The sequence below is a fragment of the Vombatus ursinus genome, unplaced genomic scaffold (genome assembly GCF_900497805.2).
Source record: "Vombatus ursinus unplaced genomic scaffold, bare-nosed wombat genome assembly UNPS02014962.1, whole genome shotgun sequence".
Lineage (NCBI taxonomy): Eukaryota > Metazoa > Chordata > Mammalia > Diprotodontia > Vombatidae > Vombatus > Vombatus ursinus.
In genome coordinates, this window is record NW_020954740.1 from 895521 (window position 1) to 1032930 (window position 137410).

Sequence of the window (137410 nt, forward strand, 5' to 3'; positions counted from 1 at the left end):
CAAAATATATTTCCATATTAGCCACATTGGGGAAAAAAAGCAAGAAAATTAAAGAAAGTGTAAAAAGTATGCTTCAATTTGCACTGAGAATTCATCAGTTCTCTCTTTGGAGGTGGACAGCCTTTTTCATCGTGGGTCCTTCAGAATTGTGAGGTTCAGCTCTCTTAACTCTAAGTAAATTAGCCATTGGTTACACAGTTAATCAGTTGAAGTCAGGATTCAAACTCTGGTCTCCGGACTTCCAGTCTGGCGTGCTCTTTCTACTTCATCACCCCGAAAGACTAAAAGGATTGGTGCTAAAATCAATCAATACTTGATGACATTCAGGTATACAATTCAGGACTCCCAATTCTTTGCCCAGGACAGCACATGGTTTCAAACTAATAGTTTATTGTTTGTAATAATTCAATTAGTTAAACCCCCAAATATCACATAATAGGATAACCTTCAAAAGTAAAATGAAAGGGTTAAAATTAGCAATGTGTTCCGAAGAGGTAGTGTTAATCCTAATAAAGTTAGGAAAAAAAGTTTTCTCTCCAAAGATTATATGAGGGGCAGCTAGATGGCGCAGTGGATAGAGCACTGGCCCTGAAGTCAGGAGGACCTGATTTCAAATCCGACCTCAGACCAGACACTTAACACTTATTAGCTGTGTGACCCTGGGCAAGTCACTTAACCCCAATTGCCTAAAAAAAGAAGGAAAAAAAAAAAAGACAAAACCAAAGATTATATGAAAAAACCCCAACAACAATAGAACTACTGGTCCTTGAATGAGGACACCTGAGTTCAAATCCTGTCTCTCCCAATTAACTACCTATGCAACCCAGGGCAAGGCATTTCAGCAGGAGCTTAGTTTCCTCATTTGCAATATGAGGATAATGCTACTTACCCTCTGGGTTGTAGTAAGGACAGGTTTTTGTAAATCTAAAGCACTATGTAAAAGTGAAGTTTCAAAATCTTTCTTTTCCCACTCCCAACACAGTTGCTGCCTTTCATGCTTTATATCTGCAGTAGGCAACAGGACAGTCCAGGCGACACTCTACCAACATTCTGCTCTAATGTCTCAGAGAAGACCTAGGTAGGAAGCCTTAGGAAGTGTCTGCTCAGGCATCTAAAGTAGTTTCCAGATCTGTGTGGAAGTAGAGAAATTAATTTTCATCAGTGGTCTTCCTGTCTACACCACAGCAACAAAAAGGGGCATGTAAACCCACATCTAGATTTTTTTAGACATCTCCCATCCAATCGTTATTGCTCTTTCTTTCCTAAAATTAGTTTGTAATTACACATCTCTTGCTATGTTATATCTCCCTAGTGGGAGCTCCTTAAAGATAAAGAGCCATTTGATTTTTGTCCTTGTATCCTTAGTACTTAGCATAGTGACTTGCATCCAGGAGTTGTTGAACAGACACCTGTTGAATTGAAATGTCAAGGGAACAGTTTTTCAGTATAATTCAACATGTTTTTAAGCACTGTTAACAGGATTTTACTGAGGATTCCCTTCTCAGTATCTATCATGGTATGTGCCCAGCACTGTGTAAATGGGATACAAGAATATATGACACAAACCCCAGTTTTTAAAGAAGCTTAAAAATAAAAGTAAATTTGAATGCAAGTTGGAGTATAATAAAAGCAATGGCAGAGATTTAGGTACAGTCAAAATACCATGGCATTTAGGAAGATGGTAGAATCAGGAGAACAATTTATACAATTGTCACAATAATGAAAAAGAAAACAACTTTTAATGATTAATGAACGTTGATCATCTATTCAACAACAAATTATGACCCCAGAAGGCTGATGATAAAGCAGGCAGAATGAAAGTAGGAATAGAAGTGTAAAATGAACCATATATTTTCAGACATGGCCGAGGCATTATTGATTTGTTTTGCTTGACTATACTTAGGTGTTACCAATAAGTGTTTATTTTGTGGTGGAAAGGTGGAGTTGATGGGTTGTGTTAAAGATGTTAAAAGGGAAAAAGGTAAATAAAACATTAAATAAACAGAAGCCAGAAAGAAATTTGGAAGGGGATATAGAAAAGGAAGGCATTTTTGTTATCATGTTAAATTTATAATATTGATATTTAATATTTTAAAAATCTGAATAGTAGGCAAAAGAAGTTCAGTTTCACATAAAATCTTTTTTTTAAACCTATATATGTAAATTTAAAGGGGCAGGGGTCTCTTGGGGAAGGCTGCAGGGAGGACTAGAATATGAACAGGGCTTCAAAGGAAGGGATTTCCACAGACAGAAGTGGAGGTCAGTGGGGGGGGTGCCCCTCCCTGCACAAAGTAGTGTGAAAAATGGGAGGGGTGGTGGGGAAAGCCTTACATAGTAAGGAAACCATGGGAAGAATAGTCCAATTTGGCTTAAAGGTGGACCCCAAGAAGGGGGGAGTAATGTAAGAAAAAGTATTCATTTTTCTTAGGTTTCTATAGGTTCCCAAAGTGGGCGATGCTGCCCCCTGGTGGGAGTAGCTGGAACAATCCAGGGGACGATAGTAGCCTCGGGTGCGATTGAGGGGCGTTGAATAAAAATTAGGGTTAACCTAACCTAACCCCAGGCGGTGCTGGGTAATTTTTTTAAAGGGGGTGGTAGACCAAATAAATTTGGGAACGACTCTAGTCCAACGCCATCCTTTTACAGTTAAAACTGACCTTGTGTGTCAGGTCACACAGGTAGTCAACGTGCAGGGCCAAGAATAACAATTAGAAGGCAGAGTCTCAGGTTTTTTTTTAATAGTGGTGCACTGGGAAATTTACTCAGATAAGGGTGGAAACACGGGGGAATAGACTTGAGTGTCCACCCACGCCAGGGTGTCCCTGATCTCGCAGTCCATGCATTACAGCCCGGTCGGGGAGGCAGGCACAAAACGAGGCGAGACCTACACATACGGGAGCATCGGTGTCTGCGGGCACAGCTAGGGGTCCCCAAGGGGCTATCGGAGCCGATCTCCCTCCCCCCTCCCCAGGGGGTGGAAGGTCACAGCTCCCGGAGTGGGTTGGGGGTGCTGCAGAGGCGGGGGGGGTCGCTCCCCACCCCCCGGGTCTGCCCCAGGGGAGCACGCGCCCAGGGCTCGGTCAAATCGCGGGGGAAACGAAAACGAGGCCAAGGCCCGGGGCCAATGAGGAACCAGATCTGGCGGCGGTTCTAAATCTCTCTCCCTGGTGTGGACGGGTGTGTACGTGCTAGAGAAGGGGCTGCCAGTGGCCGAGCTCCGCCTCGCAGGGCGGGGAGTGGGAAGCGGACGGACAGCCCTCCCGCCCGGCGGGTTGGCAGCCGCCGGGAGGGGTGGGGGCAGAGCGGGCTAGCGCGATGCCCCGCGGGGAGCCGTTGCTGCTGCTGCTGCTGCAGTTGCAGCCGCGGCGGGGCTGAGGCGGGAGTGGCGCGCGCTCGGCGAACGTTCCCCGGATCCCGGAGAGGCCGGGAAGGGAGCCAGGGCGCGCGCGCAAAGGGCGCGAGCAGCCGCGGCTGGAACGGAGGCTGCTCCGGGGCTGCCGTGCTCTGGCCCGCGGGGGGCTCGGCGCGGCCGGGGGTGCTGCACCACGCTCCTGCCGTGCTCCGCCCCGGCTCTGGCGCCGTAGCCGGGTCTTCCGTCGCGGAGCTTCCTCTTTCTTCCGCCGCCCCCACCCCCAGCTGCGCCCCACTGCGGGCTCGGGCCGGGGGCCGAGGAAGATGCGGCTCTACCGGTGGCTGCTGAAGCAGCCGGTCCCCAAGCAGATCGAGCGCTACTCCCGCTTCTCTCCGTCGCCGCTCTCCATTAAGCAGTTCCTGGACTTCGGTGCGTGCCCGGGGACGCGGGGGAGGGGGCAGCTTCCCGGGTCCGAGCCCCGGTGGCCCCCGAGCTCGTCGCTCGGCCCGGCTGCGTAGCCCGGGGGAGCATGCGGGATGGCGTATTTTGTTTTCTCTGCTGATGCTGCGCGTGTGTGCGCGCGTGGGGGTATGGGTGTGTGTGGGGGGCATGTGCGTGTCCCCTCTCCTTCCTCAGGTAGGTCAGAGGCAGTCCCGGTCCCGGGGCCGGTAGCATCCTCTGCAGCCTGGCCTGGTGTTCTCCCCCCACCCCCCAAGCTTGGAACCCGGCTCACCTGAGGCCTTCCCTGCCGAATCACACAGCGGGAGACCGGATCCCCCCACCCCCCCGCGCCGTGGTGGAAGCCCCCCCCACCCCCCGCAGTGCCCACGGGCACCTGGACAGCAGGACGGGCACGGTTTTCTTTTTTTCGCCCCCCCCACCTGAGTTACTCACCTGCCTTCTGGTCACACCTGCAAGTGGGTGTGGGGAATTGGAACTGGACCGGGGCGGGGGGGGGGGGGGGGGGAAGGGGGGGTCTGGGGGCGGGAAGGGGAAGGCTGGGAGAATCTGAAGCCTAGGAAGCCGAGCTGAGTGAAAGTGCAACCTCGGTCTTTGGGCTTTAAAAAAGGACAGACCCTTTTAAAAGTTGGTCTGCTGGAGGCTACCTGGGCCTATCTTTTTCTTTTCTAAGTGTTTATTTTCTCTCCCACCAGTCTACTTAAAAAAAAAGAAAAAGAAGAAAAACAAAACTCTTGCAACAAGTATGGGTAGTCAAACAAAACCATTTCCCACACTTGTTGTTCAGTCGTTTGAATCGTGATTCTTGGTGACCCCATTTGAGGTTTTTTTGACAAAGAAAGTGGTTTGCCATTTCCTTCTCCAGTTCATTTTACAGTTGAGGAAACGGCAAACAGGGCTAAGTGACTTGGCCAAGGGTGACAAAGCTAGCGTCTGAGGCTATGCACTCGAGTCTTTCTGACTCCTGACCCAGCTGCTCTATCCACTGCACCACCTAGCTGCCCTGCAACATTTGACTTGTCCAAAAATGTATTGCTTTGAGTAAGTTGTTATGCTAGAAAGTCATTGCTTCCTTTTAACTTTTTGAGAGAGACATGGGTGGTTTTACTTTTTTATAGAAATTGCTTCAGATTTCCACGGACAGGTTTATAGAATCATGCAACAATTGCTGTTTAGTTAGTTGTCAGAAATGGTGAAGTATTTGCTTTCAAAGTTGGACTCTAGTTTAAAAATGGATCCTCCAAATTAAAAGTATTTGAAACTCGGAATAAGTATTTACAGAAGAAGTCATACATTTAGCAGGAAGATTTAGACACCAAAGACTAAGTTCTCATAAAAACCTAATATTGGTAACAAAATGACACATTTTCTTTTTTATATCTCCAATTACTTTATTTATATCCATCTTTAAAGGATTTTCCTGAGACTGGTGGGCCTTCTTACTTCCACCCCACCTACCTTTTCCTGACAAACCCATTCCCCTCTTTCTCCCCCTCCTCTCCCCAAACTTGAAAGGACTTTAACTAAGGGCTTAAAGTACTTGCTAACAAAATTATGAATAGATTGCAGGACTTGCATCTAGTGGGAAAGCACTATATTTTTCTTAGTGCTATTTTCATTCTAGTCAGAAAGCTCTGGATCCAGCTTCAAGATTGTAGTGTGTTTTATTCTGCAAGCCTTTGACTTATTCCAATGCTGTTTACACTCCTAAGAAAGTGAAACTAAGCATTAACCAAGGTAACTAAGTGAAACTAAGCATTACCGGAAAAAGGCAAAATCTGGAGAGTTTTACCAGCCTTTCAAGTATTGTACATATGATTTATTTAAATAAGCCTTACAGGAGCAATATTAGTTTGGCATCACTAAGATATAAACTTTTGGGGATGAAACAGATGATCATCCTTATAAAGCAAGGTTGGAGTAAGGAGAGAAAATAGGGTTAAACTAAAGATCAGGATCAAATATATTTAAAGAAATTAAATTGTCACAGGAAGTAATAAATTTGGTCAGCTTTGACTATTTGACATAGTCAGTTCTTCACAACTTTACTCCCCCATGATTTACAGTATTTTTGCAGTGCCTTCTCTAGCCACCTGTGGGAATTTTAGAGGTTTGAGGAAGATTTTTGTTTCAGGCTCTGGAGATAAAATATCATTGTTACTATAAATAGAAATTTCCCATCTTTAATTTGTGGTTTGGGGGAAAATTCTGAAAGTACCAACCTTTCATTAGGGCCAGCAGAGACAGGTTAATTAACAACACAAGGGAACAAAAGGAACAGAGAAGGTCCTAATTTCATTTCTTTTTCTCAAAGTGGAAGTAAGAGCATTAAAAATTTTGACAAATCATCACTTGATTATTATATTTATAGAACAATGTAGTTTTTAGGTGTCATGGTAGTTTTCTTATTTCAGCATGAAAACAAAAATATATATTTGTAAACACATATGTGCATGTATGTGTGTATGTATATACATACATGTGTGTCTATATATACACACATATATGTTTCAAATTGCCAAATGTTAGGTCAGGTGTGGGAAAGTTGGTAAGACGGAATCAAAGAATTTCATATGTAGAAGGGACCTCAGAGACTCTGCTGACCCAAGAAATTCCTCCATCTCTCAGTCATCCAGCCTCCTCTTAAATTAATGAGATGGAGCCTTTTAACATCTGGAGGCAGCCCATTCCGCTTTTGCTATAACTCTCATTCCAGGCCGTTCTCATAACCCTCTGAAGTCAACCTCTTCAACTTACTACCATTGCTCTTAGTTCTTCTCTCCGAGTTCAAGCAGAATAAGTCGAATTCCTCTTACTACACATGGTAGTGCTTCAGATACTTTTAAGGCGACTCTCATGGTTCCTCTTCTGCTTCCTTCAGGCTCCTTCAGCTGATTCCTGTGTGTCATGACCTTTACTCCCCAAACCATCCTTGCTGCTGTCCTCTGGGTGTACTTCAGCTTTTAGTGTCCTTCTTAAAATGTGACACCCACAACTTACACATGTTATTTCAAATGTTGTTGACTAGTGCAGAAAATAGCCAGGCTATCACTTCCCTTATTCTAGACACTGTAACTCACTCAGCCCAGTATCGCATTTTAATTTTTGGCTGTCAGGTCACACTGTTGGCCCGTTTTTAGCTTGAAGTCTATTGAAAACCTAAGATCTTTTTCATAAGAATTGTTGCCCATCTACATACCCCATCCTCTCTTTTTGGAATTGATTTTTTTAATCACATTTTTTTCTTAATCTCAGATGTAGAACTTCACCTTTATTTATATTAAATTTATTCTTATTGGACTTAACTCATCATTCTAACCTGCCAGTATCTATTTAGGACCTGACTTGTCATCTAATCCAGCTTTATCTCAGACCCACTGGTCTGTAATTTCATTAACCATTACATTACCTAAAATTGTGAGCGCAACTTTGTACCACACCATCACCACAATCTTTACCTCCATGACCTTGAACCTTGAAATTTTGTCTGATAATAATCTCTTATTCTTTCAATTCCCACTCTTTCTTACTACTTCTGCATTTATTCTTCATTCTCATCATGACCTTCCATCCCTCCTTGTTCACTCAATCTATCATTTCTGCCCTGGCCAAACTTTCCTCAGGGCACTTGACATGGAGTCAGACAGAAAGACCAGAGGTCAGATCTTGCTTTAGATACTTAGCAGATAGCCTCTCTGCTTCACTTACTTCATCTGTAAAATCTTACCTCATCTTGATGTAAAATAAGAGGGTTTGACTCCCTGGTTTCTATGGCCCATTCTAGATCTAAACTTAGGATCGTAATCTTGACTCTGTAGTTAGCCAGTTTAACCATTTGATGGACACCTTTACCTGCCTGTCCTTCTGTCCTTCATGTCCACACTTAATTCAAGGGCTCCTTCACCATCTGCCTTCTCTTCTTACTTCCAAACTGCTGAGCATTGTTGAAGGAAGTGACGAAATTGGGCGAATAGATTCTACACAGGTTCAGTCTTACAACTCCTCATTTGGTCTACTAGTATAACAGTAATGGTAAATAACATTTCTGCAGGGCTTTAAGGTTGCAAAGTACATTGTACATGTTGTCATGTAGGATCTCACAGAATCTTTTTTGAGTTTTTAGCCCTCTAGGCATTACCAAGGTTTAGTAGGTATAAAATCATACTAAATGATACTCCATGTCTAAAAATTATAATCAACACCTTTTATTAGATATTGGACATTGACTTATTTAGTTTCATTAGAAGAGGTAAGGGATCTAATCTGTTGATGAAAAAAGGCAGAAAACATGTAGAACAACCGTCAACGTGGAGCTTCATTTTTGAAGAAAGTTTACCATATGTAAATCATCTGGCATAATGAAGAGGATAAAAGGGTCCTGAAACTGCCTCATTTTACTAATACTTGATCTTGCCAAGCAGAGAGAGATGCCTGCAAAGTACCAATTTAGAATATGAACACATATGTAAAATGTCATAGAGGAAGATGGTGGCCAAATTATGAAAAAAAAATGGGGAGAACAGCTGGACCATACCAAGTATATTCAGAAACAATACAGTTTTGATTGCGTTGAGGGATTGAATCTTAGAAGATTTGAGAGGGTCAGCATGGTGTGTTAGAGCTGAATAAGACCCAAGTTCAAGTCTTATTTCTGATGCAAACTAATAGTGTGATCTTGGTCAATCAAGTCATTTAACTTCTTAACCATCCAGGCAACTTTAAATATTGTAAGTTACAGAGAAAATAAAAGTCTGCACTGATAGAGGAAGTTCCTAATGGGGAGTTCTCTATGCTGAGGAATTCACAGGTCTGTTCTCAAAAAAAGATCTCTAAAAGAAGAGAATAGATCCAATACTTGGGTGAGATTTATACTCTGAAACTTTCCAGCGAATAATGTGACTATAAATGAGATCTTCTGTAGAATATAATTGTTTTTTAAAAGCCTGCCCCTGTCTTTCCTTAATATAAAAATATAATGCAATATATAATTACCATAAAATTTCATAGAGAAGAGAAAGTAGAAATATGGATCAGTAGTTAGTGATATTTTCTCTATCATCTTTTTGGGTAGTAATTGTATCTGTGATTTTTGCTTATATCTGCTTCCAAAAATCCCTGGTTTACCTTAAAGACTTAGATCAAGCACTACTTTCTTCATGAAGCCTTTCCTGATCCCCTAGCTCCCAGTGCCCTCCTCCCCAAAATTACCTTGTATTTTTTTTGCTGTATATATTTAAAAATATATATTGATTTCCCTCTATAAGCTTCTTGGGGACAAAGATTGTTTAATTTTTGTCTTTGTATCTTTGTATGATGGTATCTAGCATGGAATAGGTGTTTAATAAATACTTATTGCTTGATTTGTGAGAATTGAATAAACTAATGTATGTGATGCACTTTGCAACCCTTCAAATTCTATGTAAATATCAGTGTCTTCATAACTGTTGATGGACAGTGAATGGTACCTGGATTTGAATTAGCATGGAACAGAGGGACTGGACTGCCATATCATCCTTTTAATGAGCCTAAGCTCTTCTACCTGAAACAAAGGGGGACTGGCTATCTTTTTAACGGCATTTTTCAGATGGTACTATTTCTAGCTTTAGTTTCTAAAGAATTGAGCTTTACCAAAAGGCACTGGGGAAATGCATGATGGTAATGTAAATAGACTGGTATGTTATGTGAGCATTTTATGAGCAGAAAATGCAGTAGGCTAGTTATGTAGCAAGGACGAGGGATAACAAATTAATAGCTCATATACTGGTACCATGTTATATTAAGAGAGTAGAAGAAAGGTCTCTAGCACATAGGAATCTGTAAATTTAAAAAATCTGTTTTCCTAACTAAAATATACTAATGTTGTTAAAACAAACCAGATGATGAAAGCATACTTATCTACTCTTTATTGAGAGGTGAAGAAATACAGATGTGAAAATATTGTGTGAGCTGTCAAGATAAAGTTTCTGTGATGCTTAGTTTTGGTTAACTGTACTTCTTTGTTACAAGGGAAGATTCAATGGACAAGGAATACATAAAGAAATTATTATGGCATAAGAAAACCTCCAAAAGATGTTAGTCTAACTTTTTATAGTGGAAAACTTGTTGGTATTTTAAAAATCTAATTCAAATTTATATCCAGTTTTACAACTTGATAGAAAATACATCCATAGCAATCCCAAGAAGATTTTGTGCAATATGATTGATGTTTTAGGTTTTTCCTAAATTATTGTTTTAATTTAACTCCATAACTTAAATTATAATTTAAAGGTACTCAAAGTACCTTTTGTATTCTATTGAGTGTTCTTTTGTTCATATCAGGGTATAACTGTAATTTAAAAATATAAATATAACTTCAATAATACAGCATTTTGAAAGCTAGAAATTCAGAATACAAAGTTTTTATATCTTTTTTTCCCTCTTTTTGTTTTTTGGGTGAGGCAGTCGGGGTTAAGTGACTTGCCCAAGGTCACACAGCTAGTACGTGACAAGTTTTTGGTCTAAGGCCCGATTTGAACTCAGGTCCTCCTGATTTCAGGGCTGGTGCTCTATACGCACCTAGCTGCCCCTTAAATGTGTATCTTAAATGGCCTTTTTTTCGATATTTGGCAAAAATTCCCAAATTCGGAACCAGTGCTTCTTCTGTTTCTAAAAAGTGTCACCTCCTTTAAAGCAATATAATATAGCAAAAAGAGTGCTCTATTTTGAGTCAAGACCTGGGTTTGGATGTCTGTCTGTACTACTCACATAATTTTTTGAGACTTTGGTATGGTCACTTCACCCATATCTGGGGTTCAATTTCCTAACTGTAAAAATGAGGAAATTGTACTAGATGATTTTAATTTCCTTTTAACACCAAAATTTTGTGATGTTGTGATGAGTAAGGCAAGCAAAAATGGACTCTCAACAGCCAAAAGAGCTATCACAATGTCTCACAAAAATTTATGTGCTTTTGCTTGTTAGAGAATGGTTTGAGCACTAACTCAGTCTATTTACTTTTATTTTATACACAGTTTTAACAAGCCAGATTATCTGGTTTCTAAGCACGTAGTAGAAATAGCAAACAAGAGAAAGAAATGTTACTGCTGGATGACAGTAAATGTCAAGGATGATAAAATTATTTAAAAAAGAAAACTCTAAAATCACAGCTTTCTGGGGTCATTTATTATTAGGGTGTAGCTATAGGATTCAGCTTATTGAGTACTTAAGGAGCTTGTCAGGGAAAGTAGGAAAAAATGGCAAAATCAAATATTTCCTGCCTCTTACTGGCAACTTTAGAAAAGCTGACTCACCGAAGCAAAATAAATTGCCCTTACAGTGGTAAACAATTAGAGGAAGTGAATGATCTTTAAGGACAGAACCTTGTAGGCAGAAGAGTGAGACTGGGATTGATAGGCTGCAGCTGTAGAATGTGTTAAATCATGCAGGGAAAAGGGCTTTAATAGGACAGCCAATAGAAACAAGAATGATAAGGCTTAGGTCATCTGAGAAGATGGTGAGCAAGCCTTAGTTTTATCCCATTACTATCTTTGGGATGCTATCTCCTGGGGAGTGATTTCTACCAGAAGAGTCAGGGTAGTCTGGCTTTCACTCTCAAGGACTTTGGGAAGTTGTAGGAGAAATTTAAATAGCAAGCTAATTAATCATTAGCACAATGGTTGATGAGAATGTGGCCTAATGGGCACCTCAGAATTTTTGATAGTTGCCAAAGTCTGTCTACTTAAAGTGCTTACAGAGGAATTTTTTTCCCCCAAATCAGCTAAACCAGTTAGGCCCCAGATGAGGTCTGCCTTTTTCTGCTTTTTAGGTGGCTAAAATGGGTAGTTTTGCATATTTGACCTTAGAAAGATTAATTCCCTTTGCAGCTGATAATGTAGACAGGGAACCATAAAGGAGAGAGTAAATTTTTAAAAGGGATAGGTTTGGTGGCAGACTGGATTTATGCCATCACTTGCTGCCTGGATATCCCCCCACCCCCATGCAGCGCTTACTGTTAGATCCTGCCTTTTGGAGTCCCACCTTAATGGTGTTCTGCATTAGCCATGGGCCTTCATTATTACACCACGTACTTGTATGTGCAGATCAACTGCTAAAATTTAAGTGCAGGATTGGGGCAGCCCCGTTAGTTGTCAGGGGGAATAGATCTGTCCACACAATGTGCCCTGAGGATGATGGCAGTAGGCATTAGGAGGAGGTTAGGTGGACACAGGGAACTTTAGGTGTGGCTTTTGAAACATGAGGTAGACAAGAAGTTGATTGCTGATCTGGTTCTTGGGGTGTTAGAAAAATTGTCCTCTGTGTTCCAATGCTGAGCCATCAAGAGTCTATCTGCCCTACCTAAATTTAGGACTTCCTCAAAAGTCCCTACTACAGTTACTTGTGCCCCCATTCCATGTGGTCCTTCTGAACCACTAATGTTTCTGTCAACATTTGACGGGTCATTAGGATGAATTCTTCTAGGCAAGCGCCAACATTCCTGTGAAGCTTGGGGTGTTCTCACTGCAGGATTGTAAAGAACCTAGAGGCGGGATGCTTTAGTCAAAGAAGGGTGTGCCAAACACATAGACAACTATTTAATATTGGCAGCCAGGTTATTATTATGCTAGGGGGTCTGCAACAAGTCCGTAAGAGTAATCCAATTTACTTTACGGCAAAGACTACCGAAAGAAGGAGCTCTTGGGTAGAGGTGAGTAGAAGAGTGTATCATGGGCATGGCTACTGTGAGTTTATGGGAGGGGAATACCTGTATGGGTGCTTATGGTAGCTTTTTTGCTGGTTGTTGGGAGAACTAAAAGAAGCCTTGGAATTGCCTTAATCATCCCTTTAATTGCTTTGTTGATGTTAAGAAATAATTGGTTAGCGATGGAGTGAAAAATACTTCTTCACTTGTAATAGAGATGAAGATTGCTAGAACTATATACACTTCTCTTAAAATAACCTTTAACTGATAAAAAATTAGATGGCAGTTGGGGACTTAAAATATATTTTTGGGTGACGTTTTATATTTACTGTTAGACAAGTTTCCACTAATTATTCTTCTGAATGACATACTGAAACTATGTGCATAAATTGTGGTAGTAATTGAAATTTAAAAGGTACATGTCAGTGGGGCAATACTCAATATTGATATAGGTACACCTGCGCAACCTGCGGCCCGTGGGTATGCCAAAAGATTTTAGGCAGCCCATGAAAAACGTAGAGGATATTTTCATCTACATTTTTTGTGGGCTGCCTGAAATCCTTTGGCAGGCTGCAGGTTGTGCAGGCCTGATAAAGAGAATGGGGCACTGTGAATCGTTAGTAATATCAGAAAATATGGTTATATTTAACATTTTAATTTTTGTTCTGTAGTTTAAAGTTTATAAAAATGAATTTTGCTTAATTGAAATAATAAGAGTACAAAGGTTTTGTGTTTTGACCAACTTGTAGAAAACTGGCTTGTTAATAGATCTTTTGATAAGCAGCACTGAAGTTTTGAACATGGCTTATTCATGATAAATTCTAATTTGTTCTCTCCCTTGTGTAAGAATTAGGCAAGAAACCTCTAATTGGTTTTCCATTACAAAAACCATCAAATGACAGAAATTAAGAAAGTGACTTTAGTTCTGATGTTTCTGCCTTGAAATCTTGTCAGCTTGTCATTGTGACTTCTTATCACCTGATGAACAGTTAGTACCAGCATATATGTATTATTTATTAACCCCCTGTCAGTGAAATATATATAGTATAGCTTTGCTTTATGGAAGACTGGAAAAGTTTAGGTGTACGACCATGTTACAATCTGTGACTTGAAAGGATGATCATTTAGAAAAACAGTTCTAAAGAAATTTTTGTGAAATAAATTTAATGATCTGTACTTTAGTAGCAATGTTGCTGTGAATTAGGGCTATTTTACTTCGAAGCTTTTTGAAGATGTTCTTTGTTCCCCAAGGTGACTTCTGAACTCACAAAAATAAAAAAATTAAAAAAAAGCTTATTAGAGAATTCTTAAGCAGCTCTGCCTTTGCATTAACCATTCAGCAGTGCCAGAGAGATTACTCTGCTTTGAATGATCTGTAAGAAAATTTGTATTTAGGATGTTAAGAGTGCTCGTTAAGCACAATCTTAATCTTTCACTGGAAAACTGGTCAAAAGAATGCTATACTGAGGGCCAAAGTAAACAGGATTTTTTTTAATGGAAAACCTCTAATTAAGACTTTGTAGGAGTGGTATGTTAGATGACTTCAGGAGGTATTAATTTTGAAATTGTGAAAAGTTGATGTTGTAACATTTTCTTTTATTTTACTTGGGCGATGAAGGAAGATAAGGGTAAAGCCTAATGAAAATTAAGAAGATAAAAAATTTCCAACAGGAAAGATCACATGAAGTTTAAGCTCATTACAAGTAAGCAGGGATAATTTCATTCTTTTGTTCATGTATCTCATGCACCTAGCACATAGATGCTTAATAAATGTGTGTTGACTTGTCGATTGATTTATCATTTACTCAGTGTGTATCCAAGTGATAAAAATTTCAGTATTTCATTTCAGCATTTATATTGCTCTTAAATAATGGAGTTTGAATTGTGTACCCCTGAGGTGATTACTTACATCTGTACCAGATGTGGTGGAGTATTTCTTACAACTTAAGGCTTCCAGGAATGAAAGGGTGATTTAAATGCTGTTTTAGAAATTCTTTCTGATAAACCTATTTGGGTATCCATTAGGGAAGATAGACTTGAGCTGGAAGCAGAACTTAACTCCATAAATTAGGAAGTAGTTGCAAATCTAACACAAATTGGGGTTGATACTTTTAAAACCCGAGTGATATATAAATATACTTGTTTAAAGAATTTTATTAAAGGGGAAGAAAAAGGGCCAAAATTGATAATCAGTAATGAAGACATCTTTCCAGTGGTTTGTGTATACAGTGATAAAAGTAGAAAACTCTTAAATGCAAAAGATCTTTTTGACTATTAATTCAAAATTATTATTTGTAGGTTTTTTCCCCTACTAAATTAAATTGACTGCTTTGATGTTGCTAAGAGTGATAACTAGTTATCTGTCTGATCTAAATGTGAACATTGTGACTTGGTTTGAACCATATCCGTGTCTTGAAAATCCCTACCTTATAATTTTTAAAAATATTTCATTTCTTTACAATTACATGTAGAATTTTTTTTAACATTTGTTTTTTAAGATTTTGAGTTTCAAATTCTTTCCCTACCTCCTCATTGAGAAGGCAGGTAATTTGATATAGGTTGTCCATGTGCAGTTGTGCAAAATATTTCCATATTAGTCATGTTGTAAAAGAAAACACAACAAAAAAATCCCCCCTAAGAAAAATAAATTTTTTATTTATTACTATTTTTCTATTTTTTATTTTTAGGCAATTGGGGTAAAATGACTTGCTCAGGGTCACACAGCTAGTAAGTGTCAAGTGTTTGGTTTCAGGCCGGATTTGAACTCAGGTCTTCCTGACTTTAGGGCTGGTGCTCTATCCATTGTGCCACCTAGCTGCCCCAAGAAAAGTAAATTTTAAAAAAAAGTATACTTTGATATGTATTCAGACTCCATCAGTTCCTTCTCTGGAGATGGATAGCATTTTTTATCTTAGTCCTTCAGATTTGTCTTAGCTATTAAATCATTCACAGTTCATCATCTTTACAATATTTCTATTACTGTGTACAATGTTCTGGTTCTGTTCACTTCACCTTGCATCAGTTCATATACGTCTTTCTAGGTTTTTCTGAAAGCATCCTGCTCGTCATTTCTTATAGCACCAGCACCATAGTATTCCATTACAATCATATACCACAACTTGTGCAGTCATTCCTCAGTTGATGAGCATCCTCTCAATTTCCAATTCTTTGCCACCACAAAAAGAATTGATATGAGTATTTTTGTGTGTATAAGTCCTTTTCCTTTCATAAATATTCACTCTTTGACATAAACTAGTTATCCTTTCCACATTGTGGGGGTTAGATGCCTCACTCCCGTGATTTGGAAAATCCACATAAAAATTTTGGCCTTTTATAGCATTAGAAGTCTGAGTTGTTATGGTACTAAAAGATAAAATATGTTGATATTATATTACTATACAATATTTTATGCATTTCTGAGTTTCTAAACTTTTTCTGTGTTGTCGGGGGCGGGGGCTTTGCATTTTACCTGTGGTTTCCACAGAACTCCCCAAAAATTGCCACTTAATTTCTTATGTTAACCTGTGTTATATCAAAAACTTCAGTGGGGAAAGTCTCAATGTGGAAGGAATAACTGTATTGAGAAAATAGGGCAACAGTATGGAAGAAATTAGGTTGAGAGCAACACTTCACACATTATGCAAAGATAAGCACCAAATGGCTACCTAACCTAGATAAAAAGGATGTATGACAAACATATTAGAGAAATGTGGGGAGAATGAAACAAAAGTGAGGGTCACAGAAGAGAAAATGAATGATTTTTATTACATAAAATTTTGAAAATTTGCGTAAACATCTAATAAAACTAAGATTAAAAGGAAAACAATTAATTTTGAAAAAAAAATCTTTGTAACAAACATCTCTGATAAAAGTCTCATGACCAGGATATATAAGGAACTGATTGAAGTTTATAAGAAATGAGCCATTCCCCAGTTGATGAAAGGTGTAAGGCTATGAACAGGCAGTTCTCAAAGTAAGAAGCTCAGGCTATTGGTAGCCATGTGAAAAAAATGTTCCACATCACTACTTATTAGAGAAATACAAATAAAAGAATTCTTAGATTCCATCTCATATCTTTTAGAATGGCAGATGACAAAAAGGAAAATGATAAATATTGGAGGGACTGTGGTAAAACAAGGACATTAATGCCCTATTGGTGGGTCTGTGAATGGGTTTAGCCATTATGGAAATCAATTTGGAATTATACACACACAAAAAAACTGCAGGTGCCGTTTGTTATACCACTGCTGGGCCTATACCCAAAATATATAAAAGAGAGAAGAAAAGGTCTTCTGGTGTACAGAAATAGTTATAGCAACTCTGTGGTGTCAAAAACCTGGAAACTAAGAGAAGGGGTGGCTGTCAATTTGGCAATGACTGAATAAATTGTGTTATGATTGTGATGGAGTGCTTTTCTGTAAGAAATGAGGAATCAATGATTTCTAAGATTTGGAAAGATTTATATGAACAGATATAGAGTGAAATAAATAGAACTGGAAAACAATTTATGCTATAACATCAATATTAGAAAAATTAACAATTTTGAAGACTTATAAACTGATGAAGATTGAAATGAACAATTATATAAATATATATATGTATATAAAAAATACAACAATTTAGGCAATAATAACACTGAAAACAAACAGCTTGGAAAACTTAAGAAAAGGTTTTTTTAAGACCGTTAAAAACTTAGAAGGCTTAAAATCTATTAACAACACAATGACTTCCAGAGATTCCAGAGATCTTAAGATGAAAAATGTTATCCATTACAGAGAGGTGGTAGATCTTGTGTGCAGACACATAATACATGCACACACTTACATACATATGTATATAGCTACTGGGGGAGTTTGTTTTGCTTGACTATGAATATTTACTATAAATAATATTCCTTTTTTCCCCAGTGAAGTTGGAGTTGGGAAGGAGGGAAAATTGATTATTTAACATTTTTAAAGAGAGAGTAGAGGGATGCTATAGATGTGAAATGTTTCATGCACTTTCAGGTGAGGTTACTGAATCATTAGTTTTCTGTTTTACTTTGTTACAAGAGAGGTCTGTTGAAGTGGGAGTGATTTGTAAATATTTGTAATTTAAAACGTCCATAAAACTTTCAAAAATAAGATATGAATAATTGAAAAACAAATTTCCAGGTTGGCCGTGTACAAAAATGTGTCTTATTCTGTGCCTTGAGTCTGTCATTTCCCTTGTCAGGAGATGCCTGCTTCGTCATTGGTTGCACTGGAATCATGATTGGTCGTTGTACCAATCAGATGATCCAGTCCACCCCTTCCTCCTTGTTAGAATAGACTTTTATTCTCACTTCCATTCTTGATTTTGTGAAATCATTTCCCCAGTTCTTCCTCTCTCCATCTTGTGTTCCTTTTCTCTTCCCTTTTCATTTTCTTAAAGATCATCAAAATGTAATACAACCACTCCCTATCTAGACTCTCTATTGAAACCTGATAATAGGGTTTTGAGGAGACACGTATATTATCTCCCCATATTAGAATATAAACAGTTTATCCTTTTTTAATCCCTTATGATTATTTATTCTTATTTACTGTTTTGTTTTTCTTGACCCCTATGTTTATTCTTCATTTGTATGCAATTGTGGTCTTTTTGTCAGGATTTTTTGGAAGTCCTCTATTTCATAAAAGGTCCATTTCCCTCCTGAAGGACTATACTCTGTTTTGTGCTCTTGATTGTGAGCTTATATCCTTTGCTTTTTGGAATATCCTGTTCCAAGCTCTCTACTGCTTTATAAACTGCTTTAAAGTGGTAGTTGCTGAATCTTACATGAGCCTGACTGTGGTTCTTCAATACTTGAATTCTTTCTTTATGGCTGCTTATGGTATTTTTTCTTTTACCTAGGTATTCTGGATTTGCTTAAAAATTTCCTTAAAAATTTGGTCTTTCTTTCAGGCGACTAGTAGATTCTTTCTATTTCCATTTTACCATATGGTTCTAAGACACCGGGGCAGTTTTTTTATGATTTCTTGAAATAAGATGTCCAGACTCTTTTTTGTATCAAGGTTAAGTAGTCTGGTGATTTTGAAATTATCTCTCTTTGATCTGTTTTCCAGGTCAGTAGTTTTTGCTCTGAGATACCTTACATTTTCTCCTATTTTTCAATCTTTTGACTTGAAATTGGTGACTCTTATTTTCTATCAGTTGCTCTGCTTGGTTTAATTCCATGTAACATCATGCCTCCTCCAGGATAAACTGAAGTCTCACCACTATGATGATTGACTCAGTGTGGATACTCAGTACCTTCTCAGTGCCTTCAGTTGCCTCTAATATCTGATTGGAGAGTTAGGGGCAGGAATGGTAAACTCCTCCTAAAGCCTTCCTTTATGGAAGGCTGGCTCAGAACTTTCCGAACTTTCTAGGGAACTTTCCCTTTTTCTCAGACAGTTCTGTGTGTGGTTTTGACTCCATGCAATGTTATACCCCATGGTGTGTATCTCTTGATTTTCTGTTTCCTTTTATGGGTTGTCTTCCCTTGTTAGATTGTAAACTCCTTGAGGGCAGGGACTGCCTTTCTTTTTCTTATTTATATTCCCAGCATTTAGCAGGTAGCTTGGCACATAGTAGGCACTTAATAAATGTTTATTCAATTTATTCGAATTGTTTGTTGTATCTTAGAGTTATTGGCTTCTATTTGTTGCATTCTAATGTTCAGAGTTATTGACTTCTATTTGATGCATTCTAATGTTTGGGGAATTTGTTTGCTTGTGTGAAGCTTTGTACCTCTTGTGCCAAGCTGTTATTTCTCTTTTAAGATCTTTCTTCCACAGCTCTCATTTCTTTTCTCTTTTTTCCCTCCTGCCCTCTCATTTTCATTTATAAAAATAGTTTCAGACTCTAAAAATAACAATAACAGAATTCAAAAAACAAAAAATAACCCTCTTGCCCAAGTTGTTTTTCCTTTGAGATTTTGCTGGTAGATGTTTTGGAGATGTCATTTTCTTCTGGGTTTGTGTCTTAACTCTGTCACCATGATAGTTTTTTATTGTGAGATTTTTTGTTGTTGTTGTTTGTTCATTCTTCTAGCCTACTTTTTATGACTTTGGATTTTATATTAGGGCTGCACCATATGCACTTTTGAAGGGGGAATAGCTTTGTTGGTCCTACTTGGAGATATTGAGGGATGACTAAGGTAAGCTTTCAGTGTTGCTTCCTTGATGTTAATTCTCAAAGCTGTCAACCAAAGTTATTTCTGTTGTTACATTTGCAGTATGAGAGACACCTTTTTGGAGAGCCCTCAAGAGACCTATTTTGCTGTACTGAATTAACTGCTTTTTTTATAGTAGAAAAACAATAAGAATAATTAGAACTTGTATTCTCTGAACCTCTCAGTCAGTTGTGTTATAAAGATTTGAGCTGTAGTGGTGGTAACAACTATCATTTATGTGGAGCTTTAATGTTTCCTAAGTGCTTTACTTTGTCTCCTTTGATCATCACAGCAGGTACTGTTATTGTTCCCATTTTACATATTAGAGAACTGATTGGCAACTAGATGATGAAGTGGATAGAGCACTCATTGGGTCTGGAGTTAGTAAACCTGAGTTCAGATATGACTTCAGGCACTTACTAGCCTGTGATCCTGGGCAAATCACTTAACCTTTGTTTTCCTCTGTTCTCTCAGCTGTGTAAATGGGGAGCATTATAACACTTAGCTCTTAGGGTTGGTGTGAGGGTCAAATGAGGTAATATTTTTAAAATACTTAATGCAGTACCTGGCAAATAGTAGGTACTTAGTGAATGCTTGTCATTCCCCTCTCTCTCCTCCCCTTTTTGAAAGACAGTCAGTGAGTTGCCCGGGATACACTGATAGAAAATGTCTGAATCAGGATTTGAAGTCCAGTGTTCTAGAACCTTTAAGTTTAGCGCTCAATCCACTATCCACCCTATGGATATTTCCCAAGGTCTTGTTGTCAGCCTTCTTTTTATATACTCTCTTACTTCTTGATCTCATCAGTTCCCATGAGTTCAATTATAATTTCTACTGATATCATTTCTACTGCTAATATGATAAATACCATTTCTGCTGCTGCTGAATACCGGTTCTTGATATTCAGCTATAATCTTTTTCCTAAGCTCTAGTTCCCCATCACTGATTGCCAGTTAGACATTGTAAACTAGATATCATGTAGATATCTCAAACTCAACATATCTAAAATAGAATTATCCTCTCCTTTACAAAACCACCCCTCTTTCAAAATTCCCAAGTTTATGCCAATGACACCACTAATTTCCCCCTTCTCCCATTTTCAAAATATATCTCTGCCCCTTACATCATGTATCCTTTAAATTGTTGAGTCTCATAATTTTAATCCTATATAACATCTTTCATCTATTCACTTTTCTGTATTCCCATAGCCACCGCTGTGGTTCCGACCCACATCACTTCTCCACTGGACCTGTTGCAATACTTTTCTAATCAGTCTTCCTGTCTTGAGTATCTCCACATTCTAGTTCATCCTTTGCACAGCTGCCTAAGTGATTCAGTTCAAGTGTGACTGTGTCATATCCACTTCATTTTCACATTCAGCTCCAGTGGTTCCCTTGTAATCCCAGTATCAAACATAAACTTATTTAGCCTTTGAAATCCTTTACAACTTGATCCAAGTTTACCTTTCCTGCCTTTCTTAAATGACTTCCCTCCCTTTCTTAAATTCAGCCAGATTGACCTTCTTACTGTTCCTGTCATAGGCAGGGATTCCATCTCCGAACTCCATACCTTTGCACTGGTCTTCTGGAATTGACTACCTCCTTACCTCCTCTGCCTCTTGGAATCCGTAGAATCCTTCAGGTCTTTGCTCAGATATTATCTTCTTTGTGAAGACTTTCCAGGTCCATACAGCTGCCTTCCTTACCCACCCACTCCCTACCCTCCAGGTTACCACATATCCATTTTTGTATACCTGTGTACATGCTTGTTGTCTTCTATAGATTGTGCACTTCATGAGGCAGAGACTGTATCTCCAGCAGCTAGCACATAGTAGGTGCTTAATAAATGCTTTTTGATTGATTTCGGAAAGCTCATCATTTCCTTCTCATATCTTCACCAGGGATATGTTTAGTGAATTTATAGATTATTCTTTCAAACATTTTTAGGCATGGGAAGGTAGGTTTATGGGTAAATATTTATTAATAAGAATTCACATATTTTTAGTTTCTAATAAAGTCCAATGTTTTTCTGAAGCCTTTGATATCCTACCTTTTTTCATATATCTTTTTTATTAATGATTTATCCACAATCACTTCCGTAAGCTTTTGAGTTTTAAATTTTTCTCTCCCTCCCCAAGATAGCTCATAATCTGATATAGGTTATATATATACATTCCTATTAAACATTTTCACATTAGTCATGTTGTAAGGAAGAATTAGAACCAATAGAAGGAACCACGATAAAGAGGAAACAAAACAAGGAAAAAAAAAAGAGCAAATAGTATGCTTTGATCTGCATTCAAACTCCATAGTTCTTTCTTTGGATGTAGATAGAATTTTCCATCATGAGGCTTTTGGAAATGTCTTAGATCCTTGCATTGCTGAGAAGGGCTAAGTCTGTCAAAGTTAGTCATCGCATAATGTGGCTGTTACTGTGTACAACATTCTCCTGGTTCTGCTTACTTCACTCAGCATCAGTTCATACAAGTCTTTCCAGGTTTTTCTGAAGTCTGCCTGTTCATCATTTCTTGTAGCACAATAGTATTCCATTACATTCATGTATCACAACTTGTTCAGCCATTCCTCTGTTGATGGGCATCCCCTCAATTTCCAATTCTTTGCCACCACAAAAAGAGCTGCTATAAATATTTTTGTACATGTGGGTCCTTTTCCCATTTTTATGATCTCTTTGGGATACAGCCCTAGAAGTGCTATTGCTGTGTCAAAGCGTATGCACATTTTTATAGCCCTTTGGGCATAGTTCCAAATTGCTGTCCAAAATGGTTGAATCAGTTCACAACTCCACCAACAATGCATTGGTGTTTCAATTTTCCCACATCTTTTCCAACATTTATCATTTTCCTGTTTTGTCATGTTGGCCAATCTGATAGGTGTGATGTGGTACCTCGGAGTTGTTTTGATTTGCGGTTCTCTAATCAATAGTGATTTAGAGCATTTTTTCATATGACTATAGATGGCTTTAATTTCTTCATCAGAGAAATGCCTGTTCATATCACTTGACCATTTATCAATTGGGGAATGACTTGTATTCTTATAAATTTGACTTAGTTCTTTATGTATTATAGAAATGAGTTCCTTATCAGAGACACTGGCTGTAAAAATTCTTTTCTAGTTTTCTACTTCTGGATCTATTTTCCAATGAGGTATTTTGTGTTTTCTTCTATTTTTTCATTTTTTAAAATTTTGTTTGACTGATTCTTGATGTCTCATGGAATCATTAGCTTGTACTTGCCCAGTTCTAATTTTTAAGGAATTATTTTCTTCAGTTAGCTTTTGTACCTCCTTTTCCATTTGGCCAAATGTATTTTTTAAGGAATTGTTTTCTTCAGTCAATTTTTGTCCTTACTTTTCCAAGCTGTTGACCATCACTTTCTCTCATGACTCTCATTTCTTATCCCAGTTTTTATTTGACTTTTAAAATCCTTTTTGAGATCTTCCAAGAAGAATTTTTGGGCTTGAAACCAATTCATATTCCTCTTTGAAGCTTCTCATGTAGGCATTTTGACATTGTTGTCCTCCTCTGAGTTTGTGTTTGGATCTTGCTGTTGTAGCTTTCCATAGTCAGGTCTCTTTTCTGTGTTTTGCTCATTTTTTAGCCTATTATTTTGTGACTTCTAAAAGTTGAGCTCTGCTTCTGGGACACAAGGATCACTGTCCAAAGCTTCTGGCACTGGAGGTTAGGGGCCTAGTCATTGGATTTCTGCGTGGGGGCTTCCATGACTTGTGGCTTGCCCACTGCATTGGGGTAACCTGGCCTAGTCCCTCCTGTTGTGCTGGGGGTTTTGGCTGGCAATTTGCCTTATGTGCTGAGGCTCGAGGCTTCACAGCTGGCCTGCTGAGCCAGGATCGAGAGAGGCCTTGGTTGCTGATCTATGCTGTGGCTAAGAGTCTCCCGCTGGCTTGCCTGGACACCATCTGTGCTAGGCTGCACTCCCCTTTCATCCAAGTGAGACAGACCTTTCCTGAAGTCCTTCTAAGTTATCTTAAGCTGGAAAATTGTTTCACTCCTTCTTTTTGTGGGTTCTGTTGCTCCAGAATCTGATTAGAGGCTTGATGTAACATTATTTCTGAGGGAGACTGGGGAGAGCTCAAGCAGCTTCTTGGCTTCTCTCCACCATCTTGGCCCCCCACCCCCGCCTGCCACCAAGTTTTAATTCTTAAAAAAAAAAAATTGAATTCCATATCTCTCCCTCCCACCCTTCCCCCATCCATTGAGAAGGCAAACAATGTGATATCAGTTATACATGTGAAATTATGCAAAACATTTCCAAATTAGCCATATTGTACAGAAAGAAAAAAATTGTAAAGAAAAATAAATTGAGAAAACTTTTATTTCAGTTTGCACTCAGAATCCATCAATTCTTTCTCTGGAGATGGATAGCATTTTTTCATCATGAGTCTTTTTGAATTATCTGTGTTCTTGATCCTCTCTTTCCCCCATGTTCAGTCTTTCCTTAACTACTGACTCCTACATCTAGCATCCTCCTTATCGCCCTTCACTTGACCCTTCTATCCCCTCAAACTTGTCTCTTAGAAAAGGTTTTCTGTATTCATTAGCTTCATTTCCTTGCCTCCTATTCCTCAGTCTTTTGCAGTCTGCTTGTCAACACAAATTGCTCTTTCCAAAGTTAATCAGTATTCTTTAAAAATATTTTAAAAATTTTAAATTGATATCTTATTTTTATATCACCTTCATTTCCAAATATGTCCTTTCTGCCATCCCTTGTCACACAGAATAACATGGTGGGAGCAGTGCAGCAGTACCAGTATATCAACTAAGTTTTACTGTTTGCAATCTTACACCCTCATATTCCCCTACTTCTGCAAAGAAGGCCAGGTGCATTTCCTTCTCTCTTCTTTGGGGCTAAGCTTGACTTTTCATTTGGGAGTTTTTGTTCTTTCCATGTATGTTGTTGTAGTTATTGTGCTCATTGTTTTCCTGGTTTTGCTTTTTTTTTTTCATTTTGTATTAGGTCATATTTCTTCCTAAGCTTCTCTGTATTCTTCGTATTTTTAGTATAGTTACATTACATTCATGTACTACAATTTGTTTAGCCATCCCCCAACTGATAGACATCTACTTTGTTGCCAATTCCTTAACTGTTATGAATATTTTAATGCCTGTGGGAACTTTCTAACACATATATCCACTGGTAGATTCTATCGATCAAAGGGCATGGGTTTTTTCCCTTCACTTTCTTAGCATAATTCCAAATTGCTTTCCAAAATGGTTGAATTCATAGATCTGTCAACAGTGTTATTTGTTAGTGAGCTTATATTTTCACTACCAACACCTCTAACAATAACTATTCCCATCTTTTGTCATCTTTGCCAATTTCCTGGGCATGAATTTAAAATCTTAGATTTGTTTTAATTTGTGTTTTTTGTATTAATAGAGATACTTATGCTCTCCTAACTACTAAATTTTTTTCAGTACCTATCTTATTTGACTTTAATAGCTCTTGACACTGGTAAAACCACTTAGTCTCCCTACTCCTTACTCTGCTTTTGTTACAGCTCCTTCTCAGTCTCCTATGTTGGGTCATCATTTTATTCCTTGCCACTAAGTTTGGGCAACCCCACGAGATACTGCCAGACATTAATTTTTCTCTTTTCATTATATACTTTGTTGATCTAATCAGCTTTCATGGCTTCAGTTAGCTCTATGCAAATGATTCTCAAAAATTCTCCAAATTGTTGTTTCTAGCTGTCATCTCCCTCCTGAACTCCATTACCAACTATCTGTTAGACATCTCCACTTGTATTCCTCGTAAGTATCTAAAATTCAAAATGTCCAAATCAGAGTTCATTTTATTTTTCCATAAGCCCATAACTCTTCCCAAACTTCCCTGTTTCTGTTGATGGTACTAACATCTTTTCATTCACCCAAGGTCACAATCTTAGAGTTATCCTTGACTTTTTCATTTCCTTCTACACCAATTATCTAGTCAAATCTTGTCAATTCTAATTCTCCACAACAGCACTAGCATCTACCACCTTTTCTCCATTTACACAATAACTACCCCAGTTTTCTATCTTATCATCTCTCACCTGGACTAGTACTGTAATCTTTTAATACCTTCAGTTTCTCTCTTCTCCAATCTGTCCTTCTCATAGATGCCAAATTGATATTTCTGAAACCTAGTTGTGACCGATCACATTTGGAGCACTAACAGCTAAGCTGATTTAAAAACTGTGTAATCCTTAATAACCTGTGTCTCTTTTCTACTACATGATCATTACAATCATTCTAGAATTGAAGAGGTGTCACACAAAACAAGACAAAGCTTTTTTGTGTTTTTCTTTTTTTCAAGAATTGCAATTGTAAGGGAATTCATCATTAGGTGGCCAGAGAAGAGGGTCTAGGCTGATCCGCAGAACGCAGACAGTTGGTTGCAGGGCTCATACTTGGAGCGTTTCTAGCATGGTAGAATCTATCAAAGCTTATACTCAGTTGCCGTAGCTTTTTTTCAACTGTGTCATGTTGAGGAATTTGGAGTAGTATTTTGCAGAGGCACGAAACTCTTTGGGAATTGTCAGCTAATGCTAATATTTCTATTGGGGGAATAATAATACATTATTATATCTATTATATCTTTCAAAGTTTTGTGGACAAATTACTTTGTAAATGTTAAAATACTATAAAAGTGTGAGTATTGCTATTATTTTACACATTGTTATATACAAGTCCTGGAAATAGCTTCCCATACCCCCAGAGTTCTGTTCCTGCCTTAACTTTGGTTTCTTTAGCCATTATCTAGAGAATCAACCCTTGTGGACATGGCCATATCAATCTTGCCACCCGCACCAACTATTGACCAATGGGCAAACAAACCAGTAAAGCTAAAGCATGAAGGTACTCTAGCGAGAGGCAGGAAATGCCATGTGCCAGGTGGGCCAAACTACCACTACCATCTTGATCGCCACCTGACCTTATACCTATGTAGATTCCTGCACACAAGAGCCCAGGAATAGAAGTTGCCCATAGGATATGGGTCATGCTTTCATCTTTGTCTTTAGTCATCATCCAAAGGTATGGAGATACCTCTCCCTTATGGAGATATAACCAGGCAACTATCTCTTCAGATGCTGTAGTCCACATCTTCTCAGCAACCTTCACTACTGCAAAATCACTGGGGGAAAAGTTCTCACAACATTGTCTTGGTCTTTGGCACTGCCAAATGGTTTAATATCAGAAATGATTTTATTAAGGGAAATGACACTAAATAAAATGTATTACCATATGCTGCTGTACTCTAGGGCCACTGGACCTTTACTAGTGCAGCGGAACCCCTGTCCTGTATGTGTTGTCTCCTATCAGAATATGAGTTCCTTGAGATCAGGGACAATGTTGTTTTTCTGTATGTATCCTCAATGCTTAACATAGTGCTTTTGCATAGAGTAAATGCTTACTATAGATATTTTTCATTCATTCATATAAATATTTCTTTTATAAACTTTGGGATTTGTCAGCATTAGTTGTATTCATTGAATCAATATGTGATTTCATGGATATGAGTATTTCATATAACCACATGATTCTTAGTTCATCTGTACCATCATTCTTTGTAACTCTTTTTCCCATATAAGGGAGCAATCCATAATTATTGTACTATATCCATAATAAAGACTTCTAAAGAGAAAAAAGGTTAAGCTTCTTTAAGGGGTTAAAATGAAACAAAAGTCATTACTCAAAACGATAGAGAATTAGATTTAATAGAATTTAAGACATCCTTGTAAAAAATTGGCTATTAAGCCATAAGTGACTTATATTCAGACAAAGCTAGACAGTTTTAAGAAACATCTAGATCTGGAAGAAATGAGACTGACAAATTGAACAGCCCTTAAATTTGCAATTGTCAAGATGAATACAAGGCTGCCTACTATTATTGAGTATTCTTCCAAGTGCCTATGTAACTATGCATATAGCTTTATTTTTATACATATACTTAAGCTGTGGTTTTAATTTCGGATTCATGAGTATTATTTTTCTGCTTAATATTAACCTATAATAATTTTCCTCCATATGGGAAGACTCATTTAGTATTTGAGTCTAAAGGGGAAAAAAAAGGTAAGATTTTCCTATATGATATTTTAAAATAGTTTTCTAGAATAAAGTGACAATAGTTATAGAAATTAGTTTTTTATAGACCTTATTTTTGGATCTTAAATATTTTAATCTTACGTATTTTGCTAGATTTTATGGCAAAACCTGGAAAGTATGCCAGCGCTATGCCAGGAAGCTGAATCACTTCCGTTTGAATTGTCTTAGGAAGATTATGAAGATTGCCTGGCAAGATAAGATACCAGACATTGAGGTCCTTTTCTCAAACTAAACTGCCAAGCATTCAAACTCTACTGCAGAGAGTGCAACTCTGATGGGCTGGCCACATTTTTTGAATACAAAATGTATGCTTGCCAAAAAGACTATTTTATGGAGAACTCACACAGGACAAGAGTTCACATGGTTGTTAGAAGAAGTGATACAAGGACACTCTCAAGGTCTCTCTTAAGAACCCTGGAATTGATTGTGTGACATGGGAGACACTGGCACAGAACTACTTAGCATGGCGTGCCCACATCAGAGAAGGGGCTGTGCTCTATGAGCAAAGCAGAATTGAAGTAGCTCAAAAGAATTATGCACAGATTTAGAGAATCCACCCCAAATGTTCACATGAACTATTTGTGCATGACCTGTGGTAGAACATTCCGAGCTTGTATTGGTCTGATCAACCACAGCCAGACACACTTTAACTTGGCCGTAGCATAGTGATGTCATTTCAGTCCTTTTGAGAATGAAAGACAGCAACCAACCAACCAGATTTTATGGCATTTATGAACATTTTTTTTTCTTCCAGTAAACAAGTTAATAGGTATACCTTGTTTAAAGTAAAGTCTAGATTTGAAAGATTCAGATTTGCATTTTTTAAAATAAGAGGCATGATTCTTCTTAAAAAAGATTCACTTTAGTGTTCTTTTGGAACAGCAAAATTAGCTAAACTCCTTCCTGTACAGAGTAAAGCTCATTGTCTTTCTCTCCAAAAACCACCTCTTACATTCCCTATTACTACTGAGAGTATTATTATCCTTCCAGTCACCCTGGTTCAAAAACTCAATTCCTTACTCCAGCTGACTCTGCATCTCTCAAGTACATCCCTTCCTTTCCACTTACACAGCCACAGGGTGTTATCACCTCTCCCCTTGATTATTGCTCCATAGAGAGGTTTGGTCTGTTCATGTTCAGCAAATTCCACTGGCTCCTTTTTACTTCTAGGATCAAATAATTCTCCCCCCTACGCCCCCCCCCCAAAAAAAATCCGCCAATAAACAAAGAAAAAAAACGTAAGATCCAGGCCAGAAAAATGTAAGAGCCAAATGTTATAAGGAAGTACTCTGGGAGTTCAGAAGCATTAGAGATCACTATGGGCAGAAGTGATCTGAGAAGGTTTCACAAAGGTAGTGTTACAGGAGTAGGACCTTGAAATACAGGTAGGATTCAGAGAGGTCTAGAGAAAGCAGAATATTCCAAGGCATAGTGTGAAGTAAAAGCATGGGGTTGGGAAAATGTATATGGTATGTTGGAGATAATGAGGGCATCAGTCTGGCAGGAGCAGAAGCCTTATGTAGAGGGGTGATGAGAAATAAGTTGATAAAAATTACCTTGAAGGCCATCAGATTTATCCCAGAGCCATTCAGGGTTTTTAAGCAGGGATGGGAGTTGATGAAAGCTTCAGAATGCAGTTAGGATTTTCTGTCTTTATGTGAGATACAAGGTTGTATGAGATAGAGGCCTGCCCAGAAGTCAGAGGCAATCTTTTTCTTTCCATCCTGGAAACTAGTTATCACTGATGTTTCCTATGAAAATGACAAATAACAACACATTCATATAGTGCTTTAAGGTTTACAAAATAAAGAAAAGGAGGCTTGGAGACATTAATTGACTTACCCAGGGCACCCAGATCCATAAAGCCCCTTCAGTGAATATAATGAAGTTAATTGGCTTGCCCAAGGTTCCTCAGCTAGGTTGTAGTGGAGCTGACATCCAGACCTACTTCTTCAGAAAATTTGAGGAGTTCCCCCCTCCTCCCCACTATCCCACCTGCTTGTATTGACTAGCAATATTGGATAGAAGAGTAGGCGAAGGCTTCTGACTTCATTTCTAGGTCTAGGCAAACAGGGAGCCAACATAACATAGTGGAAAGAGCACAAGAGGTAAGAGGCAGCTCTGCCGTATACTCACTGTGTGACTCTTGGGGCATATGGGATGTGCAGGGAGAACTAGCATCTCTGGTGTGAGGGCTGTGGAGTCCTTTTCAGGGCTGCTTGTCCACCTTGGGTGTCCACTTGTTACCTAGCTCTCACCTGTGACTCCAAAAAGCTGTAGCATGCGCAGCAGCCACACCCTAGTAAAACTGTCTTAGTAGACAGGCTAAATCAGGTTAAGGATAACTGACAGGCCTCAAATCCATCAGTGAGTTAGAGGGATGTCTACCCAAGCATGTGAAGACCTGCCCACCACCATAAAGGTGGCTGAAGCAGGTGCTATATACAGTGCTTAGAGTTTGGTCAGGCACTGAAGATGCCAAGATGCATCCTGGTTCATCACCAGTTGTTTTGACTTTTGTTCTGCCACTGGACTTCAACTACCCAGGAGGAGAGAAGTGAGGCTGATGACTTTGTGCAGCTCTATCTCACTTAAATCCAATTCCCACCAATCAAGGTATCACCCATGATGTCAGCGGTCCCCTTTGAGAACATAGGGCAAACAATAATAGCTAGTCTCCTCACAGCTTCTTCTAGTCTTTCTTACTCTCCTTGTAATCTGCAGTTCAGCCATACTGACCTGCTTACTCTTACACACCTGATGTTCCATAATCCATTTCCATGTCTTTTCATGGACTCTGTCTCATTCCTGGAATGTACTCTCTCATCTCAGCCTTTTGGAATCACAAATTTCCTTCAAGACTCAGTTCAGGGAGCGTCTTCTCCATGAAGCCTTTCCTCATTCCTGCCTCCTATGTAACTATGTTGTGTTCATTTTATATATGTTATACCTCTGTGTGTGTATATATGTATGTGTGTGTGTATATCTGTACACACACATAATCTCCCTCACTAGAATATAAACTCCGTGAGGGTAAAGACTTTCACATTTAGCACATTGCCTGGCATATTTGTTGTTGTTCAGTTGTGTCCTATTCTTTGTAACTGCATTTGGAGTTTTCTTTGCAAAACTGCTGGAGGTGGTTTACCATTTCCTTCTTCAACTCATTTTACAGTTGAGGAAACCAAGGCAAACAAGGTTAAGTGACTTGACCAGAGTCACACAACTTTTAAGTGTTTGAGGCCAGATTTGAACTTAGGAAGATTCAAGTCTTCCTGACTACTGGCCTGGCACCTTATTCATTATGCCACATAGCCACCCTTGCCTGGTACAAGCTTAATAAATGCTTGTTAATTTAAATGATTTAATATACAGAAGTTAGAGATATATACAACATTTCTACCGTGTAAACCAAGATAATGCTATAGCATATATGTAGTATAAGTTTGACTGTTAAATGAAATTTATAAATACAGAACACATATAATGATGATAATAGTAACTGACATTTATATAGCACTTTAGAGTTTGCAAAGCATTTTACATGTTACCTAATTTACATGGTACTTTACAGTTTACAAAATGCTTTACATACATTTTCTCATTTGATATATTGAGAATCTTCCTTCATTGTAGCCAGTGTTTTGTGGGTTAGATATTTAATTCTGTACCTTTAATAAAAGTACCAAGAAAAATTTGTGATAATGAGAATAAAGTACTCATTAAATATTTAGTTAACATTTATCGGGCAGTATATGGAAAGAACTTGTTGAGTACCTCTTAATGTTTGTAACCTACTTACGTGACAGTATCTTCCATATATACTTACCAGCTCTTTGCATAGGTGGTGATGACGGTGAGGTGGTTAGGTGTTAATAGTGGCCTTGAGAGCTTTTAAAATCTCAGCTCTTTACAACTACATTTTTCTTGAATAATTGTGTCTATTAATAATGGCATCAACAGAATATGAAAACTGAATTGAGGTTCTCATTCAACATTGGTTTGGGGCCACAGTGCCTCAACTAGCCTTGATAGTTCCTTCTAACTTGGGTAACTTAAAGTGAGAGGGGCTGAGAAGAATTTGGTTTGGCAGTGTGGGCTTTGGAGATATATCTTTAGTAATTGGATTCTAGGACCTTATGAACTCCAAGGAGTAGGTTTAATCTTTATGGCCCAGCTTCTTAACTACCAGCCTGACTCCTTTATGGGGAGGAAAATGAATTAATTGTTGTTCAACATTTCTTTTTCTTGTTCAACATTTCTATTGTTCTAGGTAGGGTTGTGATGGGAATTTTTTGTTTTAATTTCCTCAACTGTTCACTTTGGATAGTATTAGGAGAGTTAGGAAGAAAAATTCCAACCAGGAAAGCACTTATTTTCCTGTCTTAGGCCTATTCTTGATTTTTTTTTTCATTAATTCAGCTTCATTAAATAAAAGCCTCCATGGAATATGGAACATCAGATATACTTGGAAAATCCAGTGAGTGTGAGTGAGGTAGGAGGAGACCATGGGATGACAAGCTCATAGTACCTGTGTGCCTTGTGCACTGTGATTCAGCATGAGTGCTTTAGGGAGAAGGTGCAGAGAGGGCAGGTTAACACTTGTCATTGTATAGTGCTGAGATGGCTAAGCCAGCTAGTGGATAATGGGAGAAGATCGATCTCCTGCTTTTATACAGACAGTATTCCTTCTTCCTATGATTTCCCTCTGTCTACTTGTCCATGTTTATATATAAATACTCCAAATATATACTGTAAGTGTCCACACCATACTAGAAATATTCCTTAAGGCTCCAGAACCTTATCAATAATCTCAAACCTCTATTTTGAAGTGTGTTAGAGGACCTAGCTTTACCCCAAAGGCCAAGCCTGAGCTAGCTTCTCTGGTATACCTGATGTTTATTGTTGGTGACTTCTCATTGGATTACTAAAGTATACAGATACTTCCTACAGCAGCAGAGCTATAGTATCTAAAGGAGTACTTTTTGGAGAAACATTTGGAAAGCATATTTATGTGTTTATTGATATTTTTCCCTGAGAACCCTGCTAGACAGGAATGGATTAACATCTCAGCATCATAGGTTTAGACCTAGAAGGAACGTGCGGTTAACTAGTCCTACCTCTTATTTCATGGATGAGGAAACTTAAGTTAGAGAAAGAGTAAATATATACCCAAGATATACAAGTAGTGAGTGTGAGCTGGGATTTAAATCTAGGTTGTCTCACTTTGAGTCCAACCGTCTTTCTATTATGTGGTGTTGAAATGGTACTCTGGTTTTTGAGTTTTGTGCAAGTGATTTCTTTCCTATTGTTATTACCAATTTTTTTAAAATCATTTTAGATAACATTCCTAGTCAGTTTCCATTTTTTGTGCTGATGATAGTGGGTACACGCATCTGTTTAGGAACTATTAACTTGCTCTGCCAGTTCCACCTCCTAGCACAAAGGAAGGGCTCTTCTAAGCCAATTATACTCTTCTTATTTTTACTTGTTTGCTAATTTTAAAATCTACATCGAATGCTGTTTTGATTTTTCTTACCACAGCCCTATAATTGCTGTCTTAGCAAATGCTATTGTTGCCCATGTTAGTTTGTGATGTTCATAAAACAGATAATTTTTCCTTCTCTTAACAGGACGTGACAATGCGTGTGAGAAGACATCATACATGTTTTTACGAAAAGAGCTTCCAGTGCGACTGGCTAACACAATGAGGGAAGTCAATCTGTTGCCTGATAACTTGCTGAGCCGACCTTCGGTAGGGCTGGTGCAGAGTTGGTAAGTAAATATTTTTTCAAGAGCATAGTTATCCTGGAATTGTCCTGGACATTTTAGAGGCATAGTTCTGGTTCCTTGAATATTTAGGTATTGAAACTGTTTTTCTTAAAAATGAATTTAGAGGAAAACCTTGACTTTCTTGAGAGATGAGTCGTTCTGGATAGATGAATTTTCCTCATGCTTGACTTCCATTAAAGTTCTGTTTGAGTGTCTTATCAGGATTTGGAGATGAAGCTAGGTTCTTAAAGGCTAGGACAGTAGAGCACAAGCTCTAGAAGACTACCCGGAAAGCTTTCCAGGACAATAAATTATATTATAATTCTTCCCTTGGAGTGAATTATTTATTATGCGTTCAAGATCTAGCCTTGCAAGTTCAGAGAACAACCTTGCCAGAAGAGTGGCCTCAAATGATTTTTTTTTTCAGCTAGATCTTCCCCAAAAGGCTTCCTGCTAAGGCATTAAGGAAGCATCTACAGTGGTGAAATTGTGGACCCTTGAGCTGTGTAGTACAAATGAAGAAAAGTGAGCCTGAGAGGAATTATGTGACTTAATGAATGCTATGTAATCAGTGTGTGGCAAAACTCTGTTGGAGAAAATGAATGAATAAAAAAGAAAAAAAAACATTAAGTACTTAGGACATGCCTGCTACTATGCAAGTACTGGCATAAATCACTGAAGTCATAGGAATGCTGAGTGGAGTTATGGAGAAATTGACTGGCACATCTTTTTCAGGCATAATCCCATCCTTCTTCCTCTTTAGCCTTTTTCTGTTTACAAGTTCCTTCCACATTGCTTTCAAATATTCTGCCTTATCCCTAAAAAATCCTTCATTCAACCCTGCCCTCTCCTCAGGTTATCATCCTATATCTCACTTCCATTTCGCCAAACTCTCACTTTGACTCTACTTTCACTCTTCTCACTCTTTAGCACTTTGCAGTCTGCTTTCCAGCCTTGTAACTCAACAGAAGCTTCTTTTTTCAAAGTTACCATGATCTTTTAATTGCAATATCTGATGGTCTTTTCTTAGTTCTTACTCTTCTTGACTTCTATGTAACATTTGACACTGTTGACCAACCTTTCTTCCTATATACTCTTTCTTCTCGATTTTCTGACTCTTCCTTCTCTTGGTTTTTATCTTATCTCTCTGAATGTTCCTTGTTAGTCTCCTTTGCTGGCTTATCCATAGCACACTCCCTAACTGTGTGTGTTCTCCAAGATATGCCTTTTGTTGAGAAAGTTCAGAAAGTATTTCTAAGGATGACTTCTGATAGAACACTTAGCTTTGTTGTACTGCTTTTACAGTCAGTAAGACTAGTAGCTTCTTGAGGGCAGGAACTGTGTCTCATCAAAACTCTTAATTTATTTCTTAATTGGTCTAGCACACCATAAGTGTAGCTTACATGCTTGTCTTTATAGGCTGTAGTTCTTTACAATCTTGACTTAAGAAGACAAATATTCATTCCCATACTGCTGAACTTCGTTGGTATGTCTTTAGTAATGGTATGCTGATGCATTTAAGGGCTATTGGTACTGTTTCCTTCATGATCTCCAACAGTAGAGATATTTTATATCAAGAGCAACAGTATTGAGATGAAAGTGACCATGTACTTTCCTGCTCTTGAAGAATTGACCTTTTTTTTCTTTTCTGATATAAGAATGTTTGCTGCCCAGTGTCCCAGTAGTACCTCTAATTGCTTCCATAGCTATTGATCTCTATAATTTTTTTCTATTTTTTTTTCATATCTTTTTTGTGGAGTCTTAGCTTTTGCTTGAAATGCCCAGCCTTTTATAACTCATCTATGAATTGGTACTTCTTTTTGCATACTGAACCTGACCAGTGATAGAGGAGGGTGAAATATTTAGATCTTCATTTCTTCTTCCTTGTGTTCTTTTCTGGGTGCTTAGTGACTGCCTTTGGGATGTTGTAATAAAGGTGGGTGTTTTTTTGTGTCTGACTACTTCTGCTAGAAAGCTAATCTTTCAATAGTTAGGACTTTACTGTTTTCTGTAAGTTTGATGAATTTAAATAATTTTCCTTTTTCCTCAGATGCCAATGAAAATATTTGGCTTTTGAATACATTTCTTATTTACTGTCTGCTGGTAACTGGAAATATTCTGACTCATTGAGTAATTTTCTGAGTAGGAGGTGGGAAAATGGTCAAATTGGCACTGAATCCTTGTGTATTAATGAATTATGACTAATGTCTCCACTAAGAATCTACATTAATTTTTAGTTAACTCATTAAAATTGTTTGTAGTGGATGTCAAGTCTAGTAGTCAGAGTATCTTGTATTGTTTTCTTCTGAAAGCAGATATGAAACACCCACATAATCCAATTGCCTCTATTACAAGTAAGTTAAGCAGATATGCTGTCCGTTAAGTAAGACAGTCTATTTTGTTTTCTTCTTGGTTTTTATTGTTACATTTTGTTTTGACATAATCACTTCCCCCAAAAATACAGTTCCCCATAGCACTTTCCTATAGAAAGGTAAACACAACTGCTTGAATGCAATGGTTCTAACTACAGTATGTATTAATTTCCATTTTTTGTAATTTACTACTTATTAACAGAAAAAGAATGTGTACTTTATATGGAGCCAACTATGTTCATTATGTTTGATCTGAATTTTGCTACCTCTTAGTGTTATCTTTTTTTACATTGTTGTAGTCTCATGTATATTCTTTTTGGCTCTGCTTTTTTACTCTGTATCAATTCAGTACTTACTGTGTCTTTGTGAATTCTTCATATTTGTTGTTAGGACCATATATTTTAAAATATACCCCATCTACATAGATGTGCATACAGCTAGCTGTGCCAGCATAAAACTTATGTGTGTGTGTGTATGTATCTGTCTGTCTGTCTTTCTGTCTGTGTGTGTAAGTGTGTATGTGTAAATCTTTGCACCATAACCAAATGGAGAGATATGTATTGGGGAGTGAAATGTGAATTGTATCAGCTAAAAGCATGAGAGAATAAATAACTTTGTTTCTAGGTAGTTGGGAAAAGGGTTGGATGGGGCAGGAGGTAATATTTTCTTTCCTAACTGAAAGGTGTGATTAGGCCATCAGTTGTGATAGAATTATTAGATTATTATTTTCAGGCTATTTAGTCAGAACAGGTTTCATGGAGGAGATAGGTCTTTAATAGTGTTAGAGGGTGTGATGAATCATTACTAATTGTTGAAGTTACAACGTTAAGCATAAGATAATGTGGAAAATTAAAATACAATTGAAATGTTTAGTGAGGGAGAGAGGAAATAGGGAGAGAAAGAGGAGGGAAAGAGGGAGAGAATGGAGACCCTGAATACCAATGGGAATGGTAGGCTTATGGTGCCCTTATGTCCTGACTCAGTGTTGGGAGGTTGGGTTAACAACTGGTGAAAGGTTGGTGAAGTTGTCTTGATATTTTTACTCCAACTTTGTTGAGGTTGGGAGAAGAGCCATCCCTGGATGGTATATTGATAGCCCATTTGGCCACTTTTCCTTTATCTCCATGTCCATATATATGGTTAAATTATGTAAATACTATACACATCCAACTCTCCTGGTTGTCAGTATCACATGAGAGGCATCCTGACACCGTATGGAGCCCTGGGGTCAGCATGTCCAAAGGCAAGAATGAAATAGAACAAAAGAAAAAATAAAGATATGTGCGGAACAGAATTCCCTTAGCCTGGGACTAAAGAGAAGTGAGATATTTGATTTAACTCTGGCCATCTTGGTGGATTGTCATTTATTCAGGGGGAAAAATTTGGTTTTAGTCCTCAGTGTGAAAAAGAAACATTGTTTTTCTGACGACATGAATGACCTTATGAAAAGTTTGATTTTTGTTAATGGAAGCTTTCCGTGGATAGTAGAACAGCCAACGTCGTGCCTAATGAGGGGGAGGCATTAGTTGACTCGAAAGACCTAGAAACTAGACTGTGAGAATGGAGAAGAAGGAACAGAAATTAAACATATAAAAGGAAGCTGTAGGATTTGGCTCTATATTGGTAAAGGAAATGAAGGATAGTGAAGACTGAAAGGTGTTTGAGTCCTAATTTGGAATATGTATGGAGAATAGACCAGACATTTCCTCAGTGACTTAAAGGTCAGGGAGAGGGCTTCACAGGGAAAATGAGTTTGGGCTTGAGAGAACAGAAATTCTTGTGATTTGAGATGTTTCCTAGACAAAAAGAAATATTGCTTAGAATCAGGGAATCTGGTTCCTTAGGCTATAGAAAATTGTTCAGGCTTACGTTTTCCGTTTTTCTTCTATCTAAATATTGTAATAATATCCCAATATTATATATTGAGTAATAATGTCCCAGGCATTATGGAGAATAGATATTTGTATCTTCTTGTTGCATACAGGCTAATAGAGGAAATTGGAACAACAATCTGTTGACTGCCAACGGCTACCGACTTGACTTGCATGCATTTATGGTTGGAAGGTATCTTGGAAGTTATCTAGTTTAATTCCTTTATTTTTTATTTTTATAAGTGAAGAAGCTTCACAATAACTGAGGTCCGTTGAGGTTGTTACTTGTCTACATAAGCTCAGATGAATAGCGAGTTAACAATATCCAACCCCAAAGGTCTCTTGACAGACAATCCATGGATTTTTTTTTCCCCCATTACACTCCAGTAATCTTACATTTAGACATGGAAGGGACCTCAGAGGCCGTCCAGTCCAACTCCCTAATTTTGCTGATGAAGAAAAAAAATAAGACTAAGAGAGGTTAAATAGTATTTTATTTTTTCCCACAATTACATCCATTTTTACAAAATTTCCAAATTTTTCTCCTTCACCTCCCCTCTTCTAAAAATGGTAGGTAGTTCGATATAGTTTATACATACGATATCATGTAAAATATATTTCCATATTCATCACAGTTGTGGAAGGAGAAACAGATAAAAAAACATGAGGAAGAATGAAGTAAGTGAAAAAATATGCTTCAATATGCATTCAGAGTACATCAGTTCTTTATCTGGATATGGATAGCATTTTCCTTTGTGAATCTTTTTTACTTGTCTTAGATGATTGTATTGCTGGAAGAGCTGAGTCATTCATAGTTAATCATCACATGACGTTACTGATACAGTGTACAACGTGTTCCTGGTTCTAGTCATTTCTCTTCGCATCAGTTTATATAAGTTTTTCCAGATTTTGTCCCCATCTCTCCCCTCCCCCCACACCAAGACAATGTGCATTGTAAATACCCCTTCCCTCAATCTGCCCTCCCTTCTTTTATCCCCTTCCCTTTCTGTTTGCTTGTAGAGCAGGATAGATTTCTATACCCCTTTGCCTGTATATCTTATTTCCCAGTTGCATGTAAAAATGATCAATATTTGTTTTTAAAACTCTGAGTTCCAAATTCTCTCCCTTCCTCCCTCCCCACCCACCCTCATTGAGAAAGCAAGCAGTTCCATATAGGTTATACATGTGTAGTCATGCAAAACAATTCCATGATAATCATGTTGTGAAAGACTAACTATATTTCCCTCCATCCTATCCTGACCCCTGTTTATTCTGTTCTCTCCTTTGACCCTGTCCCCCCTCAAAAGTGTTTGCTTCTAATTACTCCCTCCCCCAACCTGCCCTTCCTTCTATCATCCCCCCCCCACTTCTCCCCTTCTCCCTTATTTTCCTGTAGGGTAAGATAGATTTCCATACCCAATTGAGTATGTATATTATTCCCTCCTTAAGCCATTTCCAATGACAGTAAGGTTCATTCTCTCCCTCTCAGCGTCTCCCCCCCCTTCCCCTCCATTGTAAAAGCTTTTTCTTGCCTTTTTTATGTGAGGTAATTTACCCCATTCTACCTCTCCCTTTCTCTTTCTCTTGGTACAATCTTCTGTCACCCCTTAATTTTATGTTTTAGATATCATCTCTTCATATTTAACTCACCCTGTGCCTTCTCTCTCTCTCTCTCGGCAAATATATATATATATATACACACACACACATATATACACACACACATACATACATACATATATATGTACACACACACACATGTATATTCCTTCCAACTACCCTAGTACTAAGAAAGGGCTCATGAGTTACAAATATCATCTTTTCATGTAGGAATGTAAACAGTTCAGCTTAAATAAGTAAGTCCCTTATGATTTCTCCCTGTCTACCTTTTCATGCTTCTCTTGAGTTTTGTTTTTGAAAGTCACATTTTCTATTCAGCTCTGATCTTTTCATCAAGAATGCTTGAAAGTCCTCTACTTCATTGAATGTCCATTTTTTTCCTCTGAAGGATTATACTGTTTTGCTGGGTAGGTGTTTCTTGGTTTTAATCCTAGCTCCTTTGAAGAAACTCCAGAATATCATATTCCAAGCCCTCCGATCCCCTAATGTAGAAGCTGTTAAATCTTGTGTTACCCTGATGTGTTTCCACAATACTTGGATCTCTTTCGGGAGGTGATCGGTGGATTCTTTCAATTTCTGTTTTACCCTCTGGTTCTAGGATATCGGGGCAGTTTTCCTTGATAATTTCTTGAAAGATGATGTCTGGGCTCTTTTTTTGATCATGGCTTTCAGGTAGTCCAATAATGTTTAAATTATCTCTCCTGGATCTGTTTTCCAGGTCAGTTGTTTTTCCAGTGAGATGCTTCACATTGTCTTCTATTTTTTCATTCTTTTGGTTTTGTTTTATAATTCTTGATTTCTCAAAAAGTCATTAGCTTCCATTTACTCCATTCTAATTTTTAAAGAATTATTTTCTTCAGTGAGCTTTTGGACCTCCTTTTCTATTTGGTCAATTCTGCTTTTTAAGGCCTTTTTCTCCTCATTGGCTTTTTGGACCTCTTTTGCCATTTGGGTTAGTCTATTTTTAAGGTGTTATTTTCTTCAGTATTTTTTTGGGTCTCCTTTAGCAAGCTGTTGACTTGTTTTTCATGGTTTTCTTGCATCACTCTCATTTCTCTTCCTAATTTTTCCTTTACTTCTCTTACTTGATTTTCAGAATCCTTTTTGAGCTCTTCCATTGCCTTGAGATCAAGTCATATTTTTTTTTTTGGAGGCTTTGGATGTAGGAACTTTGGCTTTGTCCTCTTCTTCTGGTTGTGTGTTTTGATCTTCTTTGTCACCAAAGTAAGATTCAGTAGTCTGAGTTTTTTGCCTCTGTTTGCTCATGTTCTCAGCCAGTTACTTGACTTACTCTTTGTTAAGGTAGAGCTCTGCTTCCAGTGTAGATGGTGTACTGTCCCAAGCTTCAGGAGTTTTGTGCAGCAGTTTTCAGTGATACTTCTAGGGACCTGTAAATTTTCAGTTCTTCCAAGGTGGTATGATCAAAAGAGAGGTATTTACTTTTTTCCTGGCCTGTGCTCTGACCTATGAGTGACCACAAGCACTCTTTTCTGCCTTGGAACTGTGAGGAGGATTCCCTCTTCACCACTGCCACAAGCTTTGTCACGCCACTGCTTCTCCTCACCCCAGGACTGCAACCCAGATCCACGCATGGGCAAAGAAAGAGAATCTTGCCTCAGCACCAGCAAAGAGATCTCTGCAGTCTCCCTCTGATCAGCCACTCCATCCCTCCACCATCTGTGGACTGAGAGCTCTAGAAGCAGCCACTGCCCCTGTGGCCTCTGCCCTGGGGCTGCTCTCAGGCCAGGGCTGGGTCACACTTCTCTCTCACCCAGGTCCCACAGACCTTTCCCACTGACCTTATAAGTTTTCTTTGGCGTTTGTGGGTTAAGAAGCTGTCTAGAAACCACCACAGCTGCTGGTGATTGAGTCTCTTGAGGCTTGCTCTGGGTTTGTTCTGGCCTTGTCTTTGCCTGTGAACTATGCTCTTCTCCCAGCCTGGCACACCAGACCTTTCCGGTCAACCATCTAGATTGTCTTGGGCTGGAAATTTGTTTCACTCTGTCTTTTTGTGGGTTCTGCTGCTTTAGAATTTGTTTAGAGTAATTTTTAACAGGTATTTGGAGGGGTTTGGGGGAGAGCTCAAGCAAGTCACTGCTTTTACTCCGCCATCTTGGCTCTGCCACATGCTTCTCACCACTCCCCCTTCCCCCCACCTTGCTGTTCTTTAATCAGATGCTACCATCTCCTGACATCAGGCATTTTTCACTAGTTGTCACCAATGCCTGGAGTGCGCTTCCTTATCTCTACTTCCTGGTTTCCTTTAAGTCTTGTCTAAAGTCTCACCTTCTACAGGAAACCTTTTCTGATTCCCCTTAATTCTAATGTCTTCCCTCTGTCAATTATTTCTAATTTGTCCTGTATATAGCTTATTTGTATATAGTTGCTTGCATTTCTCTCCCGCAGTAGACTTTGAGCTTCTTGTCTTTTGCTTTTCTCAATATCCCCAGTGCTTAGCATAGTGCCTGGCACATAGTAGGTGCTTAATAAATATTTATTGACTGACCTAGAAAAGGAGGAGAGAATCAGGGAATAAAGTCAGGGCATTTTTAAGTGGAGAGTAGGGGAGAAGCAAGGAACCATGAGTACATAAATAATGTGCCATACATCATCAGATGTAATCATTGTGTTGAATGTTTTTGTTTAATTGTATCACTTTGTCTCAAGGAAAGAAGGGTTTGGTCTAGTAGAGGTGAGGTTGAAATAATTGTGATTTGAAGACATTGAACAAAATGTATTTTTAAAAAATAAAATCCATTATGCTTTTATTTTTAAAGTGTATAATAGCCAGGCATGGTGGCCCATGCCTATAATTCTTGCTACTGGGTTGGCAGAAACTGGTGGATTACTTGAACTTGAGAGTTCTGAACTTCAGGAAGGCTGTGCCGATAAGGTGTCTGCATCAAATCTGGCACCAACAATGATGAGTCTCCAGGAGCAGGGGTCCCTCAGGCTGCCAAGGAAGGGGTGTACCAATCCATGTCAGAAATGGAGCAGGTCACAACTCCTGTGTTGTTCAGTAGTGGGATTGGCCTCTAAGTAGTCTCTGCACTTCCAGCTTGGCAAAGGGAGACTTGATCTTAAAATAACAATAATAATAATGATAATTAAGACAACCAAATGAAAAATCTTCTACGTCACTAATAAGAAAAAATAATCTGTTCCTTACATATCTTTGAGTGGGCAGCATGGATAGAGTGTGAGGCCTAGAGTCAGGAAGATTCATCTTCCTGAGTTCAAATCTGGCCTCAGACACTAACTAGCTGAGTAACCCTGGGAAAGTCACTTAACGCAATTTGCCTCAGTTTACTCATCTGTAAAATGAACTGGAGAAGGAAATGGCAAACCAGTATCTTTGCCAAGAAAACCCAAATGGGGTCATGACACAACTGAAATGACTGAGCAACGACAACAAAATATATCGTGTTTTGCCAGGCTTTTGTTAGAGAAAGTTGCTGCAGTTTTTTTCTGTTAATTGTCTACCTTCTGTACTTAACTTCTGACGGTATATTTATCTGGTATACAGGGGTGTGCTGGAGCCTGAGAGCTGATGGTTAAATAAATTTTTAGTGTGAATATCTACAACTCAGAAAGCTACAAATCATGGCTTGACTTACTGTTTGGTTAATTGTCTAGACTTGAGAAAATGGTAGAGAAAATGTAAATAATTCAGATTAAGCTTAAAAGTGTGTTGTGGGAACATCCTTCCCAACCCAGCCAGTTGTTAAACATTTACCAACACACCCCTGTCCAGTGAAGACACTCAGTCTTCCCTCCCCCTGCCACAAAAAAAAAGAAAAGAGCTCATAATAGGGGTTTAAGAACTGACAAGCTTGTCCCTCACAAATCCTACAATGCCAATCATTTCTGAATCCCTATTAGGAGTAAACAGTATTTTGAAACTGCAAGACCAGCCACCTGACCTGTGTGTTCTGCCCTAACCTTAGGTAGTGTTAATATAAGCAAGATGAGAGAAAGTATGCTTGTGAGACAGTGAGAGTGCATATGGACAAAATCATTAACAATAGAAGATTTTCAGATGCAAAGAGAAGTAAAAATAGGCAGTTTTAAACTCATACCAGGAGACATTAGTGGAGAATAGACTGACATCAGTGAAAAACATGGGGCATCCATCTATTAGTTATACTTAAGTAATAAATTTTTAGGATTCTTAAGAGTGAATCATTCATGAATGAATATGCTTGATTTTTAGTTTGTAAAAAAGCCATGCCAGTGAACTGGTAGAAATCATATATAAATAAATTAATATATATAGATATGTATATATGGAGAGGTATATAACATATATATACACACACACACATATATATGCACACATATATATGTATATATCTAGATGATCAAAGACTATTGAAGTAATAATGCAACTTCTGATAGCATTAGCTTCATCTTTAGGTGTAGGCTATTTTCTTCCTTTGGACCAGTTCATTCCAAAATTGGAAATTACTTTAGGAGTTAAAAAAAAAAGGGCTAATTTTTGTTAGCCTCTTCAAAATAGTTGTAACTTTGATTAATGCTTATACCACCTGAACTCAAATCCATACTCAGACTCTTACTAGCTGTGTGACCCTGGACAAGTACTTTAGTCTCTGCCTCAGTTTCCTCAATTTAAAAATGGGGATAATAATAGCTCCTATCTCCCAGGATGGTATTAAGGTTCAAATTAAATTATAATTGTAAAGTGCTTAGCACAGTGCCTGGCACATAGTAGTTAGCTATTACCGTTGTTGTAGATAATTTGAAATGAAGACAAAACAGAAAATGTTAACTCTGAAAAGAGCTTACAAATCATCTAATTCTCCTTTTACAAATGAGATATTTAAGAGCCGTTAAGAGATGCTGCTTCTTCTTCCCTCAGCCCTACAACTTTCATACCTTGAACACTACAGAAAAGTGAAGTCACTTGCCCAGTGTCCATACTACACACAACTCTGTGTAGTCTTTTTATTGTCATTCCAATCTAAGGTTGTTTTTGTGCATGTTATGATTCCACCAAACATTTGACTAGAACAACATGAATATTGTCATTTTGTGAATCTAAGCATTATTTCTTATTGCTGGGTAAACAAAAACCAAAAAACTGTGCATAAAACCAATAAGATTTATTAGCCTGTTTTTTGGTTCCCTTCATCTTACCCTGCCCCACTTGGTAGGTTTTTCACATGGAATTTAAATACAAATCCAGTGGTTATCAGAATTACTGAAGTACCAGACCCACAAGCCCCATCCGCAGCTCTCAGAAGAACGGCATCCTTAGCTATAAAATGCAAATGTTACTATACCGATTGTGGAAGTTTGCCACCTTTGGACCATACTTGTATAATAAGCTTTGCAGGATCTTGGATACAGATGCCAGATGACATACATCATTATCTGGATTTTTTCCTAAGAAGCAACACTTGGCAGTTATCTTGTTACTCAACACATTCCTATGAGTTAACAGTATTATCCTTACACCCAAATTGGGAAACAAGGACAAAGGAGTTTTTTTTTTAAAGCTTTGTAGAAAGTTAGTGAATTCAGTACTGTTTAATATTACAGTGGGGTTAGGTTTCTAAGTCCAGCATGTTCTGCTTTTGCAGTCACACTATTCTCTTACTGGGAGTAGCTTGGTGGTTACTGAGTAAACAAACCACATGTATTTCTTCTTTATGTGAATTCTTTGCTTCAATTAGGTATAGTCACTTAACATATAGTGCTTAGTTCCCCAGCATCTCCAGCCCTACAGAGACAGATGCCTTTTTATCTTTAGTCATTTTGTTTTGACTTTGAGTGCCCTCTCTTCATTCAGCTTGCCCAAATCCTACCTATTCTTTTAGCAGGGGAAGATCATAAGAAGCATACGCCACGTGGGTGAGATGAGACTCATCATTTCTTCTCAACTGCTAGTGGATGTAGCACAGGACCCTGAACCCAAGAGTCTTGGAAACAGTCCCCAGATCACCAGTACTACTGACCATCATTAAGGGAAACAACCTTCGTTGAACAGAAAGGAGTTTCCTATTCTCAACAACACCAACTGCTAATCAATGGCCAGTAATGGGCAAGTAAGCCCTGGCAATAGCAGTGTGGCCCAGTTCACTAACCTTGCTACTAGCCTGCTTCCTCTCAATCATCCTCCAAGGGAGCGATCCTTTTGGAGATTCAACCTGTCAGCTACCTTTGGAAATCCTGCAGCCCCCATCCTTTTCAGGAGACACAGCTACTAAAGACATATAGAAGAAAAGATCTTGCTAGCAAAGTCCTTGGCACGATCAAAAAACAAAATTCAACAGCAGAAATAAATAGATTATATAAAGCATTTTATTAAACCCTTATGTGCTGGGCACTGTGCTAAGCACAGGCAATATAAATACCAACAAAAAGAAAGGTGTACCTGCCCTCAAAAGAGCTTATCTTCTAATGGAAGAAGACTGCACTGAAAGAGAGCTGAAAATAGATACAGTCTTAGGAATGGAAATGACACCAAAATTGGGTCATTCTCATCAACTTGCTGCTGTAGCCTAAGGACCAGTGGGCTTTTTTATTTGAATATGCTTTGGCGGGTGTGTTAGAGCCAGCTCAAATCAGCTCACTAGAGCTGATTATTAAATTTTCATTGTGAGCATTTACAGCTTAGAAATGGGCAAATGCTGTAGATCAGGACTTGATATGTTTTGTTGTTGATTGTTTAAACTTAGGGAAGTGATGGAGAAAATGTTAATAACGCAGATTAACCTTAAAAGTGTATTGTACATGTACTTTTTTCTCCCACATAATTGGTTGTTAAATATTTTTCAGCACATCACTGGGAATTGTTTTATAGTTTTCTTTTTCTCAGACTCACCTTTCCCCAGGTTAGGTATCAGGACCATATTTGTCCCCTGGAAGGAGTTGGTTAAGATGCCACCGCAATTTCTGGAAATATTTTATGTGAAATTGGAGTTGTTATTTAACTGTTTGACAGCATTTACTTGTAAATTCATCTAAGCTTGGAGTTTTAGTTTTCTTTTCGTAGTTCTTTTATGGCTTGTTCAGTTTCTTTTTCGGAGATTGGGTTATTTAAATTCTCCATTTCTTTTTTTGTTAATATGAATATTTTGTATTTATCTGTTTCATTTTTTCATTTTTGTTGGAATTATAATTAATAAGGGCAAATAGATTATAATAATTTCTTTTATTCCTTCATTTGATGCAATTTCTCTTTTTTCTTTTTCCTCCTTAATGAATTCTCCTTTTTCATTGACAATTTTCTGTCTCTTTTAGGATCAGATTAGCCAATGGTTTGTTTCTTAGTTTTGAGAATAAAAGGTCACTTCCTAGTTTCATTTATTCAGTAGTTTTTGTTTTATTTTGTTTTCAGTTATGTTTGTCTTGTTTGATTCTCAGAATTTCTGTTTTAATTTTTAGGGTTTTTTGGTGACTTTTCTAGTTTTTTTCTTAGTTGCATGCAAAATTCTTTGATCTCCTTTCATTTGTTGATGAAAATGTTTAGAGATATACATTTTCCCTTGAGTAGTGATTTGACTACATCTGTCATGTTACCATTTTCTTTAATGAGATAATCTGTGGCTTTTATTACTTATTCTTTGACTCACTAATTCTTTTTTTTAAAACAATTTTATTTGGAGTTTTGAGTTCCAAATTGTATTCCTCCCAATCTCATCTCCCCCTTCTGTGAGATGGTAAGCAGTCAGATAAGATATAGGTTATACATGTGCAAACATTTTTATATTAGTCATTTTGTACAAAAAAACTTGAGTAAAAGAAAAAAATGAAAGGGAAAATAGCATGCCTCAGTTTGTATTCAAATACTATCAGTTCTTTCTATGGAGGTGGATAGTATGCTTCATCATTAGTCCTTTGAGATTGTCTTGGGTCATTGTATTGCTGAGAATAGTTAAATCATTCACAGTTCTTCATTGAACAATATTAAGCTTACTATGTACAACATTCTCCTGGTTTGTTTACTTTACTGTGTATCAGTTCATGTAAGTCTTTCCAGGTTTTTCTGAAATCATCCTGATTGTTATTTCTTATAGCTCAATAATATTCCATTACAATCATATATCACAGCTTGTTTAGCTGTTCCCCAGTTGAAGGGCATCCTCTCAATTTCCAATTCTTAACCACCACCAAAAGATCTGCTACAAATATTTTTGTACATGTAGATCCTTTAGGGAAAGTCCTTCTTTTGAATGTCTTTGGGATATAGATTTAGCAGTGGTATTGCTGGATCAAAGGGTATGCACAGTTTTATAGCCCTTTTGGCATAGTTCCAAATTGCTCTCCAGAATGGATGGATCAATTACAACTCCACCAACAATGCATTAGTGTTCCAGTTTTCCCACATCTTCTCCAGCATTTATCTTTTTTTTAAAATCATATTAACCAATTTGATAGAGCTGAGGTGGCACCTCTGCATTGTTTTAATTTGCATTTCTCTAATCATTAGAAATTTAGAGTATTTTTTGTGACTATAGATAGTTTTGATTTCTTTGTCTGAAAACTGCCTGTTTATATCCTTGGACCATTTATCAATTGGAGAATGCATTGTTTTTTTATAAATTTTACTCGGTTCTCTAAATACTTGAGAAATGAGGCCTTTATCAGAGATATTGGTTCCAAAATTTTTCCTCAGTTTTCTGTTTTCCTTATAATTTTTGTTGCTTTGGTTTTGTTTATGTAAAAACTTTAATTTTGTATAATCAAAATTATCTATTTTATGTTTTGTAATATTCTCTATATCTTCCTGGGTCCTAAATTCTTCCCTTATCCATAAATCTGACAGATAAATTATTCCATGCTTTCTTAATTTGCTTATGGTATCACCTTTTATGTCTAAATCATGTACCCGTTTTGACCTTATCTTGGTATATGGTATGAAATGTTAGTTAAGTATAGACCTAGTTTCTGACATACTGTTTTCTAGTTTTCCCAGCAGTTTTTGTCAGATAATGAGTTTTCGTTCCAAAAGCTTGGATCTTTGGGTTTATCATATTCTAGATCACTGTGGTCATTTACTGTAATGTAATGTTCAGTTCACCCTGCTCCCAGGAGCTTATAATATTGCTGCCATACTTGGTGTGGACATCTGATCAGTTTAGCCCGACCGTAACTCAGCTACCCTAAAGCAATCTATCAACCTCAGCCTCCCCAGTAGCATGATTATAGGCATATACCACCACACCTGGCCAATGATTCACATGGTCTCTCTTAAACTTGTCTTTCTAGGTCAGGTGTTTTTTGATAACAGATACATATCATTTTCTTCTATAATTGTTGACTTTCTCCTAATATTTCTTCTTATTTTGTGGAATCATTGTGTCTTTATTTTATTTTATTTTGCTTTTTTTGGTGAGGCAGTCAGGGTTAAGTGACTTGCCCAGGGTCCCGCAGCTGGTAAGTGTCGTGTCTGAGGCTGCATTTGAATTCAGGTCCTCCTGACTCCAGGACTGGAGCTCTATCCTCTTCGCCACCTAGTTGCCCCTAGTTCCATTCTGTTTTCAAAGGACTGTACTACTGGGTAAAGCTTCTAAGATATCAATTCCACATCTCCCCCCCCCCCCACCAAGAGCTATTAATTCTACATAAAATTTTATATTTTCTCTCTTATTTCATTTCTTCTGGCCACTATTGATGTCCTTGTTGCTGGGCCATTCTTTTTTCTGGGTCTTATACTTGTGGAATTACTTTTCTTTTTGTAGTATTCTTCATGAGTTTCTCTTTATCCATAGTATTTCTGGATTAGGATTTGGTGCTAGGGGTAGACTTTTCTTCATCACATGCTCTTGGAAGGAATAGTCAAGTCTTGCTGGGTCTTGTTCTTTTGTAGTCTGGATTCTACTGTCACTGCAGTTCTGACTTGGGTGGCTAGGACTGCTCTATGGAAATATTGGCTTCTGGATCTTTTTGCCCAACATTGGTTTTAGCCTCAGCCCCTCTCTGTTTTCTAGTCCTTTCATAAACCCCAACTATCAGTTGATTATGTAACAAGCCCCAATTATTTGTAGAAGATTGTGTTAATTACAGGTCTTCTGCAAGGCCTCCCTGCTTTGTCCCTAGAGTGGAATGCGTGGATTCTGTGCTAGACCAATCTCGCTGGCCCTGCATCCTTCTGTGACTGATAGACTTGGGTATATCACTGGCTATATCTCCCGTTGTTGCTTCAGTGTGTACTATCAGGGGACTAGCTTTCAAGCCTCTTGAAAAACCTCAGGTAAGAACAAGTTACCTGCCTCTTTGTGTAAGGGAGATATGGGGCTGACTCTATCCTTTTTTGGTTTAATTGGTCAGGGCCAAAATCCTGCTGGCACAATCTTCTTCTTCTGTGCTTTGTCTACATTCAGGTCACCTGCAGGATTCTGGTACCCTTCTTGTGCTGTCCTCAATGGCATGCAGGAACTTACTGCTCTTTCTTTAGTTTTCCTTGTAATACTTTCTTCTAGTGCATTTTTAGAACTTTACTGGAATGTTTGCACTGAACTGATCTTTGAGATCAGTTATCTTAATCAGAGTCTTCTCTCCTGTTTTCTTTTTTTAAATTGCCCTTTTTAAGTTGTCCTTTTAAAAAATGGATATGTTTTGATTGACATAATCACTTCCCAAAAGTAATTTTCCTTTAAAAACGTTAAGCAGAATTGTAGCAGTTATGACTGGCATAATGTGTAACATTCCACTCATTCAGAAAGGAATTATACTTTAACATCTTCATTTATCTGGAACAACCAACATTGGCCATCGTATTTGACTTAAATTCTGTTGTCTTTTACTGTTTTATTAATTTTCATCATTTTAATCATTGTGTGGGGCAGTTAGGTGGCACAGTTGATAGAATGCTGGGCCTGAAGTCAGGAAGGCTTATCCTCATGAGTTCAAATGCCTCCTCAGACACTTACGAGCTGTGTGACCCTATGTACACCACTTAATCTTATTTGCCTCAGTTTCCTCATCTGTAAAACGCACTGGAGAAGATACCACTCCAATATCTTTGCCAAAAACACCCCAAATGGGGTAACAAAGAATCAGATATGGCTGAAATGACAGAACAACAACAACAAAAGTCATTGTGTATGTTGTTTTGTTTCTGTTTTTAATTCTTTGTGCCTCTGCATAGTACCATTCCGTTACCTAGATAAACTACGACTTGTTCAGCCATTCCTCAATTGATGAGCACATACTTTGTGTCTGGCTTTGTGTTAATACAAATAATGCTTCTATGAATATTTTAGTACACATGGGATCTTTGTTTTTGGCTCTGACCTCCTGTTAAACCCCGTAGTGGGATTGTGGTTCGTAGAGTAACATAACAGTTTCTTTTTATTTTTCTCTTTGGTTTGTTTTTGCTTTCTTGGTGAGGCAATGCGGTTAAGTGACTTGCACAGGGTTACACAGCTAGTAAGTGTCAAGTGTCTGAGGTCGCATTTGAACTCAGGTCCTCCTGACTCCAGGGCTGGTGCTCTATCCACTGTGCCACCTAGCTGCCCCACATAACAGTTTCAACAAAGAATTCTGGAAAGATGGTAGAATAAGGTACAATTTACCTGGCTCTCGAAAATTCCCCCTCAAGCAGTTTAAAATAATGCCTCAGATGCCACTTTGAGTGGCAGAAATAATTAAAAATTGGGGTAAAGCAGTTATCCAGCCTAAGACAACTTGGGAAGACATTAGGTAAGACCTTACCTCCTGGACTGGTTGTCTGGCCTGCTTGAAGTATAGATGCCTACAGGCAAACAAGTCCTGTGGGCAGTTATGTGGGGTTGGCACCCTCAGCTTCAGGAACTTTTGCCCCACAGACACTGTAGGGGTCAGAGCTATGATCATGGGAAGATTGAAGGGCCTTCAGCTGTCACTAGACAAGGGGCCCAGATACACTGACCAGACATGTTCCTAGGCTGTGGCTGTGGGTGAGAAGGAGGGACCGCACTCTGGTGAGTGTGTTGCAGAGGGGTGATTGTGGTCACTTGCAGGAGAACAGAGTTCCTGGTTTTGGTTCCAGGGCAGAGGAGTGAGCAGAATCTTACAGCCATAGGAGGAGCCGCCGGAAGTAAGAGCGTTTGCAGTGACAGCATTGCTGGGGCCCCTGATCATGGCTCCGGTTTGAAGAGGAATGCTTGAGGTCAGGTCCCCAGATAGATCACAGAAAACAATAGTATGAAATACCTGAAGAAAATTTGGAGCTCAGAATCTTGTGGAAGTGAATGTTAAAAACTAAAAATAAATTAATTTTAAAAAGGAAGTAAATTACTCTTCTGACGAGGGATAGGCTAGAAAGAGAGGGAAAGAAGGATAAACAGGAAAAAATAAAATGGAGGGAAATGCACAACTAGTAATTATAACTTTGAATGTGAATGGGGTGATCTCACCCCTAAAATGGAAACAAGTAGCAGAATGGATTAAAAAACAGAATTTGCCAATAGGTTGTTTACAGGAAACATTTAAAAATGAGAGATGCACATAGAGTAAAAATAAAGGTCTGGAGTAGAATTTATTATACTTCAGCTTATGCAGAAAAAAAGCAGCAGTAGGAACCATGATCTCAGATAAAGTTAAAACTGAAATAGATTTAATTAAAAAAGATAAATTACATTATGACAAAAAGTACCGTACATAATAAAGTAATATCAATACTAAACCTATATGTGCCAAATGCTATAGCATTAAAATTTTTAAAGGAAAAGGTAAATGAATTACAGGTGGAAATAGATAGCAAAACTATAATAGTGGGGTACCTCAACCTTCCTCTATCAGAGCTAGATAAAGCTAACCAAAAAGTAAATAAGGAAAAAGTGAAGGGTATGAATAGAATCTTAGATAAGCTACATATGATAGGTATCTGGAGAGAAATGAATAGGAATAGAAAGGAATATACCTTTTTCTCAGTGGTATATAGCACCTTTACAAAAATTGAAAATGTGTTAGGGCATAAAAATGTTACAATTAAATGCAGAAAAGTAAAAATATTAAATGCATCTTTTTTAATTACAAGACAATAAAATTATGTTTAATAAGGGACCATGGACACAGATTAAAAATTAATTGGAGACTTAACAACTTAATCTTAAAGAATGAGTGAATTTAAAGAACAAGTCATAGAAACAATAAATAATTGTGTTAAAGAGAATGACAATAATGAGACAACATACTCAAACCTATGGGATGCAGCACAAGCCACAATCAGAACAAATTTTTTCTCTCTAAGTGCTTATGTCAATAAAATAGAGAAAGAGTAGACCAATGAATGGGGTATGCAATTTAAAAAACTAGAAAAAGAACAAACTAAAAATCCTCAATTAAGCACCAAATTGGAAATCCTAAAAATTAAAGTTGAGATTAATAAAATTGAATGTAAGAAAACTATTGAATTGACAAATAAAACTAAGAGTTGATTTTTATGGAAAAACAAAACCATTAGTTAATATGGTTTTTAAAAAGAAAGAAGAAAACCAAATCACTGCTATCTAAAATGAAAAGGGTGAATATACCACTAATGAAGATGAAATCAAAACAATTATTAGGATTTATTTTGCTCAATTATATGCCAATAAATTAACAATTTAAATGAAATGGCAGATACTTAGAAAAATATAAACTGCATAGATTAACAGAAGAGGAAGTAGAATATCTAAATAAACCTATTTTAGAAAAAGAAATTGAACAGGTCATAAATAATCTTCCTAAGAAAAAATCATCAGGACCAAATGGATTTACAAGTGAATCCTACCAGACATTTAAAGATCAATTAATTCCAATATTAAATAAATTATTTGTAGTAATAAACAAAGAAGGAATCTTACCAAACTCCTTTTATGAAATAAATGTGGTATTGATACCTAAATCAGGAAGAGTAAAACCAGAGAAAATTACAGACCAATTTCATTAATGAGTATGGATACAAAAATCCTAAAGAAAAACTAGGAGACTACAACAATATATCACAAAGATTATTCATTGTTGACCAAGTTAGATTTATACCAGGAATGCAGGATTGGTTTAACATAAAGAAAACTCAACATAATTAACATAACTTAATATCAATAACTAAAATAATATGATTATATCAATAGATGCAGAAAAAGCTTTTGACAAAATACAATACTCATTCCTATTAAAACACTTGAAAGCATAGGCATAAATAAATTTTTCTTTAAAATGATAAGAAGCATCCACCTAAAGCCATCAGCAAACATTATTTGTAGTGGGTATAATCTAGAAGCCTTCCCACTACTATCAGGAGTGAAACAAGGATGCCCATTATCACCAGTATTATTCAGTGTTGTATTAGAAATGCTCGCAATGGCAATAAGAGAATAAAAAGGAGTTGAAGGAATTAGAATGGGCAATGAGGTAATAACACTATGTCTTTTAACAGATGATATAATGATATACTTGGGAAATCCTAGAGATTCAACTAAAGCATTAGTTGAAACAATGAATAATTTTAGCAAAGTAGCAGGATATAAAATAAATACACATGAATCGTTAGCATTTCTATATGTCACCAACAAAACCTTGTAAGAAGAGATAGTAAGAGATACCCCATTTAAAATAACTGTAGACAGTATAAAATACCTGGGAATATACCTGCCAAGACAAACCCAGGAACTACATGAACATAATGATAAAACTTTTTTTTTATACAAATAAAGTCAGATTTAAATAATCAGAGAAATATCAATTATGGGTTGACAGAGCCAGTAGAATAAAAATGACAGTTTTATTTAATCTATTTAATGCCATCACAATTAAATTACCAAAAAATATTTTATTGAGCTAGAAAAAATAATAACATTCATTTGGAAGAAAAAAGGTCAAGAATGTCAAAGGAATTAATGAAAAAAATATAAAGGAAGAAGGTTTGGCAGTACCAGATCTTAAACTATATTTTAAGGCAGTAATTATCAAAACTGTCTGGTACTGGCTGAAAAATAGAAAGGTGGATCAGTGGAACAGAATAGACATACAATACGCAGTCATTATAGTAACCCTGTGTTTGACAAACGTAAAAATTTAAGATTTTAGTATAAGAATTCACAATTTGGTAAACTTTTTTTGGGATAACCAGAAAGCAGTCTTGCAGAAATTGATTATAGACCAATATCTTACACCATTTACCAAGATAAAGTCAAAGTACGTACATGACCTAGGAATAAGGGAGATATAAGAAAATTAGAAGAACATGTAACATATTATCTATCAGACTTGTGAATAGGAGAAGAATTTATTAACAAAAAGAGATAGATACACATTGTGAGGTATAAAATGGATAATTTTCATTACATTAGCTTAAAATTTTTTGTACAAATAAAACCAATGTAGCCAAGATTAGAAGGAAAACAGAAAATTGGGGGAGGGGAAATTTTATAGACCATTTCTCAAATAAAGGTCTCATATCTTAAATATACAGCGAACTTTGTCAAATTATAAGACCATGAATTATTCCCCAGTTGATGAATGGTCAAAGGATATAAAGACAGTTTTTGGGTGAAGAAATCAAAATCATATATAGGTATATGAAAAAATGCTCTAAATCATTATTGATTAGAGAAATACTGATTAAAACAACTTTGAGATATCTTATACCTATCAAAATGGCTAAAATGTTAGAACAGAAAAATGAGAAATCTTAGGATGTGAAAAAATTGGGACACTGATTACACTGTTGGTGGAACTGTGAACTGATCTAGCCATGTTGAAGAACAATCTGAAATTATGCCCCCAGAATTATAAAACTCTATATACGTTTGCCTCTGCAGTGCCACTCTTAGATCTGTTTCCAAGGTGATCAGGGAAAAAGGAAAAGAACCTCTATGTTCTAAAATGTATATAGCAGCTCTCTTTGTGTTGGCAAAGAACTGGAAAGTGAAAAAGCCCATGATTTGGGAAATGACTAAACAAATTGTGATGTGTGATTGTGTTGGAATGCTACCATGCTACAAGAATGAACAGCAGGTTGATTGTAGAAAAAACGTGGAAAGATTTGCATAAAATAATGGAGTGAAATGAGCAAAACCAAGAGAATGTTGTATACAGTAACAACAGTATTGTTTGAAGAACGACTGAACAACTAAGTTATTTTGAGTATTACAAGTATTCAGATCAGTTCCAAAGAACCTATGAAGGCTGATCCTATCCACTTCCAGAGAAAGAACTGATAGAAGAGTATGCATAGTATAGTTTTATATGTTCATGTACACACGCTTTTGATGGTGGCCTCAAGAGGGACAATTTGGAACTTAAAGTGTAACCAAAAAAATAACTACTTTTTTTTTTGCATAATCCCAAAGTTTTTCAGAATGATTGGATTAATTCATAGCTCTACCAACAACAGTGTAATAGTATAACAGCCTTGTACAATTCCAGTATTAGCTATTCTGACTTTATACATTCCCTTCTAATTTGATGGGTTTTAGGTAAAGATAGTGTTGTTTTAGTTTACATTACCCTCTTACTGTAGTGCTTAAAGCTGGAATGACTTTTGATTAATGAAGTAAAAAATATTCTGTGTTTTAGAGTCAATCCTTAGGTTGACTGTCTCATTCTCTTTCTTTTTTGTGTTCAAACCTTCCAGCTGCTTGTCTTACATGAGTTCAGATGGCTTTGACCCTGTTCTTTTCAACCTGGTTGCCCTGCCTTTTTCCTTTTCCCCATCCCTACTAATGATTGCTTCCTTTAGATTGGAAGTACATTTATTCCTTTCTTTTCATTCACACTCAGTGACAAGAGACTGGTTTTAATCTTCAGGAAGTTTTTGCTGTAAGCTGTGGTGATTTCAGGAATATCAGCTAATGCATTTGCCTCCAAAAATTTGATTTTACACTGAGGAGTGGGGATTAGCCCTTTCACCTCAGTACTCTCCTCTCCCCCAGGCTTCTTTGTTTGACACCCTTCTTCATCACTTATGGAAGAAACTGGACTTAAGTGAAGGAAAGGGTCAATAAGGTAGGAGCAGTGAAGAGGACTAAATTACAGATTATCTCCAGGGGTTGTGTTGGGTAGGCTCTTTGTCTCTTTTTTATGCAAAAATATTTGCATTTATTACCACTATAGCCTGCTGGTTTGAGATCAAGAATGCTCCAGATACTGAAGACAGCAAAGTAAATTGAGCCCTTAAGCTAATTTGACTCCCACAGAATTTCAGCATTGAAAAGAACCTGCAGAGGCCATCTTAGACAATGCATACCTGAACAAAAATTCCCCTTTACAACATACCCAATAAATGGTTATTGTCCTGTATGGCCCATTCTTCATTTAGAAGAAAAGAAAGGACTAACCTGGTAAAAGATGAAATGGCTTATTGAAGATTTGCCTTACATATAGGTGTGCTTTTTGTAATCAAGCTATAATTTTAGTTATTACTGTTATCTCCATTTAATTTTCTAGGTACATGCAAAGCTTTCTTGAACTTTTAGAATATGAAAATAAGAGCCCTGAGGACCCACAAGTTTTGGATGAGTAAGTATAATATTGTATTTATCTGAAAGTAATGAATATGGAAGCAAAAGAATGAGCAAATGGAATTTGTGTCATTAGTAACTAAGTCATATGTAACTGAAAGGAAAACTAATTTTTTTCATAGATACTCCACATTGAGATTTCTTCATTTCAGTTTAAAATTTAGCCAGTATAAAAAAATAATTACAGCAACTCATGTTTCAGAGTAGAATTAGTATTTGGTATATAATAATAAAAGAAAATAGTCAACAGAAGTATTTGTCAACTTTGAATTATGGTGCCACCTATTGGTGGCTATAAAAATGAAGTGTCCTGAGTGTACTGAAAGGAGTCTACTTCATAGAACTTAATTTAAATATTTGGTTTTAAAGTTTGTTCTGTTAAGAGTGCATTTGCATGTGGGTAGTAGAAGCTCATCAGTACTCATCTTAATTCCATAAGTGTGTATGGTGGACTTTTTAAAGGAAAAACTGCCTGTTTCCTCAGTTAGTTTCCCCTGTTGTGGTTCAGTGCAGTGGAAACGGCACTAAATTTGAAATTAGTCTAATTTAGGTTTAGTTCTTTCTTTGTTATTAACTTGCTTTGTCACTCTGGCTAGTGGCGTACCTTCTTTGGGCTTCATTTCCCTTAGCTGTAATATAAAATGAGGGACCTGGACTTTCTTACCTCTAAGGTCCCTTCTAGCTCAGCTGTTCTGTCATGTGCTTCTTTGTGGTTCCTACTTGTATGTAGTTATGTATGTTTTTCATCTGTTATCAAGGTAGTTTCGCTTTTGAAGTATAAGCTTGTTTTACATAGTTATGTAATGTAAAATCAGTGGCCATATGCGTTAGTAAAGATTGGTAGAATGTTAGGACCACATTGACTAGGCTCCTGGAGCTCACCTAGTCAAATCCAGATAAGGAACTGAAACCCAAAGCTATTGAGTGACTTATCTGACATTACATAGTAAGTGGCAGAATAGGAACTAAAACTAGGCTCTCCAAACTCCTAGCTCTTTTCATTAGAGTAAGTTAGTTAATGAAAGATGTTGGGTCTAAATTCAGGTCAAGTGTATTCCTCTTTCCAGTATACAACACTGATTTAATTGTCAGATTTTGTCAGAGAGCTGACTGTTAGTTATTTTCTAATTTATTTATTAATTTTTGCTAGGCCCTTTGACCTGGCTTCTCATTCAAATATGAAAAAATTTGAGGACATTTTCACATAATGCTCTCATAAAATATTGGACAGCATATCTGTCCTCACAGTCCTTAAGTATCTGTGAACCTGATGTTTATCTTATTCTCAGATTGCGACCTCCTCCTCCTAACCTTTGATATGTTTGGTTTTATGATTTCTTGTGAATTAAATACAGCTGGCTTCAGAGGTGACTGATTTGCTTAGACACAGTTTTAGACTGAAGTATAACATCATGTTGAGGTTCTTTGCAACCCTTCTGATAGCTGTTTGTTTGTTTTTTGATGAGTCTGTAATCAGTCTTGTTTAGTTGAAGACAAGAATCAGACCAGAGTATCATTGATAGAAGTGCCTTTTCAAACTGTTCTTTGAATTTTTGGTGAGAACTGAATTGAAACCTGGAACTTTGTTTCACGAAGACTAGGAACATTTCCTTTATCTAAGACCAAAAATGAATTCGGTAGTTCCATATTTTTGGGATGTGGATCTGTATTACTGGAACATGGGATTAAGAAGTTCCAATGCTTTCTAATATTTATTTTTCAGTTATCCTATTTCAAGGAACAGATTTCAGAATTCACTTAGCTGCCATAGGCATTGTGTTGTGGAAAATACAAAAGATTAGCTTGATGATTTTGGCAAGGGACAACAAAGTTGATAAGTAGTGATATGGAAAACTGTTGCCATGGCTCTCCCAGAGAGAATTTCAGGGAGAATTTTTCTGGAAGTCAACTTAGTACTGAAGTACTGTTACTCAAATTCAAGCGGCCTAAAGAATTGCAAAGCATGTGCATATGAAAATAGCTTTGTAACCTGTAGACTTTGTCATCCAATTATTATTATTGTACCACGTATTTATGTTTGAACATAAAATTAATTTTAAGGAATACATGTACACTATTGTGGTAGACTGAACAAACTATCCTATAAACATAAGGAAGTAAATGCAAATAAAAGTTACAAGAGTACTGATGTTTGTTGATTTATTGCTTATGTAAGTATAACTCTTTGTCCTGTATTGATTCTAATGTTTTGGTAGGTAGCAGATGTATGTTCCAAATTATTTAATATGCTTCATAAACAAAGATAATCAGAAGTTTTTCATAGTTAGGTATAGCTTTGGCATTTTTTTCCCCTTTGTACTCTAGGGGTAAATTTGGAAAGTTAGGGGTTATTTGAGATATTTAGTGTTCCAAAACAGATGTATGTTTTTCAAAAGGTTATCATATGGATTGTTTTCCATAGCTTCTTTGTGGAAACACATTGTAAGTTTGAAAGATCCTGAAAAATGCTTTCTGGGTTGGTAGTATTGAACTATTTGGAACAAATTTCCTGTCTTGAGGAATGATATGATCTAGTAAGATGAGAAACCTCTCTGTTATAATCAGTTGCCAATTTAGTAGGGAAATATTGAAAAGGTAATATATTGGACCACTAACAAAACCCCATTGATTTATAATAATAATTGATTTCAATTTCTTAATGTATTCACAGGTGTGAACTAATTCTAGTTCTGTTTGTTATTTTTTGTTCTGTAGCACTATACTCACCATAATGAGAAAATCAGAGCAGTTGAGGTGTGGAGTTGGGAAAGCATTGGCTTTGAGGAAGCTTCCAACCTTCTTCCTACTCCAGAGCTGCTTATAGCCAAGACATAGAAACTCTTTTTTACTGGTGTTTGTTTATAGGCTGTACCATTAACTGCTGTTGCAGAACTGTTTGCCCTTGAAAGAGAGGTAGAGAAACAGACAAAAGCACAAGAGAGGACCGAGTAAAATCTCTTTGCTATGGATAAATGCAGCTTTAGGAGTGCAGTGTTCTTGGGTGGTTTCTCTTTCCTTGTATCTATGTTCATGTTCCATTGTGGCATGTGTATGTATGTGTGTCCGTGTGTACCTGGGACAGTATTGTGTGCTGAGCCATGCTACTGAACTGTCAAAGAACTTATATCCAGGCAGCACAGAAACTAACTAGCTAGCATTTATATACTATTTTAAGATTCACAGAACACTATACAAATATTATCTTATTTCATCCTCTTAACTCTGTGAGGCAGGTGCTTTTGTTATCCCTATTTTTATTAGTGAGGAAACTGAGGTTAAACAGGTTAAGTGATTTGTTGACGGTCTCACAGCTAGTAAGGAGATGAGGCATGAGGATTCTGAGCAGAAGTTCAGTGCTCTATTCACCTCTAGCAGTACTCTATCTGTGTTTTTGACAGCATTTTCAGAGCCCTTTCCTTTTTTGGGCATGTTGTGTTAACCCTAATGATACCATTCACCAATATTCAGTTTTCCTTTTGTCTTTTTCTTCTCCTGGTTGTTGTAGATTTTTAAAATTATATTTGTAAGGGGTGGGAGGATGAGATGGTAAACCTGTAACCATCTGGAGAAGGAAAAAAATACAGAATTATTACGTCTTTTGGTTCAGCCCCCCAGCCCAACCCCTTTACATTTTGTTTCTGGGGGACTTAAAAGATTATAGTAAGATACTTTTAGTTTTATTAATATTAGAAGAAATACTGGAAGAAATAGCTAAAGAAAGATTTTTGACTTTTAAGACTCCATTAACAATTCTTTGTTTTAAGATAAAACAAAGAGGTTATTTCTTTGAGGGTGATCATCATACAATTTCATAATACATCGTATTTGTGTTATATGATAATCTCATCAGTAGTAATAACATTAAAAACTAGTTTTTAATGGTTGCTGAATTTTATTTTCAGTTGATGAACAAACATATATATTAAGTGCTTACAATGTACCAGCAACTGTGCAAAACGTGAGGGATACAGAGAAAAAGGAAAAACCCTGCCTTTAAAGTGTTTACATTCTAATGGGTGGGGGAGAAGGGAACCACTTATATAAATCAGAACATGCAAGATAAATACTGAGTAGGTGGTGATAAAGTTTTTTTTTTCTCTGTGCATTTTTGGAAAAAATATTTCTGAAGGGAGAAATACTTAACTAAAAAAATCTCCAAGTTCCAACTGAGTACTAATAGTTTATGTGAGCAAGCAAGACTGTCTTTTATATTTCAATAGATACTTGTCTCTCTAAATTTGGAAGGGGTAAGCAAATGTGTAGCACTTAGGATAAAAAGAAGTGTCCAGACTTTAGTCCTATAAGACATGAAGACTTTAAATATTTGCATACACTAATCAGTTTCTCTGTCTTTTTTTTTCCCTCCCCCACAGCTTTTTACAAGTTATGGTTAAAGTCAGAAACAGACACAATGATGTGGTTCCTACCATGGCACAAGGGGTGATTGAATACAAGGAGAAGTATGGTTTTGATCCTTTCATTAGCAGTAACATCCAGTATTTTCTGGATCGGTTTTATACCAACCGCATTTCTTTCCGCATGCTTATTAACCAGCACAGTAAGTTGGGGTTTTGTTTTTCTACCCTTAAAAAGACAAGTAGAATTGTTGCTCCTGAATGCCAAGATGTTGCATTGATTTGAAGTTTCCTTTCCTCACTGATGACTAACTCTAACATTCCAGGATGAAAAGAAGGCAAATGGCATATTGTGACAGGTTGTAGCTAGACTAACATTTGATATGACTAGTAATTATTAATCTGAGCCACTTGACAGAAAATAGAAGCTGTCCATTTTAAAATGTTGAGTTTAAACCAGAGCTCGTATTGGTGCCTCAAACTAAGACTAAGGCTAAATAATTTTTTTTTCCATTTTAATGCATGAAAGGAGAGATCACAAACTATTTTAAAGGCATTAATAGGCACTCAATTACATTATCTCTGCCTATCAATCTTTGGTTTTTGTTGTAGGGTTTGATATATTTTATCTATTATCAGAAGAGATTTTCTCTTTTTCTGGTTTTGCTTTTTTTTTGTGTGTTTAAACATGACTTTCCCTTTACTAACTTGAATTTTTGTTGATAGAAATGGTATTTCTAATAGAATATTTTCCAACTGAATTACCTAGTCATGAATAATTATGTTGTAGTTGTATATGTTAGAAAACTGGGTGTAGCTTCTGCTGTTTATTATATCTCAAGATAATATGCCAAATACACTTCATTATGCAGATATTAGGAGATAGGATTAACACCTGCTATGTAGACTAACCAGGTCACCTGGGGCTTTTTACTGTGTGTAATTGTTTTGTCTCTGGCAGAAATGATTTAAGAGCTATGTATCTAAATCCATGTGATAAGGTCTGATGTTACAGGATTCTAATTTGAGTCTGACAGGGAAGGGGCTTACTCCCCATATAAATTTGCTGGGGACTTTTCTTGATCCCAAAGCAACTTCTTTTGATTCCACTTTTTGTCATTCTTTTAATGGGACATGGAAATTTGTCCTTCATAGTATCTTTTATTGCTGGGTTCGTTACACTTATCTAACTTTTATTGCAAAACAAGACTGAGGTCCTTAATTTCTTAAGCATGTTATTTCTTAAATAAGAATATAGTCCTTTAATCCTTAAGACTTAAAATAATAAATGAAAAGGAAAAAATTATATAAGTATAGCTGAAAAAGCTTACAGTAGTAGAGATCCCTGATCTTCATTGAAGTATAACTAGCTCTGTTAGTTCTTAACTGTCTTTCTTTGATGTACTCTCATGTAGGGAGTTAACTCCAGCTTTTTCTGTCTTTTCTCTGGAAAAATAAACAATCCCTACTCCTTCAGTAAAGGATACTGCTGCTTAATTTAATTCACTTTTCCTCTCTTCTTCACAGTACCTTTCAAACACCATCAATTCTGTCCAAGTAGAAGTGCAAAATGAAGGGCCTTGACATTTTGAGGATATGTCAGATTCATGTTTTTTATTTTGGGGTTCACCTGTCTCTTGCAAGGTCAAAGGTCAATTCTTCTGCCAAGTCAGCTTTGTAGTGCTAGCTCACAACCAAGGATTCAGTCCTAACAGGGGCCAATAGGCTTTACTTAAAAAGAAGCTGTTCTTTCATGGATGACACCCTCTCTCCCAGGCAGTTTTGAAGTAACTGTTTTGAAGTTTTGAAGTAAAATGTAGATTCCTGACACTAGTCACAGGTTTTATAAAGTACTGAATAACTCAGTTCAAACTACTAGTCATCACTACTGGAAGAAAAAAATTCAAAAGCAAACACTTTCCTGATTATCAGCCAAGCACTGTTTTCCTAATGAGGGAATGGACATTATTGTTTATTTTGCAAATGTAATGTTAAATAGAGCAGTTAGGTAGTGCAGTGAATACAGTGCTGGGTCTGGAATCAGGAAGACTCATCTTCCTGAGTTCAAATCTAGCCTCAGACACTACTTGCTGTGTAACCCTGGACAAGTCAAGGTTAACCGTGTTGACCTTAGTTTCCTCATGTGTAAAGATGAGAGGAGAAGAAAATGGCAAACCACATCAGTATCTTTGTGAAGAAAACCCCAAGTGGGGTCACAGAGGGTTGGATATGACTGAAACAGCTGAACAACAATAATGATATTAAATATCCTTATTCTCACAGTAACTGGGCTTTTTAGTTTTTAACCATGTATTTATTCATTTTTTCTTCCTGTATTTTTCTTGAAATGGCCAGTTACAGGGTGGTTGTGGTTTTTTTAACTTTTTCATTTTAAGAATTATAGGCATTTTGAATTTTTAAAAATATTGATGTATAAGATCATAGATTGAGAGTAGAAGGGGATTTTGGAGACCATTCAGTCCAACCCTCTCATTTTGTGAATGAGAAAACCAAGGGTTGTAGAGGCTAACCTGATTTGCCCAGGATCCCATAGTTAGTAATTGTCTGAGACAGGATTGAAATACAAGTCCTCATTTCTCATTTTATCCCTCTCCCACCCAGAGAACTATCCTGTATAACCAAGAATAAAAAAGAAAGGGAGGAAAAAAGCAATTCAGCAAAACTAATCAGCATTCCATTTGTCTGACCACATATATACTGTGTACTACATCCATCCATAGTGCCCCCATCTCTGAAAAGAAGGGAGAAAGGTATATCCATATCTCTTCTTCAGTAGTTGGCTTGGACATTATAATTACACGTACGTGTTCATGTATTTTGTTTTAACTCGGACATTTTGGCAGTGGAGATAGCTAATTATTTATTTTATGTTATGGTTAATGGGTATTGTATGATTGAGAGCAGTGATTATTTTTCAGGCTGTGTGATTGGCCAAATAAACAATTAAGGAAGAAAAAAACTGTATAGCTCTAGAAAAAAAATACCTTTTTTAGAGGGGGGAGGTGGAGGGAGTATTTACAACTTTTAGTTCATTCTGTTTATTTAAAAGAATATGGTTCTCAAAAAAAAATGTAGACTTTGACTAAGACATTGTCCTCTAAATAGCTGTCATAAAAGATACAAAAAATTCTCAAATTACATGTCATATATTTGATAAAATTATTCTACTTAAATAATATAAATGTTCTAAATTCATGATGCCTTTTAAAAATAATTAAAAACTTAAGTTGATTTACAGGAGATTAAAAAAAAAACAGCACACTAATGAAATATTATACCACTCCAGTCTCTTTTCTGGTCTTTCTTATTTGATGTTGATTATAACTATGTGTAATACTTTTTAATATTTTATTTCATTTAATGTTATTTTCCATAGACATTTTCATCTATTGCTTGTCATTTTTTACTAGCTACATAGTATTCTATGCTGATAATATACTAGTTAATTTTTAATTCCTGCATTGTTCCCACTTTTCATCTATCATAAGTAAGACCAATTATGGCTATTTTATAGAAATTATTTTTCTTTCATGTGAGGTATTTCCTGGGAAAGTAGTGGTTGAAGGGAAATTAATGGGATGACTGGCTTTGTTATGCATTGCCAGATGACTCTCATATCTTTTTATAAAATGCTTTAGCAGATGTTGCGTGCACTAATGCTAAAAAGTCTATTTAGCCCTGTGTACTGATTTTTTAAAATTAAATTGTTTTTTCAGTTAACAAAAATCTTCTTTCTCTCTCTTCCCCATCCATTGGAAGAGGTCCATTGAGAAAGAAAGAAAAACAAAACACCTTTTACAAACGTGTCTAGTCAAGCAAAACAAATTCCCACATTAGCCATGTCAAAAAAGAAAAAAAAGTGTCCATATATTCTGCATCTGCCATCCTGGGCAATCAGTTTTCAAAATTCTATCTAGTACATTATACATATTTAACTGAAACTCTGGTGTAGGATGCTGTTTGTGAATAAGAAAAAAATAAGTTTTAAGTTTTATCATTTTAATTCATATTGGGGAGGGAAAGAGGTTCTGGATATATTCTTTTAGATGAGATATTTGCATCAAACAGATTTCACTGATTTCAAGTGCTTTCCCATTAGTGACACTGTCTCTTAACTTTGGTCTATTCTCTTGTAAACTTTTGTTCTTAGTTTGTTGGTAGCTATTATTAGTTTTGCTCATATATGTGGACCCTTAATTGCATGTTACAAAAAGGAGAATCCATTAAGAAATTTAATATTTTTCTCTGTTTAGCTATTCAGTATAGATGTATATTTACTAATCTTTGACTTTTTTCCCTTTAAGCACTTCTTTTTGGTGATGACCCTAATCCTGCACATCCTAAACACATTGGGAGTATTGACCCCACCTGTAATGTAGCTGAGGTAGTGAAAGGTAAGGAGACTAAATGAACATTCTTGTCTAAAAGGTATAATGAAGTTTGTTCTTTTACTTGAGATATCATCGACTTCTGAACTTCAGACTTCATCCCAGATATATAGATAAATGCAAATTCTGCCTCGTTATCACGACATCTGGGGAACAAACCATTTAATCCCTGATCTTCTGCCTTCCATAAAATGAGGTTATCCTAAGTATGTAAAGGGGACTTGGGGTGATCCCACAAAAATAGGTGCTCTATAAATATATGTTTACTCAAATTAATAAACTGTCAACTTTGCTTTTGCTGGATAGCATCATATTTTTCACATGGGTTAGGTTTGCATTCAAAAAAATAAAAAAGCCTGGGTAAGTTAGGGTTCAAAAGATGAAATTCCTTAATTTCTCTTTTCTAGTCTTTCGTTTTTTTCATCTCTGAAAAGAAAGAATTGGATTAGGTGGTCTAGAAAGCTCTACAATATGCAAACAAAAATATATAAGGCAAAGTATATGCAGGATAAATAGGAAATAATAGAGGGAAGGCACTGGAATTAAGAGAGATTGGGAAAGGCTTTTTGTTGAAGGTGGGATTTTAGTTGGGACTTAAAGTTACCAGGGAGGTCAGTGGTTGGACTGGAGGCAGGAGAGCCTTCCAGGCATAGGAGAAAATGCTCAGAGTCAAACCATAGAGTGCTGTGAAACAGCTGGGAGGCCAGTGGCACTGGATTGAAGAATATATATTGGAGGCTAAGGAGGCTGGCTGTGAGTAAGGTGTAAGAAGACTAGAAAGGTAAGAGGGGACCAGGTTATGAAGAGCTTTGAATGCCAAACAGCATTTTGAATTTGCTTCTGGAAGCAATAGGAAGCCAGTGGAGTTTATGAGAAGGTGGTGGTGACATAGTCACACTTGCACTTTAGGAAAATCACTTTGGTAGCTGAATGGAGGGTGGGTTGGAATGAGAAATATAGCATTTAAAAAAGTTTGAGAGACATAATTTCTGGGTAATTTAACCATTTTATTAATGATCTAGCATTTTTAATAAAAGGCCAGTGGCACTCTGAAATGCCAAAGGCAATCATGGCAGTGGGCTCACGGTTTATAAACCCTTGGAAGAGGGGTGTTCCTCAGGGTAGCAATCAATTCTGATTGGTTAACAATTAATAAGAGGTGGACTTTACAAAGAGAAGTGAGCTTACTCTAATGAGGGACTGAGAGTGACATCATGTCACTCTTGGTCAGAGAGACTATCCCTATACCCAGACCATCCCCAGCCTTGGGCAATCTAGACAAAGAATCTGTATTCCCCTACCCAATCCTGAGCTAGTTGGGTGAAGTAGCAGTACCCAGAATTAGGAGAATGTTAATCCTATCTTCATCAGCCCTGTCCTTGAACAGATTGGACAAGGAAATAGGACTGGGAAAAAACGCTTGGGTCTCCCCAATTTTAATACTTGACTGTTAATAGGAGAGAGAAATAATTATTTTTTCTCAGACGACACTTGAGGCAGGCAGACCCATCACTGGCTATGGCAGTAATCTAGATGTGAGGGCCCGCACCAGAGTGATGGCCATATTAGAGGAGAGAAGGGGGCATATCCCACATTGCTCGAGTGAGCAATAGTGAGTTGATAAGAGAGATTGCCTAGCAGCAGTGAGGGCCTAATTGAGGTTATGTGACACAAATTTGTAGTGGACCCAACCAGAATGGTTGTTTGATTTTCTCCACCTTTGTTCAGCAGCATGCGTATAGGTGGAAAGGTGACAAATGATGGGAGTAATCCAAGGCTGAGGCTTGGTTGGGAATAATCACTGATATGATAAGGATTAAAGAAAGGAGAACAGTGTAGATTTGGATTGGTTCACCAAGGAATCAAGATGGGGAGAAGAGGAGAGAGTGGCTAGTGCAGTGAGAGATAGCCTGGGAGAGAATTGAGGGATTGATTAGAGGTCATGGTATGGATGAAGAGTAGGACTTTGTAAGGGAAGACATAGGAAGAAGTGAAAAGCCAATAGATTATGATTAGATATGAAGATTTCAGAATTCTTAGACATGGAGGTGGTACATTTGTGGATGATGGCAAGATCAAGGGTATGTCCATCTTTGTGTGTGGCTGAGGTAGGGTAGAGTTGTAGTGCATCAAGTGAGTAGGTTGAGGAACTGAGTGGTTAGGATATTTGAAGAATAATCAATATGTATGTCAAAGTTCCATAGTATAAGGGCAGGGATTGGGGAGGATAGAAAAATTGTGAGTATCAAATTCATTGAGAAAGGAAGGGGAGTGAACTGGAGGTCTATAGCAATAGCTATCAGGACTTTGATAGTGTGGTAGAAAGGAATAGCATGAACCTAAAAGGAAGAGAAGTTACTGAGTGATACAGAAGTGGGAGAACCTGAAAGTGGCAGAGGGGAGCAAAGAGTATTCCAACTCTCTTGCCTTAACCAGTGAGTCAAGGAGAATGGGTGAAGGTGTAGGCAATACTGGAAAGGTTAGCCAGAGCTAAGAGGTGGAAGGATCGGAGGAGGAATAGATTTATAAGAAAGAAGTATGTTGCCTGTGGAACAGGCATTCCAGAGGGCACTGTGGAGGGGCTGGGTAGAGTTAGATTGAAGCTTTGGGGTAGAGAGGGGTGGGAATGAGGAATTGGGTGGTGGGAGTAAGGAATGGGGTTTGAATGATGATCCACCAGAATTTGAGATGTGAGGGGTATGACCAGGTGTGAGAATGTTGGCCTCATAGAGTAGAGGATGCCAGTCCTCTGCCTTCAAAGGACAGGCACAGTAGGAAATGGGAGGCCTGAAGTCAAAGGAAGGGTTACTTTAATTTGGAATGGAGGTTCTTTACTTCCCAGTTGGGACATCGGGCTAGTAGCAGACAGTGTAAGTTGCCTTGTGTTGGTACATATAAAAGTGATTGCTTTGGTGTAGCTGGAAGATACTTGGCCTAGCCCCAAGAAGCTTTGCCTGAGGGGACATAATGTGCCTCACAAGAGATAGAAGGCTCAAGGTGCTAACATGTACATGGTGTGAGGTCTCTTCACCTGAGAAGGCTGGCTAGGGGATGGCAGTAGGAAGTGGTAGATTCTCTGTATAGATGGAAGGCAGATACCTGGCCTGGCCTCTCACTCTCTGTTAACTGCTTATCCAAGGATTTATTGGTGACTTCTGAAGGGTACACATAGTTTCTTTCTTTCTGTGTTTAGTTCCATATTGCTTTCCATAGTGGCTAGACCAAATCACAGTTCGCTTATCATGTACTAATGTACCTATTTTCCCACACCCTCTCCAGTATTTGTCATTTTTCTTTTTTCTTATCTTTTCCAATTTTATAGATGTGAGGAGGAAGTTGCTTTTTAATTTTCACTTCCCTAATTATTAATGCTATAGAGCATTTTTTTCCTCATTAATGATTTTATTTTTATAGAGCATTTTTTGATTTGAGTGTTGTTGATAGCCTGAATTTCTTCCTTTGAAAACTGCCTATTCATATCTTTCTTATCTGTTGAGTAATAACTTAGTCTTATAAATTTTAATCTGTTCCTCATCTATCTTGGAACTGAGACCTATATTAGAGAAACTTGTTGCAAAGATTTTTCTTTCCAGTTATCTCATTATCCCTTCTAATTTTGACATTAAATTTGTTTGTGACCTTCCTCCAATAATTCAACAAGTCAAGTATTTATTTAAGCATTTACTATATGCTAGGCACTGTGCTAAGCAGTGGAAATACACACAGAAAGACAGTTCCCTGCCTTTAAAGAGCTTATATTCCAATGGGAGAACACAACACATAAAAGAAAGCTGAAAGGGAGTGGGGCAAAGGTATCAGAGTAGATATCTCTACTATCTAGCACATTAGAGAAAGTGCAGTCCTTTCTTTTGGTTTACTTGTAATATTTTTTATTTTTTATACCTTGAAGCTCTGGATTTTGACAGGGTGGTTCCTGGGAATTTTTATTTTGTGGTTTTACCACTCAGGAGGTGACTGGTGGATTCTTTCTGTTTTTGCTTTGTCATCTGGTTCTAAGAGTTCTGGGAGTTTTCATTTCTAATTTCCTGAAATATGGTGCATAGACTTTTTAATCATAATGTTAATATTGTCTGATAATTCTTTGATTGTCTCTACCTGTTTTCCAGGTCAGGGGTTTTTTTTTTTTTTTTAATTCTTTGCTTTTGTTTTGACCTTTGTTGTCTTGTTGAGTCTAGTCCATTCTAGTTTTCAGGGCATTAAGTTCTTGGATGAAGTTTTCCACTGTTCCACTGTCTGTTAACACTGGTGTTAATTTTCCTTAACAGTCTTTTCTCCCTAGCTTTTCCATTCTGTTTCTCTTTTTTCATTTCCTCCAGGTACTCCTTCAGTCCCTGTGGCCAGGAAATTTTTTTTCTTTGAGTCTTTACCTGGTATGAGGTTACTTTCCTTTTTAGAGTTTACCCCCTTGGTGTCTCTCAAACCAAGGTATTTCTTCATGGTGTTCAGTTTTCCTTGGTTTGCTCCTTGAGACCTGTACGTGGCTCAAGCTCTACAACTGAGTGGTATAGGTGGGGCCTGCCTAGTCCTGAGTACAGTAATCAGATGAAGCCCCTCTTTTAAGGGACTTAAAGGCCTTTCTAGGCCTTTTCTACCTGGAGGCTTTTTGTCTTTTAGAGGCTGAGGTAGGTGTAAGGAACGATGGAACAGAGTAAATGGCAGAAATCAGTTTTATGAAGTCTCTTCTGCTGTAATGCTGTATGACTCATATGGCACTTTGCATATGCTGCCTTATATTACAGTTATTTGTGAATGTTTTATTTCTTATTTTTATTATTAACAATAGCCAGTCAGTCAACAAGCATTTGTTAAGCACTTCATGCTAGATGCTATATTATATGCTGGGGATAGGAAACAAAAATAAAAACAGGCCTTGCCCCCAAAAGGCTTACATTCTAATGGGGGAGACAACATATATAAATCAGTCTGTTGAAGGTAAAGATGGAAGGTAGCCTTAGAGGGAAAGGCTGTAGTAACTGTAGTAAGGCTGTGGGAACTGAGAAGGGCCTCCAGAAAGAGTCTGAAAAGATGCCAGAAAATCTTCAAGAGTTGGAGGGAGAGCATTCCGGGTACGAGGGGCAGGAGGTAAGGGAAAGGCAGCCAGTGCAAAGACACTGAGGCAAGAGATGGAGTGTCTTGTGTGAGGAACATTAAATAGGCCAATGAGGTTACGCCATAGAATACATGGAGAAGAGTAATGTATTTTAAAACAGTTAAGAATGGTCCAGGTTGTAATTAGCTTTAAAAGCTAAACAGAAGAGTTTATATCAGCAGAAAAAAAATCATAGTCTAAAAAACCAGTGGACAAAATCTTACCCAAATCTTCTATGTATTAAAAGGGTAGAACCAAAGGAGGTAACAAATAGGCTATTACTTTTTTTTTCTGTGTCCTTTTGTAAACCTGTCCAAAATTCTACCACCTTTGTCCTTGGTATTCTTTATATTTCTTTTTATAAATTTTTGTGTATGTAGATGTATGTGTTTGTGGATGTTTATGTAGCCATAGTTCTGTTGTTTTCTTTGTGAAATATCTCATATAGATCTTTCCATGTTTCCTTCTATATTTCAAAGTGAGTATCTTATTTCATCAACTAGATTGTAAACTCCTAGAGATCAGGGACAGCTCATGTTTTTTTCACATTCTTCAGAGTACCTAAACATACTGAACCCCTGAATGAATGAATTCTTGCATGCATAAATAAAAGAAAAAAAAAACTAGATGGCACCTAAGAATTAGAAAAAGTCCTGCAGTTAGGTTTGAGTCCCCTACAAATTTATCTTATCTCAACTGGTTCCTTACAGTAACAAGACCATCCCTTTACTGCTTATCAATTGAGTCTTTATCCTATTCCCTGAAACAGCTATTTCAGAACTCTTCTCTTCTAGTATCCCACACCATCCCATCCCTCAGTATGGAAGTTAGTCAACTAGCATTTATTAAGCCTCTACTATATGCTAGGATCTATGCTAAGGTTTAAGGATACAAAGAAGGGAAAAAACAGCCCCTATTCTGAAGGTGCTCACATTCTATTGGGGGAGACAACATGCAGAAAACATATACACACAAAATATATGCAGTGTAAATAGGAGATAATCAACAGAGGGATGGCATTAAGGGAAGTTGGAAGAGGCTTTTTTCAGAAAGTGGGACTTTAACTGAGTCATGAAAGAAGCCAGGGCTGGGGGGAGAGGGGAACCTAGGTGGCATAGTGGGTAGAGCACCGGTCCTGGATTCAAGAGGACCTGAGTTCAAATATGGCCTCAGACAGATAACACTACCTGTGTGACCCTGGGCAAGTCACTTAACCCCATTGCTTAGCCAAAAAAAAAAAAAAAAAGAAGCAAGCCAGGGAAGATAAGAGGCAGAGTAACAGTAAGAGAGTTCCAGACATGGAGAGCAGCCATGAAAAATTCCTGGAGTTGGGAAATGGATTGTTATGTTTAAGGAACAGAAAGGATTGCAGAATATGGTGGGGGGTGGAGGAGAGGGAGAGAGAGGAGTCCAAGGTATAAGAAGACTGGAAAGATAAGAATGAGCTAAGTTATGGAGGGTTTTATATGCCAAACATAGAATTTTGTATTTGATCCTGAAGGCATGAGGGAGACACTGAAGTCTACTGTATAAAAGAGTAAGATGGTCAGATTTGTGCTTTGGGAAGATCACTTTGACAGCTGACTGGAAGAAGGACTGTATGGGGAAAAGTCAGAGACACTGGTCTGCTTCAGGGTTTTGGCAGTGACAGGAGAAAAGAAGGTCTATATGAGAGATGGAACTTGTTGGATATGGGGAATGAGAGAGTATGGTGTCATGGTGACACCTTGATTTCAAACCCAGGTGACTTAATAGGATTTTAGTGCCCTTGAGAGTAATAGGGAAGTTACAAAGAAGAAAGAGTTTGGGGGGGTGGGGTGGATAATGAGTTCAGTTTCAGACATGCTGAATTTAAGATGTTCATGAAACATCCAGCTCAAGATTGCCTAGTAGACAGATGGAGATGCAAGACTAGATATCAGGTGAGAGGTTAGGGCTGGACAAATAAATCTGAGAATCATCTTCATGGAGATGATTGTTGAATCCATAGGAGCTTATAAGATTTTCAAGCAAAATATTATAGTGGGAGTAGAGAAGAGGGCCCAGGACAGAGCCTTGAGGGCTACCCCATGGTAAACAGATGTGACTTGGATGAAGATTTAACAAAGGAATCTGAGAGAGAATGGTCAGATGTGTAAAAGGAGAATCAGGAGAGGGCAGTGTCATAAACCTTGAGGGAAAAGCATATCAAGGAGAAGAAGTCAAACAATACTGTCAGAGGCTACAGAGAGATAAAGAAGGATGAGGATTTTTGTTTGTTTTTAATTGGAAAAAAAAATTTATTTTCAGTTCCAAATTCACTCCCTCTCCCACTCAGTGAGAAGGCAAGAAGTATGATTTGAGTCATGCAAAACATTTCCACATTAGCCATATTTCAAGGGGGGAAAAAAAGAAGAAAGAGAAAAAATGTGCTTCAGTATGCACTCAAGAGTCCATCAGTTCTCTGTCTAGAGGTGGATAACATTTTTCATCATGAGTCCTTTGAAATTGTCATGGATCGCTGTATCGATCAGTTGCGTCAAGAAGGATGAGGATTGAGAACAGACCATTAGATTTTGCAGTTAAGAAATCATTGGTGGTTTGTAGAGAGACGTTACTTTTGAATAGCGTTCAAGGTCAGAAGCTAGACTACAGAGGTAAGAGGGAGAGGAAAGAAAGTGAAGGTATTAATTGTAGATGACCTTCTAAAGCAATTTAGTTACAAAAAGGAGAAGAGATATAGGAATGTAGCTAGCAAGGATGGATCAAGTGAGGGTTTTTTGAGTCTGGGGGAGACATACACTTGTTTGTAGAGAACAGTAGACAGGAAGAAATTGAAGATAAATGAGACAGTAGGGATGATAGAGTGGACCGAGGTGGGGAACCTGTATTCTCGAGGCCACATGTGGCCCTGTAGGTCCTCAAATGCAGCCGTTTGACTGAATCCAAACTTTATAGAACAAATCCCCTTAATGAAAGGATTTGTTCTGTAAAACTTGGACTCAGTCAAAAAGCCACAGCCAGGGACTTAGAAGGCCACATATGGCCTCAGGGCTGCAGGTTCCCCACCCTGGAGTAGACAGTCATCTGGAAAACATGAAATAGAATGGGGTCACTTGTGCATGTAGAGAGGCTTGCTTTGGCAAGGAGAAGAACCATCTCTTCATGTGTGGAGGGGTAAAAGAGGAGAAAGCAGTAGAAGGTAATTCATTGACACATTCTGTCTTTCAGCCTCATTATGCAACTGAAATGGCCTTTTCCAAAGTCATCAGGGATATCTTGGAAATGGAAATAGGTTACCTTGTGACAATCACAGGGAGGTCTATCTCTTAGTCATTGCTCACAAGATTCTTGCCAGAGTGCTCCTTAATAGTCTGATCCTTCATCTGGAAGATGGTCATCTACTCAAGAGCCAGTGTGGCTTCAGAAAGGGCCAATAAACGGTCATGATGTTTGCAGTGCCAAGAACAGAACAGACACAACATTTGTCGATCTGACCAAGGCCTTTGATACTGTCAGACATGAGGGCTTGTGGAAGATCAGAGCAAAATTTAGTTGCCCAGAGAAGTTCATCCATATGGTACATCAGTTTCATGATGACATGCTTGAATAGATTTTGGATAATAGATGATGCTCTCGATCTTTCCCAGTCACCAGTGGAGTGAAGCAGGGCTATGTTCCTGGGGATCAAAGCTTGTTCCTATGCTTTTTAGCATGATGTTTTCAGTGATGTTGTCAGACTCCTTTAATGAGGACAAAAATGGCATCAAGGTCAGCTCCATGTTGACAGTAAATTATTTCTCTAGAAAAGGCTACAAGCCAAGACTAAAGTGGAGGGAGAGTTGGGGCTCGACTTTTTGTTCACAGATGGTTGTGTATGCAATGCAGCCTCAGAGGCTGAGATGCAATAGAGTATGGATTGATTTTCCTCCAGCCAGCACCACTCCATCCATACATGGAATCATCAATTACAGCAAATGGAGAAATATGGAAGGCTGTGGATAAATTAACTTACCTTGACAGTATACTTTCCACTGATGTACATATAGATGATGAAGTTGAGGCACACATTAGAACTAGATCAGTGTTTGGGAGGCTCCAGAGGAAAGTGTGGGAAAGAAGTGGTATTAGGCTGCCTATTAAACTGAAGGTCTATAGAACTGTTGTGCTGACCTCATTGTTGTGTGCCTGTGAAACCTGAACAGCATACCAGCACCATGCCAGGAAACAAAATCTTGAATTGTTTTAGGAAGTTTCTGAAGACCAACTTGGCATACCAGACACTGAAGTCCTTTCTTGAGCTGACCTGCCAAACATTCAAACTCTGCTGCAGAGAGAACAACTCTGATGTGTTGGCCATGTTGTTCAGAGGCCAAATCGACAACAACCAATCAGTGATCTCTTAATTGTCAAACCTGATGGGCTTTTTTTGATTCTTATCTTCAGTCTGTCAACAAGCAATTATTAAGTGACAACATTGTGCCATACACCCTTCTGAGCACCAGGGATTCAAAGACAGAAGGCAAACAGTCTCTTCCCTAAGAACATAAAATTCTAGTAGAGGAGGTAATATCTAAGTGTGTAAGTATCTACAAAATGAGCACAGGAAAAGATTTTATGTGGAAGGTGTTATTTGGGATGGAGTCTTGAAGGAAACCGAGGATTCCAAGATACAGAAAGAGGTACAAGAGTGCATTCTAGGCCTGAATGGTAACCAGTGGAAAAGACATAGAAACGGGATGATGTGTGTGTAACAGTAAGTAAGCCAGTAGATGGAGGGGAGTGATTTTTTAACTTAAAAGGTAGGAAGAGGGACTCAGTTGTGAGGATCTTTAAATGGGGAGACTGGGGAGTAGGTCAGACAGTTTAGGAATATCACTTGGTTAGCTGAGAAACTTGAGGTAAGGAGATTAAGTAGGTAATTACAATTAGTGAGTGGAGAGGAGGAAAAGACTTAGGAATTGGTAAGATAAGTGGTTTTCTTAAAAGTGAGGATATTATTGCCATCTTGAACCTGGGCGACTGGAAGGCTGGTAGTGCCTTCTACAGTATTAAGCAAGTTGGAAGATGAGAGTGTTTGGCAGATAAAGATAAGAATCCTAGAAATACTGAGTTTGAGGTGCCTATGGGATATCCATTTTGAAATGCCCAGTAATCAGCAAGTAATGTGATACTGGAGCTCAAAAGAGATACTGGGATGAGATAATATGGACATGGGAATCATCTGCATAGAGATGATAATTGAACTAATGGGAACTAACCCAATGAGAGAGCATTAAGAGAAAAGAAAACCAGGTCCAGGATAGACCCTTAGGTACACCCACAGTTAGTGTAGCATGGATGTAGTCTAGCAAAAGATACTTACAAGAAATGAACAGATGTTTAGGAAGAGAACTAGGAGAGAGTGGAGTCACCAAAAAAAAAGTTGAAAATATCTCAGAGGAGACCATGATAAATTGTATCAAGTGCTTCAGAAAGGATGAGGACTGCAAAGAACACATTAGATTCGGTAGTGAGGATATCATGGAGTCATAACTGGGACTTCATAGGTCATATAGTTTGGACCACCTGAGCTAGGGGGTTACTTCATTTTAGAGGGCACCTTGAACAAGCTAGAAGATACCCAGAAGAGGCTGCCCAGAATGGAAAGGGAACTTGAAACATTGCCATGGCAGGAGAAATCAGCTGAAGAAATTAGAGATGTGTAGCCTGCAAAAGAAAAGACTTGCAGGGGATCTAATGGTCTGACAAGACAGATTTTCGTCTCGGCATAAAGAATAACATTTAATTATTAGAGCAGTCCAAAAATTAAACAAGTCATCTCAGGGTGTAGTGGGCTCCCTCTTCCTGGAGGTCTTCAAGCAGAGTATGGGCAGTAGATGATTTGTCAAAGACATTATAGTGGGGATTCATGCTTTGGGCAGAGGTATCAAAGGGGATCTGTGCTTCAGACCCTTCCAACTTTATGAGTCTAAGAAAATTAAAGTTTTAAATTCTCACAGAGATATCTTTAAGGGCCCCAGAAGTCCACAGCTTACAGGTTGGGAACTACTGATTTAACATAATTCAATTCAATTCAGTTCTGTTCAGTTAGTACACATTAAGTACCTGGTATGTACAAGGCACAGTTTTTGGCACAAGCATTACAAAGACAATTCTTTTCTTCCAAGACCTTACGTTCTTCTAGGGAATACATACATATACACATACACATATATGTATGTATAACTATAACAAAATAATTTGAGAAAGCAGAAAGCTCAACTGGAGTGATTCGAGTGGGACAGGATCAGGAAAGATTTCCTGGAGGAGATAGCACCTAAGTTCAGTCATAATTATGATAATAATAATCAACATTATAAACATTATAAACAACAGCACTTACTTTGTTCCAGGCACTGTATTAAACACTTTGCTGTTATTAACTCATTTGATTTTCACAGCAACCCTGGGAGGGAGGTACTCTTGTTAGTCCATTTTATAGCTGAGTTAACTAAGGCAAACAGAGATTAAGTGACTTGCCCAGAGTCACGCAGCTAGTAAGTCTGAGGTCAGATTTCAATTCAGGTCTTCCCAACTCCAGGCCCAGTGCCATATCTCTTTTGCCACTTAGTCTCAAAGGAAGACAGGGGTTATAAGAGGTGGAGATAAGGAGGAGATGGGAGATAAAATGTCTAGACTACACATAGTGTGAAATAAAGCTTAAGAAGGAACCAGATGGTAGAAGACCTTAAAAGCCAGGCTAAGGTGTTGGCATTTTGTCCTGTAGGCATTCTGATGCCCCTGTTTTGTTTCTTCTTTTGGCAGCAGTGGCTAATACTTGTTTTATCTTTGTGTCTCTGCTTCCTTATTAAGTCGGTCATAATGCTCTATAAACAAACACTTGTGTATTAGTTGGATTGCTATTTAATAAAGAAGACTATTATATAAACCCTTATGCTATAAATCTTTTTGAAAAGGGGAACCAAACAGGATTCAAATTTTGCCAGTATTATTAACAATATACTATAATAATTATTTTCCAAACTTTTAAAAACTTCATTCTTTAAACTTTACAACTTCTAATTTGTTGATTAATTTTATGTGAGAATATTGTACTATATGCTGGGGGTGGGGGTACAAAGATGAGCTCCCAAATTCTATGATTTTGTGAGTACACTGGTGAAAATTTCACTGTCATTGCTATGAAAATAGTTTTTAGTTGTTTCTTAGAGTGCTATCTTGTGTATATCTCAAAATATAGGTCTTCTGAAGGATAGGATTCTCTACTTTTTAATGATAATATCTATGTCATTAATCGTGGCAATTGTTATTGACTTTGTAAAATGTACATTGGTAGTAAAAAAGTTTCTGATGTTAGCACTAAAAATTGTAGATTGGGAGGAATGTGGTTTTGAAGACTCTGAGTCTCCTACTCGGTGCTAACATCTGTCACTAGATGGAGACTCAGCATAGCTTGGTGATCTTTGCTAACACAAAAAACAAGCGAATCTTGAATTTGGGTTTGTCCTTTGAGGTTTTGCGTTTCAAAATTTTACATACTTCCGCTACACTATTATGTATTTAAAAAACTTGATATTTAGCATAATTCTAAGGTTTTGATAGAACCCTTTTAGAGTTTTAAATTAAACTAATATATACTGTAATATACAAGATTTAGCCTGTACATCTTCCCCACCCCCAGCCAAATCTGACTTGTATAAAACCTAAGAGAAGCCTATAACTATACTCCTAGTACCCTAGCCACAGCTTAAACTTCACTGGTGTTGAAGCCTGTGCCAAGTGCCCCTGCTGCTCATACTGCAAGATAAAGAAAGCACATACCTCCTCCTTATACCCTGTTAGAATTGGATGCAAGTCCACAGTAACAAAGCTGGGTCAAGTATTGCAGGTGAATTTCAGAGGCTGGGTCAGGGAAAAGGAGCAATTTAGACTATAGGAACAAGTATGCTTATGTTGCAGTCAGAGATGGTTTACCGTTGTCAAAATGTCTCATCTTTTTTGAACGTGATTGGGCAGAGTTTGAAAACTCTAGCAGTTAATGGCTAGAAAAAGCTTTAGGAAGTTTTCAAAGAGTTGTCTGTGGTGGACTGTGGTTTCCTCTTATTTTCATCTTAATGTGTTTCATGTGTCTCTATCTCCTGACCCTTGGCAAAATAATGTCAGCATTCTCCAGGTGGTCCATGGTCAGGTCCATTGTGGTTACCAGCAGAACACAGAACACTTCACAGAGTAGGTGTGAGTTATGAGATGTCATGCAAATTTGGCCCAAAAGTCATGTTTCTATATCTTTGCAAATAAACTCAGTTTTCTTTCACCGAAAGAGTACCTAGTATTGAGGGAATCATTTATGATACATATAAGTAACTACCTATATCATTACCCTTGCAGATAGAGATCTAACTACAGAACCATTTAACTTTTTGCCCTTTCTTGTATCCCTTCCTGAAGTGAGATAGGATGGCTAGGGCTAGGTGATGGGGAACAGATTCTTTAGAGTTCTCTGTTCTCTTCTCCAAAGAATTTGTAATTTGGGCAGTCTTGGATTTCACTTGCCACTTTGGACTAGACCTATGCTGATTTAAGGAACTACCTGTATGGAAATTATTTCCACTGATACAGACTGGCAGGTCACCTGTAAATGATAGATAGAGGCAGTAAGAGGTTAAGTCACCTGCCAATAGGTGACAGAGGCATAGCTTGATCCTGAGTCTTCCTGACTCCAGTGGCAGTTCTTTGTATTATGTATTACGTGTTATGATAGTTCTTCACAGTTCAAAGCGAAACAAAAGTTTACCTTGAATGAATATTCAACATAGGCTCCAAATATTCTCTGTAATGCCACAATAAATACTGTCTCATTATTTTCCTTATGCCTTCTATGTTTTCTTCATGCATAGTTGCCATATTAATTAGTCTCTAGGATGAGAAAGGAAATATAACAGAGATCCTTGAAGACATCTCAACCTAGCTTAGTAGCTATAAGGCACACACACACATGCACTTTACTTGGATACTATGAATGTTCCATAATTTCCCTTCATTGAATCAGATTGAAAGTAGTCCACACATTCATATATTATGTGACTCTCATGTTTTACCATAAATCCTCCATTGAAAATCTCTCCAGCATTTGGTAGCTTTCCTTATTTTGTTTTTATATTTCATATGAAATATTTTGTTTTTATATTTTATATGAAATATTTATATATTATTTTGTTTTATATAATTTTAAAATTATTGATATATTTTGTTTTTACATCACCCACATTTCCCATTGTATTCCTCCCCAGCTCCTCCAGAGAGCCATCTCTTATGATGAAGAATAAAAGAGGAGAAAATGCAGCAAAATTAACCCACGTATCAAAAAAAGGCCAACAGTATGTGTAACGTTCCATACTCATAGGCCTCCCCCTTCTGCAAAGAAATGAGACTAGGGACCTTTTCATTCTTGTTATTTTTCTTGTTCTTTTTAGGCCTCAAGTGTCTTGAATGTATTATTCAGGCTATCTGCTTGTTCTTTTCATCTCACTGTCTAGGCCATCTTGTCCTACATATACTCAGTGATATCTTTTTGATTCTTAGTGGAAATCAGCAGTGATTGTATACAGCACCATACTTCCATCTACAGGGGAGCTTTCTATTGCCCTTTCAGTTGTTTGTTTGAATTTTTCTGATGTTATATTCTGTGAGTCATAGCCAGATAGCATCACTTGGAGAATATTGGTATTGAATCGATAAACTTTTATAGCAATACTCATTTTTAGATCATTGAAATCACTCTGATTTTTCATATGCATTCCAGGGTACTGCTTAGCTTGGAACCCCAGCCTATTATCCATCTATAGTACCCAAGATGCATATATTGGTGGTCTTATTCATTGAACCACCTCTCCAGTTCCATGTTATAATCTGGGCAGTCTAGATTTTTCATACACTTTTTTTCACCCATTGTGACTGGTTAAATTGATATCTTTTGGATTGTTGTAAATTTCACTGAGAAGGCTTTGTAGCATTTTAGAACTCAAAACAATTAATTTTGGAGTCCATCACCACTTATAAGAAATTCATCTTTTGTTTTGACTTTATGATGGCTTTCTTCCATGTCACTGGCAAACATACATCTCCCTGCTTTAGACTTCCCATGATAACTTGCAACAGATTGTCAAAATAGTCTACGCAGTCAAGTCTGCCTTAGAATCTTACATGATTTTGACATGCATGAGGCAAATTATTTGAAAATGGCTTTTTAGTTTACGTTTTGTTCTATATAAAGAACAGTTAGGTGGCACAGTGGATAGAAAACTACCCGGAGTCACAATGAACTGAGTTCAATTCTAGCTGTGTGACCCTGGGCAAGTCACTTAACCATTGTTTGCCTCAGTTTCATCAATTGTAAAATGAGGATAATAATACTGTTTACCTCCCAGGGTTGTTGTAAGGATCAATGAGATGTTATTTGTAAAGCGCTTAGCACAGTGCCTGGCATATAGTAAGCACTAAATGTTTATCTCTCTTCTCCCTTCCTCTGTTCCCCAGTTAGTTATAACCTCTGAATATCACAGTTCTTCTCAAAATTGAAAAGGTAAACTTTTGGCTAGGGCTTGTAAGGAGAAATTTTTAAAGAATCCTAAGTCTGATAAAAAAATTATAATCCTTGAATTTTAACCTGAGCTTGTAGAGATTAGTTGACTTTCTTGAAGACTACACAGATAGCGTCATTGTTAGAGCTAGAACCCTATCTCCGGACATAGTCTATTCCAGAGATTCTTAACAAGGTATATTTGAACTTTAAAAATACATATATATGTGTGTATATATATATATATATAGAGAGAGAGAGAGAGAGAGAGAGAGAGAAAACTATTTCAGTATAATTGGTTTCCTTTGTAATCTTGTGTATTTTATTTTATGCAATTTAAAACATGATTTTGAGATGGAGGTTCATAGGCTTCACCAGACTGAAAAGTTCCATTTCAATAAAGAGGAGCCCACTTCTTTATGAAAACTTTGATTCCTATAGCTACAAGTTAACTTTTTACTTCTGAAATCTTATAGGAGTTATAAACTATTCATGTGTCACATGCTAACTTTGGTTTAATTTATTTGTGTGAATGTTTTGACTTAAATTCCATGAGAGAAGAGATCATTTCTAATTTTAATTATCTGCACCCAGCAGAGTGCAGCATTGTAAGGATTCATGTATTTGTTGAATAAATGATATAGGATAATTCTTAAATATATCTATGTAAAAAGTCTCTTTTTTGCCCTTTTTGTTTCAAGGTATGAGGAAGAATTCATAAAAATTGGATCCTTAAAATATTTATACTTTTTTGTCTGTTATTCCAGAAAAATAATACAACTTCTTAAAAAAATTTTCTCTTGCAGATGCATATGAAACAGCCAAGATGCTTTGTGAACAGTATTATATGGTAGCCCCAGAATTGGAAATTGAAGAATTCAATGGTAAAAATAAAAATTAATTTTGTTCTTACATATAGGAGGTGATTTAGTTGCTGCTAACATTTAGTTGCTGCTAATATGAGCCAACATTTACTATGTAAATGGCTACTTGTGTGTCCTTGGCTAAGACCCTTGAACCTTTCTAGGCATCTGTTTACTTATCTTTATAACAGAGACACCAGTACTTAAGTGTTATTGGTATATACCAACAATGTTGTTGTGAGGGTCAAATAAGAATATGTATATAAAATCAATGGTAAAATCATTTTAGACCATTATTATTTTGTCAGTCAGTTTTGTCAGGGGTTGCAAAGAAAGGCAAAAGACAGTTCATACCCTCAAGGAATTAAAAGTCAAATGTAGGAGACGCTATTCAAACAATTATGTACAAACAAACTACATAGAGGACAAATTGGAAATAATCAGCAGAGTGAAGGCACTGGGATTGAGGGGGATCAGGAAAGGCTTCCTGTAGAAGGTGAGGTTTTGGTGGGGACTTGAAAGAAGCCAGGGAGACCAGGAGGCATGGAGGACAGCCAGCAGAGATGCCCAGAGTCAGGAGATGGCATGTCTTGTTTGAGGAAAAGCAATGAGGTGGTGTTGTCGTTTATCATCATCATCATCATCAACCTATCACCCTGTGCTTGTATTAGTTTAAAAACCTTCTGTCTGCTTTTCTTACTTCTGTCTGGTATCTCCCTTCCAGCCCATCCTGCATCCTGTGGCCAGACCAGTTTTTTTTTTTAAAATAACTTATTTAAAAAATTTTTAAGCTAAACACTTAATAAAATAAGCATTTCTGTATAAAAGTAGAACCCCTCCAAAAAAGGATGTTTGTGCATCTGTAAAACTGTAAACTTCCAATACACACTCCTTGATTTTTCTTTTAAGTGTATAATAAATTCAATATGTAACTTTCCAAGCTGCCCTGCTTTATGCATTCTGTTTGGTTTTCCTTCTATTCTTTAAAAAATACTTCAATAATCCTTTTTTTCCCTCTCTTTTGTTTTTATAACAACCCATTCATTAGCCCTACTCTCCCACCACCTGCTTCCACACGGAAAAAAAAAGAATGACAAAGGAAAACAAAACCTTTGTAACAGATACGTATAGTTGGGCATAACAAATTCTTATGTTTGTCATGTCTGGGGAAAAAAACAACTCATCTTTCTTAACAAATTTTTAATCAGGTCACTCTCCAGTCCAAAAATATTAACTCCCCTTTCCCTACCATATCAAGTATGAATTCTTTTGCCTGGCTTTCAGGGCTCTCAAAAATCTGGCGTATTTCATTCATTTATTCATTTATTCAGCAAGACTTTTTTAAGTTCTATAATGTAAAAGGTATTCTGTCAGGCACTAAAGAAACAAACAACTCATTTGACTGCCTGCTCTGGTTGTTTGTGAACCTAACGTGCCTTTTTCTTAAACCTCATTTTTACTCATCATTTCCCTCATGGATTTGATTGCCCTTTAACCTTCCTTCTGTTCACATCCTTCAAGTCCTAGCTTAGGGCCTCCCCCCCAGATAAAATCATCTTGACCTGATTAATTGGGCCCACATTTATATTTGCCTTTTCTGAGTTCTTATAACTCTTACTCTTTCTACATTTTGACAATTAATCACATTTTTTCACTTTATGTTAGTTCCATCTCTGTAAAAACTTTTTAATCTCATATATTTGGGGGTTTATATTCCTCATGACATCAAGCACACAAGATTAAGACAATTTCTGACTGAAAGGGACCTTTGAGAACATCTAGTCTCACTTATAAATGAGACAGTTGAGACCCACAGAGGTGAAGCGGCTTGCTCGTTATTTGAGCTAAACTTGTCTGTGAGCTCTGAGAGCTCTGTGAACTTAAGGGCTATCTTACCTAATCTTTTTTTTTTTTAAGTACTCAGGTCTAATTCAGTGTTTTGCAAATAGTAGTCACTTAATATGTGGGGTGTTTTTTGGGGGGGGGAATGAATAAATGGATGAATAGACACTTATTAAAAATTCATTTAATTGACCCATTCTTCAGCATTAGAAATAGCAAGTCTTAATTGGCTTTGAGCATTAATGTTTTAGGGTCCTTCTGACTGAAGCACCTTTAAACCTATAGTAGTTTTTCATCTATTGAACTAAAATAGGTTGAGAGGTAGCTATAGACTTTTAGGGGTTACTTCTATCCTATAAGAACAATTAATTGTTTGCAGTTTAGAAGAGCAGCATCTTCTCTAATGCAGATTAAGTTTTGTTTTGTTTTCAACTAGAACTGTGACTTCTTTTGTGTAGAGAACTCCTGGTAAAGGAAATCCTCTCCACAAATACAGAGCACAACAGCTTTGCCACTTTTCATCTTAAAAGAGTTGCTTGGGAGCACTAAAAGGTTAAGTTATTTGCTCACGGTAACACAGTTTAATGTGTCAGAGGTGGGAATGGAAGCCAAGTCTTCCTGACTCTGGTTCTGACTTTTTACCTACTGTGCCATACTACCTCCCTGGAATATAGTAGATTTCCTCTCCTAGGAAGGCTGGGTTCTCCCCAGAGCTCTCTGCTTTAATGTAAAAGGAATAGCTAATTCCCAGCTGAAGAACATTAGAGCAGCCTAATATGAGAGAAATAGCAGTGTGAAAGCATTTCCTGGTTTTCAGAGTGTGTTGTTGGGAATGGAATAAATACTACAGGAAGAGTTGCATCCCTATTCTACATAAATTTGCTACACCCATTAAGTGGACTTGGTTTGTGTATCCCTGATAAGAAACATCTTAGTAGTCCCTCTATGTCTCTTCCTACTGGTTGAGCATGATTTGACATAATGTTCCAGATTTGTATTTGTCGAACTAATGGAACTTAAATTCCCAGGTAGTAACAAATTGCTCTTTTGAGTTAATGGCAGAGTTACTTCCTCTGAAATCCACAGCAGCAGGTCTTTTCTTATTGATTCCCAGATGCCAGCCAGCTGTGTTAGCACATTCATTACTAGCCAAGACTGTCGCACTGAGCAAGTGGAGTGTCCATAAGATAGGATTAAAAAAAACAAATCTATTTCTGGTAGTACCTCACTGGTAATTTTTGGAGCCCTCTTTTCTAACAAATAAATTTAGCATAGATAGTATTAGTTTGCTACTGTCTCGTGCAATATAGACATGTGTTGCTTTGGGAATCTCTTTAAAGAATATCCTTCACTTGTGACAAGTAAAAGTTTTCCCTGTATAAATGGAAATAGGAAATTAGTGCTGGATATCTCCTAAAAATTGTAATGTTTAATAGAATCGCATTTAGAGTTCTACCTAAATGCTTCCATTCTAAATGGATTTATACTATAATGCAATAAAATTAGTGTTAAAAAGGAATTCTGCAGGTTTTCTTTATCTGGGTTGTAGCAAAGTATGTTGAGTCTCTTGTGCTGTTCTTGTGGGCAAGAAGGAGAGACATGGGCTCTCCTTCTATGATTAGGTAAACTATCACAGGAACTATAGAATAGCCACTGATATGTCTGTTTATATTTACATTGAGATCTTTAGTAGAGGTGCCCAGGTATCTATGCTTGGTCCTCTTAACATTTAACGTTTTTATCAGTGACTTAAAGGCATAGAAAGCATGCTTAGCCAATTTTTAGAAGACATTAAATGGGGAGGAGTAGCTGACATGCTAGATGACAGAGTTATGATTTACATAATATAGAATGTTGGGCTGAATTTACTAAAATGAAATTCAGTAGGGATGATTTAAAATACTATGCTTTAGTTTAAAAAAGCATAAAATAAGGAAATCATGGCCAGACAGTGGTTTTTCTGATCTTAGAATGCAGAAATAGGCACCACAAGTAGAAATTGCAGAGAGGCAGATCTTTATGTTGGATGTAAGGAAAAACTTTCTAAAAATTAGAGCTATCCAAACGTACAGTGGGCTGCCTTGAGAAGTAATGGATTTGTACTTGCTGGATTAGGGTTTTCAGAAAGTTTGGACAACCATTTGTCAGGTATGTTATGGAGGGAATTTTGGTTCAGGTATGGATTAAATTAAGTGTCGTCTGAAGTCTCTTCCATTTGTGAGATTCTGTGTTAGTAAAGCATATGCCATATCCCCCCTCATGACCTAGCTCTCTAATATCTTGAATTTCTCCCTTTCTTTTTTTGACTACAAATGTGCACACTTCTCTGTTAGATAAGTATTTCAAGGATTTATGATTTCATTGGTGTGGGTATACTCTCTACTAACGCACAATGAAGTCCTCTATACCTTAGTAAATAGTATTCATGAGTTATTGTGGCTGAAAAAAATTCATTACCTGGTGGCCACCACATATTAAATCTGTCTCAGCCCCACATGCTTGCCCCTTGGACAAGATCACTTTTGGTTGAATGTAGATTGACTGAGTAGAAATAATATGAAATAAATATGAAAAGATACACAGGAACAAGATTTTGAATAAGCATTTTAAGTTAATGTATTGTAGAAGCCATAGGCAGTCTCTGAAACTTCTCAAACAGAAGAGTGTTCATATTCAGACCCTTTAGGAATATCAGTTTGGCAGCTGTGTGGAGAATGGATTGGAGAAGACAGAGACTGAGAACAGGGCAAGCAATTAGAAGGCTATTGCAGTAGTCCAAGTAAGAGGTAATAAAGGATTTAAGGCATTTCAGGGTCTCCCTTGCCATATTTGGTTCCTGAGAGAAATCACTGACCATCATAGCCTAATTAATAAATTGATTATTCATTACCCACACACTCTGTCTCTTGGGATTTTCAGTTGTCTTAGTCTGGACCAATTGTTAAATTTTCAGTGTGAGCATTTACACCTCATAAATCTGCAAAGGCTACATTAGAGCTTGATTTATATTGTTTTGTTGATTGGACTAAAGAAAGCGATGGAGAAAATGTTATAATATATATTAAACTTAAAAATATGTCTCCCTGTTCAACATTTACCAGCACACCACTGGGTAGAGCAGAGTGGGTCTGAGGAAGGATAGGGGTTGGGGCTGAGGAAAGGGCAGAAGGTAGTTTTCACCCAGGCAGCGTTGGATTCTCAACCATAGAAATTTAGAGAGAAGAGAGTTGGTTAGCCATAGTTTGAATGATTAAAATAGCATTTTTTTGAGCTTCTTGTTCCTAGGTAGGCCTTTCTTAGTGCTAAGTAAGGAATCATTTTTCATTTTTTTTCTCCCAACAGAATGGAAGCAATAATTTCATATTATTGCCTATAAAAAAGAATCATTATTTCTTCTTTATAAGAAAGGAAACAGGCTCAGATAAAATAAGAAATTAGAAGGCAAAACCGGAAAAGGATTATACAGGGTCTAGGTGTAGCCTTAGAAAACATTTACATTTTTTTAATGGACTGACTGGAGAGTAAAATATCTTGAATTATAGTAGTATCTTAGATCATTGTGTTCTAGTCAATCAAAAGGAAGATTTTATGTGTAGTTTTGAGGGTCTTCATTTGTTTCCACCTGAGCATGCTTAAGTGTTCATAGCCCCTTTTGCAGTATGTTAATCTACCTGGGCATGTTTCAGCAATTCCCAGAGCTTAGTCCTAAGGTAAGTTATACATAATCATATACCAATAGAATAGCAGAATTTGAATTCTCCATGTTTTTGAATTTCTGAAATGCCACACCCAGCTAACCATCATTTATTATGTTTGAGATTGCATGTTGTTAGTAGTTGTTGTTAGGTTGAGTTTACTGTAGTCTAGGTGGGTGTGGTTTATATTGCTATGATCTATAGTTAATTTTTTCATAAAGTCTCTATTAGGTGGCTTTGGAGCACAATGAGAGTGTAGAGCTCTGAAGTTCTAATAAAAATCCTTAGTTATATAGCTTAAACCTTTTTTTTTCCCCCAAATGAGGATAGGAGTAAGAATCCATATTTGTAATTTCATTGATGTTTGGAACTCACATTATAGAAACCCCTCTAGGCAGATTTAAATAAATTAGTAAGCATTTATTAAGCATCCACTGTTGCCAGGTGTTGTGCAGGAGATAAAAATATAAGAATGAAACAATCCTTTCTCTTAAGGAGCTTACATTCTAACAGGGGAGACAAGAAGTACATGTAAGGATATCCAGAGTAAAAAGAATAAATATAAGGTAATTAAATACAACAGAACGAAGGCAGTAGCAGTTGTCGTGATCGGGACAGGCTTAATGTAGAAGATGATATTTGAACTGTCTTGAAGGGAAAGAAAGATTCTCTAATATGTGATGAGGAAGAAGCACATTCCAGCCTTGGGACAGCCAGGGCAAAGGCACTCAGATGGGCGAAGTATTGTTGCACGTGAGGCTGATGTTGGGCAGGATTGTGGAGTATAGGAATTGAAGTAATATCCCATGAGGTTGGAAAGATAGGTTGGGGCCAGGCTGGGAAGAATTTTAAAAGCTAAACAGAGGACTTGTTATTTTATCCTCGAGGCAATAGGCAGCCTCTGGAGTTTATTGAGTAGAGGAATGACAGGGTCAGATCTGCACTTAAGGAAAATCACTTTAGTCAGAGTGTATACTAGTGGGGAAAGGCCAGAGAAACCAGTTTGGAGGTTATCAGAACTGGTCTGTAATTTATACTGTTAGAGAAATAATTAAGGAACTGTTAGATTAAGTCATTTAGCCAGAATCATGTACTTATTTAATAGGGAATTTTCTTGACTCCAAGATCAGTCCTTATCCACTGTTGACGCTTTCTCGCTACCTCTTAGACATGCATTATATGTACAACACAGAGGTTCTTGCATCTTTTCATACTTTTGTCCTTCAATGAAGGCTTTGTTTTTGTTTGTTTTCAGCAAAAGCTCCAGACAAGCCTATTCAGGTAGTTTATGTACCCTCACATCTGTTTCACATGCTGTTTGAATTGTTCAAGGTAAGTGAAATCTAAGAATATTGAAACATCTTCATTTTAAATTACTTTGATTGGTCTGTAACATATTCATTAGATTAGCATAAGAATAAAACTTTGTATAACCATTTAAAAAGTCTTATTTTGATGTCCTGTGTATCATGCATTTTGTACTGTACAATTCAAAGTTGCTGTGTACAGTATATTTTTTGTAAGTATTTACACATTGATGTGGAAACAATTTTACTATAGTGAATTTTAAGTCCTATTCATATTGGATGTTAATTTTGTGAAATGATGAGTACTTTGGACATGCAAGTTCCTGGAAAAGGCTTTAATGAATGATACACATATCACAAATATATTTATTAGTATCTTATATTTCCAAATATTGCTATTATTCCTATAATGTACTCTAAGTCTTTTACATACCTGAGTCAATCAAATTGATTTTCACACAGCTGAGGCGTGGAGAAAATATATAGGAGATGGAGGGGAAAAGAGAAGAATCTTTAATGCTTCCATTAAGTTGCTACTGTTGTTGACCAAGTTGTGATTCATCTCTTTTGGTTTCACTTCTAGTATAAAGTAATAAATAATAAATTTATCATACAAAATGTAATCATTGAGGTTACAGAGGTGATATCACAAGCAGAAGACATTTTGATCTAAATTTTCATAGTCCTATCTGTTTACATTTATTATTAATTGCACATTAATTGTGCACCTGAGAGATCATAGTTGTAATGATTTGCTTCCAAAAAATTGTGGTGTTAACTGATTTAGCTTTTTAAGGTAGAGATGTGGGCATTGAATTATGAACTTTCTCTGTAACACCTATGGCTTTGTAAGGTTTGCTTTTTACCTGATATTTCTTTTACTTTTTCACAGCAATATAATTATTTTTTGTGGAAAACATGAATCTTGTCTTCCTTGTTAGGCTCTCTGGAGGAAAGGTGTTCTATAAATATAGAATGATAAGTGTGATTTTATATGAAAGTATCAGCTTTAGTATGCTCAGTTTATATGAACATTTCAACTTGGATAAAAAAATCCTTGTAGAATGATGGTCCCCAGACATTTTTGATCTCATACTCCTCTATTAGTAAAAAAATGTTTTTTGAATTTGTACCCCCAATATCTGGATATTTAGTTATTTGTAAATTATATACGTTATATAACTTGCACAGAAGTTAGAAGATAAAAAGGATGAGATAAATATGAAATAGTATTTGATACAAGAGTCAACAGGGAGCTAATAGGGAGTGTGGAATATATAAGTAGAGGAGTGATGTGGTCATACCCTTGTTTTAGGGAAATCACTTTAGCAGCTGTGTGAAGGACAGATTGGAGAGGGGAGAGACAAGGGAGACCAATTAAAAGGCTATTAACAATAGTCCAGGTAGAAGGTGAGGAAGTCTCGAACTTGGGTGATGACTCTGTGAGTAGAAAGGGGTTGGATTTGAGAGATGTGGAGGTAGGAAAAAAAAAAGAAGATTTGGGAACTGATTGAATATGTGGGGTGAGGGAAAGTAAGGAGTCAGAGTTGACGTAAGATTGTGATGATTGGATGATTGGTGATCCCCCAGCAGTAAAAGAGAAGTTTGGAAGAAGGGTGGTTTGGGGAAGAAAGATAATATAATAATTTCTGTAATGTGGACCACAATTTTTCCATTTCTCCTTATCCTTCTTGACTCTGTTCTACCCAACATGAAAAGAGAAGAGGCACTTCTCATTAGTCACTGTCCCTAGGCACAGAGCCTACCTTCCAATGACACCTGCCATAGCCAGGAAATGGGGCATGGAGGCAGAACTTCCAAATGGCACCTGTTCAGATGCAGTTGTGGGTACCTCAAAGCCCTGAGGTCCCTACCCTAGGCCCGGAAGGAGAGAGATTGGGAGCTTGCACAGAAGGAATTAGAAAGAGTGCAAGGGAGTATTGGAAGTTCAAGATGGGTGTGGTAGTGTTGTTGATAAGTCTTAGTCTGTGTCACAGAGTGGGAAGTGACCTATCTTCCTGTTCTTCCATTGGTTGACCACACAATTTCGGGGGTCAATCCACAGCCTCCCCAGAGTAAGACCACAGTGCCCCAGAGACTCTGGAAAGACCTATTTTAAAGAGTAAAGATTTTAATAAGATAAGTATCACAAAGAAAATAAATACTTAGATCACAGAATCATATGAAGAGATGCAGAAGGAATCTTACGTATCCTTTAGTCAGAGATGTCAAACACATAGCCCACAACTCTTCCAAGTGTGGCTGAAACCAGATTAAAATATAATTGGGAAATATTTATCAAAATAAATAAAAATACAATAAAACATAGATACTACTAGTATGTGATTTATTAAGTCAGTGTGTGGCCCACAGGGATCCTTACGTACGGTTTAGTTTGCCCTAATTTCTTTTTAGTTTGATACAGCTGCTTCATTTTATATATGGAGAAATTGTTTCAGAAAAGCTAAGTGACTTATTCAAAGTCACAAAGGTAGTAAGTGCAGAGTCAGGTCTTCTGACACCAAACCCAATGCTTTTTCCATGGGTCATGGGGATATATTTCAGTACATAAGGAATACTTGATTTCATAATTTGGATACTACTTTCAACAGTAGAACCTACAGCCTCTTTTATCTTTTAGTAGATGACTGTCCTAGGTGATAGTCCTAAGCTGTCTTAGGGGCAGCTAAGTGGCATAGTTGGTAGAGTGCTGAGCCTGGAGTCTGGAAGACTCATCTTTACCTAAGGAGGGTTAGCAGGTCAGCAGTTGTTCCATAAATTAAGTTCTTAGCGAGTTGTCTCGGGTACTGAGTATCCAGTTGGGAAGGGGAGAAGAGGGGAATAAATATGGAGCCAGGCACTGTGCTGAGCTCTTTACAAATATTATACCATTTATTCCTCACAACAGTCCTGGAAAGTAGGATGCTGTTACTCTCGTCATTTTATAGTTGTGGAAACTGAGGCATAATCAAGAGTTACATACTCAATATATGTCAGAGGTAGAACATAAACCCAGGTTTTCCTGACTCCCAAACTGACTGGTTCTTTATCTGTTATATCTTTCTGTCTTTGTGGAGAACAAATACTCCTCTCATCAAATATTTACCTAAGAAATAATATGTGCAAATTACCTTACGTTAGCCAAGGGAATGAAATAAATTATTCTCTTTATAATTCCTTTTTTAAAAAATCTATTTGGCTATTTGTTTCTGAAGAAAGATAGGTAGTTATATAGGTAGACTTATGGGGGGAAAGCACCAAAAGCTTTTTTTTTTCTCTTAAACTTTAGAACTCAATGAGAGCAACAGTAGAACTTTGTGAAGACAGAAAAGAAGGCTACCCATCTATTAAAACTCTAGTAACATTGGGCAAAGAAGATTTATCCATTAAGGTAACTGTTTTATTAATGTTCTTACTTTCATGTTATTCAGAATTTTTAAAATTAAATTTTAATTCTTTTCTAATTAATTAGCATTCATTTTTATCTCTCTTCCATCTCCCCCTACCCTCCCCCCTCCAAAAAAAAAAGAAAATCCTTGTAGTTGATACGAATAGTCGTGCAAAAAAAAAAAATTCTCCTTTTGGCCATGTCCAAAAATGTGTGTCTTAGTCTACATGACCTCTTGTCACATGGAATGAATCAAATCTCTGACAAGAGCTGTGTAGTGTTCTTCACTATTGATAGGTAGCATTCTTCACTATTGGTCCTCTCTAGTCACGGACCTGATTATTGTGTTGATCAGAGTTGAGTCTTTCAAGATTGTTTGTTTCATAGTGTTGTTATTATTATATACATCATATTCATGGTTCTGCTTCATTGTGCATCAGTTCATACCAGGCTTCCCAGGCTTTTCTGAAACTATCCCCTTCATCATTTCTTATAGCATCATATTATTCCATTGCATTCATATACCGCAATGTGTTCAGCCATTGCTCAGTTGAAAGGCACCCCCTTAGTTTCTAGATGTTTTTTTTGCCGTAACATGAAGAGAAAATATATTTCTTCCTTGTTCTTTGTTGTCTTTGAAGTATAAATAGCGACATCATTGGGTTACAGGGTACATATAATTTAGTAACTTCTGTTTCCAAATTCCAAATTACTTTCCAGAACGCCTGGACCAGTTCGTAGCTCGACCAGCATTTTATCAGTGTACCTGTTTTCCCGCAGCTACTCTAGCAGTTGTCATTTTCCTTTTTTGATAAACTCTGCCAACCAATGGGTATGAGGTAGAACCTCAGAGTTGTTTCAATTTGCATTTTAAGTTCTTTTAAGTTTCATAACAAGAAATCACATGTGGTAACTTTAAGGTAGAAATTTCATGATGTTCATAAAGTTAGCATTTTACTAGTATATTTGTATTACTCAAAGCTTATGTATATTTTTAGAATATTTCAGGTAATTATTTTCTATAGTTAATGTAATATTTGTTGTATGCCACTTTTGAGAAGATTCTAATTTTTGTATGTTATAGATAAGTGACCAAGGTGGTGGTGTTCCACTGCGAAAAATAGATCGTCTATTTAACTATATGTATTCAACTGCTCCCAGACCTAGCCTTGAACCAACAAGAGCAGCACCTTTGGTAAGATTTCACACACTTAACTAAACAAGATTCTTAATGTAAATCATTGACTTAATTCTTTCTTTAAAAAAGAAAAAATCAACAACCCAGCAACAATACAAACAACCTTTCTTTTTTGTTTTCACTTAAAAAACTTTTAAATCTGCCTTAAGTATCACGGTAGTCCAGGCATGAAATGCTGAGGGCTTGAAACAATATGGTCAGTGGAAAAAAGTGGACATAAAGAGAGATGTTTTGAAGGTAGAAATGACAAGACTTGACAACAAATTGAGTGTGTGGGGTGCGTGCAAGTAAAGAATGAAGGATGACACTAAGGTTGGGAGCTGAGACAACTGAGAAGATGGTGATGCCCTAGGAAGCAATAGCGAAGTTCAGAAGAATGGGGGAGAGTTTGGGGAAAAGCATAATGAACTCTGTGTTAGGTTTTCTGAGTTTGAGATATTTGCAGGACAAGCTCAAGATGTCTAAGGGGCAACTGTTGATGTGACAGCAGAGCTCAGGAGAGAGGTTGGAACTGGATATAGATCTGGAAATCCTCTGCTTAGAGTTGATAATGAAATCATGGGAACTAATAAGACCCTCCAAGCAAGATGTTATATAGGGATAAGAAAACAGGCCACGCCTTGTGGAGGGGGGAGCTGTAGGTCAGTGAGCATGTCTAAATGAAGATTCCAGCAAAGGAGACTGAGAAAGAGCAGTTAGGTAGGAAAAAATACCCGGAGAGAACTAGAGAGCAGAAGTGTAGTGCTCAGGAGTGTCAGAGGCTGCAGAGGGGTCAAGAAAGATGAGTATTGAGAAAAGGCCATTAAATTTGGCAATTAAAATATTGTTGATAACTTTAGAGACCACAGTTTCAGTTGAATAATGAAGTCAGAAACTGTATTGCAGAAAGTTTAGAATTGGATGAGTTGAGAGGAAGTAGACACACTAGGCATATAGATGACTTTTTAAAGGAATTGAAGAGGAGGAACAATTTATAGTGTGATAACTAGCAGCTGGGGTGGGGGTTGTTGGATCAAGTGAGAGTGTGTTAAGAATTGGGGAGTCCAGGGACATATTTGTGGGTTTGTGGGAGGCAGCCAAATGATAGGGAAAGATTAAGGATTAGAGTGGAGAAAACAGAAGGGGCAATCTGCTGGAGAAAATGGGATGGAAGGGATGACCCCTGCATGTAAAGAGGTTTGCCTTGGCAAGATGTGGGTAAAGGAGGAGATAATAAAGAAAGGCATCTGAGCTGTGCGACATGAAGAAAGAGCTTTCAGCAAGTGGCCTTAATTTTTCCTGTGAAGATTTTTCTGAGTCAAGAAGGTGGGATAAAATAAACTCTGCTGTTTGTTTTTCAGATCCTTTACTGCCTGGCCACATATTACCTTTTCGGCCTCATATGTTACTCTCCCTCATAGTCTGCAGTCTAGCTAAACTGGCCTTCTTAGTGTTCTTGACTGGCATGCCATCTCCCACATCTATGTTTTGAACATGCTCTACTTTCCTAAACTGACCCATATTTATTTTGAATTTATTCTGTATATACTTTTATGTTTATGTATTGTTTTCTCTAATAAAATGTATTCCCCTTGAGAACAGAATTAGTTTTCTTCACTTTTTCTTTGTATCTCTAGTGCCTAACACAGTGTCTGGTATGTAATAGGCACTTAATAAATACTTTTGATTGATTGAAAGAAAGGCTTTTTTTTTATGATTGGTGATTCCCAAGAAAACTTTCTAGTGTTGGGAGACCTAGAAAGGTAGGCATTGACATATGTTGTTAGTTCAGGAGTAAACTCCTACTCTCACAGGATTCCCAGTAAATTGATTCTCATCTTTCCAGGTTGATTTAGGTGTGATGGGCTAAACTACAGGAAATTTCAAGGTTTATATCCTTAAGATTACCATGCTTAAAGTTTTAAAGTTTTTCGTTCAGCATATAGAAATTTACATGTCCACTTTATGTTTGTGATATGTATGTTTCTTATAAGCATGTATGTGTCTTCATCATGACCATTGTAAGGATTTCTTTCCTTCATTGTTATGTCAAAACAAAGTGGACACATATTCTTTTGGATTTATGCTGTCAGAGATGCCAGTGGCTCTTTTAACAGTAGATAGCATTTTGGGGGAAAATAACGAAATAAAGGACTGTTTGTTGCTTTTTTTATTTGGCAGCAGGTAGCCCATTCTTTTGGCAACTATCTGAGTCCCATAATTAAAGAGATGTAAATTATAGTATTAAGGAAGTTTCAGAGAGTCTCAGAAAGCTGGAAATAAGACATAAGTGAAAATTGGAACGAATTATTTTTAATCCTAACTAAGTCATCTGGAGCATTATGACTCTAGCCAGAAATAATAGTGCAAGTATGGGCACTACCTGTAGGTTTTATAGATGCAGCTGAAGTAATACTTGGCATTCTCAAACTTGGGTCATGATGACTGTGCTGGGTGTCTTAGAGCCCCTGTCCCTCCCTGTTCCTAGCATTGCTGTATTGCCAGCATGAGAACTTCTTGATGGCTGCCAGTAACTGTGTAAAGAGAGAGGCAGGTGAGAAAGCTTTAATTTTATACCACCCATTAAAAAAAGCATGATGCACCTTTTAAATTGAAAACCGTATTGATGTCACTGCTTTACATTAAAAGTCCTTGAGTTAAGGAAATTGTATATAAATCATATGTGCAGCAAAATTGGCATCTGAATAGTGACACTTCATGAGCATGTTCCTTTTTTTAAAATGTATTAAGAAGTTGAAGTCAATAAACACAAACATTTTCATATTCAAAGAAGGCCAGAAAAATAGAGTTGTTTTTTAACACTAAATATATACAACTTGGTTTTTTATATATATATATTAAATTTACTATTGCTATGCTTGTCTTTGTGCCTTTCTGAACGTTCTTCTTTTCTCCTGTGTATATTTTTAAATGTTCCATTGATATTTTTTCCTTTTTTTTGTTTTGCCATACCTATCTCTCTACTATTGCTATAATTTTTACACACACACACAGACACACACACACACACACACAGACACACACACACACACCCCCGTCCCTCTATCTTGTATTAAGTATATTCAACTGAAACAGCTGGGTGTTTTGTATTGGCTGTGTCTAAAAATATAAGTCTAGTTATGCATTTTCAACCAAGAGAAGGGAGGCATGCTTCACCATCATATGTTCATCTTAATATTCAGTGTTCTTAAGTCTTTCAGAGTTTTTTTTTCCCCCTTTAGAATGTTGTGGCTTTTGGGGATGTAGTTCCGAAATACTTTTGAAAATAGTTGGCCCATTTCACAGCTCCACCATTAATGTATATTAATATGCTCATCATCCCACTGACAACTCCTCCCTCCTCGCGCGGACAATTGTCTTTTTTTGTTGTTGTTGTTGTATTTGCCATCCTGGTAGTGTGAAGTATAACCCAGGTAAGTGGCATATTGGAAAGAGTGCTGAATTTGGAGTTAAGAACATATGAGTTCAGATTATACTTCCACCATTTTCTAGCTATGTGATCCTAGGCAAATCATTTAATTATTCTGTACCTCAATTTTCTTATCTGTAAAATGAGGATAATAACAGTTCTTTCTTCACAGGATGTGTTGAGAGGATTCATAGAAAAAACATATGTGAAGTACTTTACAAACCATAAAGTGATATATAAATCTTACCTGTTTTTAAAAATATACATTTCTCTTTATTAGTGATTTGGAATATTTTTTCATATGGTTCTTGATGGCTTGAATTTGTTCTTTAGAGAACTGTTCATAGCCTTTGACCATTATTAATTGAGGAATAGCTCATTTTCATATATGTGTGTATTACACATAGATAATAATTTCCTTATGTGTCTTAGATACCACATATTTGTAGCTAAGATTTTTTTCCCAGTCAACTTTTTCATTAATTCTAGTTGCATTGCTTTTGTTTGGGCAAAAACCTTTCAGTTTGATGTAATCAAAATTGTCCATTTCATTTTCTGTTCCTTGTTTGATCAAGAACTCTTGCCCTAGCACCTTTCATTGTCCTCTCATTTGTTTACATGACCTTTTGTGTGTAGGTCTTGTATTCCTTGGACTTTATTGTGGTATATGTTGTGAGCTATTTATTTAAACATCATTTCTCTTAATCTGCATTCCAGTTTTCCCAGATTTTGTCAAATTAGGGGGCCCTTACTCTAGTAGTTCATATCCTTTGGTTTGTTAAGCCCTGCAGTGTAGTGTTCACTTGCTTCTACATGTTGTTTATCTAATCTGTTCCATTGATCAACTCTTTATTTTTTTAACCAGTACCAAATTTTTAAAAATAATTATGGCTTTGCAGTATAGTTGTAGATTTATACTGCTAGACCACCTTATTTTCTACCTTATTTCGTTATTTCTCTTGAGAGGAATCTTGAGATAATTTTGTCCGGTTCTATAAAACCATCCTTTGGAATGGGTTTGTATGGTATTGAATTTGGAAATTAATTGAGTTTTCTTTTTTTTTTTCCATTTCTATTATATTACCATGTCCTAAATAAGAACTATTAATTCCTTTCTGATTTTTAAGTTTGTTTATGTAAAAATCGTTTTTAGTTATATTCATATAATTCCTGTATGTGTCTTAGTAAATGTGCAGATATATATTTTATTTTATATTTATAAATTAAATATTTTATATTTTATATTTAAAATTTTATTATATTATATATATTTTCTCTCACATTCTGCTGGTTTTTGTTAGTAATATACAAAAATGCCAATGATTTATGTGTTTATTTCCTGTATTTATTGTTCTCTAAGTAAACCATAATATCTGCCAAAAATAGTCATTTTGTTTGGGTTTTGCCTATACTTATTCCCTGACTTTTTGTATGTTTGTACAATAGCTAGCATTTCTAGAATTATGTCATGGTGATAGTGGACAGCCCCTTGATTTACCTCTTATCTTATTAGAAAGACTTCTAGTGTTTCCCCATTAAAGATTGTTCTAAGCTCTTTGTTTTTGATAAGTACTGTTTTCATATTAAGAAAAGTTCTATTTATTCCTTTGCTTTATGTTGTTCTTGTTGGTTGGTTGGTTTTTGGTTTTTTGGTTTTTTTGCCATAAAAGGATGTTGTAGTTTGTCAAAAGTTTGTTAACACATCTATTGATATGATAGAGGCAGAAATAGCCCCAAAGCCAGGAAAACCTGAGTTCGAACCCTGCTTCTAGCACATATGCTAGCATGTATGAGCCTTAGCAAGCTACCTAGCTTCTCAGTGCTCAAGGCAACTCTCTAAGGCTCTAAGTTGCAGAGAAGTTATATTCAAAATGCAACTTTCAAAGATGTTCTATTTTTCTGTTTCTTTCTGCCCTTCTCTTGTCTGTGCATTTTAAAAAATGTCTCAATGATTCTCTTTTCTTTTTTTCCTTTCCTTTTTTTGGGAGGTGGTGGACAATCCTATCATTCTCTTTGCCTCTTGTTCAGTTTTCCAATTGAAAATGACCTTGGTAATATGTACATAGTCGAGCAAAATAAATTCTCACATTGGTCTTGTCTCAAAATATACGTTTTATTCTGCACCTTGAGTCCAGCAATTCTCTGTTAGGAAATATTTTAACCTGATAGCACAGTGTCTGGCATATAGTAGGCACTTAATAAATGTGTATTGACTGATAGTTGTTGGCATTCAGCTTATAATCTAGTCACAGGAGTAGGGAACCCGGGGTCTGAAGGCCACATGTGGCATTCTAGGTCCTTGGGTGCAGACTTTTGACTGAGTCCAAGTTTTACAGAACAAATCCTTTTATTAAGGGGATATATTCTGTGAGGTTTGGATTTAGTCAACGGGACGCACTTGAGGACTTAGAGGGCCTCGAGGCCACAGGTTTCCCACCTTGGAGAACTTTTTGAGGTCAGTGGAATTTCCTTATTTCTATTAAGTGAAGAGACAGCTATGAATGAAAATTCTAAGTAATAAACTTTTTTTTTGTGAGGACCCCAGAACAAAGAAATCAGGATATTGGAGCACTCTTACTACCCCAGGAAGTAATCATTCTGAGAATTGTTCTCTGTTCATCACTGAGGTCTTGTTACTAGTGAATGGGAATCTTTTACTGTTAATTTAATTGTAGCTTCCAAAACTTTAAAAGGACAAGGAAATCTGCTGATAAAGCCTTGAAAAGTATGACTTTTACTTGTTAGCACTTTCAAAACCTTGTTGGATACTCAAAAAGAACTAGCCAATACTGGAGACCATTTGTGACTTCCATATTATAGATGTTTCTGAAATACATTATGAAAGTTGAAGATATGGAAAGGTTTGTGGCAAATGAATATTTCTCATATTTAATGTGTTTTATATTTGTATTTATTAAATCTAAAATGCATTTTTAAATGTACATCTTTTCTTTGTGATCATGCCTGTTCCTTTCTCTTATTGTGCTGGGCTTTCTTTTATAGGCTGGATTTGGCTATGGATTGCCCATTTCCCGTCTTTATGCCAGATACTTTCAAGGAGACCTAAAACTCTATTCAATGGAAGGAGTGGGTACTGATGCTGTAATTTATTTGAAGGTATTTCAGCTAAATAGTTTTTAAAAATGTTTTTATGTTTAAATGTTTTAACATTATGTTCTTACATTGTAATTTATTTTAAGCTGTGAAAGTTATAAAGACATAGGTAGATAGGTGGTGCAGTAGATAGAGCACTGGGCAAGTCACTCAACTGCCATCTGCCTCACTTTCCCCAACTGTAAAATAAGGATAATAACAACACCTCACAGGGTTGTTGTGAGGATCAAATGAGATATTTGTAAAAGTAATTAGTCTGGTACATAGTATGTGGTAAATAAGTGCTTATTCCCTCCTTCCTTCCTTAGTTATCAGGCAATATTCCTTATTTTCACTCAAGTACATTTCCATTTTATATGAAAACTTTTTTTTCCCTGACTTATGATATTATATAATCTTCCTGCCTCAAGTTACACCCCCTCCTCCAATCCATCTACCATACAGCCCAGCTGCAGAGTAATTTTCTTAAAGTACATGTCAGACCATGTCATTCTACTCCCACTCACCCTAATTCCAACTAAGTTAATCCCAGTGGCTTCTTATTACTTCTGGATCAAGTAAAAATGTTTTGAATTTAAAGCTCTTTACAATTTGGCCCTTCATATATTTCCAGCCTTCTCACACATTACTTCTTCCTATTCTCTGTGGTCTAGCCATGTTGGCTACTTGCAGTTCCTCAGTATTCCATCTGCTTTCTCTGTGCATTTACATAAATGGTCTCCTTCCTCATCTCCACTCCTTAAAATTCCTGGCTTCCTTCAAAACTCATCTTAAAGATCACCTTCTGCTGGAAACCTTTCCAGGGTCCCCTAACTGCTTTTGCCTTTCCACTAAGGTTACCTGGTATCTACTCTGTAATGCATCTTGTGTATACCTGTATGTACATATTGTCTTTCATGCCTTGAGGTAAAGGACTGTTTTTGCTTTTTCTGTTCCCAGCATATAGCATATACTAAGTGCTTAATAAATGTTTATTGATTGATATACACTTAGATTTGAAGCTCTTAGAGATAAAGTAATATTTATGGTATTATTGCATTTGCTTTTTAAATACTTTCCAAAAATTAATGTTTAAAAAGCACTTCTCTGGAGGGTGACTATTTTTTCATAAGCTGTTTGGTATATGGGTTGGCATTTTTTTTTAAACATAGGTACATGCCCAAAGATGTAAGGGCCTAATTCTTGTAATCACAATATAGTTAATGCTTTATAAATCTTTGTTTGCATGATTGGCATACATAAGTTTGTTTCCTCCTGAACAGTATGATTGTAGTTTAGCTGAGCATCCATCATTTGAATGAACAATTTGTCTCTTGACTTTTGTCATGTTGTTCAGTAGATTTCTCCTTAAGCTTGATTAAATGAAAACAGTTATTTAAAAGTTCCTTTGCACGTAAACTTCTCCAGTTTTTTTGAAACCATATCTGTGGTGCTGAGTATGATTTTTTTTGATGGGTAGGAGAAAAAAAAAAGTACTTCCTAATATTTCACTAACAGGTATTTTTATGTGGCTGCTCAGACTATAAGGAATTACTGAAATACAATTTCAACATACTACCCATATCTCATATTCAGTATTTTATAATACAAATTATGGATATTTCACAGACCTCCTTTTATCCTTATAGGCTCTTTCAAGTGAATCATTTGAGAGGCTTCCAGTATTTAATAAGTCAGCATGGAGGCATTACAAGACCACACCTGAAGCTGATGACTGGAGCAATCCTAGCAGTGAACCCAGGGATGCTTCAAAATACAAGGCCAAAATGTAAGTCTCCCTATCTCTCGCTCTCCGTAAATTGTGTTTATTACATATAAAATTTGCCCTTCTTAATCTAAACAGGTTCCTTTATCAGCCAAATCTTTGCAGCTAGATTATTGAAATAAGACTAAGGTATCCTTGGGGGGAAAAAGAAGCTTAGAACATATTTTTTTCCCCCACAAGTAGGAAAAAGTAACATGTGTGTGACCAAAAAGGAAATGTTTCTTTTTAAGGTATATAAATGAAAATCCCTCTGAACTATCAATTTTTTGCACACAGATTTATGATGTTGAGACGGAGCACAGCACAACGTATATAGATCAGGGGTGAGGAACCTATGGCCTCAAGGCCACACGTGGCCCTCTAGGTCCTCGAGTGCAGCCTTTGACTGGTTTGTTCTGTGAAGTTTGAATTCAGTCAAAGGGCCATACTTGAGGACCTACAGGGCCACATGTGGCCTCGAGGCCACAGGTTCCCCGCCCCTGGCTGTAGATAGTTTCAGAGTCAGGAAGACCTTGATTCAGGTCCCATTTCTGACATATACTGACAGTCTGACCCTGAGCAAGTCACTCACTTTTCCTTGCCCAAAGTAACAGTGAGACTCTGTTGCAAAAAAAAGGTGCTGGTGTGCGTTTGGAAAGGGAGTTTTCTCATCTGGAAGTTCCTGATATAAATGAGATCACAGATCTGGTTTCTGTCTCTATAGACTGAAGTTATTTATAATTACAAGTAAGCCACTGTCATGTAACAATCTTCATTACAATCCATTTTTTACTAGTATGGTAGATTTTAAATTTGAATGTTTCATGATTGGAGAACAACAACAAAAAAATCTGCATGGGATAGTTAAAATTCATGCTTCCTACCTCTTTGACAGAGAAGTGATAGATAACAGGGTACAACAGAATGAAACCTATTTTAGGGCCTAGCCAGTGAGAAAATTTTTTATGCTTGACTCTGTGTATTTGCTCCAAAGGCTTTCTTTTCTTTTTTTTTTCTTTTCTCAGTGAGGGGGAAAGGTGGGAAAGAGAGAAAACAGATTTTTGTGTGGGGAAAAATAATAAATTTTAAGATGAAAAGAAAATTTATACTATCTGATTTCAACTTGGTCCTAACTGCTATACAGGAGTTAGCTCCACAAAATAATGAAGGTGAACTACTTGATAATAAAGGAATGTAATAAAGAAGAATAAAGAGGGAACATAACATGTTTACAAATCTTGAGTTCTCAAAATTGCTTTTCTTTTCTAGATACTCTTAGGCTTTATATATTTGCCAGTAGTAGTAAAGAATTTGGACCCAAATCTGTTTAGTATATTTCTGTGCAGTATTGAAATCTTTGAGTTTCCCAAAAAGGAAATTCTGCTCCTCAAATAGATTCATATGTTAAAGTGTACTATGCTGTCACTGAACTCAAAATGATCAGATTTCTATTTTTCTGCTTCAAATCCAGCTTAGTCAGTTTTCATTAATTTACTTTCAGTTGGTAATTAAACAAAACACCTAAACACAAATATGTGACCAAATGGTGCAAGCACTTATTGGGATATCTAGATAACATTATTCATGCAAAAGTAATTTAACTAAATCAAATTTAAATTTCATTTTCCATTAATAAAATACTTTGCTATAATTGAAAATGTTTTAAATGACAAGATTCAAAAAAGCTTTAGTTAATACCTCTGAAACCATATTCCAATTACTATCTCTAAAATTAACCATTTCTTATACAGATATAATTGTAATTTTTCAGTTTAGCTGGTGACTTTTAAAATAATATATAAAATTAAGCCTCAAATTTTATTTTAAATTATAATTGCAAAATAATTATACAAGTATTGAAATGGTAGATTTCACTAGTCACCTAAGTTCTGTATATTCATTACATTTTCATATATCATGTAAGTTTTAGAAATAAGAATAGGAGCAGATTTGACCTCCGTTTTATTATTAAGTGGTAAGGAGTAAAAAAAATTGATAACTTGTAATTCTTCTTCTCTGAAAGCAGCAGGACATAACTATGAAAGAAAGAAGCAATTGTTGAGTAAACTGTTTTAAAGGCCCAGTTACAGTAAAGATTATTGTCAACACAACAACCTTCAATCATTTTTCCTTTCTTTGCAGTGACAAGATCAAGACAAATCGAACTTTCTAGAGAAATGGCTGCATTTGTCCTGTTCTATGAAGATTGTATCTTCTGCAAGTTGACCAGAGAGCGCTCCTTACCACCACATCTTGGGGGGGGGTGGCACCCTAGCTATTCCAGGGCTTGAACATATATTTTCACTGAACCAGCTGGAGCTTTTCCATGGACCCTGTCCTGTAGCTAATCCAGCTCTTCCACTAAAACAATAACCTGAGTGCTTTTCACAACACCTTGGTGTGGTTAGCTGTTTTGGGGGTGAGAAGGTTGATGAGAGTCTGGCACAGGGGAGTATGATGCCTTATATACCTCCCCTGTCTTTCTGCCGTCCTCTCTCATTACTCTAGAGTCCACTGCCTATACTCCCTACCCACAGGAGCTTCCACTTCTGTCCTAAGCCCAGAGTGCTGTGGTGTTTTGTGTTTGCAGCTGGATTCCAGGCTCTTCTCAAACCACTGACTAGGACCCAGAGATACTGAGGAGTGAAGTCATCTGCGGGGGCCTCATCAGTGGGGGATTCCTTTCCCAAAGCCTTGACCTTTCCTTTCTCATTCCACAACCACCTACTTCCCAAGTGACTCAGATACTTCCTTCCTTCCCTCCCTACCTGTTTTCTCTATCACCTTGTCAGGTGCTAGGACTTTCATGTTAGAAAGGAATCTCACCCATAAATGCAATTGATTTTCTATTTAATTTGTACACTGCCATTCTGTTGATTAAAAGTGTTCCAAAAGTTGTCCTGGGACTTTCACTGAGCCTCTTGGTGGTTTCAGAGACCATTAATGAAATAATGTCTGTGGTCAGCTTTATAAAAGGAAATTTAGTCTGCTGGGGAATGGAGTTTTTAATCCTTTGTAAAAACCTAACTTAAACTAATGCTGTATGCATTTAGATTCCTCTAAGGTAGGTGGAAGGCATCTCTGAAGCACTTAACAGTTGCAAAATAGTGTAATTCTTTCTGGAAATTTTTGAGAAGTTGTACTCTAAGAGAGTCACTATTTGAAATCTCAACCATCACTATCGAAATTTAGAATATAGTGTCATTCCTATAATTGTGTTTTGATACCCTTTATTTCCTTTTTCTTTTTTTTCCCCCACTTTTGTTTTTGTTTGTTTTTTTTTAGTTTAGGACAAATGGAAGAGATGGAGATAAGGAACTATATTATGTGAATTTGTCACTTTGACAGTTTTTGAAATGGAAATTACTTGGGATTCCACAGCTGGACTTAAAATCCTAAACCAGGGGTGGGGAACCTGTCAGCAGGTTCCTATACGTTCATTAGCATAGTTTGGGGAACCATGTGCCTGGCCTTCCTCAGAGAGGCTAAGGTGGTATTTTAGGCTCTATTCCTTATTTTATATTTGGGTTTTGGTGAAGATTAAGAGGAAGAATGATACAGTGTTTATTGTTGCATAATCTACTACTTATTCATTAGGAACTAGTTTGAGATGGTGGAACTAATTTCCTTCCTAACTAATCTCCTACCTCTCCCAGACCTTCCTAGTTCTCTCTAGTCATTTGATTCCTTTTTTCTTTTCATGTCTTATTAATATAGGTATGTAAGAATTCTTAACTGTACATCCTAATTTAATTTTAATTTTCTCTTTGTCTTTTTTACACAGGACAGGGTTAGCGGAATTGTTTTTACTACTGTACAAAGATTTAGTGTTTTTCCCCAAGAGCCTACATTTCATGAGGATATGTGCCTGTTAATTATTTCATTGTGTTTTATTTCTTGCCATGGAACCTTATTTTCTTGTATGTCATTGTGCTGCCTGAGCTCATGCTTCCTTCTGTCTATTGCTCTTTGTTCCTTCATCTTCTTACAGTGAATAGTTATTGTTAACATAAGAGTTTATAAGACTGGACATGGTTTGATCATGCCATTTCTTGTAAAGGAGAGAATAATACTTAACTCCAGGAAAATGACAACTAACTCATGCTATCGGTGTTAGGTTTCAACTGGCATCATGATTTTAGGCATAAGATTTTGTGGAAAAGTAGGTTGAGGTATAAACCAGAGATGATACTTAAACTTTTAAAGACCCTGAATGTGTCATGAGCATTGGATATTAAGTATAGTATCTTCACTAGGTTTTGCCTACAAGACCTTCATTTTTCTTCAGTAATACACATATTAATTTCCATTGCTAGATTACAGGTAAATAGGTCCACCAGGTAGTCCTTCCTCATTCTGTCAGTTGTGATGTTAAAAGTACTTATAATCTTTAAAAGTACATTGTGGGGACTGAATGTGTTTAGCAGAGACAAAGGCCTTGTTTATCAAAGACCTTAAACAGAGGTCTTCTACATAATTCTTTTTCAAAAGTTAATTTTTTTTATTTTTAAACTTTTTTAGTTACTTTTTAGTCATTTTCTGTGTAGATTTATTCATGTTTATGTGGCACTAAATAGTAGAATTTCCTTCTATTATTTGTTTTTTTGGGGGAGGGTAAGACTTTATCTCTGCTATTAAGGTATACACAAAAGTTGATTCAGAACATCCTATGTACCATCAAAAGTTTGCCAGCCTGGTAAGACTAGGTGAGATTTTCACTAGCTTTTTGCATTCTTACTTACATCACACTATTAATGCCAGTAAATGTGAGTAACCAAAGACAGTATTGTATTTGTCAGCCAACTTTTGATTACTCGTGTAGATTGATGATCCCAAAGTAATTTATGTTCATCTTTGAAACTCAGAAAGACACATGTAAACATTCATGCCAGGATTTTATCTGGTTGTTTACTTGCCAGGCATGCCTATTCTGTAACGATCAGATTTTCTTATTACATTCTTCCAACTGTCAGACAGTCTTTGGGAAGAGTATCCCTTTAAGGTACTTCGGTTGTAAGTTCCATTTTTTTTTTTTCAATACTGGCAATAAGTTGGATGGATCAAGGCAATGTTAGTTAGACTTGGAAGACATAGGGTTGCATTTCAGGGGCAGGAATGAAGGAGTGAGTCCCATGTATTCTTACTAGTTTCCCTCTGTCCCCTTCATGGTTCTCTACCAACATTTGGATAAATTGTCTCTTGTTGATGAGGGCCCTGGGTGCTGCTACAGTCAACTGAAGAATTCCCATCTTTGTAGGAACTGCTGATATAAAACTGTTATTTCAGGGGTATTACTCTATTAGGGCCCTTTCGGCTAGAGAAGTAACAGTATTATTACAACCTTACTTTTGATTAGCACTTTAAATTATTAAAAGTGCTTTCCCATACATTTTTTCATTCAGTTTTCACATCTAAGGCATGAAATAACAGTAACTTATCTCTATTGTGCAGCTGAAAACACAGAGGTCCCAAAGGGAGTGATTGATTTGTCCAGGACTACATTTGTTTTGAAATTCTCCACCCAGGGTCATAAGACCTCTATCTGAGTATTCTGATCAGCATTATCCTTTTGGAACACCTTCTAAGGATATCAGACTCTTAAGTGTTGCAATACAATCAAAAGCTTTCAGATTTTACAAGATACTGTCACTCAGTAGCAATTTTTGTTTAGTTCACATAGTAAAGAATCACAGTTACGTTAACTTTGGTAGCTTTTATATAGGCAGATCATTATATACTTGAGCATTTATTAAACTCCTACTATATGCTAGGCAGTGTTAGGCACCAGGGATTCAAAGCATATAATCTTTGGATTTGAAGAGCATACAGCACTTTTATAGTCTATATGTTAGTGAAGAGAACAGACTAATATTTGTAGGAGGGAAATACATTAATTAATTAATAAACTTAGAGTTTCTTTTTGAAGTTATGTTATAAATCTTAAATTACTATATTCTCCTAAATTCTAAAATTAATGAATTTATTATTAACAAAGGGGTAGTATATCAGTCTAACTTTTGTTACCCACAAATGAATATTGGAATAGATTGCAAGGCTTCTAGGATTACATGAACTATTGCTGCAGGTAAGGGTTTTCTGTTGGATACCTCTCTGTAGGATCAGACTTTGTTTTATAGGTGTCCAGTACAATGCTACGGTACAATAAATAGTAAATTCTTGTGCCATTTTTAATGGGACCCACTCCAGCCTGGCAGTCTTCTCCATTTGTACCTAACATTGGTAACAAGATATCGGTCATATGTTTGGTTGATAAGTTTGAATTCTTGGGTTATGGGAATCCTAAAAGTAGGAATGGCCTAGTCCAACTTTCTGCCTAAAGGAGAACTCGGACTCCTCTCTACTCTGATTGATCGTCATCCAGCTAGCCCTTCTTCTAGTCAGTGTCATAAATTATAGTGAACCAAATAATGAATTTAATAAAATTAGGCAAATAGAAAGTTAACTGCATAACCTGAAGATTGTCCTTGTGTGAAAAGTACTTTTCTTCCCACAGCATAACTAGTTTCTCTGAGAGGAAATAGTAGTCATTGCAGGTTTTTATCAATCCCATATACTCCCTATCTGGCCTTATCTTTGTCTCTAGTCTTTGTTTAGAAGTGAGCCCAATGGACTATTAGGAAATGTACCCCCAGGTGAGAGTTTGTTAATTATTTCTACTATTCCTGTTGCATAACCAATTTTGAACATATTTTTAAATGGAATTTTTTGCATTAAAATGCTAGTAGTTTAGCAAGGGAATTTTTGTTGAAAATCTCTAAATGGAACATTTTTATTCTTTTCTATGTACTTGTCTTTCAAGAACCCTTCCCTGTAGTTCTTAGTTCCTATTTTTATTGTTACGGATTTTAGTGGGTGGAATTAACATTGGTGTGGGCAGCTAGGTGGCTCAATAGATAGAGCACTGGGTTTAGAATCAGGAAGATCCATTTTCCCGAGTTCAAATTTGGCCTTGGACACTAGCAGTGTGACCCTGGGCAAGTCACCTAAACCCTGTTTGCCTCAGTTCCTCATCTGTAAAATGAGAAGAAAATGGCAAACCATTCCAGCGTCTTTGCCACGAAAACTGCAAATGGGGTCAGGAAGAGTCAGACTGGACTGAAATGACTCAACAACAACAAAGCATTGGTGTCCTTGTTTCTTTCAGTATTGGTTTCCTGCTTTCCAACATTTCTTTGTGGATAGGAAAGCAAATTGGAGAAACTGTTAGCTTTCACCATCTCTCTCCCCTCCTTTTTTCCTGTCCTGCCCTGCCTGTCACAGGGTATCAAACATGATGTAGAATCTTAAGAGTTGGAAAGAATTCTAGTAGAGGTCACCTGGTCTGACTTGACACAGCAAGTCCAGTTTCACTACCCAATCACCGTATGCAAACTACTCTAACTGCCTTGACAGTTATGACTGCCAGATAATCTGGTTTGAAGCTATTAGCAGTATCAGCATTTTTCATAAAGCTGTTGAGTAACAGAAGGGCTCTTTGAGATGAAAGTGTTAAAATGACTTAGCTTTGACTTTTTGGGGTAGTCTTAGTTGATTTGTTTCTCTTATGTTAGAAGGTTTGAGATGCTAGATCAAAGAACAGTAAAGTGAATGTGAACTTAAAAAATATTTTCTCTGTTCTATAAATCCTTCAGTAACATTTGGATTAATCAAGCATAATTAAGTGTAGTTAAATTTTTGTCAAATACTGTGGTTCAAAATAATATTCGTCTATGGAGAGGGTAATATATTCTGTAGAAATTTTATTAAGCACTTCAGTTAAGCAATACTACAGAGAACAAAATCAACCTCAGGAAGGTTAATTACTGAAAAATCCCATAAAGTACAGTAGATTATCTTCCATGCCTAAATTATTTTAATTTTGAATACTGGCTTAAGTTTTAAATTTACATAGCAATGCATTTTTTCTTGCTACATTTTCAAAATGTAGAATAACAATTTCATTCTTCAGTGTTCTGATGTATAATTTTAAATCACATTTTGGCATTCTTCCAAATTACTTAATTTTTGATGAACTCTAGTTTCTTTTCCTATAGTTTTTTTTTAAGTTATTAAGAGAAGAAAATAAAGCTTTGATCCAAGTAATTGGACTTTTCCCTCCACTGTCATAGTGTCTCTCTCTCGCTCTCCCTTTTTTGCTTGCGCTCTCTCTCTCTCTCTCTCTCTCTCTCTCTCTCTCTCTCTCTCTCTCTCTCTCTCTCTCTGGACAAAGAAGATGAGAGAGCAAAAGGATTGTGTATTTGTTTTGTACATTGAGAAAAACAGTAGTGTGCATTTTCACTACTTTTTGTTGCTCAGGGCATAACACCTAATCAGATGACTTCCTGTGGAAATCACAGAATGCTTTAGAACGTGTTCAGATTTGGTGGATGTTAGGATTTATGCTGAGAATGGAAATTCTGTAAATCTCAGGATCGCTGAAACCCGATTTATGCTCTCCTCATTCACTGTTTTCTAGGCTTTTTAAAAAATCATGACAGGACATATTACCTTTGTCTAAATAGCTGAAAGTCTTAAGCAATGCTTGGTTTTTGACTTATTAATTGCAAATTTCTTTAGCACAGGTCATGATACCTAAGAAGTTCCTAATAGGATAAAGGCATGAAATTTAATGATGTTTGAGCAACATTCTAATTTTGTTTCTTTACACTGCAATGAGGCATCAGTTTTCCATTGAGTTCTGGATATATATTTATATATGTATGTGTGTATGAATGAGAACTCTCTTGGGCTAATATACTACTATTTATAATAATACTTTGTGCACTAATTCTTATTCTTGGGGCCAAAAGGTGGTCCTAGTCTGACATTCTGTTTGAGCAAATTAGTTATTAATAAGAGGAACATACAAATCCCAAAGATAGGAACTTATGCCAGCAATATTTCCTTAAAGCAACTTTTCTTAAAAGTGAATCCTCCCTGAAGGTACAAACTGCTGCTACAAAAGATTGATCTTTTCCATTCCTAGTGAATTGGTAAGCAAGTCTGTCACATGCTTCTTTTCATAGCTGCTCACAAATTTACTTTTTTTGTTTCAGATCAGTTGAGATTTGAAGACCTGGAATTGAGTTCATTTCAACAGCAGAATTTTTTAATATTTAAAATATTTTATCTTGCTCAACTTTTTTTAAATTTTAAAGCAAAATCTAGTTCTGGTCATTTTGTCTCAGCTGTTTGTCTGTGTTAGGCACATTAAAGGGCAGCTTCAGCAGAAATCTATGTAACAGTGAAAAATATAGGGTGCCCATGTGCTGTTTTGTAAACCAAACGAGATTGTGGATGTGAAGGGAAATAATTGTATCCAGAATCTGTCGTTGATTTTGCTTATTACAAAGATAGCCCTTTTTATGTAAATGTCAAATAGTATTATAAAACTCTGTTTTCATTTTGAAACATATGTATATATCTGTAGATTCACAAAGTTGAACAATATTGTTTTTTGGTCCTTGAAAACTAGTACACTAAAAGCACCAGCATTCAGACTAATGACCATTTATTTAGAGCTATTTAAAGTCAAAATAAAATAGCTTTAATTTTCCATACTTTTGAACTATTTACTTTAAAAACTTGAGCAGTCAGGATGAGAAAAAGACTAGGTAGTCTCAGTGACTAAGCAGTGACTGTTCTGTAGATGTCAACATTGTGTGTGCGTAGCTAAATATTGGACTTAATTTTTCAGAAAATGTGACTTTGAAAAAGGGTTAAAATGGAATGAACATAAATCTCATATGGTGCATTTTCCTTTAGAGAGATAGGAAACGGTCCTAAAGATGGAGTTCTGATACCGTTTTTCTTTTTAAAGCCCCTGTTAAATCTGTCACATAGACCATTTGATCAATGAATTGTCAGATGATGCAAATTTTATTCAAAAGGCATATCATACTGAATTTTGCAACAGCATAAGAGCCCTCATTTTTTAAAGGTTGAAAATCTAGATATTACCTTACACAATAACATACTGATTTTACTTAGGCCATGTGACCAAGTTAGACCAATATTATTGTTACTCTGTTATGGGTCATACACTATGCTGGTACTAAATGCTGCACTTTAAAACCAGATTTATGTTAGTGCCAGTCAAATCTGCAGACAACTGGGCACATGTTTTGTGATTAAACATTGTTAATGAAACAATGCAAAACAGCTGCCTAGGCATTCTAACTGACCCTAACCTTTTTCATAGTTAGCATTAAAATTAATGAGGTTATAATTGCTGCTTAAGGCTTATGTACATGCTCTCTATTGCTTTAAGTTCATTTGTGCACATGAGTTTGTTAATTGCAAATTTCTTTAGCGTAGGTCATGATACCTAAGAAATGCTTGAACCAAATAAGAAAAACCAAATCAGTGTAAAATATACAGTAGTGAAAGTTGGGTTCTGACACAGGTTACTAAAAGTAAATTTAATATTTTGCATATTTTCATCAATACAATTGATTCCCCATAATCTAGAAGAAAATTGTCAAGCTGGGGAATGCAGATGGGTTGATGGGAAAGAAAAATTATACATGAAATAAAACTTCTTTACAATATTTTAACCATATAACAGTACAAACTGCTATTCGTTTTCAGAGTTTGTTGGTTTAAAGTAATAAATGGTTCATGTGTCTAGTATGTTCACAAGCACATTGTGGCCTAATTAGATAATCCCTGCCTTCATAGTGTTTGTAGAAGTTACTGTTACCAGCTAGAAATCTGCCTTATGATTGGACAGTGAGTTTATATTTTGAGTTAATTTGCTGCTTTTATTTTCCATGGGAAAACATGTTTTGTTTATTGAAATTCATAATTAGGAAAAATATGGCATAGGTAAAAATGTTATTCATAAGTTGCTAAACAGCCTCTGATGTCTATTGAAGTGAAACTATTCCTGGATCACGTGGAAAAATCTGTCTGATCAAATTAAGATAATAAAATGGTAGTTCTGATTCACTTTGCAGAGTGGTATGAGTGCCTTGGCACTTTGTTCAACCCTGTGACTTATTCTGCTTTCTTCCCAGCCCTAAACAATCTCTGTATCTGTTCATCTATAGTATTTTTTTTCTGGCTCAGACTGTTTCTCACACCCTTGTTAACTGACAACCTCTGCTGATATCTCAGAGACCTCTGCTGATAGAGCACCTCACATTTTTTTTTTGATCTCTTCAGAGAGGTTGAAGTCCTTCCGTGGACTACATGTGGAAGAGTGAGTTAAAAGTGAAGGCCTGTTACAAGTATAAAATGTATATAAATGGTAAGCAGCCAGGGAAGTTCAGAGTTGTTAATTAACTGCATGATCCCTTGCTGGGGTAGTTGGTATTAGAATTCTCATTAAACACAATGTGAATTTATTGAGTATCTTCTATATGCAAGGCTCTGTGCTAGACACTGAGCTTCTGATTGTTCTGAATAAGCTTCTGGAAAGATTTTTGGAAATATCATTAATTGCTTTCCCTTTCATGCCTGATACAATTGGTGTGTCGTCAGTCTTCACGTAATGATCTGGTAACAATCTCCTTTATTCAGCATTCTTTCCACATTTTACCTGGAAAAAACCATATGTGGGAAAGAAACATGAGTTTTTATGTCAGAGGGTGAGGTAAAGCAGTCATGTCTGTCATAAGAAAAGTTTGTTCTAGAAGCTTTGGTGCTCGCAAACAAAAATGAAAAGTCATCATGGCATGTAGTTGAAAGAGGACTGATTCTGGCCTCCGGGTAGGACTGGGGTCAAGTCCTGTCTCTGACACATATTGTATGTGTGACCATGAGTGAGTAGTTCATTTGTCCTCTCTGTATGGACAACTCAAAAACTACATTTTAGGCAAGTTCCTATTCCGCAGTAATGGAGAGAGTGTCCACAGCAATCATTCCTTAGACACCAATGAAGTAATAGACTAGGTCCAAAAACAAAACAAGACAAAACAAAACCCCAAAACAAGAATTAACTAATTTTTCATATGATTATTAATTTCAGATGATATTTATCACGTTTTATTTCTAAACATCAGGCAAGTGTGATAGGCTGGAAAAAACTTGTACATCAAGGCAGATGGCTCTTAAGATGTTTTTTCCTCATTTATATGGTTTAGCAGTTTTCTTTCTGTTTCAAGGATAACTAGAATCAAGTGCTTTCCTCTTATTGGATGATCCCATTTAAGCAAACCATCGAACAATAAAATAAAGTACTGTTGCTGGTGTGTCTAGATGCAATTCCAAACCTCAAAATTATGGCAAAACTGGAATTTCTTAATAATGCAATTGGGATTTTAGTCCAAAACTCAAAATTTCATTACTACAGCAAATTGAGATGCATGTTTTTACCATAAATTAGCCATTGAATTAATGAAATATCACTATTGGGAGACCTAGTCATGCTATTTCTCCAACAGCCTCCTATATAGGAAAGGGATTTTGAGATGTAGTTCCTTCTTGGAATGTAAGTGTTGCACTGATTAACCAGTAGGAACTCTATGCTTTTCATTAGGATGCATTTTCAAACGTCATAGGAGTTAATGTTGAATTCCCTGGATCCTTGTAACCTAGAGTTGAATAAAGAAGTTTGTTCTTCATCTTTGTGGCATGGGATATTCAAGTTCCATTTTTTTTAGGTCCAAAGGTGGGGGAGGGGTGCTTAATAAGGGGAAAGGTGGTCTTAGAAGTACATATTTATAAGATGATCAGCGTTGTTTTCCATGATTTTCTTTCCACACACACCTTTGAGTGTACCACCCTGGGTAGAAATAGCTAGGAAGAGTAGTGTTCCATCTGCTGGAAATTTCAGTAGCTACTGTAACACTACTATACAATAATGATCTTAGTAATGTCACTGAGGGCAGCTAAGTGATACAGTGGATAGAGTGCCATGCTTGGAGTCAGGAAGACCCTGAGTTCAAATCATCATCATCATTGTATCACCCAGGGCAAGTCACTTCAGTTTCCTCATATATAAAATGAACTGGAGAAGGAAATGGTAAACCATACCAGTGTCTTTACCCACAAATCCCAAGTGGAGTCTCCAGGAGTTGGGCACTCGACTGAAATGACTGAACAACGTGATTGAGTTATTTTAAGATCCTGAAGTGCTTTCTGGAACATTGAGGAAAAGTGAAATTTCAGTATGGTTTGGGCAGTAGTCACCCCCACTTCCCAAATAAAACTATCTTTTTCTTAGTATTGGGCTCCTTCCCATTTATAAAATTTATTGAGTCTTTCCATTCTTGTAAACACCTTGCTTTGGCTCTTAACCCATCTAGCTACTGTCCTATCTCTTTACTTTCATGGTCAAACTTAAAAAAAAAGTATATTCAATGTCTCAATTTCCTTACCACAATTATTGCATAATTATTACAACAAGAATAGTTTGTCACATCAGTTGTTTCCATGGTAATTAGCCAATATCATATAACTAGCCTATTCCGGAGTCCTTGACAAAATGACCCTTTAGATTAATCCTAGGTCAGTGTGAAGCATTCCTATGTTAGTTCCACCACCCAACTGCAACTGACCCAAACCGTGATTCACCTACGGTTAGGCTACACTCTTCTTGCACTAGACCTATATATTAGGTTTTGAGCCAAACCTGAGCAAAGTTTCATAAGGGGCCCTTTTTGAAGGGTACCGTTAACCAGAGCAGATGCTTTATAGCATTCTCTAATTGTAGTGTCACTAAAGGACATGGATGAGGGTGGGGAAAGGGCAATACACAATAAGCATGAGTCCCAACTAGCTTCTTTCTGTCTTAACACCCCTCACAAGCACCGAAGAAGCCCATGATTCCAAGATCAATGTCTAAAATGTTACCAGGTTTAAAAAAGTGTCTGTACATGTCAGAAGCAGATTGTCTACAGCAGTGTAGTATGTGAACTTAAAATCACAAGTGTTAAAATCTTTAATGACTAAAGGCACAGCGACTTTAGGCAAATTGCTTAACATTTCTGGGCATTAGTACATTAGAATTAGGAGCCAGGAGATGTGTTCTGAGAACAATTGCTGACTAGCTTTAGGACCCTAGACATTTAATCTCTCTGCGACTCAGTCACCAGACCTAAGGAATGAGTTGGGTAGACTAGATATGTCTGTGGCTAGTTTGCAAGCTCCTTAGAGGCATAGACTGTATCTTACTTACCATTATGATTTCCACCAGCATCTAGTGCCCCGCATTACATATAACAGAGATTCAGTAAATGTTTTTTTTCAGTGAATAAATAGCTCGTTTTTATAAGTATATGCTAACCAGTTTTTGAACATCGAATTTGTAAATAACCCTTACATCAAATCAGTTGGTTTCATTCGTTCTTTCCATCTCCCTACTCTGTGGCTTCTCCAAAGTTCTCCCCTCACTACAATCATGCCACACTTTGCCTCATAAACATGTGTTATACCCCCCCCCCCCCCCGAGCAACCAAGTTACTGACTGGCACAAAGAACTATCTGACCTGATATCTCTTCTACCTCTTTCTCTTTTGGATAATCTGGCACATGCTCTGCGTTGCTGCCTTTCACCACTAAATGGCTAATTCACAGGACACCTTTTTTAAAATGATAAAATCAGTGCCCAGAAAGGTTAAATAAACTTGCTTAAAGTCATACCAGTAAGTAATGGAGCTGGGATTCAAGCACAGGTTATGTGCCTTCAAATCTACTGTGCCCTTTTCGCTATGCCACATTGCTCTGTCTAGCCAATTTGCTTTGAACATGCATATGCACCTCTTCTTTAACTCCTTGCCTTCTATTCTAGCTCTTCCCTCATTTTGTTGTTCCTTTTGTGAACTCTAAAATTACCTTAATTGTGGCTGATAAAGAGAAATAGTGAGAATGATAGCTTTTTTTTTTTTAAAGGAAAAAAGGAACAATTAGCTTTGGTGTGAAATCCAAAGTAATAATCAGTGCCATTAACTTCCAAAGCCTCATAAAAGGGCCAGAATTCCCCTTCAAAATTAGAATCTTGGGGCAGCTAGGTGGTACAATGGAAAGAGCTCTGGCCTTGGAGTCAGGAAAACCTAAGTTGAAATCTGGCCTCAGATACTTGATACTTACTAGCTGTGTGACTCCTGGCAAGTCACTTAACCTCGACTGCCTAGCCCAAAAAAAGCAAAAACAAAAAAACAGAATTAGAATCTCTATTGAAAGCCTATTCTTCCTGTTTCTCCTCAGCTAGTTAAATGTGATTTTCTTCATTCCTTCATGCTAGGGATTGGCAGGATAGGACTTTATAATTGCATTGATTTTCTATTTTGTTTAATAACTAGCATTGCAAGTGGTATTTCCTGCTATTTTCAATTTTACCTACATGGTCTTTAAAGAGTGACTGGAATTGGCCAAATGCATGCAGAAGAAACTCATTCTGGGGCTGCACAGCTCTCAAGATAAATCAAGATGCCTCAAATAGGGGGAGATTTCAAAAGAATGCAAGAGAACATAGATTATTCTTTTACAGATGAAAAAAAGTTTTTAAAACAACCCAGGAGACATAAGCAACTACTGACTCGTATGACTACTTTCTCTTCTTTATAAAAAGAGGCATTTGTGTGACACTGCAGAGGTTACCAAACTTTTTCAGTCTCTGTAACTGTTGGCTTTCAATAAATCTACCTATATCCCCTATTCAGTATGAAATGAAATAAATTCTAGTTTGCCACAATATGCACATAAGAAAAAATAAGTTTTAATAAAATCAGTAAGTAACATTTTTAGTGTCATAAAATTGCTAAATATCAAATTAGTGAGACCCTCAAACCTGTTTCTTGTCAACCAACAGTTGTATTATTGGTGTCATATTTTTTTAAAACAATACTGGCATACCATGTTTAGTCTTCCACTTGTCTCTTTGTAAGAATCCTGATTCACAAAGATAAGTTGTTAAAAATGGAATTAAAGCTTTGTGATCATGTTTAGTAAGAATAGGATATGCTACTCCAAGGGAAGACCTAAAATTTTGTAACTTTAAATTTGAAGGGACCTATGAAATTATTAAGTCTAATTTTCTCACTTTACAGATGAGGAAACTGAAGCCTAGAGAAGTTAAGTCATTTGTCCAGGGTCATTCAAGTACCAAGTATTGGTGGCAGGATTCAACCCCAGGTCTCTCTGACTCCAGGTCCAAATCTATTCATTCCAACATGCTGCTTCTCTTTTAAGTAAGGTAACTCCAAATCACAGTGTAAAATGGGTTTTTCTGGGAAGACTTTTCTTAAGTGAAATCCTACTTATAATCTATGTATAAGGTTTAATCTTGTTGGTACTTCCCTTGTCTCTATATTCACAAGTCCATTTTATTTATAACGTCCATAGCTTTTGCCTATTGACTTTACTTTGGTTAATGTAACATAGTCTTTTACAATAAATATGGTGTAAAATCATTTTTTAAAAAGTTCTTTGTTCCACTTATGACGCTGCCAGTATGATTGCTACCTAGAATGATCTGACACATCATCTTTAATATATATACTTCACATTGCCAATCATATGTTGCTTCAAGCTTGCTATCCTCTTCTCATGGAAACTTGATACAGTTCAAGTTTAAGGTTGACCTTATAGAATTAATAGAAGAGCAAACACGTGTCCTATGATAAAATTTGACTGGAGTCATAGTGATTAACACATAATTTGAATGTTCTTGTAGGGTAAATTAATTTGTAGATCTCAGAAAACTAAATGATCTTGCCCTCCTGTGCTCTTCTTTGTGAGAAAAGTCTAGGTAAGGTAATACTAGACTGATTATTCCCTGGCATCCTTGTCCAAACAGAATTTTTAGTTCTTAGACATAGTTAGAAGTGTTAGTATTTTCCACAACAGTGATGGATCTGAAAGCTTTTGGCAGATTCTTAAGATCATTTTTTGTAAATCTATGAGAGTAAGTGGTTTAATGTAAAAGTGTAATTATTCCTAATATTAGAGATAATTATTGTCACCTTAGCAAAATAATTTGAACAGCACTTACTGTATAAGAACTACTCTTCTTATTAGAAGTCTTCTTAGAACTGAAAGCTAATAGTTTGTAAAGGTGAATTGATGGCTTATAAGGGCAAATAAATGCTTTAGTATTCAGTGGGTGATGGAGGCCAATTAGCCATGCTATAATCATTGAATCAGAGATGGATAAGACCTTGAGATGTCATTTGATCTGTCCCCTTGCCTACAAATAGTATACTTCTAAATGATCTGCTAAATGAGAAGGTTGGACTCTCTGGTGCCTTTTAGCTCTAACATTGTATGATTATGTTAAATTCTGTATGTAGATGTCTAGCCTATTTGTAAAGGTCCTCAAGGAAGGAGTTTTGCAAACTTGCCCTGGAAGTGTCACACTATCTTTAGGTTTTATGTCCTTTACCTGGTTAAGGCATGGCATTATTTATAGGCTCCCTATATGTCCTTGTGGATTCAATAAAGAGATGTGGGATGGATGAAAATATAGTTATGTAGGTTCCAAACTAGTTGTCTGATCAGCCCCAGAGAGTGATGATTAATGGATTAAAATCTGATCAACAGAACTTTAACATAAAAATGGTGGAATAAGGGAGAAAATGGGTGCATAAGCTGTCCAGCCAGATAACCACAGAGAGTTTCAGCACATCAGCATAGTCCTTCTCATTCACAGGAGACAATATTCCAAAAGATTGTTTCAGGCTTTTGCAGATGCATTTTTGTGACTTACAGATTTCCCCAGAAGAAATGAGCCAGCCAATGATGTATTTTTTAATAGGCATCATTTAACTTAATAGAAAGGAAGACATTTAATTTGAGTAAGAGAAAGTGTAAGAAAGTGAATCAGGAAAAAATAGGACAAAAGTACCTTGGCATTCCTGTCACCTGGAGAAATGAAAGTAAAGGCAAATCTCCAGAGGGAACAAGAGGCACATGGTCCACACCTTGGGTGCAACAATCTTTAAGCCTTGCAGGAGGAAGGAGATATATGATCCAAGCGAGAGGCAACCCTCTGTCTTGGCACTCAAGGTATGGGATGCTTTCATTCACTCCTCTAGTTCTGCAATATGGGACCCTTGGGCTGACTCATGCAACAGGGAAGCACAGAGATATGGAGCAAGACCAAGGTTTTTATAGGAAAAGTTAGAATCTCATTCAGATACATCTGATTGGCTCCTTTCCTCTGAGATCATAGGCAGAAGGACACCAAGTAGATTTCATAGGAGCTAACTGTTCAGTTGTTATCAGTCTTGTCCAACTGTTCATGACTCCATTTGAGATTTTCTTGGCAAAGATACTGGAGTGATTTGCCATTTTACAGATGAGGAAACTAAGGAAAACAAGATTAAGTGACTTGTTCAGTGTCATACAACTAGTGTCTGCGGCTAGATTTGAACTCGAGTCTTTCTGCTCTATCCGTTGCACCATGTAGCTGCCCCAAATATGGATTTGTCCAACAAGGAAGATAATAGATAACAGGTGAGGAGAGAGAGAAAATTTATTAAATACTTGCTTTGTGCCAAGAACTATGTTAAGCACTGGGGATACAGATACAAGCAAACAAACCAGTTCCTGCCCTCAAAGAGCTTATATTCTAATAAAGGATGAAAGCACATAAAAGGGGATGTTGAGAGGGAAGGGAGGAAGGAAAACGAGAAGTGAGGCTGAAATGGAGGCAAAAATGAACAGGGAGAAGTGAGCATAAACAAGGGCATATCTTGCCTTGTCCTTTGGCCCTCGCCCTCATTTTCTGTTGTGCTTCATTGTTAGAAATGTCAGCTCCTGTATAGGTGATAAGAAGGGTAGAAATATTGCCCCATGTTAGAAATTTTCCAGTGTCCCTAGTTGTGCAGTTCTTTGCTACCCTTTGCCATGATCATTTTCCCCGATTTATCTTGAAATCTCTCTGAGTCCACAACCTTCCATTTTTCTGGATGCTAGTTGCCTCCAGGAGTTCTGATTCCCCCTTTCCTGAGGTATGATGAGTGGTCTTTCTAAGCACCAAATCCCTATGAGTTATACCCATTGTAAAGTCTCCATTTCCCGTTATAGAATCTCTCTTTTCTCCCATGGGAATTCATCAGCATTCTGCACTGGGAATTCTTCTTCCCACTGAAGTGAGATTTTTCCTTTTCTTTCCTCCTTTTTCAATTCTTTCCATCCATTACCTCCTCATCCATTTTCCTTATGCCCCCTTCTTCCTGAAAAGCTAATTATTTTCCCTTCATTATTAATCATTGACTTGAGCAGAACAGATCATATATTCCCCTCCTTCCTTTCCTTTCCTCTTTTATATGCTCTCCCCTTCTGCAATTTAGTCCCATAAAAAACACTGATTCACCTGTAGGCAGTTTATTGCAATGTCTAGTCCCTGATGTTTCAGGTCTTTACCTCAACCATCACACCTATTTGACTCCTAATATCTCTTTGTGTACGTTTAGAAAGAATTTGGGAAACAGATCATGAACCTCAAATGGAAACATGATTTGATAGTGATAAGGGACTTTAGCTATTTGGACTTTTGCTGGAATTCTCCATGGTAAAAAGTAGCTGATAAATTATTTTTAAAATTAAAAAAACTATTTTATTTTTTCTCCAATTATATGTAAAATAAATTCTTTATTCACCTTAATGGTAACATCTTTCTTTAAAAGAGGGACACAATGAGGGGAACTGTTATTCTGGACCTGCTTGGAACAAATCAGGAAGATGGCCTTCAGCCTGGGAAGGGTAGAATAGTTTAAAAGGGAAATGAAACCCAAGTGAAAAGATTATAAGAAAATACTTGATTGCCTTCAATGAAGTCATCATCAGGCTGGGTAAAGCTATATTTCAAGACACTGAAAGGGTACACATGTGATTGCTTAGACAGCATCAGAGATATTTTTTAAATTGTGGAGAATGGAAGAGGTAATACAAAACTGGAGAAGGAAAAGATCTTGATTTTCAAAACACAGGAAATTAATAGGATCAGTAAACTATAGGCAAGGTTGCTAAACTGTTATATCAGTGAAATGCTATAGTTTATGTCAATTTTAGCAAAGAATTTGATAAAGCATCTCATACTCTTCTTGGGGGACAGATGGAAAGAGGTGGACTCGAAATAGTATAATTGAATCTAGAATTGGTTAAATTGCTGGACTCAACAAATTATTCTTAATGGATCAATGTCAATTTGGAAAGAGGTCTTCAGGGCAGCACCAGGGACCTTCACCATTTACCATTTTGATTAATGATTTAGATAAAGGTACAGATGGCACACTCACCAAATTTCTAAGCCATACAAAGCTGAGAGATAGCTACCACAGTGGATGACAGAGCCAGGATCAAAAAGTCATGACAGATAAGAGCATTGAACCAAATCTAATAAGACAGAATTTAGTATGGATAAATATAAGGTCTTAAACATAAGTTCAAAATATCAACCTGACAGGTTTAGGATAGAGGAGACACAGACAAGTTTGTCAAAAACATCTGGTGGGAGGGTTATTTGAGTGCAAGCTCATAGCTGTGCAATGTGGTGGCCAAAAAAGCCAATTCTATTGTTCACTGCATTGAGAGCAATAACTTGCAGGAACAAAATGAAAGTTCAAAAGGTGTCTCTGACCCGATCGGACTTCACTGTGTTCAGTTCTGGGCCCTACCGTTAAGGTTGTACCTTGACAAACTTGAGTGTGAGCAGAGGAAGACAACCAGCATCATCAAGAACCTTGAGTCTGTGTCATCTGAGGATTTATTGAAGGAACTAGGGATGCAGAGAAGATAAATTTCAGGGGGGACGTTATAGCAGTGTCCAAGTATTTAAAGGACTGTCATGTGGAAAAGGGATTTATATTTGTTCTGTTTGGACCCACAGGGCAGAGCTTGGAGCAATGGATAGAAGTTGCAAAGAGGTAAATTTAGGCTTAATGTCAGGAAAAACTTCTGACGACTAGAGTTATTGAAGAAGTGGAAAGGGCTGCCACAGGAGGTAAATGGGTTCTATAGCACTGGAAGTCTCTTTTTTTTAAATTGTGAATTTTTTTTTAACCAAAAAGGGAGGTGATTTATCATATAAATGTTATGCTCAGAAACAAATAAAACACTGGGTCTAAATTGTCAAGAGGATTCATAGCACATAATTAAATGACTTGATTTTAGGCAGAAAGATTTTGTATTAGAAGATGGAATGTCCTGAATCAGGGAGGATTCAAATGTAGTTAGCATCCTGTATCAGATCACCAGGATATGAGTTATGGATCAGACAGAAAACTAAAACTTCAGCCATCTGGGACAAGGGGTTGGCATTTCATATCTCTTGTGGCCTCTGTAGTCAGCACAGTCAGCCTACTTGGAACTCTCCCTAATCTTTTTCCTCTTGTGCTCCAATCTGTACAATTGCTCCTTTTCCCACTTGGCTCTTATGGTGGAGTGGAAATCACTAGGATGACACTAAGACCAAACAGTAATGAAGTTATTATAATTTATCAGAGTAATAATTAAATAATTATTACATATGAATATGTAATAGATTATAATGTAACATAACCAATGTCTTCTATTTCATTTTAGCATTTTTCTATTTTTGAAAATAGTTTATGTTATATTAGAAGTAATTGTTCTCTGTTTTATGGAATTTACTTGGAAATTTATCTGGTCCTGGATTTTTTTTTCCCCTTAGGAGTTTGTTGGTAGCTTGGTAAATTTCATTTTCTGAGATTGGATTATTTAAATTTGTATATATTGTTTTGTTAATCGGAGTATTTATATAATATTTATTTTGTTTAAGCTATAAATTTGTTGATTTATATTTGGGCAAAATAGTTTCTAATAATTTCCCTTATTTATTACATATTTGTGATTTCTCCTTTTTTATATTGGTAATTTGATTGTTCTCTCTCTTTTAAAAAGCAAATTAGCTAACAGTTTATTTCATTAGTCTTTTTTTAAAAGCTGCTAGTTTTATTTACAAGTTCAGTAGTTTTAATTTTGCTTTCAATTTCGTTATTCCTTTCTTTAATTTTCAGAATTTCTATTTTGTGTCTTTTTGGAATTAAGTTGCATGTTCTGTTTGCTTTGATCTGTTTTTTTTTCCTTTCCTTTGCTGATGAAAGTGTTTGGTGATTAAAAAGAAAAAAAATAATTTTCCCCAAGTCCCATTTTGGCTGCATTCCAAAAGTTTTGGTATATTACCTCATTGTTGTTATTTTTCTTCAATGAAATTCTCCATTGTTTCTATGATTTGTTCTTTGAACCACCAATTCCTTAGGATTAAATTATTTAATCTCTATTTAAGTTTGAATCATTTCTTTAAAGTCTTTATTGGTTGTAGGTATTATTGCATTGTGGTCAGTAGAGTATTGATTAAAATTTTATGCTTTCCTGCATTTATTTATTAGGTTTTTTATGACCTCACATGTGGCCAATTTTTATAAAGATGTCATACACAGCTGGATGTATGTATATTCCTTTCTATAATTGCCAGATATTTATCATATCTAAATTTTCTAAATTTTTCTTCAAGTCCTTAATTTCTTTCTTGTTTATCTTTTTGTTGAATGTGTCTAGCTCTGAGAGGAAGTACATTGTAGCCCCAACTATTATGAATCTGCCACCTATTTCTCCCTGTAAAATACAATTACCTTTTCTTTAAAGAACTTAAAAGTTTTAGGTATGTTAATGTTAAATATTGATATTATTTTGTTGCTTATGTTGACTTTAATCATAATGTGGTTTCCCTATCTCTTTTACTGTGTAGGTTTTTACTGTTGTGTTTCTGAGATCATGATCACTAACCCTGCTTTCTTTCTTTACTTCACCTGAAGCATAATATATTTTGCTCTAGCCCCTCATTTTAACTCTGTGTGAATCTTCTGTTTCAAGTGTGTTTCTAATAAACAGCAAATTGTTGGATTCTGCTTTTTAAGCTATTCTGCTGTCCTTTTGAGGAGGAGTTCATCCTATTTACCTTCATTGTTATGCTTGTTAATTGTGTGTTTTCCTGTATCATATCCTCTTATACTTTTTGCTCTCTTTACATAAAAATTGGTGAAAGAGAAGGAATGTGATTAACACTATTCATCTATAATTAAAGTGATCTGTTTCCAGTAGACTTCACCTTCTCTCTTCCTCTCATCCAGATCCTATGACTGGTTCTTATGAAACATATGGACCATATTTCTTTTTAATCTCTACTTTCTGAAGGTAAAATCTGCTTTATTTGTGACTTATTCCCTCCATGGCTACACTTTCTCCCTTAAATCCTTCTTTCCCTTTACCTTATATTTGTATTGAGTTTAAAGTATTACTATACTAAACTCTTTATATGTGTGCTTGTCTCTGTGTGTGTGTGTGTGTGTGTGTGTATGTGTATGTGGAGGGGTACTCAACTCTCCTTTGTGTGGCTCTGATAAGAGTAAGGTTCATGTGACATCCACATCCCCTACACTTTTTTTTTTTTTGATAAGACGATGGGGTTAAGTGACTTGCCCAGGGTCACACAGCTGGTGAGTGTTATGTGTCTGAGGCTGAATTTGAACTCAGGTCCTCCAGACTCTAAGGCCAGAGCTCTATCCACTGCACCACCTAGCTGCCTCCCCACTCTTTTATCTACATTTAATAACGCTTCTTTTCACATACCCCAATTATAAGATATAGTGAGTCCCACCCCTTTCTTCTATATTTCTTCCTTACTATATTTCTTTCCCCCCTCCTTTTTCTTTCCTCTCTTGAGACTATCACCAGAGGAAAAAAAGACCACTCCCAAACCTCTCTGTTGGTCTTATTTAATTTTCTCTGTGACCCTTGCAGGCATTAGGATCCTGAAGAGAAACTTGTTTCTTCTTGACTTATTAGAATGTAAGCACTTCATAATCATTTAGCCCCTTGATTGGCAGCTAGGTATAGCAGTAGATATAGCACTAGGCTCAGAGTAAAAAAAGAGTTGAGTTCAAATCCAGCCTCAGACAGTTACTGTGTGACCCTGGGAAAGTCACTTAACTTCTGTCTATCATGGTTTCCTCAACTAGAAATAGGGATAATAATAACACCTACGTCTCAGGGTTATTATGATGATCAAATGAGATAATGGTTGTAAAGTGCTTGGCACAATACATGGCATATTGTAGGTGCTTAATAAATTCTTATTTCCTTCCAATTTTGAAAATGTATTTACCCATCTAGATTTGTCTTGGACTTTTTTGTTTGCACTTCAGAGTTTCTATTCAGCTCTGTTCTTTCTATCAGGAATGCCTGAAAGTTCCACGTTCCATTAAAAGTTGATCCCCTGTCCTCCATCTGATTAAACTCAGTATTGCAGAATAAGGGTTTGGTTTTTTTTTTATCTGTAAGACTTTATGTTTTGCTCTTTAGAATATCATATTCCATGATTTTCCCTCCAATTGGGTTGTTGCTGTTAAGTCTTATGTGGTCCTAATTATGGATCCTTAGACACTGAATCATTACTTTCTTGCTACTTGCAATATTTTTGCTTGATTTAAGAAGCTGGGTTTTAACTATGACAATCTTGGTAGTTTTCACTTTGAGATTTATTTCCTAGTTTTTCTCGATCATTTTTTGATCTAGTGACCCAAACAGGGTCACAAAGAGTCAGACACGACTGAATGATTCAGCAACAATAACAGCAGCAGCAGCAGCAGCAGCATTATCATAATCATACTGTTTCTCTCATTCCATATCCTGCATGAAAAATCCTGGGTGTTTTGCTTCTATGTCTATGTCTTTGCTTCTTATGTGATAGGTGTTCTTTCTCAAATGCTTGCATTATTATTTCTGTCCTGTCATTTTTCATTCTGATAGCAGTAAACCTGGATGAGTTGGATCTCAAATTTGTCTCTGTTGATGTTTTATAGATTAACCTGTACTCTTACTCTTAATTTAGTAATTCCATGAATTTTTCTTCTCTAATTTTCATATATAATAGAATCTCAGAATATCAGATCATTATTGCTACACAATTTTGGAGGAGATAAATAATTCTGAGGATATATTTCTAAGTTCTAGCCTATAATTTCATTACCCTTTCTTATGCTATCCTCAAGGATTTCTTAGTAAATTCGTAGTTTTATTAAGATATGGCTCTAGTTGTTAGATTGTTTTTTTCTGCTACTTTTTCTTATTTCTCTTTTATATATCTCTAACCCATAATTAATGATGCCTGATTTTCTTCTATTTCTCTTAGAAATTCTTCTATTTCTCTTCTTCTATCATATACATTGAAGAATCTTGTGATAGATTTATTTTTCTTTTCTGGTGGCCCCATTAATATAATTTGATTATTTTTCCTTCTAATGTCTCCTCTTATACCCCATATTTATTCACCATTTTGGAGCTTTTTTCTTACTCATGTCTTTACTCATTCTCTTCCCTTTTAAGTAAATCAATCTTTCCCATGAGGGTTATTTTTGGTTGTTTTCTTATTCTGGCATATGTGGTACTGCAATGAAGGGGATCAGTGTGACCTAGGCAATCTTGCTACTTCTTACTCTCCCATTTTTCCAGAAGTCTTGGTTTAGAGAAGCTCATAAAGGTCTTCATAGAATTTCTTTGTCTCTTCATGTATTGCAGTGCAATATGCTTGTGCTCAGTGTGAGATAACTGAACATCCCACAAAATGATGTTTCCTGTTGAGAACGCCTTAAATAAACTCCAAAGAAGTCTTTTGTTGTCATTTGTGAGGAAAACTTGTAAGTCATATAGATTGTGAGGTCTTTTAGGCCTAGGTTTATTCCACAGTGATTGGCACGTGGTAAACATTAAGTGTTTTTGATTGATTTATGGAATAACGAATAGGTCAAATCAGCATTTCAGTCCTTGGTTATGAAGCCATACACCTGCAAGTTAGGGATGACCAGAAAGGCCCATTCATTGGAATCCCTAGGCAGGTAGATGTGGTGCGGTATAGCCCATGGTTAGAAGATCAGTTCCTGTAGGGAGGATCATGTGATTATGGTGCAGCTGGTGTGGAACACCCAGGAAGAAGCTTCCAAATAAAAAGATAAGCATAAAAAATAACCAGCAAACCAGGGCAGGGCTAGCAGAAAGTGGGGAATAGACTGGAAGACACTGTTCCAGGGCTCATTACAAAAAAGTTAATCTGGGGGCGGCTAGGTGGAGCAGTGGATAGAGCACCAGCCCTGGATTCAGGACAACCTGAGTTCAAATCCGGCCTCAGACACATAACACTCACTAGCTGTGTGACCCTGGGCAAGTCACTTAACCCCAGTGCCCAACCAAAAAAAAAAAAAGTTAATCTGCATCATTGGTACAACATGGCCTTTTGGACAGAGGCTGACTACCCACTTCCTTGACCTCATCCTGATGGGTACAGGTAGACGAGGGTTGGTATGTGTCCTAGGAGCCATTGAGAGACCAGACCTAGTTTATCCCACAATTTTACAGGTGGTCCTGGTAATTCACAGTATGTTGTTCTCTTTAAGTCACTTTTCATAAGGTGCAAATTAATGATGAAAAGGGCCAAAAAATGTGTTTGGGAACAAAGGGAGAGATTCCTATTGTCAGTTGATGTGGAATATTGATGCTATTATGGATGAACATTTTGAAGCCTAATACAAGTATAAATATAACTTTGTTTTAAAATAAACTTCCAAAATATGTATATGAAGAAACACAGATTTCAGATGTGATTTAGACGGTTTTAGAGAAAAAATTTATAGAATAGGTTTAAGTACTCAATTTCTTTATGAACAATGCGAAATGATGCCTCACTTACCTGAGAACAATTTAATCTCTTAAAGATGCAGAGAAAGAAAATGTATTTATTAAAAATTAGAAAAATGTAATTACAAAGAAACCATTTCAAAGACACAAAGTAGAGGAATAGAAGACCATATTGTAAGCTTCAAGGAGCTACAAAGCATGATGGTATATCAGCTAATTTGCACCTAAATGTAAAACTAATAAAAAATAAATATTTGGATACCGAGATATATTTTTAAAAGGACTATTGATGTGATAGGCAAAATTGGGGGAACTGTGATTCTTTAAGTAAAAGGTGAGTCAAGAGGCTCTTATGTAAGTAGCTGAAGCAACAGACTCAGGAGAGGAAAGACATAGTGGAGGAGATAAAACATGACTGTGGCAGTGGAAACAATCAGCTTATGGGCTTCAGCCTAGAGTTTCCTCAGTGGTTAGAATTTACTTCATTGGCCAAGAACTCCAGTGACAGCTATTAAACCTGATAGCACTGCCTACAGTTGCCTACAGTATATGTATAATAGGCATGATATTTTTTACTTTCTCAATGGGTGGGAGAAGGGTGGAGAGAGGGACAGAATGTGCAACTCAAAAAATAAATAAATAAAAGCCATGTTCTAGCAAAGAGGAGAAAAATGATTTCTTCAGCTGAAGAGTGTTAAGGATCTACAGTCAAGCAGTGATCAGAGTTCTATGATGAAATGCTATTTCAAGATCCAACGGCAATGATACAACAGTTATTAAGGACAGTTTGACATTTTGCCAGCTAGTATTAGGAACCTATAAGCATTAAATGGACTTTGCTGAACTTTGAATTGAAAACAAAGGAAAAATTAGAAGCTGCTAAGGAAAAAAAAAGCTTTCAAATTCCTGAACTAGAGATTAGAAGCAAGTTGTGAAAAAATCCCATTGTTTGTTTGTTTCTTTTTTAATGAAATCAGGAAACTTGCAGATGATCGGACTAAAAAATCTCCCAAGGACTCATAGAGAAACTGAGCTGAAAATAGTTGATTTTGTGAAATGGACTAAATGTTATTATGTTTCCTAAAGGAACTCCAGACATAATTGTCTATCTTGGTCTTCTTAGCAAACACTCAAAGCATTTCTACCTCTTAACAAAATATTAATGTAAAATTCTGCATATGTAATTATAGGATGCCTCGTACAAGCACTTTACCCATTTACTTAGGACATTTCTGTGACTTCAAGCAAAACCTCTGTGGTTTTTAAAATTGCATCGTACATAAGACATGGTAACATGAGAAAATTTCATTGTCAAGGCAAGATTTGGCACACATTTTGTATTTTTTCAGAATGTGGTGATGGTGTTTTTAAAAAGAATGACTTGCCTGTTTAACTGCTTCCAATTTTCTCCTGGTCCAGAGCTCAAGCTTATTTTGTAGGTGCCACAGAAAGGCCATCCAGAGAAAAGAGCCTTACCTGCAATGATCATTCTAAATTAGGCCCATAGATTTAGAATAGAGAAAAGTGCCTAGCCACATTATCTAGCACTAAATTAATCATGGATGTGAAAGGGCTTTCTGAATTATGAAGTACATTGCTAATTCATGGAGGTCAGGACAACTAGGGGAAAATTTCAATTCCCAATGGTCAATATTGAAAATGTACTATTTCCCATTTCCCAATTGATAATGGTTAAAGCATATGAATAGGCAGTTTTTAATAGGTAGATGAAATCAAGCCATGGGAAAAATGCTCTAAATCACTAATAATTAGAGAAATGCAACTTAAAACAATTCCGAGGTACCACTTTGCACCCATCAGATTATAAAATTGACAAAAATGGTGGAGGGGCTATGGGAAAACAGGTACATTAATGCTCTGTCGGTGGAACTGTGAACTTGTCCAGTCATTCTGGAAGCAGTTTAGAACTATACCCCAAAAGCTATTAAACTGTGCCTATCCTTTGACCCAGTTACACAATTTCTAAGAGATCAAAGAAAGAGGAAAAGGACCCATATTTACAAAAATGTTTATAGTAGCCCTTTTTGTGGCAGCAAAAAATTGGAAATTGAAGGGCTGTCCACCAATTGGGGAATAGCCAAATGATATATTATATGAATCTCTAGATGGAGAGGTGATGGACTCAAAGTGAGGACAGATATATATATATATACACATATAAGAGATGATATATACATATAATATATACATATACATATAAAAGGTGTATATACATACCCAAGTATGTGTATATGTGTGTATGTGCAAACATGTATAGTCAATTACAATTAATTCCTTCATTGACTGTGTTTGTAATGTGTTTTGTTTTTCATGCTTTCTTAATGGAAGTGAGAGAGGGAGAGAGAGTGATTGTAGACCTGAAAATAAAATAAAATTGAATTTTAAAAAAAGTATACTATTTCTCACCTTCTAGGTTTTGAATGGAGACTCTGTGTTCTGTCTAATGGATTAAGATCAGCCAATCCCACACTATAGGAATTTCTTCAGGGAAGGGTCCATGTGTTGGTTCCCTTTAGGGTTGGGGACTGGATCTATGATTTCATTGGTATAGGAAACTCCAAGGTTAGAAAGCTCTCTCCTCCCAATACAAGTAGGCACTCCTCCAAAATTTGTGATCATAGAGTTTCCTAGAATACTGACTTGCTCAGCCTCTCACAACCAGTCTGTTTCAGAGGAGGGACTTGAACCCAGATCTTCCTGTCTCTGAGTCCAGTTCTAGTCACTATTCCACACTGTCTTTCATTTATTTAGGCATAATTTTTAGGAGATTGAAACAACATGTTTCCATGTTTGAGTATAGTTTGCAAATAAATTTTTGATGATCAAATGCATTTTGATGGACTAAAAAAAAAAAGAATATATTTGTCTCATGTTTTGCCAATTGATGAAAATGACCTTAAAATAAAAAGGACAGGGAGGGGAAGAAAGCTGTCTTTGTATATCCACCAAGCTAGGTGCCATAGAGAATAACTGAAATAAAGTAAGAATAGCAATTGAGGCATAGAGAAAGTCACAGGAGGCAAATTCCAAAATAGGAGCTAGAAGGTAGTCTTTGGCTTCACATGTCTAGGTGGAAATATCTAGAGTTTAGGTATTAAGCAAGAGGAACTAGAAGTCCTATTATACGGAGGCCAATCTGACCTTCTGGTTCTCATCCACTGAGAGCTGATGGGATGAAATCCATAACTGGAATATGAAAACGGATGAGGATATCTTTTATCTTAAAAAGTTTTAAGTTTTAGTCATATCTATTTTTACATCACCACTTCTGAATACATCTCTTTCCCCTCCCCTTTTGGGAGAACTACGTCTCACAACAAACAATAAAAAGAAAGAGAAAAAGAATCAATTCAACAAAACTAATCAATACATTACCTGAATCTAACAGTAAATACGGTGTTCCACATGCATTGCCTCCCACCTCTCCAAAGAAGGAAGAGAGATACATTTTCTCATCTCTTTTTTCCAGCTAAGCTCAACCATTATAATTACATAGTGTTCAGTTTAAGTTGTTTTTGTTGTTATTGTTCTCCTCCTCCTTTTTCTCTTTCTACTCCATCTTCTTTCAAATGACATTGTTCTAGTCATTAAGTATATTGTTTTCCTGGTTCTGCTTATTTTATTCTGCATCAATTCATGTAAGTCTTCTCACACTTTTCCCCCAACATACTCAAAATTTCTTACAAACATGTAATATTCCATTAGTCATATACCATAATTTATGTAGTAATTTCCCAAATGAGAGCCATCTATTTTGTTCTCAGTTCTTTGCTGCTACAAAAAAGTGTTATTATGAATATTGTTATATTATATTTGAGGGCTTTGTTTCTGTCACTGGGATATACTCCTAATAATGACATCTCTGGAACAAAAGCTATGTATGTTTTAATCCCTTAAACAATTTTTAGCAGATTTTCAAATTGCTTTTATAAATGGTTGAACCAATTCCCAGCTCCAGCAAAAATATGTGTGCCTGTCTTTCCAATGGATGTATAGGTCTTAATATAAAAAAAAAGATGGTTAAAAGGTGGGGTGGAGTAGCATTGTATTGAAAAAGGTATATTCATGTGAGAAGTCCAGGAACCAGAGAGGAGATGTATGTATGATGGTGAACATTTGGGTGAATGAAGATCAATGGAGAGAGAAACAGAAGTGACTTAGTCAAAGAGGGATAAGATCATTCCTTGGGATTAATCAGATGATGATAACTGACCACAGAGAAGAGGCAGAGCTATTCAATTTTTATTTTACTTCTGTTTCCTCTGCCAGGAAGAATAACCTTTGCACTGGTAAACAAAACAAAACAAAACAAAAAAGTTAAGGGAGGATTGATGACCAAAATAAGTAAGGGGATAGTAATAGCATACCTGGTTGCCCTTGATAAACCTGGCCCAAATGAACTACAGTTATCCCTTCCAAATTGCGACTTTCCCCTTCGCAATTTCTATATATCACAAGTTGGTATAAGAAATTAAATTTTGTAGAAGCTGCAGATAACATGTGAAGCCCAGTAGGTCACAGAGAAAAAGTTTAGAAACTCAGAAATGCATAAAATATATGTATAGTATAGTATAGTATAATATCAACCAAATTTTACAATAAGGTACTATAAACAAACACCCCATAAAAGAAAAAGAAAAAATTCACAGTTGTCTGGTATGAAGGGAAGATCTAAAAACCTTATGTGAATTTTCCAGATCAAGGGGGCACTGTACCCCTAGTCCCTGCAATGTGGAAGGGATAACTGTACATCCTCAAGTACTGAAGAAAAAAAAAACCCAACATGGATGTGATTTCTGAACAATATTTAAAATTCTGTGCCAAATGGGCGGAGTACCCCAGGGCTGGAGAAGGGCAAATGTTTTTATTTTCAAAATAGGGAGGGAATAAAGTCTGTAAACTATTGACCAGTTATCTTAACCTTGGTTCCCATGAAAATTCTACAAGAGACGAGTAGTGGACATTTAGAAAAGGAAACCATGATTTCAATCATTATACCACACCATTACCATTGTTAGACACCATTTTTGACAGGATTACTAAACCAGGGCAATACCATATATATAGTTTATCTAGATTTTAACAAGGCATTTGATAAAAATATCTCATTTTATCCTTGAGAAGAAGATAGAGCTGTGTGGAATATATGATAATATAATTAGATGGATTAAAAATCAGTTGAATTTCTGGATTCAAAGAATCGTCATTAATGGATTGATGCCCAATGTGGCAGGGATTCCCCAGTAGATTGCCTCAGGGATCTGTGCTTGGTCCTGTGATGCCTAATATTCCTATCAATGACTTATTTGTGGATGACACAAAGCTGGAAGGAATAGCCAATACATTGGGTGACAGTCTGGATCCAAAAATACCTTTATGGTCTAGAACATTAGATAGACTCTAATAAAATTAAATTTAATAGAGATAAACATAAAGCTTTATACTTGGGTTCAAAATATAAACTTCATAATTGCAGAATGAAGGGAGACCTGGTGAGACAGCAGTTTGGCTAAAAAAGATCTGTGATTTTAGTGGAGTCTAAGTTAAATATGAGTCAGTAGCATGATGTGGCAGCCAAAAAAATGCCACCACCAACAAAATTGATGCTTTGGGGGGCTGCATTAAGAGAAGCATACCTTCTGGGAATAATGAGATAAAACATGGTGGCGATGCTGTCCTCCAGGTAGACTGTATCTAAAGCACAATATTTAGTTCTGTGAACCACAGTTTAGCTATTGCATTCTTAAGCTTGAGTTCATCCATAGTAGAGGAACTAGGACAGTTAAGATCCTTGAATCCATGCATATAAGGATTAATTGAAGGGATTTTTTTTTCTTTTCTGGGTCAAATATGCTTATTATGTCCAACTGATCTGTGTCACTTATAACCTGGAGGCCTCTGGAATCCCAAGTTATAGAGGATGAACTATGTTAGTTCTGATATAGTAGGCAGAATCTTTCAGCACTTTGATAGGGTTTATAAAGTACAAGGCTCCACTGAGTAATCACTTTGGCTTTAAGTTTGGAAATTTCCAAGCATTTTCTCTCAGGAGGCTTGCTAAGGTGGTTCTTCAAGCCTCAGAGAAATCACAACAGGACCCATATATACAGATATATTTGTAGCAATTCCTTTTCTGGTGGCAAAAAAGGGGAAACTGAGGTGTCCATCAATTGGGAATGGCTGAACAAGTTATGGAATATAATTGTAATAGAATTCTCTTGCACTGTAAGAAATAATGAAAGGGTGGGTTTCAGAAAAGTTTGGGAAGACTTAAATGAACTGATGTAAAGTAGTGTGAGAAGAATCAGAAGAACAATATAGAAAGTAACAATAGTGTAAAGATAATCAATTGCAAAAGACTTAGTAACTCTGATCAACACAACAACCCACTACAATTCCAAAAGACTTATGAGGAAACATGCTGTCCACCACCAGAGAAATTATGGACTTGAAGTGCAGATTTAAGCATAGTTTTTCTCTTTCTTGTTTTTTTGTTTTTTCAGAACATGGGTAACGCAAAAATATATTTGAATGACTTGATGTGTATAATTGCTATTGCATTTCTTGCCTTCTCAATAGGTGGGGGAGGAAGAGAATTTAGAATTTAAGAATAAAATTGAATTTTTAAAAATAATAGCCAGGAGGAGATTATGGTACCTGACCAGCCTGGATATCACCACCTCTTCCTCCTGTAAGAGCCTTTCAGAGGCTCTGCGTCTGGTGAGAGTATAACCAATTCTCTTTGAAGAAAAGAGTGTAATTCCTTGGTGCCATCGAAGAATAAAGACAGTAAGCTGTACCAGCTATTTTATTTTTTCTCATTTATTTTATCATTTTGAGCTAGGGCCTCTAAGCCTGAACACACAGAAGCACACTTTTAAAAAATAATGACAGCCCCAAATGTGCAATTCTGCATTCGTTTGTTTATAAACTATCTGGAGATTTTGTGTTCTATTAGGGAGTAGGAGTACAGAGGGAATTCGATTCCAATGGTGTAGAGTGTACAGCACCAGGACAGATGCTCGGGCTTTAGTATAACATTAACCCAGACAAGATCTCAAGTATGGCATATTTTTATTTAAATATGTGTGTATATGTATATAGATGTGTGTGCATATGGGGGCATATATGTGTGTACGTATGTACTCCCTATGGCTTTGTCCCTGGATAGATCACAGTGACTTGATAAAAATCTCAAGTCTAGAGAATGGCATGAGTAGCAAATGACCCGAGTTGGTTTTTTTTTTCTTTAAAGGCCCCAACATCATTGTTTCTCAAACCAAAACTGATATTAAACTGATGCTGAGGAAACATGGCCATCCCCAGCTGATTAAATCTGGGCTCATGAAATTCAGCTGAAAATAGTCTTAGAAATTAGAGGAAGTTGTCCAGGTGTTTGTCCCATCCGTCCCCCAAAGGATAGAGTTACAGTAAGTATTCACCTAAGGCATAAAGATTGAATAATAACTACTGTGCCTGTGTTTTACAGAGAGTAGTCATCAGCCAAACAAGCACAACTTTCATATTCTTTTCACTAAAGAAGTTAGCTTGCCTCTGACCCATTAATCCTTCTGATATTCCTGTGTTAAGTGAGTGAAAGATGAAGGCAGGCAAGGCTACCCTCCCATTGGTTTTCCCAGCTGACATGGAAGAGGTTGGCCTTTGAAACTGTGAAAACCTAATTAAAAGGATGATGTTCCTTAGCTGGTGGAAGAGCAAATGCTTGTTTTGTGAGACTGCAAAGGATATGTGCAAAGACCTAGTGTTAATGATTCCCCCTAAGGTTCATGTATCTTCTTCCAAATAGCGACGAAGCTAACCATTCTTAGACTAGGAAAATCTAGAGGTCAGTTGATGGTACACACATACACACCCATATGCGCCCCTCCAACACACACACCCATATACTCAACATTAAAAAAAACCCACTATATTCTTGCCTGCTTTTTTTCCACAAGCAAGTCTTCCACATTTATTATCCCATGACATTTTGAACCTTTTCGCGTTTTATCTACTTTCCTTTCTCATCCCCATTTCCTCTCCTCGTTACTCATTGTTCTGTGCCTATTCCTTCTGCACCACAGCCCCTGCATTCCATAATGCTCCCCCTTCTTCTACCTCCCTCAGTCTGTATCCTCTCATCTGCTGGCCAAGAAGCATAATCCCTGTTTTTTCTGCCCTCCTACTTCTCTCTTACTTCTTCCAGTCTGTTTTCTATTTTATTTCTGCTTTTTCACCCATGCCACCCATTCTTTGCTCTTTGTGTGCTCTCTCTAAGGCAGGATAAGATCAGGCACTCTAAGTAAACACTGATTCAGAAAACAGGGGTCCTGTGCAAACAACCTGTGAGAGCTTAAGTTAGCCGGGGGATAGCTAAGCAAAGGTCAAAGGATTAGATCGGTGGAATCCCCCTTCCTGAACTTGTGCCCTCCACCCCCAGTGGTGCTGGAAGAAAGAAGGCAGTATGTGGGGAATCATAGTTTTAGGATTAGAAAGGACATTAAAAACCATCTGCTCATTTTGTCAATAGGAAAACTGAGGCCCAAAGGGAGTAAGTGATTCGCCCAAGATCACTCAGGGAGTTAAGGGGCTGGGATTCAACCACAGACTCTCTGACTCAAAATATAGTATTTCTCTCCCTTACCTTAGAACTCACCATTAGGTTCTATTTTAGCTATCCCCAGGATCTGCCACATAGCTGCTGTTTTCCGCAAGAGGCAAACATATCTTGGCACCAAATCTGCCAATACATTCTTGTGGTCTCTGTCACTTAGGATGTCCATGTGGTTATAACACCATTTGCTTCAAAACAGAACTGAGAAATAAGCTGATCCCTCTTGAAACCCTTCCAGGGTATTGTTAGTTATTAAAACATTTTAGTCACTAAAACCAAAATTTTAGCACTAAAATAGGAAA

At 36.9% G+C, this 137410-nt stretch overlaps 1 protein-coding gene across 1 annotated transcript; it reads left to right on the forward strand.

The window, feature by feature from the left end:
- Positions 1 to 3601: 3601 nt before the first annotated feature.
- Positions 3602 to 104774, forward strand: PDK3 (pyruvate dehydrogenase kinase 3). Its single transcript, XM_027845459.1, has 12 exons — positions 3602 to 3781; positions 33423 to 33564; positions 56807 to 56878; positions 61254 to 61438; positions 65561 to 65650; positions 82122 to 82199; positions 88971 to 89047; positions 92312 to 92413; positions 93495 to 93605; positions 100021 to 100134; positions 101760 to 101899; positions 104018 to 104774. The coding sequence occupies exons 1-12, from the start codon at positions 3676 to 3678 to the stop codon at positions 104046 to 104048; spliced, it is 1248 nt and encodes a 415-aa protein (XP_027701260.1). The 5' UTR covers positions 3602 to 3675; the 3' UTR covers positions 104049 to 104774.
- Positions 104775 to 137410: the final 32636 nt, after the last annotated feature.

What these genes read in the sequence shown, in the direction of transcription:
- PDK3 (XM_027845459.1), top strand. Translation starts at nt 3,676, where the DNA reads ATGCGGCTCTACCGGTGGCTGCTGAAGCAGCCGGTCCCCAAGCAGATC. An exon ending in GACCCACAAGTTTTGGATGA is followed by an intron (nt 56,879 to 61,253) that starts GTAAGTATAATA and finishes CCTCCCCCACAG; the next exon opens with CTTTTTACAAGTTATGGTTA. An exon ending in GGAAATTGAAGAATTCAATG is followed by an intron (nt 82,200 to 88,970) that starts GTAAAAATAAAA and finishes GTTTGTTTTCAG; the next exon opens with CAAAAGCTCCAGACAAGCCT.